Source organism: Tamandua tetradactyla, chromosome 11 (assembly GCF_023851605.1).
Source record: "Tamandua tetradactyla isolate mTamTet1 chromosome 11, mTamTet1.pri, whole genome shotgun sequence".
Classification (NCBI taxonomy): Eukaryota; Metazoa; Chordata; class Mammalia; order Pilosa; family Myrmecophagidae; genus Tamandua; species Tamandua tetradactyla.
In genome coordinates this window covers 77,643,530-77,763,457 of record NC_135337.1, presented here as the reverse complement: position 1 = coordinate 77,763,457, position 119,928 = coordinate 77,643,530, and the positions used below count along the sequence as shown (strand labels likewise).

Below are 119,928 nucleotides of genomic sequence, written 5' to 3'. Positions count from 1 at the left end.
GATGGACAGAGCAGGGGGTGAAAGTGGAAGGAGCTTGCGACTCAGGGAGGGGGTCGCGAAGGTCCGGGTGGGAGAGGCTGTGGGCGCTGGAAGGGAAAGTGGATGAAGACACGGTGGACTAAATTGAGGCCAGTTTGGGGCTTACTAAATCTGGTTGGTGCCAGTTGATGGCTGGACCACTGGGTGAGGATTCACCAAGAGGCTTGGACTGGTTAAAAAAGGAATAATAATCATTTTCATGGCTCCAGCTCTTATCACATAGAAAATCCTGTTCTAAAATCATTGCCTGGATGAACTCATTTAGCCCTGTCAGGTCCCTTATTCCCACGCTGGCGTCCAGCCCAGCACTCTAGGGAAGCTTCCTGACTCGGATTTTCAGTTCTGCCAGGACCTGGGGGGAGGAACCAGCGCTACGACTCGGGCAAAGGTCTCGAGACAAGGGATGCGGACAAAGGACAAGGCTGCCCCTGGAGCCGAGCGCGCGCGCGAAGGAAGGGCGGGGCGGGGCTGGAGGGGGCGGGGCCAGAGCGGTGAGGCCGGGCTGGATGGGCGGGGCAGGTTCTGACCCGAGAGCTGATTTGTTGGCTGAGTACCAGACCTTGCAGCCGATTGGGTGTATCAGGCACAGGGGCTCCTACGAAATGGCTGTTGTTCACGAATTCCTATTGGCTGAATTCCCGAATTCCTATTGGCTGAGCGCGGCTGACATTTCGGTTTGCTACTGATTGGCTACAGGGAGTGCGGCGACTGCTAACGATTGGCTACAAAAGAAGCAGCCCTTTTATAATAGGCTAGCGGTCTCCGATCTTGTCCAATCGTGGAACCAGCGGAGGGACCGCGAGGATTTACTTTAACCCTTCAGAGACTACCCCCGCGCCGGGCTCTGGATGGCCTCCCGGGTTCCAGCGCGTAACCCCTAGGGGGCGCTGCGACCCGCCTCCCGGGCCTCAGTTTCTCCTTCGATCCCAAGGGCCTCAGTTTCCCAGCTCAACCCAGCGGGCTGAGCTCCCCACTCCTTCCCACCTCCACCCCGAGGGTGGAGCCATTGAGTGCCCGAAAGCGGAGGTCCCGGCCTCAGTTTCCCCGCTTGGATCAATGAGCTGAACTCCTGGTCACCACGCCCCTCCCCAGGACGGTGGCCTCAGTTTCCCGAACGGTCCCAAGGGAGTTAGTGACCCCCCAGATTCGCGCTCCCGCTTGGCCGGGCCCGGGCCTCAGTTTCCCCGCTCGCCCCCGCAGGCCGCGCCCCGCACCCGCCCACCGGCGGCGGCCAATGGCTCGGGCGCCCCCCTTCGCGTTCGGGGCGGGGCCGCGTCACGTGCCGGGAAGAAAGCGCGGGTGGGTTGCCCGGCGCCGGGCGCGGCGGCCATGGCAGGTAGGGAAGATCTCGAGGTGGGGGGCGGGGGCGGGGGCGGCCGGGCGGTGGGCGCGCGCCCCGCTGCAGTCTGTCTCTGTCCGCAGCTCCCGAGCCGCTGTCCCCCGCGGTCGGAGCGGCTGAGGAGGCGGCGGAGGAGGACGAGGACGAGGCGGAGGCCGAGGACCCCGAGCGGCCGGCGGGCGCGGGCAGCGGGCGCAGCGGCAGCAGCGGCGGCGGCGGCGGCGGCTACGGCGGCGCCAGCGGTGGCTGCGGGGCCGGGGGCGGCGGCGGCGGCGGCGGCGGGGGCGGGCTGGGGGGTGCGCTCACCAGGCGCGCGGTCACGCTGCGGGTGCTGCTCAAAGACGCGCTGCTGGAACCCGGCTCGGGGGTGCTGTCCATCTACTACCTGGTGAGCGCCCACCCCCTCCCCCGCTCCCGGCCCGGCTAGGACCAGGAGCACCGGTGTGGGGAGGGGAAACTGAGGCACGGGGCATCCGGACCCAGGGCGAGCCCTTTTGGGCGGTGTGGAAGGGGTGAATGGGGCTCACCAAGCACCCCATCCCTCCAGAAGAGAAAACTGAGGCCCAGAGAGAAGCAATCACCTGGGTGGAATCGTCCTCCCTGTGTGGCTCAGCCTCCCTGTGCCCAGGGTTCCTCTTCTTTAAACTGGGACCTGTTTTCTTTGGGGTTATGGGAGGATTAAAAGAATAAAGCCCTGGGCTGGATGTACTACTACATTCTAAGTACTTCAAAGGGTTTGTTATTATTATTATTGTTACTATCTTTGCTGTCCCATTTCTGGGTGGGAGCAACTTGTGAATTAAGGACTTGCTGTGTGCCAGGCTGTTGGGTGCTGGGGACACAGTGGTGACCATACAGACCCTGTCCCCCACTCTTAGGGGGCACACAGCCCAGTGGGGGAGACAGGTGACAAAATGCTGATTCTGCTGGCTTAAAGGATCCAGGAAAGGCTTTCTGGAAGTGGTGATGTAGAGGGATGTGCCGGGTCCTGAGGAACAGTTGCAGGTCAGGGAGAGCTTCCTGGAAGAGGGGGCTTGGTGGCTGGTGGGTGCCAGGCCCTAGGCCCAGCCAGCCCACTGTTGCTCCAGGGGAAGAAGTTCATGGGGGACCTGCAGCCAGATGGGAGAATCGTCTGGCAGGAGACGGGGCAGGTGTTTAACTCCCCCAGCGCCTGGGCCACCCACTGCAAGAAGCTGGTGAACCCGGCCAAGAAGTCGGGCTGCGGCTGGGCCTCCGTCAAGTACAAGGGCCAGAAACTGGACAAGTACAAGGCTGCCTGGCTGAGGCGACACCAGCTCCCCGTGCCTGCAGTGACCGCTGAGGAGGTACGTACTTCTGATGAGGCATGCTGGGCTGGAAACAGGTCCTCTGGGGCTGGGCCACAGATTGGGGGCATTGGAGCTGGGGTGTTGACGGATGGGCAGAAGTTTGTCAGGGCGTGATGAAGTGAAGAGCCTTTCACAACAGGGAATGGCATGTGTAGTCATGCAGGCACGAAACAACACATGCTACTTTGGAAACTATGAATAGCTGTTGGGGTTGGCAGTTCAGATGTCTTGGGTGGCTGATGGAGCTAGAGAAGTTGGCAGGCACTGGGTCCTGGGGGGCCTCGAGCGTCAAGATAATAGAATTATGTTCCTGATTACTCGCCAGCTGGGTGAACTTGGCCAAGGATACCGTGTGTGTCTTGGTTTGTAAAAATGTAAAAAAGAAAAAATTGTAAAATGGAGATGATAATGGTACCCAAGTCATAGGGCCGTTCATTCCCCAAGTATTTAATAACTGCTGAATGTGTGCCAGGCTCTTTTTCTGGGTGTAGGGAGTAGAACCAAGAGAAACCCCTACCCTGGTGAGGAAGGGGGAGAGAAAGAGGAAGAGAGAGAGAGGAGAGAAACACAACAAGTAAGCCAATCCTTTTGTATGCCGAGGTGACATCTGAGCAGAGAACTGAAGGAGGGAAAGGAAGAACCGTGAGTGCTCTGAAAAAGAGCCTGTGCAAAAGTCCTGAGGCTGGCCTGAGCCTGGCCTTGTTGAAGGAGCAGGGAGGAGGCCCGAGTGGCTGGAGTGGAGGGAGCAGGGAGGAGTAGGAAGGAGAGGTGTGCAGGGCCTGGTGGGCCACTGGGAAGACACCTAATTTCTATACCCAGTGAGGTGGGAGCCATAGAAGGCTTTGGGCGCCCTCTGGCTGCTGTGGAGAGGACAGACAGTGGAAACAGGGGCTGGTCCAGACTGGTGATGATGGGGCTGGACCAGGCAGATGGCCATTGAGGTGGGAAGAGATGAGCAGGCTCTGGATAATTCTGAAAGTAGAGCTGGTGGTATTTGCTGGTGGATTAGACATTTCTGTCCTGAGCAAATTGGTGGACAGAGGGGAATGATGGGAGAGTAAGGAGTGGTGAGCTTGCAAAATGAATGGAGCACCGGGGCATGTGCTAAATGCTTTACACACACGATCCCGTTTCGCCCGTGTGCTGTTTTGCTGATGAGGAGATCAGAGAGGTTAGGGTGCTGGCCAGAGGTCACACAGCTTTGGGAAGAGGGATTCCACCCTGTGAAGAGCCTCAGTGAGGTTCTACTCATTCCCACTCTCTAGTGGGCAACTGGCGCACTAGCAGGGGACTGGTGGAAATGGGGGGCACCTAGCTAAGGGTCCTGTTCCCTGTCCCCTTTTCTTCCTGACAGAGCCCAGCCAGTGAAGGGGAGGAGGAGGAGCTGCTGATGGAGGAGGAGGAGGAGGTGGAGGAGGAGGTTCCTGCGAGGGTCTCAGTGGAGGACAAGGGCAGGAGACCACCGGGAAAGGGCCCCTTGGAAACTGCCCACCCTGGTGAGAGGCATGGGAGACAGGGAAAGGCTGAGCTGGAAAGCTGAGGGGGGAAGAGGCTGAGGACTGGTTAGGCCTTAATTTTCCTTCCAGATGCCCAGCCGGTTCTCTAGCTCCGCTGCCTAGTCCCGCTGCCTGATTTCTTGAACTCTACTGATGGATTTTTTGGTTCCTGTATACGCTGCCTAATTTCTTGATCCCGTAAAAGATTTCTTTGCCCCCCGTTGCCTGATTTCTTAAAGTCTTTCCTTGATTGCCTAGCTCTGCTACCTGATTTTTTTTGGCTCATTGCCTGACTTTCTGAAGTCATCATCTCCTTTCCTGAGCTCCCCGTCTGATTTCATAGCTCCTCTGTCTGATTTCTTCACCTGCTGCCTGATTTAAAAAATTTTTTTCGTGTTTTTCTGTTTCATTTTTGCAGTTTTTAAAAATAGGTTTTACGACTAGCTGTGAGCCTCCTTGAGGCTGGGGATTTGTCCCATCTCTCTGTGTTCCTCAAGTGTCCAAAGTTCAGCCAACAAAACCACTGGTCTCTGGGCCCCGCGAGCGCGCGGATCCCAGGTTCCCAGCCCGCAATGGGCTTCGGAGCCGCAGCCGCCGCGGCCCTTCCTCGTTCGCCCGGAGGCTGAGACGCCGCATCCACTTGCGCGGTCCTGGTCGTGGGGGTGGTCAAGGGGACCCGCGTTGGATTGTGGAGGAGCTGGAGGTACAGTGAAAGGATCTGTATGAAGCACAAGGGATTGATTGAAAGAAGAAGATGAAGAAGATCTGAAGAAGATGAAGTAGATGACACTGAGAAAGCAATAGTAGGGGTGACTTCCGGAGAAGATGGCGGCTTAGTAAGACGCGCGGGTCTTAGTTCCTCCTCCAGAACAGCAACTAAAGAAACAGAAACAATACGAAACAGCTCCCGGAGCCACGACAGAGACCAAAAAGACAGCGTACCCCATTCTGGAACGGCTGAACGGGCAGGGAGAATCCACTGCGGTGAGATACCCGAGGGGTGTGCGTTTTCCCGGCCGGGGCGGCTGGCGACTGGGGTCCCCTCCACGCACGTGGCTCCCTGGTCTGACTGGGAACGTTGGATAGCGGGGCCCTCCCGCCACGCTTGGCGTCTCGGGCCAGCTGGGCAATTTGGACCAGCACTCCCCCAAGCTGCAGCGACCGGCGACCCCCACCCCCTCCACGCGCGTGTGGTTTCCCAGGCCGACTGCGAGATTCGGATTGGCAACTTAAAGGAGCCACAGCATCTTTTACTGGTGGGACCCGCAGACAGATGAGCGCCACGAGCGCCACCTACTGGGCAGGAAAAGAAAAACAAAGCCCAGAGATTTCACAGAAAAACCTTTCAACCAGCCGGGTCCCACACCCAGGGAAATCTGATCAAATGCCCAGATACCAGCAGAAAATAATGGATGACGCTCGGAAAATTGAAGATATGGCCCAGTCAAAGGAACAAACCAATAGTTCAAATGAGATACAGGAGCTGAGACAACTAATGCTGAATATACGAACAGAAATGGAAAAACTCTTCAAAAACCAAATCAATAAATTGAGGGAGGACATGAAGAAGATATGGGCTGAACAAAAAGAAGAAATAGAAAATCTGAAAAAACAAATCACAGAACTTATGGGAGTGAAGGACAAAGAAGAAAAAATGGAAAAAACAATGGATACCTACAATGGTAGATCTAAAGAGACAGAAGCTACAATTAGTGAACTGGAGGATGGAACATCTGAATTCCAAAAAGAAACAGAAACTATAGGGAAAAGAATGGAAAAACTTGAGCAGGGGATCAGGGAACTGAATGACAATATGAAGCACACAAATATACGTGTTGTGGGTGTCCCAGAAGGAGAAGAGAAGGGAAAAGGAGGAGAAAAACTAATGGAAGAAATTATCACTGAAAATTTCCCAACTCTTATGAAAGACCTAAATTTACAGATCCAAGAAGTGCAGCGCACCCCAAAGAGAATAGACCCAAATAGGCGTTCTCCAAGACACTTACTAGTTAGAATGTCAGAGGTCAAAGAGAAAGAGAGGATCTTGAAAGCAGCAAGAGAAAAACAATCCGTCACATACAAGGGAAACCCAATAAGACTATGTGTAAATTTCTCAGCAGAAACCATGGAAGCTAGAAGACAGTGGGATGATATATTTAAATTACTAAAAGAGAAAAACTGCCAACCAAGACTTTTATATCCAGCAAAATTGTCCTTCAAAAATGAAGGAGAAATTAAAACATTTATAGACAAAAAGTCACTGAGAGAATTTGTGACCAAGAGACCAGCGCTGCAAGAAATACTAAAGGGAGCACTAGAGTCAGATACGAAAAGACAGAAGAGAGAGGTATGTAGAAAGTGTAGAAAGAAGGAAAATCAGATATGATATATATAATACAAAAGCCAAAATGGTAGAGGAAAATATTATCCAAACAGTAATAACACTATAAGTTAATGGACTGAATTTCCCAATCAAAAGACATAGACTGGCAGAATGGATTACGACTCAGCAATACCACTGCTAGGTATCTACTCAAAGGACCTAAGGACAAAGACACAGACGGAGATTTGCACACCAGTGTTTATAGCAGCATTATCTACAATTGCAAAGAGATGGAAACAGCCAAAATGTCCATCAACAGACGAGTGGCTAAACAAACTGTGGCGTATACCTACGATGGAATATTATGCAGCTTTAAGACAGACTAAACTTATGGAGCATGTAATAACATGGATGGACCTAGAGAACATTATGCTGAGTGAGTCTAGCCAAAAACTAAAGGACAAATACTGTATGGTCCCACTGATGTGAACCGACATTCGAGAATCAGCTTGGAATATATCATTGGTAACAGAGACCAGCAGGAGTTAGAAACAGGGTAAGATAATGGGTAATTGGAGCTGAAGGGATACAGACTGTGCAACAGGACTAGATACAAAAACTCAAAAATGGACAGCACAATAATACCTAAGTGTAATGTAACTATGTTGGAACACTGAATGAAACTGCACCTGAAATATAGTTTTTTGTTTGTTTGTTTGTATCTTTTGTTTTTGTTTTTTTTCTTTTTCCTTTTTATATATATATATATTTTTTATTAGTATTATTATTTTAATTCTCTTCTCTATATTAACATTCTATATCTTTTTCTGCTGTTTTGCTAGTTCTTTTCCTAAATCGATGTAAATGTACTAAGAAATGATGATCATACATCTATGTGATGATACTAAGAATTACTGAGTGCATGTGTAGAATGGAATGATTTCTAAATGTTGTGTTAATTTCTTTTTTTTGATTAATAAAAAAAATTAAAAAAAATGGGTTTTACTTTTCTCTTTATTTTAGGTCTTTTAGTTTATTTGTGTTTGTTTTTTTACACTGCCTGATTTATTTATTTATTTTGCATGGGCAGGCACCAAAAGAATTGAACCTGGGTCTCCAGCATGGCAGGTGAGAACTCTGCCTGCTGAGCCACCGTGACCCGTCCTTTTTAAAAAAAAAAAAAAAAAAAAAAAAGAATTGTTTAATTAATTTTATTATTATTTCTTTTACATGAGCAGGCACTGGGAAATGAAGCCGGGTCTCTGGCACGGCAGTCCACCGCCTGATTTTTAAGTCTGCCTCTGGATTTTTTTTTGTTTGTTTGTCTTGAGCTACCCCTGTTTCCTTTTACAGAGGCCATGCCCCTGGGGACACAGATGGAAAGCAAGATTCGGGTGCCTGTCCGCTACTGCATGTTGGGGAGTCGGGATTCTGCCAGGTCAGCTCTGCTGCGTGCCATGCCCTCCCCTGCCGCCCACCTGACCTGGGGGCCCGGAGCGCTGCTGGGCCTGGGAGTGAGCAGGCAGGGGTGAAGCCTGAGGCTTTGGGTCTCTCCCGGACCCTGTGGGAACCCCCCACCCCACCTCCTGACCCCTCCAGGAACCCCCATACCTTGGTGGAGGTGACATCTTTTGCAGCCATCAACAAGTTCCAGCCATTCAACGTGGCCGTTTCCAGCAACGTGTTGTTCCTGCTGGTGTGTGGTGGAGCCCCCTCCCTGCCTTGTCCTTTGGGGCCCAGGGGCAAGGGGCTTCCGGGGGGTCTGGGGTGCCCAAGAAGGACAGAGGGAGGTTGGGATCCTGGAATATCAGCTCCATTAGAGCAGGGATTTTTGTTTTCGCTGCTGGTAAATAGTAGGTACTCAATAAATGCTTAAGTGAAGGAGGCGGGAGGCAGGCTGAGCCTGGCCACCCACAGTGGGGTGGGCCCTGACCCCTGAGAACAGGCACTGGGGTGGGGACCGCAGCCTGAGCCCCTCTTCTGACTCTGACGTCACCCCCGCCCCCCCCCCCCCAGGACTTCCACAGTCACCTGACCCGGAGCGAGGTCGTGGGTTACCTGGGGGGCCGCTGGGACATCAACAGCCAGAGTGGGTATGGGGATCTGGGTGGGCAGGGGTCCCCGGGGCTGGGGCGGGGGTGGGGGCTGATCCTGTCTCCCTGCCTCCCTGCCTCCCTGCAGTACTAACAGTGCTGCGAGCCTTCCCCTGTCGCAGCCGGCTTGGGGACCCCGACACGGCGGCCGCCGTTGAAGAGGAGGTGAGGGGGGGCACAGGGGCTTGGATGGAGGGGCCGGGGGCGTGGAGTATGCAGGGACGGGTGCCCCAGAGCACTCGGGCCCCCCGCCCCAGCCGGCCTCTGTCCCCAGATCTACCACAGTCTGTTCCTGCGGGGCCTGTCCTTGGTGGGCTGGTACCACAGTCACCCACACAGCCCGGCGCTGCCCTCGCTGCAGGATATCGACGCGCAGATGGACTACCAGCTGCGGCTGCAGGGCTCCAGCAATGGCTTCCAGCCCTGCCTCGCCCTGCTCTGCTGTGAGCACCCCCCCCATCCCAGGCTTCAGGCTGCCAAAGGGTGGGGGTGGGGGATCAGGGGCTGCCAAGCCCCCAGTCCTAGCTTCTGTGTCCCTCTCCTTCTCCAGCCCCTTACTACTCGGGCAACCCGGGCCCTGAATCCAAGATCTCCCCCTTCTGGGTCATGCCGCCTCCTGAGGTAGGGCAGGGCGAGGGGGCAGCTTTTGGGAGTGGGGTAGGTGCCAGGGCTGCGGAGGGAGACGTGCCAGGGCTGGGAGGGCTCCTGGGAGTTGGGGCCTCAGTTGTTCCCATCTGTGAAATGGGCACGTCATCATTGCCCTGCTGGTATTACTGAGGTGGTTTTCTTCTGGAACTCACCTCATTTCATTCCCCAAGTCTGGCTGGGGATTAGCAATCAGCTTCTGGGGCCGAAGCCTCTTGGGGGAATGCCCGCCTCTTGTAGCTGGTCCCACCCGCCTCCCCAGTCCCACTGCTGGGGCCCCATGCGGCTCTAAACTCTGTCATGGTTTTGGGGGACTTAGCGAGGCCTCGTGTCCCGCCAGCAAAGACCGGGTGACTATGGTATCCCCATGGATGTGGAGATGGCCTGCGTCCAGGATGGCTTCCTGACTAATGACATCCTGCGGGAGATGGTGAGCTCACCCCCGGGCGGGGTGGGCAGCAGGTGGGACCCCACGACCCCGCGGGACTCAGGTGCCTTTGCTGCTGAGTATTGTCCCCGGCTCTCTGGAGGAAACCCAGGTTCCTGATTGCTTGCCCGCCCTTCTCGGGCCCCACCTGGCTCCCCTATCCCCAAGCCCACCCCATCTCTGGGCCTCTGCTCCGGCCGCTCATTTCCCCAAGAGGGAAGCACGAGCTCAGTGGTACCCAGGTGAACAGCTTTGAGAAGCGAGTTGTGTTCACAGTGTGTTTATAGGAACCGAACAAGTTCATTGCACCTGTGTGGGTGTGGACATTATGGATTAGAAGGGTGCCGAGGGCAGGGAGTGAGGATGGGACTGTACACACACACGCACGTGCACACACACGCGCAGATGCAGGCAAGTGAGATGCTTGAGGGATGCTGGTTCCTCCCTCTGTTGAGTTGGGCCAACCCCTCCTGGACCTGGCCTGGGGAATCTGCCTGGACACTCACCTGCCTGCCTCCCATCCCCTGCCCGGGCTATTCCTCCTTTGGCCACTTGCTACCTTGGACTGGAAGTCACTGTCCTGTCTCCAGGGCCCAGCAGGGGGCCTGGGTCATCATGGGCGTGGAGGGGGTGGAGGGAAGGAGCAAGTGAACGAGGTGGGTGTGCCATCCCTGGCCTGTCCCCCCAGATGCTGCTGGTGGAATTCTACAAGGGGGCCCCTGACCTTGTGCGGTTCCAGGAGCCCTGGAGCCAGGAACACACTTACCTTGACAAGCTGAAGGTGAGTGCCCTGCAGGGGCCCCGGGGCCCCTCTAAAGGAACATGGTTCTTGGGGTGCCTCTGAGACTCTGTGCCCAGGGACTTAAATTCCCTACCCCCTTCTGCACAAAAGCAGGTCAGCTGGAAATGGGGATGGCCAAAGAAAGGTCTTGTTTGATAATCGGGGCAGGAGTTGGGGTCAAAAATCATCACCAGTTGGAGCGACTGCTTTGGGACCCGTGTGTCCCGCCCCAGCATCCAGGGGAGGGGTTTTTCCTGGGACTTAGGCTCCAGCAAGGTGAAGTCAGGCAGAGCGAAGCTGGTTTGTGATCCGGGTTTTTCCTGAGTCCCTGCCCCTGGGTCTATGGGGGTCTAAAGAACGGCTTGCCTGCCTAGTGAGTGTTTCATTTGTCCCCTGCTTGAAAGTGAACTCAGAAAACGCTGTTTACTCTGTGTGGTATAGAAACCCATTTTCACACGTTTGGCTTGAGAATTTTTAGAGCAGTGACCTGGAAGTCCCAGGGTCCGCGGCTAGGTCCCTCCTATTAGCTGGGTAGCCCCCTGCCCTGCTTGTGGGGCTGGGCTGGAGGCAGATGGGCTGAGAGCAGGATATGGGCCCTGCAGATAAGCCCCAACCTCCCCCACGTGCCATCCCACCATGAGTTTCCTGACCCCGAGCTTACAAGCACCTCACCCAGCACCTTGCTTGGTTCTGACGTGGGCCCAGGCACAGCCCTAGGTCCCCTGCCCGTTTCAGATCTCCTTGGCCAGCAGGACGCCTAAGGACCAGGGACTGAGCCACGTGCTGGAGCAGGTCTACAGCGCCCTCAGGCAAGGGAGCTGAGGGTGCTGCTGCCCAGGCCCCGGGAACCCTCAGAGGGGCTGCATCCTGGGGGCCCCTGTGGCTGCCCAATGTGGATGAGGTGGGGGGCCCTGCCCCCTCTGGCCCAGTGGCCCTGAGGATGCGTGTGGCTGGTCTGGGGGCTTCCTTTGTTGTTGTGTTGGCTCCTTCCAGTGTGAGCGTGGTTGTGCAACACAAAGGCTCAAATAATAAAGAAACGAGAGAAACAGTGCACATGCGTCTCACTTGGCGGCTGCAGGGGTGGGCGCTGGCTGGGGTCCAGGCTGTGCCTAGGCTCTCCCACCCTTGGGCCTGTTCCTTATCATTGTGGCACCACCCGCGTGCCCTCATGGGGTACACAGGCAGATATCTGGTCACTGGGGTGCCGGGATCATTTAGGTTCCAGCTCAGACCTGGCCCTCCAGGTAGAGGGCATGCAACCTCACGGGGCCCTCCTGTGAGCACTGGTCACCAGGCAGCTGCCTGCCACTCTCCCAGGCTTGCTGTGGCTGGTGGGACCAGCAGGCTGGGTTGGGGCCACAGGGGCACATGCTGTAGCTAGAGACCCTCAGGAACCTGAGCATGCTGGGGAAGACCCCATAGCCACCCACACCCAGCCCACTTCACCAAGACAAGGCAGACGGGTGTAAAAAGAAACATTTAATACTTCTTTTTTATAAAAATCAGGGTCACATCTCAATTTGCCCTCAATGGAGCGCCGCCATGGCTGAGGCTCCTGGTCTCTTACAGGCCTCCCTACCCCCGAGTAAGGGCGAGGGGAAGAAGGGTGGGGGCCTGGTGGGGGGCTGATAGGTCCTGGGATGGGCGGTAGGGACTGTGGTCCAGAGGTGAAATGATGGCGGGGTTGGGGCCACTCGCCTGGGCAGGGGTCTCGGGGTCCTGAGAGCTGCCTGCCTTGGTCTAGAGGAGATGCCGGGCCCCGTGGGGGGGGGGGGTCCGGCTTGGGTAGGGGGCTATCCCTGGGGACCCCCAACATTGGGTCTTGGAACGTGCACCCATCCAAAGCCTTTGTGCCTGACCTTGGATGACACTGGGGATGGGGCCGGGCCGGGGTGATAAAGTTTGTGGCCAGAGAGAAACCCGCCTCCCCATGCTTGGTCAGGGTAGAGGGGGGTGAGAGGGAAGCCAATGTCAGGGAGCTGAGGGCTCACAGTCCCTCCAGGAGTGAGAGCACAGGAAGGGAAATGGGGGAGAGGGGGTCCGTGGGTGGAGCTGCCGAGCAGGGAGCCGGGCTGGGAACAGGCTGGAGGGAAGACAGCGCCCTCCCACCCGGCTTTAGGAGGGCGGTAGGGCCCCAGTTTAGGGAGGGGCCCCTGGGCAGGTAGGTAAGGGCCCATCGCCAGCAACGGGCAGGTGGGAAGGGAGCCTCATGGAGAACTTGGAAGCCGGGGCTGCCTCTGACCCACCCTGTCTCCCAGCTGCTAAGGCTCTGGGGCCTGTGGACTGGGTCCCCTTGTTAGGATGGAGGTGGGGACTAAGGTGGGGGGATGCTAGAGAGGAAGGGCCTGCCCGGAACCCTGGAGGGGCCTGAGGAGGAACTTTAGTGTTTCAAGGTTCAAGGAGCACCTTAGTGTCAGCCCGGCTTCACTCCTCATCCCTGGGGAGGCGGGCCGGTGAGCAGGAAGGAGGAAGAAGCCCTGCCCCAAGGGACAGAGGGTGGGGGGGGGGGTTGGGGCCAGTGCTGGGGAGGCAGGGTCCCCATGCCTTCCATGCCCGGCCTGTGTCCTCCCATGAGGCCCAGGGGCAAGGGGCCAAGGCCAGAAGTGTACCAAGGTAGGAGGCCGCCGGATGCTGGTGGGTGGGGTGGGGGCCGGCGCGGTCACTGGGGCAGGGGCACGAGCACCTCCACGTAGCTGAGCGGGAAGAAGCCCGACTGGCCGTTGAGCATGCCCTCGTACCAATTCTCGTCGATCTGGTTGGTCAGCGTGATGATGTCGCCCTCGTGGAAGCCCAGCTCCCCGTCGTTCTCAGGCTCAAAGTCATACAGGGCCTTGCAGCTCGGCTGGTCCAGGGGTGCTGAGGGCGGGAGGGGCTGAGGACTGGGCCCTCCCAGCACAGACCCCACCACCCTGGCGTGCGGCTAGACCAGGCCTGCCCTGGATTCCTGCGACGGACCCCTCCCCCTCCCGCTGTGCCACGGGGCTGTCAGGAAGACAGGCCTGTGACAAGAGAGCAGAGAAGGCCTTTGCAGACTGGGAAACAGGCAGGTGGGGGCAGGATGGCGCCTGGGAAGTGCAGGGCACCCAGATATGGTCAGGAGGCGGCGGCAGGGCCGCTGTGCAGACGGGCAGGGTCGGCCAGTGTGGGAAGCTGAGCTCACCCAGGCCCTGCCGCCCACAGCTGCCCTGGAGAGGGACTTCCCAGGTCAGGGCCCCAGGGTACTCACGCATACTCCTGCTGGGGGTCCGGATGGGCTTGTCGGAAGAGCGGAAAGACGAAGAAGCTGCACACAAACCACACGTGGGGGACTGAGGAAGGGCAGTGGGAGCTCCCCTGACTCCTGATCCCCGGGGACCCCTTCTGGCGCCTTGTGGGGGCCTGTCATAGGGTGGAGTGAGCCCTCCCCTCCTGCCCCGTGGTCTGGGTGGAGCAGCGGGCTAGGGAACACATCATGGTTCCTGGAGGTGCCCCCTGAGAGGCCTGGTTCTCTGAGACCCCTGCAAGTGTCTCTGGCCTGGGATGTGTGCCCACCCTGTTACCTGTGATCTTGGGGGCTGTGGCACAGGGGAAGCCCCCGTTGGGCTGCTCAGGCTCTCCAAGGTCAAAGGGCTCCCGGGGTTTGGGCTTGTATTCCCGTTTGGGGCGCGAGGAGGCTTCCCGCATCCTGTGCATGGGGAGGGAGAGGTGGGGATGCTGGCCAGGACCTGTGCCCTGAGCCCTCACCGCTTTGCCCCCCACAAGATTTATGCTGCAGCATCGAGGGTGCAGTCAGGGGTGGCCAGACGCCTGGCAATCATAAGCAGGGGCTGTGTGACTGTGATGGGACTCGAACCACAGACCCAGGACAGCCGTATACTTCCAGCATCTGCGGCTGCCAGCCACGTCCCACCCAGAGCTTCTACCTGCTGACAGGGGCTGGAGCTGTGATGCTGTCCAATGCACAACCACCATCCAGGACTCACCGCCAGCCCTGGCTTTCCCTCTCCAGGCCCTTAGCTGTAACTGGCTGCAAGAAAGCTCTTGGAGCAATAAATCACAAGCACCCCTGTGGCCCGAGGCAGGCAGGAAATGTGGTTGGACAGGAGATGGGAGCATTGAGGAAGGGCCCCACAACTGGTCCGAACTGTCCAGCAGAGCTGGTATTTTGGGCCAGCCCCACTCTTTGGACAAAGTTCCCAAATGCCCTCGCTCTGCTAACCTCTCGCCCTGCAGATGTACCTACCCCCTCTCCTTTGGAACCAGGTCCCGCTCACCCCTCTGAATCCCTCAACCAACATGGGCAGCCCATGGGGCATGGCCCGCTACCTGGGTGAAGGTCAGACGGGGTATATTCTCACTTCAGATGTTGCAAACAGTGGGGATTTAGGAGAGGACAGGAATCCTAAGGTTTACTGACGCCTGTGGCAGCCTGGGGTCATGGCCTCAGAAACAGGTGCATCACCTTCCTCCATGCCTGGGCTGTGAACCCACTGTGAAGAGGACCTCTGAGGATGGGAGGGGTTAAGGTGGGCCCAAATGGAAGGAGGAGGTGGGGGTCTTCATCCAATATGTCTGAAGTCCTCAGAGGCAAAGGAAATTGGGCACACAAAAAAAGAGAAACCACATGGAGCATCCAGAGGTGGAAGGCAAAGGAACCCAGAGGAGAAAGAAGACACCACCACGGGCACTGCCATGTGATGGAAAAGCCAAGGAGCCCTACAGATGGCGGGACCCCGGGGAAAAGTGAAACTTCTGCCTTTTGAAACTAGGGGCCGATACATTCCTGTTGTGATGCCAGCCCACTGGGTGGTGGTTGTTTCACAGCTAGGAAACTGAAACAGCTGTTATCTCTTCCCACCCGGCAATCCCACCTCTAGGCCCCTTAGACGGCCACAGAGACAGGCAAGGGGACATTCCTGGGTGGGACCAGCCATGGCGGGGCTGCTGGATGATGGCAGCACTGTTAAAATTGTGAGAGGAAGAGATGTGCTTTGGTTCGCCCTAACAGAAACGGTGGTGGGGGTGACTCTTGGGCAGCAGTCTGGCACACATGAAAGCAGCTGAAGCGAGGTGGGTGGGCGGCACCTGACCTGGAAGGCTGAGGCCCGCGGAGCCAGTGCTTCCTCCCAGCCACCGCCCAGCCAGCACACATCTGTCCCAGCCCTCATGCACCCTCTCAGTCATCAGCAGGCCAGACTCAGCATGGCTGGGGAGTGCTGTCACCACGGGAGGTGGCGGAGGCTTTGACCTTCGTGTAGGACAGGCTGAGCCGGCTGTGGGCAGGACCCAGCCCTCTTTGACACAGAGGTTCCAGCTGCTCCCTCCCTCTGAGTCTCTGGGTGGGTCACCCTGGGGCCCTCTGAGATGGCCAGAAGGACTGAAAACATCACCGTTTGACCTACTTATGTGTGTGAATCAGAATTTTCTTGACACTGTGCAATCACAACAAGACACAGTACTCATCAAGGTTCTGAGGAGCTGAGTACAGGACCCAGGGCCCAGGACCCAAGACTTCAACCTGAGGCTCATCGAAGGACCCTCCCCGCTTCAGCCTACTGACTCTGTGATGGGCGGGTAGTAAATGTTTCTACTCAGGACACTGAAGCACCACCTTTGTGTTTCTGATGATATGTCCCAGCTGCTGGGAACTGGTTGGCATGAGGCTGCAGGGCACTGCCAGCCCTGGCCACCAGGGGGCGCTGCACGCAAGTCATGGGCAGGGTCAGGAGCCCACCCAGGAATCCACTAGAGCCAGTTGCCAGCTGGGGACGAAGAGAGACTCAGCTCTGGGGATGGCCACCTAGACACCAGGCAGACCTGTGGGGATGGGGAGGAGAGGGCAGGACAAAGGGCTCACCTGCGCTTGAGTTTGTCAGCCAGCTCGTCCAAGATCTGCACAGCCTGCCGGTGGTAGTCCAGCTGGGCATCCACCAGGGCGGACAGTTGGCTCACCTGCTCGATCTGCAAGCGACCCGAGGGCAGTTGGAGGGAGGCTGCCACGGCTGCCGCCCTGCCAGACCACATCTGCTTCCCTCCCTTCTGAGCCCATTTCCAGGCCACCTCTTGCAGGAAGCCTTCCCAGACTGCGCTGGCCTACAGCGATGTGGCCACCACCCCATCAGCTCTGACCTCATGTAGAAGCCAGGGGAAGGCACAGGCCCAAGAGGGGATATCTGGAGCTTCGGGGGCCTGAGTCTCACCAGCCCCATTCCACCCCAGCAGTGGGCAGGTGGCTGCCTGTCTGGCCCTCCTGCAACCATCGCTGCCCTAGCTGTCACTGCCCTGAGCAGTCTCGCACCCCACACACTGCGCTGGGCTCCCCTGCCACCACTGCACGGACACCTCCTGCAGCCTAGGGACCCAAGTGCCCCTCTGGCTCTCCTCATTCAGATGTGGCTGTGGGGGCTCAGACAAGAGGCCGCCCTGCCCTGGGGGCCCACATACGTCGGTCTCCAGGAGGTTGTGCATGCTGGTCTCTGCCACCTCCTTGGACTCCTCGAACTTCTCCATGGCCTGGCGCAGCTCCTCATCGGGGATCTTGCCTTGCCGCTTCTTCTTGTAGTCGAAGTCCAGGCGGCGGCCCTCCAGCTTCTTCAGGTGGTGCTGGGGTGACAGATGTGGGGGCGGACGTCATGCCAGCAGCTCTGGGGAGTCCAGGTGGGGCGGGGAAGATGGGGGGAGAGGGGCGGGATGGGGGCTGGTGGCCGGGCGGCACCTGGATCTCCTTCAGGTCCTTGTCGCACAGGTTCTGGAGGGGGTCGATGAAGTTCTGCTTGACTTCAATGTCCAGGGAGTCCTTCACTTCAGCCAGGCGCTTCATGGACTCCCCCGCATCCAGCAGGGCATCGCCTTCACGGAAGGGTGCGGGGTGAGAAGTCTCCATAGGACTGAGGTGCTCCCCAACTGCCCCTGCCCCCCCAGACCCAGGTCCCGGAAGCCAGAAACCAGGAGAAAATAAAAGGACCCCAAAACATGAATCTCAGCCACAATAGGAGCCGGTGATGAGGGCTGGTGAATGAGCCGCACACCCCAGGCTGGGGAAACCAGCTGGCCTGAAGGTTTCAGCGCTATAGGAGGGACGCACTGTCCACTGTTCACCAGGGCTGGGACACTGGTCCTCTTGTCCTAACTCTTGCTCCCAAATGGACTGCTGCCCTCTTGGAGCCCCTCATGACCATCCACATCAAACAGCCCTGCCCCTTGCCTCTGCTCTCATCCCTCCCTGACGTCTGTCTGTTCAGCCCCCTGCAGCAACGCTGTTCTGCCCATTGTGTGGCTGAGTGCCTGGGAAGGTACTCAGTACACAGCAGGCACTCAAGAGGTTTTGCTGGGTGGATGCAGTGACCACAGCGGCACGGACCCACGGCTCCTTGAAGCCTATCAGGGTCTGCCCTGTGGGCCTCATGCATGCCCTGTCCTTCCATCCCCACAGCAACCTGGGGGTACATTGGGCTTCCTGGAAGTGGGCGAAGCTGGGGTTTGAAGATGCTATGCTTTCGTGGCCTGAGAAAGGCTCCAGCTGACAGGGTGGAGAAGGTGGTTCTGGGCCACTCACCGAAGTTGGACTCGCTGCCCAGTTCTCTGCCGTGGCGTGTCATGCATTCACCCAGCAGCCCTTCCGCCTGTGGGTAGCCGGGGCTCTTCACCTGCCCACGGATCTTGGACACGGTGTTAAGCATTGTCAGCTTGGCCCGCGAGGCTGCAACAGGACAGGGCTAGTGGGTGAGGGGCTCGAGGGTGGCAGCTGAGGAGGAGGAGGTGGAAGAGGTAGCGGGCAGCGTGACCGCCCCCCTCCTGGCCCAGGTGCCAATATGGGTTCTCAGAACCCCTAGTACCCCCTGTTGAGGCTCCAACACCCCACCCTCATGTCCTGGAAGGGAGCCCCCAGAGAAGGTGCAGTCAGGCTGTAGGGCTCCCAATACAGGCCCCAGCCCCAGCCCTGGGGGTAGGAAGGGGGTGAGGAGCTGAGTTCTCTTGCTGCCCATCCAGGCCTGCTCCCCTTGACTCCCTGAGTGGATAGCTGATGGTGCTGCAGCCAGCCCATGCCTGCTACCTCCTGCTAGAAGAACTGACACTGGGCTTCCCTCTGGGAGATGCCCCTGCCTGTCTCTCATCAGGTGACCCTTGCCCCAGGCTCCAAAGGCAGGCATGTGACTCAGTGGCTCAGACCTGGGAAAATGGCGGTAGGCATCCAATCTTAACCAGTCTGATGAGTGAGCTGGGAGACTTATGCCCAAACTATGAGAGAAGAGATGCTCTTTTCTGCTGAGATTGTTAGCTCCAGGGATGATGTAAGCCCAGGACTGCTCTGAGGAACAAGCCAGCCTCAAGAATGAAGCCAGCATGGAGGAGGATGAGCTAACTGCCAGATGACCCCAAGGATACCAGTGGACCCCTGGATCGAGCCATGCCTGAAGCCTACCAACCCAGGCCTTTTCAGTTCTGTGAGCCCCCATGTTTCCTCTCTGTGCTCCAACAACCGGAAGATTCCTGACTGGCAGGACTCCTCATTGCTGCCTGGCACCCCTACCTGGGTTGGGCTGCAGGTACTCGATGGTCCTGGCCAGCACTTCTGTCACAGCCTTACTGGTAACGTCCACTTTCTGCCAAGAGAAGAAAAGCGTGGGATTCGCAATCACTAGGGAATCCACAGCCAGACCCGGAGCACAGCAACCTGGGAGAAGGGCCCACACTTTGCTCCCCACTGCTCTGACTTCAAGCCCATAGGAGAAGACCCACAGGCTGCTTTTGGTGGCCCAGCTGCCAGCTTTCTTATCCTTGGCTAAACCGTATCTGACCTGCCTGCCCAGGGCTCAGGATGCCTTTTGCCCACCTATTCTTTCCTAATGGGCATTGCTCTGAGCCCTACCCCTTAGTGCTGTCACTTCATACCTGCAGAGGGGCTGGCCCCCTTGCCTTCCCTCCCCTCCAGCAGGGCAGACTGTCCTGGGACTGAAGGCTTTCTCTTCCCAGTACCTTCTCCATTTCTTTGAAGTCATCGTCAAGTTTGGTCCCTTCAGCTCCTCCGACCTTCTCACTGACCAGCTGGAAGACGGGGTGGGGGGTGGGGAAATAGCGTGAGCCTCGGAGGAAGATGGCACAGGCGGCCCCAGGGCGCCTTCCCACAGCTCCAGCCCTGCTGGTGGGGGCCGGTGCATGGGCCGGGCACCCAGGAGGGCTCCCCAGGGACGCTGAATACAGCGGCAAACCGTGAGATGGGGTGAGACCCGGTGAGAGCCACGCTCCAAACCCACCACAAGGAAACAGCCTCTGTGTGGGGAGAATGATGGGAAGTGGGCCCCAAGTGCAGCCTCAAGCCCACCGCCCCACAGGGCTGAGTGATCCACAGGGAGGACCCCATCCTCCCACCGTGGCCTCCAGGCGCGCAGGAAATAACAGCCGAGCCATAGCTCACAGGTGGACTCCCGCAATCTGATGGGCGCGTCTCAGCAGCGGCGGGTTTGTATCTGACCAAGAGGGACCATGGGCGTTTCGAGGTGGTTCTGCCCTCAGGGGTTCTTGTGAAGGGATGAGTGTGTGTGTTCTATGAAGGAAGCCGCTGCTCTCCCAGGCAGCTCACCCTGAGCGTGAGGCTAAATGTGGGAAACACACACTCTGGGAGGGTATGGATCGTGGAGGCACCCCTTCATCTATGAATTGGGGGTTTGCCCCCATCTTCTTGAACACCTAGGGCCTACTTTCAATATCCTGGCCATTGGTGTAAGAGAGGCAACACAGCAGGGGTGGAGGTGGCCTCACTCCCGGGGAAGGCGAGGAGGCTGCCAGAGAGGCCGAGCTGCACTGCCCGTGCGCCTACAGCAGGGGCTGCACTTTGTGCCTGTCCGGCACGCAGGGAACTGCTGTGACGGTGACAGTGAGGAGTGCTTCCTCGTGAGCAAAGGTGGCCATGTGACGGAGTAAGGGTGGTGGGAAGGTGGAGACAAGCACTGTGTTTACCAATTAGCCCCCCTCCCCCATCCAGCCTGGAATGTGAAAAATTTAGTAGCAGCAAAAGCACCTGAGAACTCATAATCGGGGGTTTCCGGATTATGAGCTTTGGCTGGAGACCCCTGGACCCCAGCCCTGAGCATCAATTAGGGAAGTCACAGCGGATACCCTTTTCTTAAGTGCACCAGGTGCTAAGGGATGTGACATGCCATCAGCTTAGAAAGGGGGCAACTCCGGGACAAACCCCAATCCCAGAATTGCTCCTGCACCCTCACGGACAAAAGGAGCCAGGTTTCACCTTCTCAGAGAGGAAGGAAGAGAACACTTCCTGGCAGCAGGGGGTCTTCCTCTCTCCCCAGGAGGGTCCCCAGGCCCAGGGCAGGGAGCCTGTGGGAGCAGAGGACAGGACCACGAGGAAGGCTAGCACAGGGTTTTGGGTGGAGGTGAGCACTCCCAGCTCACATGGTCGTGCTGACCTGCCTGTCAGCTGCTAGTGTAGGCTCCTGCCATGGACCTGCAGCACTTCTGCCCATCTGCTGCACCCCACCCACTCCCGCCCTCTGGCCTACCCACAGAATCCTGTCCATTGTCCCCACCGCCACCCACCTCTCCTGCGCTCAGCAAAAAGCAGCCTTCCTCGTGCCCACTCTTGGGTCTCTTCCAGCATTCCAGTGCCTGGAAGCCGGCCCTCTGCTTCCCCGGGGAATGCCTGCTGCTCCTTGAGGACTCAGCCCTTGGGCCTGTGTGACACTCCAGGCAGGCTGCCCTCACGCTGGGTGGCCTCAGCCTTCCCCTAGAAGCGGGGCCTGGCTCACAAGGCCGATCAGTAATCGGTGGGATCAGTGGGCTGGTGGGAAGCATTGGCTCCTAGATGCTGCTGCCTACACCCTCAGCTGCAGCACTGCCCGGGGCATTTGTCCCTCCAAGGGGGCTGTTCTGAGCCCCATGGTAGGGTTTGGCCCACACACCTTTGATGTCCCTGCTAGCCCCAAGGGTCAGAGGTCAGGGTTGGGCACCCTTGTGGGTCCACGGTTCTCAACTCTGCTGCCCCCCAGAATCACTACCCCCAAAACTCCTTAAAGCCATCCCAGGAATGTCACTGCCACAGTGGGGAGCCAGGAATGACCAGGGGCCTGTGCAGGGATGGTCACACTCAGTGCTGCTGGCCTTGGGGGAAGCAGGGCTGCTCTACCTTTCTGCTAAAGCAGTTACTGGGAAAGACAGCCATCTCTCCCCAGGTGTTTTTGGGGTATCCCACGTTATTTTGTGGGGGTGGTTTCACTTCTTTTGATCATAATAAAACAGGACACACTCAAATTTGGTGGCTGCCAGAAAGGGAAATGAGTTGCCTTACAGGAGATACTTCTGGTAAACTGGGGGGAGCGCTGCGGCCAATGGTGCAGAAACCACATCTCCAGGCCGGGGTAGCCTGGCCTGACGATGGTGCTGGGTATTGGGCAGGGTGCAAGGGCCCCCAGCAGGCCCCGGCAGACCCACCAGGGCCCCCAGCAACCATCTGTGCCAGCTCTTCTGAGTTTCCACCCCAGGCTGGCCTGGGGCACCCACCTTGGCCTCTGGAGCCCAGTTATCACACAGATGACTCCATATGAGCTGTCAGGTGGGCGAGGGTGACCATGGCCATGCTCACTCTGCAGCTCCCGGAAGGCCATGCCATGAGTACCTGGGACAGCCCACCTGTGAGCACCTGCAGCTGACCCGGCCCCCGCCTGCCCCAGTGGAGAGAGCACCCTGAGCGGAAGTGCCACCTTCAGAGGTTACTGACGGCCCCCACCAGCGGGCACCACTCTGGGTAACCAAGACTGTGAGGGCCCTGCTTGCCAAGCTCCCAGCCTAGGTGCCAGCACCAGCAGACAAAAGGTGGGCGGGCGGTGAGAGGGGAAAACCACACACCAACTGCAGCCACGACAGCAAGGCCGAGAGGAAGCCCCACCCGAGAGCGGAACCTTGGGTCTGTGGCCAAGAGGGAAGGTGACTTGGGGAATGCTTCGGGGACCCAGAGTGGCCACAGGCCACATACAGCTTCCAAGAGTGAGCTTTGGGGCTTGAGAGAAGGAATAGCTTCTCAAGGCAGTGCCCTCCCTCCCAGCCAGGACGTCTGTGCACGGAGTAGGGTGGGATGAGGACTGAGGGCCCAGGAAGCCCCCAGTGAGAGAGGCCTCGATCCCGTCAGTCCTGCCCTGGGGGACTCACTCACGTTCTGGGTCTGAGTGGCAGGTGCAGAAGGGGCCCACATCAGCAATGCAGGGTCTCCCTCATGCTCCCGGCAGTGTCCTCACCCTGTGCCAGAGAAACTGAAGCACAGCGCCTGGCCAAGGTCTCACGGCTGGAGAGCAGTGGGCAAACAACTAGAGCCCAGGGCTTCCACTCCACGTCAACTGACATAGGCCAGCTGAGGGAACATTCTGGAGGGCTCTGCCCCAGACGCAGTACCAGCCTGGGCAGGCCTGCCAGGGAAGAATTGGGGCTGGGAAGGCATTATGGTGGAAAGGACCCCTCCATCGGGGCTGGCAGCTGCCCCTGCAAATCCTGACTGGAAAGCTGTCTTGATGGAGACCAGCCCTGGCTCCTCAACTCAAGGACCCCGTGCTGCCTGGCCACCATTCAGACACCCATTTTATTTTCTCCCTGGTACTCTTTGCTCGCCTGTCTGTCTGGTCGGTGGGGTGAGGCCTGGCTTATGCTGATCCCCCCACTGTAGCACAGGGTAGGGCGCGGCCAGTGGCTGCCGTATAAAAGGGTCCACAGGTGCTGAGACCCGCCAGGTGGGAGGGCTGGGCCACTGGGCAACTGCTGGGTGCTACTCAGAGACACCTGTGGGTAACAGTGTCACTACAACTTCCCCTGGGTGTCCTTCACAAACTGGATGATTCAACCACTGAAAGTGTAGTTGGAGGAGTTTTAGTAGTTGTACAATTGCCACAATTCAGATTGAAACACTTCCAGTCCCACAGAAGGTTCCCTCGTATCCATGTCCCTGCAGCTTGGCTGGCTGTCCCTACAGTTGTACCTTTCCTGGAATCACACTTGATGTCTTCTGGGCTTCTTCCCCCATGTTAGTTTTTCTCTTTTCCCCATACTATTTCCAACAGCTCATGGGGTAGGGATGGGGGGTCCCTACTCCATCCCACGCAGCCAGGGGCCTCAGGCTCATCCCTCATACCAGACTCTAAAGGTCTCTCTGACAAAAAGTACCTGAAGTGGAAGTTCCAACCTCCTGTGCAAGCCCCAGGGGAGCAGGCCCCAGGGCTGGCGGGACAGAGGAGCAAGGCCTGCAAGCACACTGGTGCCACGGGGAGGCTGGGCGAGCTTTCTTCAATCAGTCACCAACCTAACATGATACTCCCTGGTGCGGGATGGGGATGAAGTCTAGGCATCAATACGGTTTGGGCTCTTAATGAGCCTTTTTTTTGGGTTACAATTCCATAATTTTAGGTTTTTAGTTCTAGCTGCTTGAAGGTACTGGAGGCTAAAAGAAACATCAGTATAGTGACTGAGCAGTCATACTCGTTTGTTCAACCCTAACTTCTCTCTATAACTCCATCATCACCTTCCATCTTTCTGTCCTCCTCTTTAGGGGTTTTTGGGCTATGCCCATTATTTTCATGGTGGAAGGGGTTGTCCATCATATGGGATTGGGGTGGACTATCTGATGTTCTGGAAGGGCTGGCCCCTCTGCACTCCAGGATCTATCCATCTGGAGGTTGTAGTTTGGGAGTTATCCTAGTGCAATGGAACCCTTGTAGACTCTTATATAATACCCTAGGTGTTCTTTAGGACTGGCTGGAATGGTTTTGGTTGGGGTTTGGCAAGTTACGACAGGTAGCAATGTCTAACTAAAGCCTGTGTAAGAGTGACCTCCAGAGTAGCCTTTTGACTCTATTTGAACTCTCTCGGTCACTGATACTTTATTTGTTACATAAATAAAGTCCCCTTTTTGACGGGATGGCATTGCTGATCCCATGGTGCCAGGGCCAGGCTTACCCCTGGGAGTCATGTCCCACAATGTCAGGGAGACTTTCACCCCTGGGTGTCATGTCCCATGTAGGGGGGAGGCAATGGTTTCACTGGCAAAGTTGGGCTTAGAGAGAGAAGGGCCACATTTGTGCAACAAGAGAGGTCCTCTGGAGGTGACTCTTGGGCATACCCATAGGTAGGCTAAGCTTCTCTGCTACATACATAAGCTTCACAAGAGTAAGCCTCAAGATCAAGGGTTTGGCCTATTGATTTGAGTGTCCCTAAAGTCTGGCACATATCTGGGATTTCCCTGGTGGTAAAGTTTAATAGTTCCATAATTTTTCTCCCATTCCCTCAAGGGACTTTGCCAATACTTTTTGATTATCTGCTTAATATACTCCGGGATGCATCCAGGTATTACATTAAGCTATACAGGGTTAAAGGCTCTCATTTTATTGTTTAAATGAGATATCAAGACAAGTTGAGTTATGTGCTACAAAAAACCTAGGTTCTGGACATAATAAAACCTTCTTCCTTTGGTCTCAGAGAGTAGGTGAAGTTCTAAAATACATGCAATGTCTTCCTTACCTCTGTATTCTGAATTACCATAATCTTGACTCGACTGGCTTCATTCTTATCTCTAAATACCAGGTTATACATATATAAAACAGCCCCTCAAAATCCAGAAATAACAATTACAGCTCTGAGCTAAATGTGACTGCAATCAGAGCTTATAATCTAGGCCCCAGTTTTTTTATAAGTATTTTCTAATTGAGATCGTGCAGTATTACCTTTTCTGTTTCTAGCTAATTTTGATTCACCAAATGTCCCACAGGCTCATTCACATAGCTGTACTCCTTATAACTTCATTCCTTTTTGTAGCAGCACCGTATTCAATCATATGTTCACACACACTGTTCACCAATCTACTTCTTAGTGCAATTTTCAGCCACCTCTATCTACTGGGATTCACGTCTAATGTCCACACTCAACAGTCCATCAACACTCTCAACTTTAGATAATTTCATTATTCCCAAGAGAAAGATAGCCAATAAGCACACTCTCACCACATAGAATATTCAAACCTTCCCCAAATCCCTCTTGACGAGGTTTTGATCTGGATGCAGGAGTAGATTACAGGTCAGCAACCTGGGACAACAGTCCCCAAACCCCAGACCCCAGGTGCTTTAGTTGCCAAGGGAGCAATCTGACCCTGCCCATGGCCTCCGCAAGTGGGAATCCCTCCAGGAGGGTCTTTGAGACTCCCGAGAAAGCAGACGCACCAAGCCAGAGATGTGAAGTTCCCATGCAGATCTCAATGCGCACTCCCTGCTCGGAGCCTAAGAGGACCAGAGAGGCCAGCTCCGCTGCCCTGCACAATGCCACCTTCCCACAGGGGCAGCACCTGGCAGCCGGGGGTGTAGCCAGGCAAGACAAGCTGGGCCCACCTGGGCAGTGAGGTTTACCCACTGAGGAGGGTACAACCCCACCTGTCCCAGGGAAGGCAAAGAGCCACTCCAGGTTGGGGATGGGTGGGGAGGTAGGGTGGCCACACCCTGGATCAATGCCGGTGCCGACAACAGGTTTGTTGAGTTGGTGAGCCAGAGGGGATCCCAGTGGGAGAGGAGGCTGTCCCAGGGTCTGCTCCAACTGGGGTCAGACATCAAGACAGGCACAGCCTTGTAGGATGCATTGGGGTGCGGGACAGAGAGCTCCTGCTCTCCACCTGTCACAGGAGCAGGAAGCTCAATCCACGGGGCCCATCTCCTGGCTCCTCCGGCCCTGCCTGGAACATCCATCCTGCCTCTCCCACGGCTGAAGCCTCCTTTACTGCTCCCCACCACTCGATGGGGTAGGTGTCCGTCCTGTTGGACAGATGTGGAAACAAGCTCAGAGGGGCTACATGTTTATCCAGGGCTCACGATGCAAACATGGGCAGAAGTCTGAGGCGCCCAAGCCCTATGCCAGCAAGTGACCGAGAGTGCAGTGGTGTGATGGCTGGGGTAGGGGTCCTGCGCTCCCTGGAGAAGCAGTGCTGGCTTCCCTGAGTGTTGCCCCAGGAACAGTTCTTCCGGGTGAGCAGGGCTCTGCTAGGTGGAAAAAGAGCTCCAGGTCCAAGGTGTCTATGCGTGAATCTGTCCCAGTGAGGCTGAGCTGATGGAGGGGAAGGAGTGGTGGGAACAAGCTGGGGACGGAGTGGTGCTGGCTGATCTAACCGCAGATACTGGTCGCTGGCAGAATCCCATCTAAGTGGCAAGAGGAGATGGAGGCCCCCAGCTGAAACCAGCTCCCGCCTGGCCCATCAAACATCCGAGAGGACAAGCCCTGTGTCCCAGGTAAGCTAAGAGACCCTGGGGTGATGACCAGATGAGGTGCTTGGACAAGGGACTGATGCCAAGTGTGTCAGTTTGAAAGGATTATGTGCCCTAGAAAAGCCATGTTTTAATCCTGATCCATCTCGTGGAGGAGCCTTTCCTTTTACTTTCCATTCAGCACTGTAGGTTGGAAACTTCATTAGATCATGACCACGGAGATGGGTATAAACCTTTCATCAGAGGAAGAGGTGACGCCACTCATTCCAGGTGGGTCTTAACTAGTTTACTGGAATCCTTTAAATGAGGAAATACTTTGGAGAAAGTCTGAGAGCCATGAGAACCACGAGAGCCCAAACAGCCAGAGACTTTTGGAGATGAAGAAGGAAAATGTCCCTGGGGGAGCTTCATGAAAGAAGAAGCCTGGAGAAAAAGCTAGCAGATGTCGCCACGTTCACCATATGCCAGTCACGCTGAGAGAGAGAACCTGAACTTCATCAGCCTTTCTTGAATGAAGTTACCTCTTGGTGCCTTAACTTGGGACATTTTCATAGCTTTGCTTTAATTTGGACATTTTTCACAGCCTTAGAACTGTAAACTTGCAACTTAATAAATTCCCCTTTTTAAAAGCCATTCTGTTTCTGGTATATCACATTCTGGCAGCTAGCAAAGTAGAACACCAGGCGTGCTGGGTCTGTTGGGGGCACGTGGAGGATGGCTGGACTGGCAGAAGGAAAGTGTGTGAGGAAAGGAGAAGAAAAGCAAAGCACACTTCTGCACAGCTGGCCGAGAGTGCTGGCCACCAGGCAGAGACGCCTGGCATGGATGCTGGACTGTCAGCAGGAGAAGCATCCCTGAGCCTCATGCACAGGGAGGGAGGCAGCCAGAGCCACGCTGAGACGCTGGGCCTCCTGCCTCCCAAGACCAGGGCTGGTTCTATACCTTGGCATGAAATTCCTCCTATAATATTCTCATAGAGATGCAAAGACAGAGCTCAGAGTGAAGGAGGAAAGATGAAGTTACACACAGAGCCAAAGGGAGCTGATGGCCATGCCCTGTGGTAGAGGTGCCGCTGGATCGCAGAGAACAGCACAAGGGCAGTGTGCAGACAAGGCCTGGGGCTGGAGACTGACTCTGGCGGTGAACAGCAGTCAGATGTCAAGAGCAGATGTGCAAAGCCTTGCGGCAAGTCCACAAACCAACCAATCTGAATGCGGTCTGACCAGCTCATGGCCCACCCCTCCTGGGAGGGCCATGAAAGAAGTAGGTCCTTTCTGGGACAGCAACTGGAGCCCTGGGTTCTCATAAGTTCAGACAGTGGCCGAGATTCTGGAGGGAGCTGAGGGGCCCGGGATAACCCCAATCCTGCTCATGCCCCTTCTTGTCCAGACCGATGCAAGCCACTCTCCCAGGAAACCCTTGGGCCTGGATCCGGCCTGGATTCTGGCCACAATGATGACGTGACAGGATTTCCTGTGACAGGAAGATGGCGGCCTATTCCAGGCTATTGCTTTCATCGAGAGCAGGCCTGTGACTCTGGCCTCAGCCCCTGTAAAGGGAGCGAGGCTGAAATGGAGGTGAGTTTTAGTCTCTCGGTGTGTGAGCCCTTGAGCACTCACCAGGAAGGCCAGACTGGGAGTGGTCCTTCTTTTAGAGTCGGGCGGCCTTTGGGGTTATGGGTCTCTGGTCATCTTTGGGCAGGAGTAAGACATCTGATGTACACGAGAGAAAAGGAGAGTGTGCAGTGGGACAAATCAACAAACCAAACCCAGAAGGCACCTGGTGCCAAGAGCTCAGTGGATAGGGGAGGCATCCAAATGGGCCAGGGAGATGTGAGAGAAACCCCCTTTTTCTAAGCCAAGGCGTGCAGAGGGGCAGGTCCTGGGCACACTTGCGCCAGCCCCTGGGCAAGTCCTGCCCAGGCAGGTGCCATATATAGAACGCCTGGCTGTGTAATCATCTCAGTAGGGAAACTCCACCAGTGCCACATGAAAGAGGAGTGGGTGTGTCTGTGAGCTGGGAACTGGGCACAACTTACTTTGACAAATTAAGAATTTAGGGAGGGAAAAAAAGAAGCCACCCGGAGGGGGTGGGGGTTGGGGAGAGATGACCCAGGCTGCCTGGCCAACTGTCTTGGGCAGACATCTCCCATCTTCTTTAGGTTAAAGTCAGATTTTGAAGACTGGGCGGCCACCTAGCAGGCTGCTGGGGGGTTCTGGGCGAGCTCCTGCTGCCCCCAGGAAGATACTCAGTGCGTGGTGCTGCCTAATAGCCTCTTAAAGTGAAGTCCGTGAGGGCAGGGACAAGCCTCGGCCCCATTGGGGCCGTTAGCTGTTAGCTGGGTAAAAGAGGGAGCCACCGGGAGGGGTGACGTCCTCCCAGGGGTCCTGCCAGCAGAGGGCTGGTGGGCGCCTCGGGCAGAGGCAGGTATGATACTGCGTAGCGAGGAGGTGGGACTAGAGGTGTCCAAGATGCTGTGGCATCGTCACTGAGGGAGGGGCCAGCACTTAGGGTACCAACACACTTATTCAGTGACCCATGCGTGAGCAGTGACTATGTCCAAAGGGGTACAAGGTCCATCCTTGCGCCGAAGGGCACATGCTCTGGCAAAGCAGAGTGGACATGGTGAGAGCCACAGAGAGGGCTCCAAGAACCATGCAGAGCGGAGGGAGGGTGGGACTAGGCCAGGTTGAGCTGGGACAGGCAGCAGCAAGGGCATCCTGGATGAGGCTCAGGTATGGCAGGCAAGCCCTGCTGGGCCGTTGAAATACATCATGTTAGGTGGGTCGCAACCACACGGTGATGCTTCCAGGACAAGCACCCTCATTTCACAGTGAGGAAGCCGAGGTGTGGAGAGGTTGGAAAATTTAAATGTCACAGAGCTAGTTCGTGGGGAAGCCAGGATTCAAACCCTAACCCACCTGACTGCCTGGCCTACCTCCTGGTTAAGAGCCTCCAGTGTGTCTGGTTTCTGAGGACCAGTTGGTGGAGGGACATGGGTGAGGTGTGGGACCTGCCTCAAGCTTCCTGGGTGACCCAGTTTGGAAGGGTGGGGGACCCAAAGCCAGGGCAAGGAGTCAGACTACTTCCTGGAGCAGAAGCCTGAGGCAGGGCATTGGGAGGCGGAAGGGTCTGCGAGAGGGTGGCAAGGATCCTGGCCAGAGTTGAAAAATCCTTCCACAGAGACAATGGCAGGCGATGGAATGGGCGGGAGGGACCCGAGGATGAAGTTCGCCTTCACATCCACTTCCAAATGCAGGCTCCCCTCCCCACCGGCTCCGCACATCTGGATGCTAGCACCAAACATGTCCATAGCAACCTTTTCAAGTTTCCATTACAGACTTCTTTCTCGAGTCCAAGACACAGGCAGAAGTCTGGAACGGGGTCTGCTGTTGGGCTGACACGTTAAGCAGAAGTAGCACCCCCCTTCTCTCCTTTCTGTGCCAGTACCCCTAGCCCAGAGATGCTGGGAAGGAGGTCAGAGGGAGTGTTCCTGGACAAACCCGGATCCCTTCTGGGAAAGGCAGCCAAGTGGGCTGCAGAGAAGGCTCCTGCTCTCGGGTCCTTGCTCAGAATCCCTCAGGGGTCCTGGGTCTCCAGGACACTCGGGAGGCTTCCCAAAGCCCAGGTCTCCAGAGTGGCACAAAGAAAGCCCGCTCGCAGATGAGCACAGTGCTTGGATCCCATGCAGGTCAGAGCATGCTGCTGTCCCCTGTGAGACTAACACCTTGGGGGCAGGGCCTGAGTTGCCCTGCAGGGAGCTCCCAGGGGAAAGCAGCAGAGCGAAGAAGCCACAAAAACATGGTCTGTGTCTCAGAGGTGCTTCCAAACCCCACCCACGGGGAATCAGAAGTCAGCTCCTTAACACAAGGTGGGCGAACTGGAAGCTGTGTCGGCCCAGGCCTGGACCTTACCCATGTACCCCCAGCAGAAGCCAGCCCCCACCCCCTCTGTTTAACCTCACAGAGGAGAGGCACAGTTTAGGGGCGTGTTCTGACCCATCACAACTTCCTCTGGCACTCCAGGAATGCTGACACCTCAGGCCTGCGGGAACAAGGGCACGTTTCTCCTCCCTCCCCACCCGTTTCTCCTCCTTCCCCACCCGTCAAAGCTAGACCTCTTCAAGAGGCTGTCCTGGTGAATGGAACTGTGGACAGGATGCACCAGGAACTGTAAATTACTTTCAAGTGAAAACCCAAAACCAGGCACCATCACCACCTGAAGGGAACAGACACACTTCCACAGCTGTGTTAAGAGTTTGTTTAGGAACCAAGTTTTGGCAGCGAAAGGCTTTGGAAGCACACAGGCAAGCCCCTAACAGTGGGGGCCAGTGGTGGACGTCTGCTCCAAACTGGACCTAGAATGGGACGCTGGTTTCGCAGCCAGCCAGTTTTGGGGGGCTCTCCAGTGCCTGGGTTTCTCAGGTCACCTGGCTCTGGCTCTCCTGAGAAGAGAAGGGGCTGTGGTTACTCAGGAAAGGAGGTCAGGAGACCTGTGTAGTGGAGCCTGGCATTGGAGGTCTGGGTCTGTCCCAGCCTCCCGCAGCAAACCCGCCATGAAGCCCCAAGTGTGACCACATGGTTTCCTGCCCCCCAACACCACTGAGGCCGTTGGTGTCACCTCCTTGGCTTTATCTCCTTGAACCTGGACACAGGACTCCCAGGTGGCCCGGGGACAGAAACAACTTGTATCTGCAAGGCAGCAAGCGAGGATAAAAAGTTCAGCAAAAAAAAAAAAAAAAAAATCCTCTAAAAATCACTTTTGCAGCCTAATCAAGAGTCTAGGATTGACACAGTTTGGGACTTGAAAGCAAAGAGGGAGCTGGCCATCAGAAAGAAATTACCTAAACCAATGCTGTTTGTTAATATGTCAGAATAATCTCTAGATGTGCTCACAAGATAGCAAAAAGTAGGCAGCTTTGGTGTTATGTAGGTTAACACTGAATTAGTATGTTGGTATCACACAACTCAGCCCAAATGGGTTCCTTTTGCCGGGCTCTTTTGGAGGTTATGTCCAGTCTCAGTGTCTGTGGATAATAACAGGCATCTTTGAACATTCCTGACTTCTGGATGACAAGTTGTCACATAAGGAGTCATTTCTTTACTTCCCAGACATTCCTAGAACATCCATGATTTCAAGATAATTCTCTTTGTTAAATATTCCTGGTCAAGATGACGTAAGGGCCTTTCTGACTTCCTAACTGCTCTTCTGTTTGAGTTGTGCAACAGTGAATTAAAACTACTTCCCATTAGAAATAAAAATAAAAATAAATTACTTGAGAAGAGAGCCAGTACTGGCAAAAAAGAGGAAAAGGACCTATGAAGCTCCAACACGAAGAGGGAAAAGCCGAGGCCTCACCTTACAGCTCTAGTCCCCAATGCTGCAGGGGCACAGGCCCCCAGGACTGGCACACAGAAAAAGCTGTCCCTTAGGCACAGGACTGACAATGAAGTCACCAGGGCCCAGGCGGGCGCTTACCCCCACCGCGCTCCACCACGCTGTTCTCCTGAGGAAGCTTTGGAGACACCCTACCCCAGGGGCCGTGCCTCCCTGGAAGCCCCTCTACCGCCTCTCTCAGGACTCCTGCAAAAGCCTCCTCCCTCCCTTGCAGGGCTCCCCCAACCTTTTCCTCACATGCCCCTGAGTCCAGAACCCTGGGTGCACCTGAGGCCCTGCCCCCTTTGCAGGGCCTGTGCCTAGATTCTGCTTCTGGGCTTCCTCGTGGCTCTTGCTGGCCTTGCAAGCACGTCCTCCCTTCAGCTCTTCCATGACCTAATTTCTGCGGAGCTTTTGGAGGCCTCAGCATCAGTGCCACTCCCTGTCTCCATTCCCCAAGGCTCTCGGAGCAGATTCCCATTTTGATGCCTGTCTCCTGGGCACAGAGGCCCTGAGCATTTTCTGCCACCACCCGGCCTGTGAAATGGGTTCAGCAGATGTCATGTGACCAAGTGGCTGGTGTCCAGCACTGAACCTGGCACTCAGGGGCACCCAAGGCCATCCTGTTGGGCAAGGATTGGGGCAGGGTCACAGAGAGCTTGCAGAGTGGCCCTGAGGCGAGGGAGAACAGCCTCGCTATAGTCTTGGTCTGGGGCAGAGGACAGAGGGGGTCCAGACAGATACAGAGGCCTCTTCTTGCTGGTGCAGTTCCCGTTGTGACAAGACACAGCCCTAGCTGTGCGAGGGACGTGCTGCCCTCAAGTGACTCAGCAGTCCTTGGAAACGGGGCAATAAGGGTGGGGCAGGTGGCTGATGTCATGGGGGCACACAGGCTGGCTGACTCTGGCAATGGGTAGGGTTCCCCTGTGCAGCCCACCTGCCCAGAGCCCTGTCCTGAGGGGTGGGGGCAGGGCTCAGGGTCACAGACCCCGGCTCTCAGGCTCAGTTCCTCTGGGGCCTTGGAGAGTGACCTTGCTTCCTCATCTGTGAAAAGAGAACGCTGGCTGACTTTCAAGCCCAATGTCAATGAAAGACCTCAAGTTCCCTTCAAAGGAAGCAGAAGCACGTATAGACACTGCCTTCCGCTTTTCATTCATGGTTAACCAGTTTCCTGGTTAGTCTAAAAAGACTCAGGGAGGAAACAGGATCTGCTGAAGGCTAGAGGGCTCTGAGTTCTGTGGGCCACTTTTTCATCTGTAGCTTTAGTTTAAGCACCTGCTGTGTGCAGTGTGACACAGAACTGCCTGAGCAGAGATGGGTCATGGAATCTGTATTTGTAAACATGTTTATATGAAGTATGGCCAACATGAAATTGTTCCTTAGACCTCCTGCCTTGCTAGTCCATCCAACATTCTTGCAAAACCCAACAGGAGAGGCTGCAGCCTTTGGACAATTAAGGCCCCAGGAGATGGCAGGACCTACCCAAGGCCAGGTAGATGTTTTATGGTAACACCAGACCAGACAGGAGCCTAACAGGGGGACCCACACACCTTAAACCACCCTGCTCAGGAAAGCGCTCCTGCACCTCGGATTTCACTTCCTCATTTCCAGAGATTGGTGGCCTCTCTGCACGCTGGGGAGAAGTGGAGCTAGAGCAGGCAGTCTGTGCTGCTCCTTCTCGCTTGGCTGAGGAAGTGTCCTGGCGAATGGGGGCCCAGGTTCTGAGGGTGGCTGTGCTCCTGTGTATTCCACCCTTCCATCCGGCACTTCCAAGCCTCTGTCCAGCCCAGGTGGTGCTGAGGGCGGATGGGGAGGGCAGGGACTGGGGAAGGACAACCAGGGACCCGCTGGGTGGCTCACAGGGCTTGAAGGCAAGAGACCTGCGTGAGGACCAGCTCCATCTGGGTCTCCTGGACTGCCATTCTCTCACAGGTAAAACAGGAATTATAATGATACCTGATGTGCAGGTTGATGTAAGCTCAAGACAGACTATCCATGCCAAAGCCCCTGGAATGTTCCACAGCCTCCATGAACTCCAGTGGCTGATGGCATGCCACAGGGGCTGCTCAGGGCCAACAAGAGCCTGGCTAGTCAAGCCCCTCCCAGGCTTGTCCCTGGAAGGGGCACCTGCCTGTGTCCCCACCTGGTACAGACAGCAAGGACCTCAACCAGGTTCCCTGAGGTGTGCGATGCTAGCTCCTGCCCTGGGCCCTGCAGGGGGCTGTCGCTAAGCAGCCAAGACTCCTAGGATTGCCTGAGGCTCAGGTCCTAGAAGCACATGGCAGCAGGGCTCTTGCATCCAGCCACCAATCAGCGTCACAGATTTTAATTTCTCATTGTGGGGACGAGGCAGAAGGGCTACAGGTCACGCAACTGGTAAAACCAATTTCCGATGAAAACTTATAAAAAGAAACAGCCAACCCATAAACAAATGAGACGATAAACCCTGAGTCCCCTGCAGGGGGGAGAGCTCTGCTCGGTACCACAAGCACACATGCTCCTGTCTGCTGGGGGTGGGGGAGGAAACCACATTCAGGGAGACAGAGGATAATTATACTATGCACAGGCACAGAAGCGATAAGGTGTGCTTTAAGAACAGATCTTTTTGGATTAAAGGCCTAACTATAAGAGCCAGTACCATAAAACTCCTAGGAAAAAATACAGGGCAACATCTTCAAGACCTAGTGAGAGGAGGTAGCTGCCTAGACCTTACACCCAAAGCACAAGCAAAGAAAGAAAAAAATAGAACTCCTCAAGATTGAACACTTCTGTACTTCCAAGGACTTCGTCAAAAAGATAAAGAGGCAGGCAACTCAATGGGAGAAAAGACTTAAAAATTGAGAGAATGATCAAATGAGAGGGAGGAGTTGTAACAACGAAGTTTGGATTTAATGAATGAATATGACTACTGAGTCATTATATAGTTACTTCTTTTTAGTTTCTAGTATTAGAATAGCCAGAAGGAAATAACCTGAAACTGTGGAACCGTAACCCATACTATAATTTGAAAGTTGCCCTATAAACTTTCACCTGTTAAACTATATTTTGAAATTCATCACTTTTCTTTATATATGCTATATTTCACAATAAAAAAATTAAAAAAAAAAGAAAGAAAAACTGATCTTTTCTCAATGGCAGAAGTGATGCAAAAAATCACCCTTTAGAGAAAAAATATGAAACTATTAAACCTTCCCATCTGGGAAATCCCTGATACACTCTCAAACATTAGGGACTCCTAAGTTAATAGGCCAAACCTTTTATCTTGAGGTTTGCTTTTATGAAATTTATTTCTGCAATGGAGAAGCTAAGCCTACCTATAATTATGCCTAAGAATTACTTCCAGAGAACCTCTGTTGCTCAGATGTAGCGTCTCTCTCTAAGCCCACCTCTGCAAGGAACATCATTACCCTCCTCCCTATGTGGGACATCATGTCCGGGAGTGAAAGTCTCCCTGACAACATAGGAGATGACTCCCAGGGATGAGCCTGACCCTGGCACCATGGGATCCAAAATGCCTTCCTGACTCAAAAGGGGGAAAAGAAATGTAAAAATACAAGGTCTCAGCAGCTGAGAGAGTTCAAATAGAGTCATGAGGACATTCTGGAGGCTACTTTTATGCAGGCTTCAGCTAGATATTGCTAATTACCATAGTATGTCAAGCCCCAACCTAAAGAATCCTAAAGAATACCCAGGGCTCTGAGACTCGATCAAAATCTCATTTGCTAAATTTATTTTTCAGAAATCTAAAACCTCCAGATGGTTCCTAGGCCAGAGTTACCAGACTCTCCAAGCTTTCCAAGAACATCAACCAGTTGCATCCCTCATCTCATAAAGTCAACAGCCATTTTCAACATGAAGAAGTGAGAAGGGTCATTGCTCAAATATCCCTAAAATAGAGGAGGATCAAATGAGAAGGAGTTGTAACAGAGAAGATAAGATTTAATAAATGAGTAGGACTACTGAATCATTATATTGATACTTCTTTTTGGTTGCCATTCTTTTATAGCAGCTAGAAGGAAATACCTGAAATTGTAGAACTGTAACCTAGTCCAAACTCTGAAATCTATTCTTTAATTACTTGTTAAAATGTAGTTTGAAATTAAGCATTTTTTTTTGTGTGTGTGTATGTTATTTCACAATAAAATACATTAAAACAACAACAACAACAACAAAACACCCTTCAGGAAGAGCCTGGAAGTGGAGGAGTCCTGTGAGGCGGCTGGGCTGCAGGCCTTCAGAAAGCGCTGGAACACTCCCTCAGAGGCTGTGATTATACTCCTAATGCGACAGGCCGCAGTCTCGAGGGGGTCACAAGTCCCCCAGAGCTCTTCTACCCTCCTGTACCACCGGCGCCATCTCCCCACCTCTAAGGCCCCTTCCACGTGTAAAGGCCTCACTCATCTGGGATTGCCTCTTCCAGGAAACCCTCCTGATTCTTGGAGCCTTGCCCTGGTTCTTCTCCAGCTCTGCCCAGGACTGGGTCTCCTCTATCAGGTCTTGGTCCAAACATCCCTACCTCAGAGAGGCTGTCCCTGCCCTCCCCACGCGTGTCACTCACTCACATTATCCTGTCCTGTGATCTGCACTCTCTCCCCAACACGTTCTAGAATTATCTCACCTGCTTGCTCTTGGCTCTTGCCCAACGGTGACCTCATGGAAATATCTGGGTTACCTGCGACGTGTGCTCAGGACAGCTCAGGGGAGAGTGCCTAGATCTCATGGTGGCCTTGCCTCGCCCTGCCAGGGGTAGCTTGCTCTGGGAAAGCAGCGACTTCCACAGGGAGACTTGGCAATAGCCAAATGAAGGCAGGGGGCACCCTGCCCACCCCGTTTCTTTCTGCTGCTGATGGGAACTTCAAATTAGGCTGGCATTGGCTCTAGAAAGGCCGGGTGCCCAGTGCCTGCCTCTCTGCTCAAGGCCTACCCATAGCTGGTTTTCTCGTCAGAGAGCTGAAGGTTAAGGAAAGTTTGAAAAAAAAACTCTGAGCAAACCAGGCCTCATGGCCCACATCCAGGGGAACTTGCTCTGACTCGAGGGTTCCTTATCGACGGAGAGCCTGCAGCTTGGGTGCACAGTATACAGGGAGAGAGAGAAGAGCCGTGCTGGAGCTGGGAGGGGCTGTGCATTCACAGTCCTGCCTGGCACCCAGACTTCTGGGGACCAGCCCTAAGGTAGAGGCTCTGAGCAGGTGCTAAGGAATGTGCCCTCCCCGGACCCAGCTCCACGGCTCACCTGTCACACCAGGTGAGGACAGGCCCCAGGAGATGGGGTAACTCAGGACCAAGGAGGCCCACATGCATGAGACTGGTTTCCTCAGGTGTGGCCACCCACAGTACCAGGAACAGCATGCTGCCAACTGGGCGGAGGTGACTGGCTCCTCGGCATGATGACCAGTCCCTGTTGTGGGGGACAGCTCACTGGCAGGCACCGTAAGGCTGTGTCATTTGATGGATATCAGCACCTGTCCCCCTGCAAGCTGCTCCTGCCCGGGCCTTTCATCTGTTCCCCATTTGGCTCATGTTCTCACCACATTCCACCCAGGGGCACCTGGTCTTTGAACTGGAAACCATGGACCAGCCCCTGAGCATGCAGACAGGGAGGCAGGGGTGGTGAGGCAGAGCGAGCTCTCTACAGCACATATTCCAACATAGCCTGTGCTGTTCAGGTGTCACGACATGCTCACTTATGTTCCCACACAGGCCCCTGCCACAGGGGGTCCTCAGAGCCATGGGGTCTTTGGGGGCGAGGGCTCTTTCTCCCCTTCTCATGCAGCAGTCCCATCTGGACAGACCCTCATCAACTCCCTAGCCACAGGCACCTTCTGGCCTCAAACAGCCACTTCCTATCAGCAGAGCCAGGCAGGCACGTCCTGTAACAGGGTCAGAGGGAACAGCCCGGTGCCTAGTGCCAGCTGGTGTTCAGTCAATACAAAGTTTTTGAGATAATCTGTCCGTCTGTCCATACATGTTGAGTAAGCACAGGCCCTGCCCTCCAGGAGCCAAGGTGAGAACACTACGCCTCCGTGTTAAAGACACTGACAGTCAGAGCACAGGCATGCCAGGAGGGCGCAGGGTAGTATGGGGTGGCAGGTGGCGGGAGTGGGAGTCACAAGGGCTGGACTCCGGCTCCAGCTCCACGTCATGCACAAATCCAAACTCCTCTGTCTCAGTGCCTTCAGCTATAAGCTCCCCTGTGAGGCTCAAGCACGGACAGGCTTTCAGAACTACCAACACTACCACATAAGTATGTCTCTCGTTCCCTGTGGGATAGGCATTGCAAGGAGAGGACAGCGGCAGGGGCCTGTGAGGGATATCCTGTCACCCTGCGGAGCGGCATGCATCTGGCCTGAGGGGAGCTGGGGTCTGCGAACAGACGCAAGGCAGGCACTAGGGCTGGGGACCAGCTCAGACAAGTTCAGATACAGGTGTCTGGGAGCTCGGACAGTGAGAACATCAATTTTTCTGGAATCAAAGGCTTCATGAAGACCCTTCTTTAAGAGGAAAGAAGCGTGATTCATGCGTGGGACCTGCTCTGAGTTGCTACTCTGTGGCAATGTGCGCTGCACACATGTTCCCCCACACCAGAAGAGCTCTAGAAGCAGGACTGGCAGCAGGTTGCACAGGGCCAGCTCTCCCCTGGTCCCCGAGCACCTGAAGCTCCATGGCGGGTTTAATTCAGGTGTCATGATGTTCACAGCCCAAAGCTCTTGTTGAAAATCTCACAATACTTCTGAAGCTTCCTCCAGGGTAGCAGGTGGGAGGGAGAGGAACGAAGCACAGAGAGATAAGATGCCTCACTGGCCGAGAATTCCATTTCATGAGCAAAGCTTGATGCATGTGCCACCATGTTATCCTCTGGGCAACTGCGATGGTCTCCACGAGGCTGCCAATTCACTTCCTGTTTAACCAATAGACCACCTGACCAGGGACATCCGGGACCTCTGCAATACACTCTGGCAGCTGCCATTTCTTCAGCTGGGCTAGCCCTCTGCCCCACCCTCCAGGATGGCAGCACTATGCACACCCCTTCCAGGAGGCTGACTGTTGTCTGTGCAAAACAAGTTTTCTGGGCCATGGGTGGGTGTCTCGCTGCATTTGGCCAGGATGGCCACGGCCGCACTCCCAGGTGCTCCACTCAATGCCTTTTTTGCAGGAGGGAAATGGTCCTGCCCTTGTGGTCTGCCAGCACTTCTCCCAGGTTTTGCTTCTTTGCTGGTCTTCCTGGGTAACGAGTGCCAGTGTTGCTACTTTCTGAGCCAAAAACCATAAGCGCACGCCAATCTCTACTCATCTGAAGGTCACACCCAGAACTGCTCACACCAGAGGCATGTTTGAGCCCCAGGGTGAGGAATAAGGCCACAAGAGGCAGCGACTCCGAAGCCCCTGGCATTGAAGGGCTCAACCTGTGCCCACCTAGAGAGGGAGGCTGAGGACGGACACTCCTCCCACTGCCTGGGAATGTTCTGGAATCAAGTCAGATAACCAAATCCCCCCTTTCAAGAATGTGGCACTGATCTCCTTTTATCTACCTTGTCAACAAAGGAGTAGAATATATGGAATAAAAATAGATAATAGGGGGAACAAATGTTGGGATGAATTTGGTTTGAAACGCTAGTGATCAATGAAAGCAAGGGGTAAGGGGTATGGTAGGTATAACCTTTTTTTTTTTCTTTCCTATGTTCGTTTTATTTCTTTTCCTATTGTCTTTTTCTTTTTCTGAGTTAATGCAAATGTTCTAAGAAATGATGAATATGCAACTAAGTGATGATATTGTGAATTACTGATTATGTTGATGTTTTATTTTGTTTCTTAATTTTTAAATTAATAAATAAATTTAAAAAAAAAAGAGGAAACATTTTGGAGAAAGTCCCTTTTGGTAGACCCACGCGAAAGCCAACAGACGCCGCCATGTTTGCCATGTGCCCTTCCAGCTGAGAGAGAAATGTTGAATGTCGTCAGCCTTCTTGAACCAACGTATCTTTCCCCGAATGCCTTAAATTGGACATTTCTATAGACTTGTTTTGATTGGGACATTTTCTCGGCCTTAGAACTGTAAACTGGCAACTTATTAAATTCCCCTTGTTAAAAGCCAAAAAAAAAAAAAAAAAGAATGTGGCACTGAACATCAACCAGTTCCAGCTCCCATCCCATACTGTCAACGAGCCCTTTTCAACATGATAAAGTTAGAATGGGCAATACCCAAATATCCCTAAAGAGTGGGAGAAGGATCAAAGAGAAGGAGGAGTTATAACAGAGAAGATAGGATTTAACAAATGAGTATGACTGCTGGATCATTATATTGACATTTCTTTTAGTCTTCAGTGTCTTGGAGCAGTTGAAAAGAAGTACCTGAAATTGTAGAATGTAACTCATAACATACTTTGAAATATACTGCTTTTTGTAAAAATTCTATAGTAAAAGATGTAACAACAACAAAAAGTGGTGCTTATTCCCTCAACAAATACTTATTGTTTACATCACCAGGTAGCGGAATGAGAGAAAATAGTCAATAACATAAGCCCACAAAAAGATAGTAATATAGGGTCCTGTGATGAGAGACCCAGAGGGAGAAACAGCTCCCTCCTTGTGAGGAAGACACCCTGAATGCCAGCTCTGCAGGATGGGTTGAATTCGAAGTAGGAAGAAGAAAGGAAAGGAGGTACGAGGTAAGGGAAAGAAGAAAGGGGCTGCAGGGACCCTGTTCCAATGCAGGGGATAGGCGGAGCTGCAGGCTGACTTGGGAACAAAGCCCTGGAGGAGATTTTGGGGGGATCGTTAAAGAAAGGGTATCTGGTACATGCCTCTAGGCTCCTTGGTCAGAAGAAACATGCCAACAAACTCAGAGACAGCCAACCTCTTTCCATACATTACTGGTCCCTGAGGTCGAGGAGGGTGAAAATCCTGTACTGCTGTTCCCTAAGTTTGGGGTTTCAATAGGCAACAGCATTTTCTACATGAAACCTGGCCACAGAGCCAGTTTGCAAAATCCAAGTTAAATGAAGGTGCCTGAGACCTTCATTAGGTCACCAGCTTTTTTAAAAAACATTTTTTAAATTGTAAAATATAACTAGATACAAAAAGAAAGAAAAAAGCAATAATTTTGAAAGCATACTTCAACAAGTACTTACAGAACAGACCCTACAGTTTGTCATGGGCTAGTATTACACCATCTCAGATTTTTCCTTCTAGCTGCTCCAAAACACTGGAGGCTAGAAGGAATATTAATACTGTGATTCAACAGTCATACTCATTTGTTAAATCCTATTTTCTCTGCTATACCTTCTCCTTCTTCTTTGATCCTTCTCCAAATCTATAGAGAGCTTTAGGCAACACCCAAGCTGGCTTTTTCATGTTGAGAAGGGGTGTCAATACTAAAGGATAGGGGGGTGCAATTAATTGATAACCTTGGAGAGGCTGGTCCCTCTGAGTTTCAGGATTTTCTGACCTAGGAACCTCTGGGAATTATAGGTTCCAGGAAGGCAAACCTTGTGCATGAAACCTTTATAGAGTCTCAGTTTGAACTCTAGATGTTCTTAAGGGTCAACAAGAGAGACGCTGATAGTGGTTTAGCAAACCATGGCAATTAGCACCATCTAACTGAGGCTGGCAAAAGAGTGGCCTCCAGAATAGCCTCTTGACTCCATGTGACCTCTCCTGGCCACTGATGCCTCATTTTTTAATACTTCATTTCCCCCTTTTGGTCCAGAAGGTGTTGCCAATCCCACAATGCCAGGACTTTCATCCCTGAATGTCATGTCTGACACGGTGGTGGTGGTGGTGGGGGGGGACATTCACCAGCTTTTTAAATTTTTTTGCATAGGGACTCAAACCCAGGTCTCTGGCATGGCAGGCAAGAATTCTGCCTGATGAGCCACTGTGGCCTGCCTAGTTCACCAGCTTTTGAGAGACAAAGCTACCAAGGCAGGACTCCAGGATGCAGGGAAAGACTTCTGCAGAGTAAAAGATGAGCTCCGTGGAGCTTTACAACTGGCAACGACTACAGAAATGCACATTTGCCCCCTAGATGGAAAACTTGCTTTAAGCAGAGTATCACATAAGTCACCTTTGTGAAATGATTCAGTCCTATTTTCTTGCAGACTTCAGCCAGTGAGTTGTAGACAAAATCTCATGGTGGACAAAACTCACAGCTGCAAGTTTTGAGCTGGTGAGGAGCAGCGTTAGCTTCCTACTACTGCAGGAACAAATCACCACCAACTTAGTGACTTAAGAGAATGTGAATGCATTTTCTTAATGAAATCAGACATCTGATCTGGAGCTCACTGGGCTAATAAGATCAAGTTGTCAGCAAGGCTGCATTTCTTTCTGTAGGGTTTCCCTGGCTTTTAGTGGCTCTTCGAGGCCACCTCTGTTCTTGGGCTCAGGGCCCTCCCTCCATCTTCAAGGCTTAAGAGGGCCTAGTTGTGCTGCCATCTCCCCTGGGCCCCTTGGCCCCTCTAAGGGCCCACCCAGAAGATCCAGGAGAACCTCCCCACCTCAAAGCCCACACCTGTAACTCTATTTTCCAACCTTCCCCTGTCAAGTGAGGTAACCTCCCCACAGGTCCAGGGGCTAGGGTGTGGACGTCTTTGGGGGCCGTGGCTCTCCCTGCCTCAGGAACTCTGTACTAGCCTGAGCAGTTCTTTGGGACAAGGCTAAATACTAGATGATGTCTGAGAGCTCAGTCTCATCTGGAAATCAGAGGTTTTTGATGAAGCTACCGGCTGGTGAGGAAGTTGAGGCTGTGAGGAGGACATGGGGTGGTACTAACGTGGATGAGGCTCCTTCTGTCGATCTGGCCACATTCCTTGGCTGGCAGAGCACGTCTGTGGTTCATATTTCCTCTGGACCCCACAGAACTCCCCCTAGTCCTCCCCAAGGGCTCTGAGCACCTACGGCAGGCACAACAGTGTGCAGCTGAAATCTCATACTGGACGAGCACGCAGACGCCCAACACCCTCCTGTGTGAAGGCCAAGACTTTGGGTCATGCAAAATTGAATGAGTTGTTTTTTCCAGGCTAGTACACTGAGACTCTACATGCTTACATTAACAAGGCTTGGGCCAAGAGAAGCTGCTTGCACACATACCCAAAGAGCCATCTAGGAGACAGTTTGCAGAAGCAGTTTGGAACAGCAGATACTGGGAGATGCTCAGATGCCCACTGTCAGGAGAAGGGAGAGTCACATAAGGGAAAACGGAACAGCCGTGAGAGTACCAAGAGCCATGTGTATGAAGGAGAACAAAACACACAAACAGTATACAACAAAAAAACCGGCAGGCTGTAATAAAACCCCCTGCATGAGAACATTTACCTGAGGCATGAACCTGTAAAGCAGCACTGAGTTTCCATGGAGTTAAGGGCAAAGGAAATGAAAGCCTGGGGGTGACCAGCACTCCACAGCCGTGGTCCCTGGGAAGGCAATGATGGGGCACCATGGGGGGCTTCAGCTGGAACTGTGCTGGTCACATTTTATTTAAGCTAGGTGGTAGGCACCTAGTTTTCTGCTGGCCATCCTCAAGCTCCATCTGTTTATACATCTGAAACATTTTACAGCACGCATTTAATGAGAGGCCTGGAAGGGGACGTGTCCCGTTTACGCCACAGGGGCACTAACTGGCTTGCAGGCCTGGCGAACGTGTCCTGAACTAGCTGGATAGAGACGCCTTCTGGAAGAAGGTCAACTTTCCTACAGGTTCCTCTGATGAGCTCGGCAGACTGGGCAAAAGCCGTCCTCAGTGACAACCTCCCTAACAAGCACACTTTCCTGCCGAGTTCCAGGCTTGCTCAGGCCTCTGCTGACCAGTGCTGGGGCAGAGACGGGAGGGAGGCTGCCCTGAGAAGGAAACAGCTCTCCCTTGGGTTCTTTAGAGGCAAAGAAAACTCAGGGAGGAGCAACCTCCCAATGTGCCCGGAAAGTACATCAGACTTAACTGACATAAACAAGTGGAAGCAGGGGGAGACAAACTCCTACATTCGGCTGTTTCCTGGGCGCTGACTGTCCCAGGGAGCATAGGCGAGCACACTTACTGGCCCTGACAGAGGCCCATTCCCCAGTCAGAGGAGAGCAGTGGCTGCATCAGTGGCTCTGCCAATAGCTCAGAGATTCCTCCTGGGTGAAATGCTGACTCGACCAGAGAAAGCAAGAAGAAAAATCAACTCAGAATGTTGTTTTCTTCCCCTCCTAAAATAACAGGAAGGATTTTCCATCCTTGGAGGAAATGCAAGGCAAGGTGTGAGGCCTCAGACAAGAGATGATGGCTACTGGGGCAGGTCAAGATTAGGAAACGGTGAATTCTACTCCAGTTTCCTCGGCTGCCCTCTTCCGAGGCATGGAAGATGGCCTTGAAAGGTGGTCACCTGCCATCAACCGAGATCCTGGAGAGCTGGGCTCTCAGGTTAATGTCTGCCCAGCTGTCCTAGCCAGCTGGGGGTGGGGGTGGGGGGCGCTTATCCCAGGGAAGCAGGTGGCAGGGACAAGGAGGGACGTGGGTATTAGCAAACCCTTGCGGGAGGGAGGCGAAGAGGTGCAGGAAGCTTCCACTGTTTCCTTCCTCAGGGGCTTCCAAGAACAAGAGCTTCTCTTCCACACACTCCTGGAAGTGAAGCCCAAAATGAGTGCAGAAAAATAGTCACTGGTCAACTTGCTTCTGCCTTAAAGCAAGTACGGTTAGCCTGAGGTTTTTGGAGAAAGACAATGAAACTATTGGCTAGGTGCAATTTGGGGATTCCTTCAGAATGTCAATTCAACTGTGCCACTTACTGTTGGGCCTTTCCCAAGATCCTTAGAGGACGTGTCCGTCACCAAATTCCCCGGCTTGCCACAACTCCTCTCTCTTCCCAGCAAGCCCAGAAGAATCTCTCAATTCTATGTGTAAACCGTGCAGGTAAGGTAGGGGGTACCACACAAGCAAGGGTAGCATGTTCATGTGGCTTCCAAAGGCTCATGGTTTCCAAAGTCTGGGAGGTGAGGGGCCTGGGCTGCGCGACACACGGGCAAGCTACACGTCACACCGTGAGAAAATTATTCTTACAGCATATCTCTCTCACTCCTTGTCATTCTGGCAGGGAAACATTTCCCGGTGGGTACTACTACGTTTTCAACTCCTCAGCAAGAGGAGCAGACCTGAGCCCAGTACTTTCAGCACCCAGGAAGAACTTATGATGACATTTTCTTTCCGGCATATGCTGTTCTTCAGTTATTCTTATTTATACTTTTGAGATTTCTTTTTGAATAAATTTAAGTTTTCAAAAGTGAATCAGCTTAAAGGAGAGAAAGTCAAATTCACCGAACTGTCTCAGCAGAAGGCAATGATCCCATGTGTCCACCCAATGCTCACGGAAGTGGGAGGGGAGCCTAGTGACAGGCTGATGTGACAAGGCCAGGGGAGGGGGGTTCGGGGTGGTGGGTGAGTCAGAGTTGCAGTGGGGAGAACGCTGGACATCAGGGGAAGATGGAGAAGCCTGGCATGGGGTGGGGAGGGGCTGAGGAGGCTGTTCCAGGTACACTAAGCTCATTGCATTTCAGGTAGCAGTGGGCCGGGTGGGTACCAACATCTCATGAGCAGTTAGGGATGTCAGGTCTGGGGTTTAGAGGACAAATGCAGATGGGGTGGCTAATGCTGGGGAGGTTGCTGAGACCCAGAAGAGAGGAGGTCCAGGAGCAGAATGGAAAGTCCACAGAGAGAGCCGATTGGGCTGAGTAGGAGGTACTGTTGCGGCAGACAGAGGATGCTAGAGGAGGGACAATCAGTGCCTTGGTGTGGCGGCCAGGAGCGTGAAAGCGGAGGCTGAGGAGCTACCATTTCCTTGAGCAGCTGGGCATAGCCAGGCACCAACAGGCACGCTTCAGCTTCTCTCTTGAGAGGAGGAAATGCCGGCTTTCCCGGCTCTGCTCCTGTGGGGCCCTGATCAAGCAGGGTTTGGGTCTGAGGACTGCCTGCAATACGGACTGCCTGCGATACAAGTTAGGCCCCTTTCAGACCAAGGCAGGCTGCAGGTCAGGCTCGGTCAACAGCACCCAGAACACGCCAGGCAATATCGAAACCAAAGGGAACGATCTCTACACTTTACATATTGTATCTTTCAAACCAGTAGGGCCTGTTCCTGGCCAAGCCCTTGGAGGCCTGGGAACCACACGGCTTGTCTGCTGTCCTCCTGGAACCTGAGCCACCTCCGGGGATGCTCCAGGAGGCCCTGTCACCAGACATTTCCACTCCCATTCTGAGAAGGAGCCCACCCACCCAACGTGTCTTACAGGGAGCACTTCCGGTGCCTTCTTCTCAGGCCACAGGCTACTGGTCTGTCGCAAGATGGTGCTAAGCACGGACCCAGGCCTTTGGGGACTTGCTGTCCAAATGGAAGAAAAGCACATCAGATGTGAGGGTGTGCTTGGCACAGGGCATCTGAGGGGAGCACTCAGGTCCCATGGAAGATGTCACAGATAAAGGAAGATACAGCAAAGCTCTAAAGGACAAATAGGAGGCGAATGGAGAGAATGGGGTTTGGGCAAGGAAGGCAGGAGTGAAACAATTTGGCCAAAATTAAGGCAGCAGGGAAAGCGACACAGGTCCGGCAGGCCTCCAGCAGACCAGTTTGCCTTGAGCGTCATCCATGGAGGAGGAACAGGACTTGAAGCTGGGGCCAGGGCAGGGGCTGCCCGAGTTCCCGAGTACAGGCAAGCCGCCACTCACTCTTACAGCCTGTGCGAGGCTCTGCTTCCTCTGGGATATCCCCCCAAGTCACTTTCCTTCCCTTTGCATTCCTGCAACCCCCTGTCAGCCACATGCCTGTGTGCGGGGTGCCTGGCTGTCTGTCCACTCGTCCACCTACTGGATAGCGACAGAACTTCTGGGACATGCCCAGGAGGCAGCAGTGAGCAGAGCAGTTTCTGCCCTCGTACGCCAGTGACAAAGACCATCATCCAAGTCAACCCAGGGTCACGCAGGAGGTGAGATGCAAGAGCTCATGGCACTGTGGGATAGGGGATCCTGCTGCTGGGTGGTCCAGAAGACTCCATGGGGAGGGTAAGCCCCCGCACACTGCATCTGCTGCTGCCATGATAGAAAGCATCTTCTACAACAGCAAGCCCCCTGAAGGGGCCCGATGCTGATTTTATGGGACTGCGTGCCTCTCCACCACTGTGCACTGGGCACCTCAGGACATTGAATGCAGATGTGTAGAAATTAAGCAAGCCAGGCAGGAGTGTACCCTCCCCCACCCCCACGGGCGTGAGCAGCTGATGCTGAGTCAGGTCCTTTGGGGGAAATCACACGTGTATATTTTCCTGCAGTGGTTGGGAAGTCTCCCGGTGACCCTGTCCTGGGGGTCGAGTCAGCAGGCATGTGGAGGAGCCGAGCGGAAAAGGCCGATGAAGAAGCCCTCTGGGGCACTAAATGTGCAGAGCCCTAGTCATGGCTCAACAGGAAACAAGCAGAAACATAACCAGACTGCAATGCTCAGGAAAAGTGGTTGCCAAATCCGCCCCTAAGAAGGGCCCATGGGGGATGGGGGAAAGGAGGGAAGAATCAGCTGCTGCCACAGCCTAACACATTCTTCCATCCAGCTTTCCAGGGACTGCTTGGAGAAGGAACCTCCCACCTCCCCCTGAGGAGCTGTGAGCAGAAGGGGGACAGGCAGTTCTGGGGGCCGGATGGGCCACTGACCCTGGGCAGAACAGGCCTGTAGCTTGAAAAAGCTTAGAACCACCCCACTCCATCCCATCTCCCGGAAGTAGGAAACACAGAAAACAGCTCTCCTTCCCGACTTCCGCTTCCCCAGCCCCCAGCAGGGTCAGAGCAGTGGCTGCTGGCCGTGGGAGTTGGCTGCATGCCCTAAATTAAAACCAAGTTTTCTGCAGATGAGATCTGTTTCAAAACAATGGCAACAACCAGAAGAGGAGTAGGGAAGGGATGGGAGTGAGGACACAACGGCACCCCCTCCCTGGGGCCAAAGGTCACAGGGCACAGACTCAGAGGCAAGGGTGCAGGGGTGCATGGGACTAGTCACAACCTCTCCCTCGGAGGAGAAAACAGTCAGATGTACCTAAGGGCCACTAAAAGGCAACATGGGGTGGGCAGAGGGCTAGCACAGACCTGTAAATGTAATAAGCACTTGGGCAGAGAGAGAGATGGGTAGGTGGGGGTGAGAAACTGCTAGTTCTCCGCTCACTTGCTAAGCCTTTGACAGGCCAGGAGTCTCAAAAATGTAGAAGCCCCAATTTCTTAAACTGAAAAGGGGGTGGAGAGAATGTGGAACACCCAGTCCCATGGGCTGTTATCAAGTAGCATGAGGAATGTAATTAAGTCTTGGGTGGCTTTGGGTTCCAGCACACCCAGATAAGGGGCGATTAGCTTCCAGGGAGCCTACCCTCTCTTTAATCAACATGGGACTCTGAGTCAGCAGCCAGCCTGGGTCTCTCTGCTTTATTTGCGTGGCCTCGTTTGCGGTGACAGGCAGCAGAGATCAGAGAGGAGGATGCAGGGTGAGGCTGGCTTTCTGACTACCTGCGGGATTACTAAGCGGCTCCCGTGAGGAAGGCCAGGTCATCCCTGCTTGCCAGCCAGGCCAGGAAGTCCCCAGGTCACCTGTGGGCCAGTCAGCTCACACACCTGTATCCTGGCAGTCCAGTGAGCGTGTAGCTCCGGCCCTTAAACAGTGAACTGATGATTGAAGGCCGACGAAGGAGAGCGGGCCATGCCTGCCTGGCTGCCAACGCTGCTCGCTCAACTTCCTTACGGAGAAACCAGTCAGCAAACACCAGGCTATAGTGGACTCTATTGCAGCTTCCTGTGCGCACGGACTTAACCTAGATCCCAACACTTGTGGACGTGGCAACTACACAACCCCTTCCCACATCTGGTGCCAGCGACTTCCAAAGGAAGAGGGAACTTCCGGACGTTAGCCCACAGTTGCTGAGCTTGCCGGCCCGACTGCTGAGAACAGATCTTCGAAACTCCCAATCTGACCCCTCTCTCCAGTCCATGCTCACAAACCTCTGAGTTGTCTATGTTCCCAAAGTGCTGGTTCTGTGTTTTTATGCATGCTGAGGAGAGCAGACTAAAATTCTATACTGCTGCATCTTAAGGTCCTTCCATGTTTATTATTTAATAGGCCAAGTACTTTGCTAGGAAATCAAATGTGTAATTCCACAGCAATATGTTCAAAGATAGGTTGGAGTCAGCAATATCTTGGAATGTGGGTGGGGTTTTAGCCAGCCTTGTCTTCCTTAAGGGTCAGGGGTCCTGGGTCCCCCAAGACACAGCCAGCTCCCATGGTCACCCCCTCCCAGGCCTCTTCCATGAACTGTGAGCTTCTCTCCCAGGCACAAACCCAGGGCCTAAAGAGTGTCAAGGAATTTCAAAGCTCGTGAATTTTCCTCCTAGTTCGGGCCAAACTAAACTGAAAAATGCTCTCCTTCCTCACATGCCAGGCAGCTTGCCAGCTCTATCCCTGGTTACACTCAAATCTCCACACGGCCAGGCCACAACAGTTATCAGTAAACCAACTTGCAGTTTAGGTCTGGAGAAAAAGTCACCCAAATACACACCACACTGAGAAGTGAACTTTTGAGTCTGGCTCTTGCTAGTGGAGATTTTTTGGCCTCCTTGGCTCCCCAGAAATACCCAAACCGAAAGCTAATTCTAGACATGATGCACGCAGCAGACAGCTGTGGAGGGGCTGAGCGATAAAGGGGCAGATATGAGGGGCACTAAACCAAAGGGACGCAGACAGTTGGCTGCTTCTTTTGCTGCCTTCCTCTCTTATCGATTCTTCAGCTTTCCAGGGGCCACCAGTTGGTGCCAGGTCATAGTAAGAGAAGTAAGAACTCACCAACTTTCTACCTAAGCCCAAGCTGATTTTGAACATGATCTGAAAGGTTTGTAGAGGAAATAGCAGGAAGTTTGCTAAGGCTGTTTCTGATATTGCCAATAAGATGTTGGAACTTTTCATGAACATCAGAACCTGACCTGCTATAAACCACGCCCGTTTATTTCCCCCCACCCCTTACATTCACCTGGTGTTAATCCCTCAAATTAGAAAGGACAATAAGGCTTTGAAATCCACAACCACTATCTTGAAGCAGGGCTTCCCAACCTCAACTACACATGGGCCTCTTGGTTCTTTGTTGTGGGAGGTCGCCCTGGGCAATGTGGAGTGTCCAGCAGCATCCTTGGCCTCCATCCCCTGGATGCCGGTAGCACCCCCACACCCCCACTGCCAGCTGTGACAACCAAAAGAAGTCTCCAGACATTGCCAAATGTCTCTGTTTGGCAGGGTGGGGTGGGGGTGTGAGGGTGGAGAGGGCAAAATCATCCCTGTCTGAGAAGCACTAATGTCATCTTATAACGTCTTAAAAATACCAAATCTTAAGAGACTCTGTGGTTTCCCTGAGGCTTGGGAAGGGAGAACTTGGGATCAGGGTGCTGAGTTTTATGTACATATCTGTGTATGTATATATGGTTTTCTGTGTTTTGAAAATAAGGAAAATCAGGCAGCTAATACAAGAAAGGCCTAGCAGGGCTTTTTCCTTCCTGTCTCATATAATCATTCTCACTTTTCTCAAACCTTAAAGCAGGGTTTCTCAACCTCAGCACCATGGCCATGTTGGGCCAAATAGTTCTTTGCTGCGGGGCTGTCCTGTGCACTAGAGGATACTGAGCAGCAACCTAGGCCTCTACCCACCGATGCCATTAGCTCCAAGTTGTGAAAACCACGTATGTCTCCAGACATTCCCAAAGGTCCCCTGGGGGACAATACAGCCCCCAGATATCACCTGTTCACATGGTGAGAAAGCAATAAACCTGAGTTATCACCACATAAAGAGAGACATTTCCTTTTAACAGACTACCCTGTTTTGAGGTACAGAAAGGAAGACAGAAGTGTTACTAAGAATGAGAAAAGAGACAGACAGACAGACATGAACAGATAACACTCGAGATGTGGGCAGGCAACAGGAAACTACCTCGGAAAAGAACTGCACGTAGGCAAGGGGCTTCCTGAAAGCACAACTCAACAGAGAATGGATCCAAAAGCCAGTGGGCTGTAGCCACTGCAGCCATTCTTTGGACTGGGTCTCAGGACATCAAAATGACAAATTGAGCATAAACAACCAGCTTATGCTTGTACCATACTTTCCAGGTTTCAAAGCACTTTGCAAAAATCCAGATGCAGGCCATTCTGCTTCCCCAAAGAGAAAATGTTCTCCTGGCTGACTTGAGAGGTCTGACTAGTTCCAGTGGCGGATAACGTCTGTTTGGGATGGTCCAGGCCACCAGCATGAGAATCTGAACCCTGACTGCTAGGCAGTCCTTCCAGAGACCTGTCTATATGAAGGAGTAAAGAGCCCCAGTAATTCTTCCAAGACCTTTACAGACACTGTTCCTGCAGGGGGGGTTCTATCAGGGTCTAAGCTAGTGGCCATCATTTCAAGGTGCTTCAGTCAAAGATGTGGGAGGATGATGTCTGCTGGTCAAGGTTTAAGCCAGGGCCAGGACATTTAGTTTCCATCTTCCTGGAGCACAGGGGTAGTACCCTGTTCATCAGCAATCCTAAAATCCCTCTGGATTGATTCTCTCTTTCCTCAGAATTTAACCATCACCTTGGGGTCTCGAGACAGTCTCCAACTATCCATATCCCTAGATAACCACTAAGCCCATTACTTCCTCCCTCAAAAGATACCAGCTGTTTGTTACGGTGGACTCATTTCTCTTTCCTCCCACCGGGCCTCTTCAAGTTGTGGGTTGAGCCCTATTTGCCGGCACAGCCCAAACAATTCCCAAGATCACTGCTCATTTCTTTGTGGAGTCGATCCATAAGAACCCCAGGTTTGTAACCCGGGATTCACAGACCAACAGGAATCGAGCCACCTGAGGACCCTCGGTTGTTATAAGCAAAATTTTGCCTCTGCCCAGTATTCTACAGAGTGAATCCATAGCTCTCACCAGATTTGTGAATAAAGGTGCTGGGACTTCCCGAAAGTCCCGTTAACGGTCACATGTAAAATGCATATATTTTTGGACTCAGCATTCCACTTCCGGAAATTTCCCCTATCTGTGAGCAAAGATATCATTCACTGCTACTGTTTCTAGTAGCAAATTATGGGAAGTAATCTAAATCTCCATTAGAGACAACTGGTTAAATAAATGATGGCATACTTCATGGAAGAGAATACCATGGACCCAAGAAAAGGATCCAGGAGGAGCTGGGAGTGGGCTCCAGTGCAGTGCTCTGGGGAAAGGGAGGAAGGGACAATTCTGTTCCCTTCCCCAGAAGACACTTGGTGATGTCTGGAGACATTTTTGATTGTCACGACTGGGGACGGGGTGCTGCTTGCATCTAGTGGGGGGAGGCCAAGAAGGCTGCTCAAGCCCCTCCAGTGCACATCCCAGAGAATGATCAAGCCAGCCCCAAATGTTAATGATGGGTGCCAAAGCTGAGGGGAAAAAACCTCCACTCTGGTGTGATTCCAAGACACGTTGACCGAAAAACCCAAAGTACAGAGGAGTATGTAGTAGAATACACTACCTCTATGTGTGTGCGTGTTAAAAGGAAAAATGCACACATATCTTTGGAAAGGGATATAAGTGGGTGACAGTATCTGGCCGGATGGAGGGAATGGATGTCTAAGGGATGGGTATGGGGAACTGACTTTTCACCCCACTCTTCGAATGGGGTACCCTGTCTTCCAAAAAGTTATTTTAAAGAATCAGCTCTAGACGCCGATCTTCCTTGCCTCTTGGCTACCTGGCAAGTGTAGGTTCCGGCGTCGACTGCCTCGGGACTCATTCTTCCCCTTTCTGCCCCCCTTCACCTTTAGAGGGGAGGAAAGGAGAAGAGGGTTCTAGGCTTCTGGACAACCTCAGGGCGCACCCGTGTACCTACCAGGGGCTCGGCCCATCCTTTCAGAGAAGACCGGGGCCCAGAGGGTGGGCAGAGTCCGGGCCACCTCCGGGTCCCCGTCCCTCTTGACTCTTGAGGTCTCTCCACTCTGGGGGTGGGGTGTGTGTGTAAGGACATGTGCTAGAGCGGCCCCCCTCCCCTGGGCCCGGCCCCACTCCTCTCGAGCCAGGACCGGACCCCCCGACCTCCAGGTAACCCGTGACCGACGGTAAACCCCTTGCCTCGGCCTCCGCTCACCTGGCTCGCCTTGTAGAACTGTTTCTTCAGCCCCGCCACCGACATGCTGCCTCCCGCCGTCCGGCCTCCCGGCCGGGCCGCACAAAACGAAGGAACCGCAGAAGTCACAGGTTCCCCGGCGCCGCCGACCTCCCGCGCGCCGTAGCGGCCCCCGTAGGCGCCGCCTCAGCCGCCCTCACGCCAGCTCCGCGTCCGCCGCGGCACCGCCTCTGCCCCTCGCGCGCCTGCGCTGCCAGGATATTACATGGCAACCGCACACTTCCGGTGACGGACGGGCGCGTGCGCGCGTCCCCCTCGGCCCCCGCCTGCGTACGCGCGCCCCCTGCCGGCCATGGGGCGCACGCGCACTTCGCCGGCCGCGGGAGAGTACGCCTCCGCCAGCGAGTTGGACTGTCGCCCAGCCTGGAGGGGTCGAGGTGGCTGCAGCGACCCCTGGATTCTCGGAGGTTGCCCTGAGTTCTGAGGTAAGGCGCCTAATGAAACCTCTCCGGAGCGGCTGGGACGGCAAAAGAGTAGATGGAGACCCAGTAGGCTGGGGATTACAATCTCAGATATATGTCTCCTGATCTCTGCTATACCCAGTTTCTCTCCCCTCAGCCTCCCTTGTCTTCTTCCATTCTTTCTATTATCCTCTATCCTCCTTGTCCTGCCTGATCCAGGCCATTCCGTTAGCTTCCCCAGCATCAGCTTCACCCCTCCAATTCATCCTTTACAAGGCAGCCGGAAAGAAGCCCCTATGACATAATTCAGATCACAGTGGTCCCCTGTTTAAACGGAACCCACTGCTTACAAGAAACACTCCAAACTTCCTAATATAGCCTATAAAGTCTGCATAATCAGAACCACACAACTGTTCTGACCTCATAATCCATGATACCTGTTGCCTGTGTGCCTTTGCTGAAGTTGTTCTCTTTTTTGCACATTCTCTCCCCCATCCTATATGTGGAAAGAGGATGCTGCTTGAAATGTCACGTCCTCCAGGAAAGCTTCCCAAGCTGATAAATGTTTGATATTATTTTTATCAATTTTAAAATTAATTCTTATTGATATAAATTTATTAATTAATCAGAATGAGTAAACAAGACTGAAAGATAAAAAAGAAAGTGATTAGAGCTAACATGCTTGGGACTTCTTTGCTGAAGTCTCTGATGTTCTTGGGTGGTTTTCTGAAGGCAAAAGATTGCTGGAAGTTTCCAAGTGTCTTAACAGAAGATAACCAGAGGATTGCTTCAGAAATCCCCAAGGGATTTTTTTTTTTTCCAAATGCCCATGTCTCAGCTTTACTTTCCAGGATCCTGCTGTAGTAGGTGGGCTGCTATGAAGAAGCTCCCCATGTGATTCTGATGTGTACACTCAAATGTCTAACTCACTGCAGAATTGCAAAGTGAGAATGCCTGAGAAGGAAGGGAAGACGTTCTCATTATTGTGATGGAGAAACCAGAGGGAGGAAAAACATCCTCATTGTTTGATGGGGAAACCAAGGCTTGAGTGAAGTGACTTGTCTGAACTGATATACTCCAATTCCCTGTTCCTCCAGCCTCTTTTTTCAACCAACTCTAATACTTTAGCTATCAAATCAACCTCGATAGAGTTCCAAACTTGGGCTAAATTTCAACTTCCTTTCCTCACCTCCGTTCCTGCTCTGTTTGGGAGATTAAATTGGTGTTGGGGAAAGCTTGTTTCTAAGACTTGCAGGCTGACATTGAGGGTCTCTGTTTTGTGTGAAGCTTTTACTCTCCATGATCTGCACAGTTCAATCAAGTGACATTTATTCATTCTAATATTTATTGAGCATCTACTATCCATCAAGCAACGATGGGTCCTGGGGTTACAGTGATAAAAACAATACGAATTCTGCCCTTATGGAGCTAATGATAAAAACAAATAAATTCATCAATCAAATAATATGCTGACAAACAGATATTTACAAGCTGTAATTGCTTCAAGTAAAGGAACAGTGACCTAATCTCATTGGGTGTCAGAGAGGAAAGCTTCTCTAAGATCTTCAGAGCTTAAGATCTGAAGACTGAGTAGCAATTAGCCAGGCGAAAGAGCTGCGAAAAGAGTGGTTTAGGTAGAGCAAACTGCATGTGCAAAAAAGCTGAGGATTTACCAGAAACATCCATTTCATTCATTCACTCAAATGTATTTACTGCAAAGCAAATGCTTCTGAAGCGCTGCCAAGCTTTTATTTCATTGCTCTTATTAAAAGTAATTTATCTATCAACTGCTGTTGCTATATTTAGTTGACGTCTAATTGGGGTAAACTAAATACTGCAGTTTAAATCTTTTCATCTAAATCGCCAAGCGTTTTCAGGTTGTCACCCACTGTCTTACGTAAAAGGGCTGTCATGACGTAAGAGCTTGGCTTTCGCTCCCTGGCCCACGCGTCCAACCAATCACAGCGCCTGCCTCTAAGCTTGAAACCTGCTCTCTCCAATCGCAGGGCACTTCCACCCAACCAATGACAGGACGCCGAGGGGAGGTCCCGCCCACCCCCACCCCCCCAGTCACGGGAATATTAATAGGGGAGCAATGGGAGGAATGGAGGCAACGGCTCTCGCGAGGGTACTCCTAGCGTTCCCCTCTTCCAGAGGCGGGCCTTCACGTGACGCGATTTTGCCCAATCCGCGTGCGGGCTGCAGGGGTCGCCGCGGTTCCCGCCAAATACGAGCGCGGCGGCCCGGGCAGCAGCGGCGCGGGCGGGAGGGCGAGCAGTAGCGGCCGCCTGAGGGGAGCCCGCGCCTCCGCCGCCTCCGCCGCCTCCGCCGCCTCCGCCGCCTGAGGGGAGCTCGATCCGCCGCCGGGGTGATGCTGGAGGAGCTGGAGTGCGGGGCGCCGGGCGCCAGGGGAACGGCCCCAGGTCGGTTCTGGCCCGAGCCAAGGGGAAGGGGGGGCGCGGTGCGCGGCCTGTGAGGCGGTTGGTTGCGGACTGGCCTCCGGGCCCCGGGCCTGCTGGTCTGCGCCCGGCACTCATCTCGCGGGGGCCGGTATCATCCCGACGAACGGCCTTGTGACCCCGAGGGCGCCTTTCTTGACGTTATTGTTGAGGCCGCGACCATTTTCTTCCGGCGGTTTCGCGTCACTAGGTCCTTACAGGGCCCGTCGGGGCGACGGGTCTGTAGGGTCCAAGGGGGGCTGGAAACTGAAGCCCAGGGAGGCGGAAGTGCAGGCTCTGCCGGGTACCTAGTGAGCTTGTGGCCCCTGAACGAGTTGGACCTTGCAGCTGCTGGATGGCTGGGCGGGGAAACTGAGGCCCGAGGTCACACGGGCTGCAGGAACCGGAACAGCTGATCCTGTGGGTCAGGGCAGGCCCAGGGAAGAGGCCTGATGGGGGGAATGTCAGGGGGCTGGAACTCCCCGGTTCATGAGCTTGACTGATATGCAAGTCTTTCTCCCTGTATCATCCAAGCGGGTCTTTCTGGTACTTAGCAGGTCCTCCAATAATTGGGGCGAACCATAGAAAAGAAGACTGCTCTCTCCTCAGCTTGATTCCCTATTATATCACGCACTTGGGACTGACTGGCACGTAGTAAGTGCCAGATAAATATGTGTTGGTTGAATGAATTAAAGCCTGGAAGGGACATCAACTAGTCTAATCTCAGGTTACCCACCACAGCACTGTTGATATTTGGGACCAGATCGTCCTCGGCGGGGGTGGCGGTGTGCAGAGCCATACTGTGCAGTATACAATGTTTCACAGAAACTCTGGCCTCCAGCCACTGGATGCCAGTAGCACCCCCAAGTTGTAATAACTAAATATGTCTTCAGACACTGCCAAATGTCTCCTTGAGGGGGGTGGGGTTCAGGGCAGAATTGCATGCCCACTTTCCCAAGAACCACTGCTGTAGTTGCTTCCAGACTTCAGCATGTTGCAGAGATTTGAAATTAATATAAATAAGTTGAGGACTGACTGTCACGGAGCTGTGATATTTTGATTTGACCAAGTAGGACACTTAAAGGAAAAATAAAAAGCAACACCTGCTCTGCCCATGCTATTATAAAAGGGAGGGATGTAATCTCAGAATAAAGAGCAGCTGGCAACTTTATATACCATGTTTATTGAGCAGCCTGGATTTCCCGATGGTGGGGTCCCTTTTTCTATGGAACCGAGGTTGCTTCTGGGCCATGTCACTTCTGTTCCATTTGCATTAAAGCTAATGACTCAGTGCCATGCAAATTGATATAATTTAAGTGGTTAAAGATTATCCTTTATTTGAGAGAGAAGTCCATGATCTTGGTCATTGTAAACTTGATAGTATTGTCTTTCTTCCTGGAAATTGGTAGAAAGGAAATATGAATCTTTTGGATACCTTTTCTTCTCTAAACTTTGTGGGGGTGGGGAGTAGAGGAGACACTTTCATTTGGGAAAGCTAGAATTTTTAGATAGGCCCATTCTGCCTTTAAAAAATACTCACTTTTGAGTTTCTTATGTAAAATGTGTAGTTTTACTGAAAAATCTAAACTGGATTTTTCCTAGCCAGGTCTCCTAGCAGGTGCGAACTTCTAAACTGATTTTAAGCTATTTACCCTAAGATTAGTCCTATTTATAGTTGTTTTTGCATCTCCTCTGATATTATTAGATGCTTTCCTTGAGATTTTTTTTGGTGCAGAAAACATTCTCTATCATATTGTGACAGCACTTCAGCTCCTGCCTGACAGGTTCAGTATGCTTTAAATTGTTAAATTGTATTAACTTCATAAACTCTTTTAAAAAAGAAGGTGGGGGAGGAAAGTGACCCTTATTTGAATTTTACAGATGGGCAGGGTATGTGTGGGAGGAGGGTGTTTCACCGTCATATGATGGTGAAATGGCTAATAAAATGTTTTCTTCCACCTTTGCTGTTACCCATTCCACTTTTCACTGTCCTTCTGATTGTATTTGTTCATTTCTCAGTATAAGCCGGTCTCTGAGCTCAGTGCTGTAGATTCATTCAGTCTGGGATAAGTCTCTTCACTGCCATAGAGCAGCTTCTGTTGGGGGAGACATCAATACAAAAGTTTCAGAACGATGAGTGATGAGATTGTATCCAGGGCAGGGTTTCTCAGCCTTGGCGTTAACTTTCGGGGCCAGATCACTCTTTGTGGTGGGGGCCATCTTGTGTGTTGTAGGGTGTATAGCAGCATCCCTAGCCTCTACCTGCTTGGTGCGGCAGCACACTGCCCCACCCCCACCCCGGCCCCAGTGATGGCAGCCAGCACTGTTTCTAGTGTCCATATGCCCCCACAGGAGAACCACTTTGTACATAAATAGGTTTGGCATGTATGTTTGATGATTTCATTAGTCCCAACACTTAATAAATTGTCCTTTGACCCTTTATTTGCAGCCATGGATTGCAAAGACAGACCAGCTTTTCCAGTCAAGAAGTTAATACAAGGTAACTTTGGAATGGTTTGAATAGCCGTTCCTCATTTATATCTCTCATCATCTCCTAAATCATGTTTTTTAATTCCTGTTGAGTGAAGGCTCTCTGTCGTGATCCTCAGAGAAGGGACTGGAAGGGAGAAAACCAGTTGGTCTCAAGAGAAAGTTGGGATATTCATTTTGTCACGCAAATATACCCTTGTGTACTCAGAGCAAATTCAGAGGCCCCTGCTTCTACACCACGCTTTCTACACCTCGAGCTATTGACATTTCAAACCAGTTAATTCTTCCTCGTGGAGGCCCACCCCATGTATTAATATGTGCTTAGCAGCATCCCTGGCCCCTGCTTTCCAGATTCCAGTAGTCAACCACCACCACAAGTCAGGACAACCAAAAATATCTCCAAACATTGCCAGATGGCCCCTTGGGATATGTGTATGTGTGCAAAATTGCCCCAGGTTAGGAACCTCTCCTCCACGGGAGGATAAATTTCCCAAATCCTTTTTTTTTTTTTTTTTTTTTTTTTTTTTAAGAAAGACAGAGAAGGAAGGAAGGATAGAAGGAAGGAAAGGAGGAAGAAAGGGAAACATCTTTAAACATTTTCTTGTTTTATTATATTTTGTTTGTTTGTTTTTTTACATGGGCTGGGGCCGGGAATCGAACCGGGGTCCTCCGGCATGGCAGGCAAGCACTCTTGCCCGCTGAGCCACCGCGGCCCTTTTTTTTTTTTTTTTAAGGGTATGTATTTGCCCTTAGGCCAGCTGAGTGCCTAGATTGTATTAAAAACAACAACAAACAAACAAACAAACAAGTCTGCGTTTCTGATTTTTAAAACTTGGTTTTCTGGTTGCCTCTTAGCGGTTTGCCTCCTCGATTGGCATTAGGTTTGGTGTGTTGGTGGGAATCATGTTAAGGGCCTAGGAGCAAACCATAGAATCTGAAGGCATCATTAAACTGATAAGTCATGAATTATCAAGAACAGATTTATTTGTAATGTCTATTATAGTACAAAAAATACTGAAGAGACAACCAATTAAGTAAATGTCGGCTACTTGATAAGTTTACTCATCTAAATTTCTTCCTTCCCCTGAGGTAACTTCCATCTGTATCCCTTACAAGCTGCCTGAAGTCCAGCAGACATGGGGAAAATAATTTGTTTGGTAGCACAGACTTTTTTGCATAGTCACCATGTTCCCTCTGTGAGAGTAGCTAACAGCTTGAAATGCTGGAAGCAGAGATACACCTTTCTGTATTTTGCTCTTCAGAAAGAAATGCAGAGTTGTCATCAGATGAAATTTTCACTCATTAGAAATAAGTTTGGAATTTGAACTTGGGCCTTGAACAAATTAGAAAATGTTACTTTTTTGAAATTGAGAACATCCCTGTTTGAGGTGTTGCCATTTAAAAATTTATCTGTCTATCTATTTAGGATGTTGGGGAAGTATAGAATGAGAAAATCCCTTTTTAAATTTTAAATTCCCCCCTTGCCCGCCCAACAAGGTTGATAATTTTCAAGTATTGTGAACGTTAAAATATTGATTTAGTGCCTTTCTTTACATCTTTACACTTTCACTAAAAAGATGGCCTCTTCTTCCCTTTGTTTCAGCCCGTCTGCCTTTCAAGCGCTTGAATCTTGTCCCAAAGGAGAAAACTGACTGCGGTTCAGATGACATGAAAAGTTCTCAGAGTGGTTCCATACAAAATAAAGTCCCCGATTTAGAAGTCAGTTTGGACAACTTGGAGAATGACTGTCATGTGGGTTCTGATGTAGAATTTAGACCCAAACTTGTAAATGGACAGGGTCCCTTAGATAACTTTTTAAGAAGAAGAGTCAGAACCAATATTGGCAAGACCACAGTTATCATCGATTTGACAGAGGACTCACATGACCAACCTGGCAGCACCATAGACCACAGTGAATTAAATTCTGAAGCGTCTCCTGCTAGGGAGGCTGTCAACGGGGTCAGAGAAGAAGATGAGGATCAGAGGGGTTTTTTGGAGGCCTGTCAGAACAATAAGTTGGCATTTCCAGAAGAGACCCTTTCAGACATTCCATTCAAGACAGAGGAGAGAGTTGGCTCAGAAGGCATGGAGAGGTGTGGAGACTTGCAGAAAGGCTTGCTGGAAAGCTGCTGCCCTGGACTGACAGGTGGTCGGCGAATGTACTCCAAACAGGGACAGGATGGGTGGAGTGACGCTGGGGGCATCCTGGTTAAGGGAAAGGTGCCCATAGTGGTTTTGCAGGATATTCTGGCTGGAAAATCTCCACGAGCCAAGTCTCCTCAAACAACTTTAGACAAGAGTGTAACCTTGGAGAGTGGGGTGCTAGAATCCTGCCCCGAAGAAGACTCTGTTCTTAGCCCTTCGTCTCTGAGCACTTCCTCACCTACCAGTTCTCCTGAGGGACAGTCTGCCCCCCAAAAGCAGCCCAGTGGTGTCAGCCCCTTCCCTCCCTCCACCCCTATTTGCAGGGTGAGTATTTCCTACAGAATCCCAGCATGTTAGTGCTGATGGATCCTGAAGCATTCAATTCCCCCCATCCCTTTTCAGATGAAGGTGCCATGTCATCCAGACAGTTAGTGGCTGAGTCAGTGGGACCAGGAACTAGGTGTTGTGACTTCCAATGTGGAATTGTTTCCGATATCAGAGACAATCCTTATGTGTACCTTGTGACATACTAGTGACTGCCACTTTGATGACCTCCACTGTTCACACCTAATGAGTGTTTATAGCCAACTTAATCATTTTAGTGACTAATGAATGTAAGCAGGCAACTATAACCCCTCGTTTCAGATTTTAGCTTCAGATTCCTTTATTCCTTCTACATTCCTTTGATAGACTTACAGTATTGGTGACAGCAAAAAGAATAAAATGGGCAATTCTGTGGAGTCTGCTCTTTAAAGCGTGGTTGTCCATCTTAAAAGACTCACCCAGAGTGCCAAGAACAAAAGGATGAGAAACATGGCATCGTTTTTAAGAATCTTTAGGATTACTTTTGAAATGTCTGTTTCTGTTACTGATTTTTGGCCAATACAATGGCAGATGTCTCTGTTCTCATGTGTTTAACAGCGTTCTTTTGCTTTGGGTTTTGCAACACTTATTTTTTCCCATTAGGTTTTTATAAAGATTGGGTCCTGGGATGGACCATTTGATCTATTGTGCCTGCTTCATCTGGCCATGAAACCTCAATCTGGATAACTTTCTGAAATTTGGTCTCCAAGGGACCATTTCACTTTGTTTTTCTGTCTTTTCCTTCATCTCCTAAGGAGAATAGGTGGAAGAAAGAAAAAAAAAGGCTGTCTCTTTAGATTCACAAACTATCGATCAAGATTGGAGCTGTCTTTTTTCCCTTCCAAGTTTCTAAATGTGGTTGACTGGAATATACATTTTTAATATTCTACTTCAGCTGTTAGTCAAACTCTCAAAATCAGTTTAAATTTCTTACTGTTGGCCATCTTGTTCTATAAATTCAGTTACTTGAATTTCTTCCAGGCTGCTGCTTCTGCTTTGCAGAACTTTCTCACATAATGTATCATGGCCAGTTAACATTGAGAAATGGACAGGTACCTATGTTTCCATTCTTCTTAACAGCTTAATTCTCAGTTTGTTTTCGGGAAGCCACATTGTTGCACATTGTAATGAAGTAATTTTACTTTTGTCCATTGCCCAACCTTTCTAAAACAACTAAGCATGTGGACCAAGTCGGCTGAATTTCAGAATTCCTGCATCTAAGATTTGGGCCATTTCTAAAAACAGGCTTGGAGCTTCTCAGAAAATGCTCTCTAATGCTCCAGAAGACAGTCCTTGCACAACTTTACAAAATATTTTGCACCACAAGTGGTAAAAGCTTCGGGCTGCCCAGACCCTGTGGCAGAGAACTGCCACAGCCACCCACGTTGGACGTAACCTGATGGACACAGCCTGTCCACCACAAAAACCGATATAGAGCTCCCCGATGTTGGTCACACCAGTGGTTTGAAAGCAAAGCAATTATCAGGAGGCTCCTAAGTTCTGGCAAGACCCACCTGTGAACTCAGCTGGGGGAGAGATGCATTTTTGCCAGGTTTTACAGAGGCTGCTTCCTGTCCATCTCCACCCACAAATACACATCTTCCTGGTTTCTGTCCTTATCTCTTAGGAATGCTGAATTGTTTGGTCTGTTTGTAGTTGGTACCTCTCTCACCTTTTCCTGCCATGGGACCTGCATTTCCTGGTCCCTGTTCCTCTGGTGAATATGTTTATTTTTTTCATTTTCCCTCCCTACCTTCCAGATTGTGATGGAGACTTGGAAGCTTGCATTCTTTACAAATACTACTTTGTAATTTTGTTTTTTATTTAAGTCAGTTAGTACTTGAGCTCATACAGTAAAATGTCCAGTTGGAGCTCCTAGGCATTTATTGGTCCTCTTTAGTCGGCTTCAGAGCCTCCTGGGCAGCTTATTAAGATATAGATCCTGAGGTTTCCTCCCAAGGATTCTGTTGTAGTCTGACAGAGTTTCATAAAAAAAAAAAAAAAAAAAAAAAAAAAAAAATGTTCCGTGAGACTGGGAGAATCTTACTCGGAAAACCAGTGATTTAGGAGCTTTTTTTTTAAGGTAATCCCAGGGTCTTGAATAGCTGGAGAGGTGTGTTATTTATTTTTTTTAGCATTAGGGCTTTTTATCACTTGGTATAAAAACATTTCCTAAATTTGTTTTCAGTTAGACATATAATTTAGCATATTTTCTTGATGATTCAAGATTATACCTGATTTTTTTTGAACTTTTTTTATTAATTAAAAAAAATTAACAAACAAAACATTTAGATATCATTCCATTCTACATATACAATCAGTAATTCTTAATATCACATAGTTGCATATTCATCATTTCTTAGTACATTTGCATCGATTTAGAAAAAGAAATAAAAAGACAACAAGATTACACCTGATTTTGATACAGGTATGTTACTGGAATATTTGGTTTTGCCTCTTTGCTAAATGACACCATACAGATACTAAATTCTCTCGGTTTAAAAATATAATCGAATATTACAGCCCTTTTTAGCCTTTTCTCTTTGCCTCCAGGTTGCCATATTATCAGCTTACATTTTTCATTGTAATGTGTATATAAGAGAGCTCCTTTAAGAAATACACAGTATCAGTTTGTTTCCTTACATAAATAAATACATACTATAAATGTTTCTTTTTTACTCAAAGGTGTTTTAGGTGTTTTTTATATTGGGATGGAGAGATATAGGTCTTTTTATTCATTGTTATTGTGCTCCTTTGGTATGGCTGTATTGCAGTTTATATCACCATTCCCTTATTAACGGATATTTCTGTTGTCTCTGATGTTTGGCCTTTACAAAACCTTAATGGTAATGAGCATCCTTTGTTGCACACCTCCTTGGGCTGTTGTGTGAATAGAATCGCTGGCTTCTAGGAATACACACATTAATTTTTGTCAAATTGCACTCCAATGTGGTTGGACCAATTTGGGTTTTTTAAATCTTTCTCTCTGCCTTCTCTCCCCTGCTCTTACTTAGGCTTTTAGCTGCTGCTGCTGGGCCTGCTTATGTGCTGTAGGCTTAGAGATTAGATATCCTTATGTGTAAAATCAGAATTGATCACCTCTGAGAGAATTCGCCTGAGAAAATGCAGGAATTTTAAAGCAGGAACAGTTAAATCTGTCTTGACTAGTAGGGATAATTGGTTTATGTTTTTAGCTTCTTTCTGGAATCCTTGATCATGGTTTTGGCAGATGAGGTTGCCATTTGGCAGAGCTCCAGGTAGGTAAAATGTGGCATGTAATTTTGAGAGATAGTTCAATAAATACTTGGGCCAAAATTCAAGAAGATAAAATTATATCCAACCAATAAGATCCATTTGAATGTTTAGCAAAGTAGAGATACTGGTTTTAAGTTAAGTAGTAACTGCTCTGGTGGCTGTGTATTATTAAGCTGTTCCTGATAGTCATGTCAACTGCATTATTCCTGGACTCACATTGTAAAAGGCACCAGATTTTGCAGCCAAAATTCAAGAACAAGTATGGATAAGACTAAATGTATTTTTTTCCGCAAAATACTCTCTCATACTTTAGCATATGGGTGGAGTTCCTAGAGTTGGCAGGCAAAATGTATTCTGGAGAAGCAGTTGCTTTTTTGCTTAAAATGTTTGATAGGATTGCTTTGGTAACTGGCATTTCTGTCAGCACATGTTCAGTGTAGACAGGACTGAACATTCAGGCCTAATCACATTGGTGTCTGAGCTTCCCAACTAGACTGCATTGACTGTTTCCTTAAAGGGAAGGTTTAGTCCAGAAGGTACTTGGTGGGTCCTGAGTGAGAAGGATATCGTCTTGAATTTATTAACCTGTAAGTTTTATTCTGTAAGAGGTTTTCCCAGATGAAATCACTATTAGATAGTTTCATGGATAATCATCAAGGTGATTATTTAAATCATAGTTTTTGAAATTCTAAGCATCAGATCTTTTTTTTTTAATTAGAACAATTGTAGGTTTACAGAAAAATCATGGAAAAAGAATTTCCATCAGACCATTTTCAGAGAAATGGCCCTTTAGTTTTTCATCTCAACTTCAGTCTCATTCTTTGCTGCTTCTATAAATCTAAAATGAACCTGAGAGTCATTTCTTGCCAGCTTTAATAATTGTTTCTTCCCGTTGTTCCTCAATCTAATGGTTTGACTACCAGAATTCCCTGCTCTAGAGATAGCTTAGGAAATAGCAATAGTCTGAACTCCCTGTCCATATTTCTAAGAATGGTGAGCAGCTACCTCTCACCTTGATTTAATTTTGACTTGATAATTCCTTGTAGCCCGAGTACAATTTGAAGCTGGGGACAATGAAGATTATTGTGTTCTAGAATGTAGGGGTTCTAGACTAGACTGCTCACTCTGGCAAACTGGCCTTTTCTTCTGTATACTAAGAAGGAAAGTTGTACCAGGCAGAGAGTACAAATTAGTGGCTTATAGGGAATGTGACCTGTAGACATGGGATTTGTGTTAACGTTGTATTCGTTTTCATGCTGTGTTAATTTTTTTAAAGTTACCTTTAAAAATCAACCTAGAATTCCCAGTATTGGCTTCTGTTGGAAAAATTGGCGGGGGTGACCATGCTGGGCCTTTCTTTTGGTAAGAGTTCTGCCGTCTTAAGACAGGGCAAGTGTCCTGGGGTTCTGCTCTTCAAGGCTTTTCTTTTCAAGCTTGCCTTGTTCTTGTGTGGCCACTTCATTGTCATTTACCTCTGCGGTTTCCCTTTTCCTCCCCAGAGACACAGGGGATCAGACTCATTTGAGTTTGTGTCCCAGCTCGGATACTTTGTTTCTGTTGGTGGAAACCAGTCACTTATAAGGTTGTTTTTTTTTCTTCTTATTTTGCAGAGAAGTTCTTAATAGTATGGGCCAGTTATTTCCTCCTTCCCTTCCCCAAAGAATGTATGATCTAGTTAACATGCTAAAGTGATTGGAATGATCCATGTTTAAAAATAAATATCTTTAATTTCAGATAACTAAGAAATTCGTCAAAGGTTCTACAGAGAAGAACAAGATGAGACTGCAAAGAGTAAGGCATTTTCCCTAAAACAGGAAATTAACCTGCTATGCTTTAGTAAGCAAAGCCCTTTGCGCTTCCTTTGGCCCAGTTTTACCTCTTGCCCTGCTTGATCTGACCTTCCTTTTGATCTTTGCTTTTCCCATAACTGGGCCTCGTGATTGTGGGCTGCATCGTTTTTAACTTTGCTAAATCCTAAGGTTTTAAGTGCAGCCTTTTCTATCATTATTGTTACTTTAATATACAGAAACTGTAATAGTTGGGCATCTTGATAAAGCCTAATATCGCCTTCCAAAAAACCTAGTGCCTTTCCTTGCATGCCCATCCCCTGTGAGTAGTTCCCCTTGGTGGTAAGCTGGTTCAGCGGGTCCCTGCAGAGGCTTGCATTCAGTTATCCAGGGGTCACCACATTGCATACAATCGTGTGGGGGCCTTTCTTATAGCCATAGGGAACCTAGAGGGCTACATTCCTCCCCCTCCCGGTGCTAACTCACTGAAGGGGCCCTGTGACAGGTGCCTTTGTTTCGGTTCTCTGCCGTCTCATGGCTGCATTCAATTTTTGCATGTCAGATTTTAATGGCTTTTTTTTTACAATTTGTCTCATTCTTCATTGGGAATTTCTAAGTTGGGCAATGACATACATGGGAAAAAAACTCAAGTGCAGCTGATGAGGTCAGATTGATTTGGTTCTGGAAGACTTCTGTTTTTTAATTTAGCAACAGGGGAAAGAGACTCCTTCGTACCATTCTGTCATTGTGCCAGTGATCTCGTTGTTAAACCCAGCCCAGCCGCCTTTTCCAACTGTCTTGCATGTTTAGAAGAAAGTACACAAGATATTTGACAAGAAAGAGAGATGCAGATATTTTTAATGTGTGTCTTGGTGCCTTTTGTTCAAGCAGTTGATGATGGTTTGGGACCATTTGAAATGTTCTCTTTATAGGCAAAGACATAGTCATAGGCCAAGATTCAAAACTGAATTCTTGGATTCCTGACAGTTTGAACACTCACCATTGATAGGTCCTGGTCCTGGGAGAGTTAACCTCGAGCAATATTAGAAGGTGGCCATCCTTTCAGTCAGGAGATTAGCTGGTTTTATAGTAACTCAACACCCCAAGACTAGTCCCAGTTCTTTGGAATGAGGAATTGATACGATAAAATAAAAATTTTCTGATTTTAAGAATATAGAAGAAACCAGCTATTTTTTACTGACAGAAGTAAAATGATAATGTAGTATTAGAGATTACTGTTTCCTTTTCTTCATTTAGTGCTTAACTTTTTTCCCTCAGATCCCAAGAAATGGTTTTAAAGAAAATTTTTATTTTTTTTTTGCTCTTTCATATGAATTCCCCGCTTTTTTGTTGTTGTTTTGCACCCCACTGTTTTTCAGACTTTATTCAGCAGGTTCCTTGTCCTTACCTCGCCCCATTCTTTTTTTTTAAATTGATATATATATTCACATACCATGCAATCATCCGAAGTGTACAATCAGTGGTTTGCGGTATCATATAGCTGTGCATTTATCATCACAATCAACTTTTTCATTTTGAAAAATGACATATATACAAAACAATAAATTTCAAAGTACATTACAACAATTAGTTGTAGAACAGATTTCAGAGTTGTGTATCAGTTATAGTTCCACAATTTTAGATTTTTACTTGTAGTTGCTCCAAGACTCTGGAGACTAAAAGACATGTCAATATAGTTTAGCAGTCATACTCATTTATTAAACCCTACCTTCTCTGTATAACTCCACCATCAACTTTGATCTTTACTGCACTCTTTAGGGGAATTTGTGCTATGCCCAATTTGCCCCACTCTTTATTTCAAAAGAAATAAAATAAATCCTATAATTGGTATACTTTGCAGGGGGGAGAAATATTTCTGTTTTAAAGGTAAAGGAGGCAAAGTCTATGGGTGTTTTTGCTTGTTTTTTACCGTAGCTTTCTGATTAAATAAACATAATTCAAACCTAATAAGAAATACCTTGCATTGTAGCCAGAGGCAGAGGGTGGCTTCTTTTTTAATTTAAAAAAAAAAAAAGGAATAAATATTGCCTTGGGTTTAAAGGTATATTATTTTAGATGAATCTTATTTTGAATTGCTCATGAAGTACTTTGGCAAACAGCTAATCCTCATCATCTTTCTCATAACAGAAGGAAATCTTTGTAATGGATTAAAAATTACTTCTGTATGTGGATACAGAACCCCACTTAAGGTTATTCCAGTAGCTGGTTCCTTAATTCTCTCTCTTCTTTTTAAACAGTCTCCTCAAGATTCTAACCTGATCCTTCCTGGCAGATCTGTAGGGAATACACCTGTTGAATTGTCTTTTGGCTGTAGGAGAAAGAGCGTTTGGGCAAGCAATTAAAGTTACAAGCAGAGAAAGAAGAAAAAGAGAAGCTCAAAGAAGAGGCCAAACGGGCTAAGGAAGAGGCCAAAAAGAAGAAAGAGGAAGAAAAGGAACTGAAAGAAAAGGAAAGGCGAGAGAAAAGGGAGAAAGATGAAAAGGAGAAGGCTGAGAAGCAGAGGCTAAAGGAGGAGAGACGCAAGGAGAGGCAGGAAGCTTTGGAGTAAGCATCTTTGGTGGTAGCTCTCATCTCTATCTTGTTAATTCCTGGTGCTGGCCATTTTGACACATCCATTGCTGTAGTGTTTAGAAGGCAAGACGGTTGCAGTCCTTTAATTCCTTTCTACTTTTTACGCATGGGTTATAAATTGAGTTCCCAATGTGAAAAGGATGAAAAGACGTTTTATGCTCTGCTGCACTCTTTCCCCTCGCCTTCATACCCAGGCTCTAGTCTCTGTTTTACTGAGACAGTTCTTCAGAATTCTTACCCACTTGGGGTGAGCTCTGAAAATTCTGTAATGGTTGGCTGAAATTTAATTTCATGTTTCACAGGGCTAAACTGGAGGAGAAAAGGAAAAAAGAAGAGGAAAAACGGTTAAAAGAAGAAGAAAAGGTAAATATTCTCACAGAATATCTGCATTCCAGTCTGTTTGATACTGACCTTTCACCCAGATCCTGGGTTTGTCATAAAGCCAGAATTTTTGCCTGAATTTGCTGCTCACTCTTCCTTAAGTCTGGGCCCTGTGAGGACTGGTATGTGCTTAGCTGGAAATAGGCTGTTCTTGTCCCTCTTCTCATTGCTGGCTGGTCATCTGCCCACTGTCTTGGCATCCACCAGGAACAACTTTATGACATTTTGAGATGGGCTGGGACTCAATTGCTGATTGTTGGGGGTATTAAAGAGCTAAAATCAAAATAATGCCTTCAATATAGAAATGCTTGGGGTTCAATTCTGGAGGCTTTCACATGTTTTAAAGCACACCATTCTCTTTGTTTCTTCCTCATCATCTTCTTTTAAATTGTAGCGCATTAAGGCAGAGAAAGCTGAAATCACAAGATTCTTTCAGAAACCAAAGACTCCACAGGCCCCCAAGGTGAGAAACTGGATTCCTCTGGTTTTACCTTTCTGTGTTCTTTTGGGCTTTTTCTTTTCAAAAATATAAGGGTGTCAACTGACCAATTAGCTGTCCTATCGTTTAACAGGGGGAGCTGCTTTTTTCTGGTGAAGTCTGGAAGTTCAATATTTTGTCATTTGCTACTAGGCAAGGAGTGGTGCATTTGATAAAATTTCCATTCTTAAGCAGTTGCTTCATGAGCAGTTTTGTGTTAGGAGATTTATAAGAAGGTATGAGAGAAGAAGACTACTTCAGTTTGCTAATGCTGCTGGAATGCAGTATACCAGACATGGACTGGTTTTTACAAGGGAGACTGATCAGGTTACAAATTTACAGTTCTAAGACCATGAAAATGTCCAAATTTTGGCATCAGTAAGAGGATACCTTCACTAAAGAAAGGATGATCATGTTTCTCTGTCACATGGGAAGGCACATGGCTTGTGTCTGCTGGCCCTTGCTCCTGGTTTGTTGCTTTTAGCTTCTGATTCCAGTGGCTTTCTCTCTAAGCTTCTGTGGGTCCTCATTTAGCTTCTCTGGGGCAAACTCTGGATTTCATCTCTTAGCATCTTCAAACATCTGTATCTTGGTTTCATCTCTCTACTCTGTGTGTCAGTTCTCTTAAAGGACTCCAGTAAATGGATAAAGACCCACCTTAAATGGGTGGGGTCACATCTCCATGGAAACAACCTAATCAAAAGGTCCCACCCGGGCATGCGAGGGTAGTTTAGTGGTAGAATTTCTGCCTGCCATTGGGGAGACCTGGGTTTGATTCCCGGCCATGTACTTCCCTAAAACAACAAGCAAACAAACAAATAAAAAAACAAACAAAACCAAAAAAAAAAAATTCAACAAATGGTGCTGCATAAGGTGCTACTCACATGGGAAAAGAATGAAATGTGGCCCCTACCATACAGTACACAAAGAAAAGAAAAAGTTCCCACCCAACAATAGGTTTGCTCTCACAAGATTGGATAAGGAAAACATGACTTTTCTGGGGTACATAACAGTTTCAAACCAACGCAAAGATCTACTCCATACTCTTGGGACATTTATACTCAGGATGGGAGGTAAAATTAACCGTAAAGACAATAGATTTAGCACAAAATTGTGCTTCTTCAATCTGCCATCCATCCAGTCACCTGGTATGGTTTCTCAGGTATAGGTTCCACAGGGAGCCCCAGGACCTCCCTCCCTCATGGGTGAGATGGAAGCATACCCGTTCAGATCCTTCTCTGTGACTATGTGTATGTCTATTTACGTGTATAACTCAGGATCATCCAGAACTTATATTTTGTTTGTTTGTTTACTTCTGTATATCTGGGGTTCTTGCCATGTTCAAACCACCATTCTTTTTCACTGCTGTATAGCATTTCATAATGTTGACGGAATCCGTTTTATATACCTGTTTCTCATCGAATTTCCTTCTTACACCCACTCCCATTGGTGCTGCAGCAAATGTCACAGCACCTGCATCTTTGCATGTGTGCATTTCTTTAGGCTAGCCACCCACACCCACAGACCAAGTCTGGCTGCTTGGTCACAGGATATGCATGCTGACAAGACTTTTAGTCACTGTGAGATCACTCTCCAAGCAAAATACTTCCAGCAGTATGTGACAATGTGCTTTCCCTCACTGCTGCAAGCATTGTGTAGTATGGATTCTCTTTTACTTTGCCAAGCTGATGGGTAAAAAATTGATATCCCTGTTTTACTTTTACATTTTCCTTTGAATGCTAGAGTAGTTTATGTCTCTTCATGTTTTGTTTTATTTTTTGCCATTTTACGCCCTCTTCTATAACTTGCCAGTTCCTATTTTTTACCTATTTTCCCACAGAATTGACTTTTTTTCATGATCTGTAAGAGTTCTTTGTATAGTGTGGATTTCCATTCCTTATGTCATAAGTTGCAGATATTTCTCTCAGTGTGGTTTATGCTGTCTTTTATTATACAGAAGTTTCTTGTTTTAATGCCAGCATTTTTGTTATTGTTCGTTTTTAGACAGTTTTATTCACACATTGTACAATCCAACCTAAATGTAGTAGGATTCTCTAGAGAAACTGAACCAAAAGGAGATATCTGTAATTAGGAGCTCTGTAAAGGTGTCTCACCATGGGAATGGAATTTTAAATTAATTTTTGGCAATTGGCTTTTGATTGGACAGCCATACCGTCTGGCTATAAAATTCTTTTTTTCCCAATTCTTTTAGCTCAAGTTTTGCTATTTATGTTTAGTTGTTTAATTTAGCTGGACTTCCTTGTGCTTGTGGAATGAAGTGTGGCCCTAATTATTTCCCTTACGGATTAACTGATGGTCCCACCACCCTTGAATGAGGAGAGCAGTCTGTCAGTTCTCAGCCTTGGCTGCATTTTGGACTCACTGGGGAGCTTTGAAAAGCACAGGTGCCTGGATCCCATCCTAGAGACTCAGACAGGACTGTCATAAAGCTAGCACTGAGCTGCTGGTCTCAGTACCCTTTTCCCACTGAGGCAGAAGCCTTGCTTTCTTATATAGTTTTAGCTTTCTAAATTGTTCCGTAATGCTGCCAAATTTGGAATCCACTGGTGTAGACATTAAATAAAGATGCAGAAGGAGTTAAAGAGAGTAGGGAAATTAAACCTACTAAATTTAACATGTGCTGATGTAGAGGAAATAGGCATTAATGTTTCAAGTTCACGTCAGGGTTTAGTGTTGAAAATCTTTTTGTTTCGTGAATTATTTGTATTTTAACAATAGGGCTTTGGGTAAGCTGATCACTCTCCGGGAGTCTCTCTAGTTCTAGTTCTTGTGCTTTTTAGTGAGTGTGGGAAGTTGAGCCCAGGGCTTGGCCTCAGTCTCAGCTTGCTACTGCCTGTTTTTTCTTGTTGTTTTTAAGAGGGCGTCTTTATTGAGGTATAAATTATATACAGTAAAGTTCACTGTTTTTAGGCATACTGGTCAATGAGTTTTGACAATTATGTAACCACCATTGTAATCAAGATGTATACTAGCACCATCGCCCTGAACAGTGCTCCTCTGTGATCAGTCCTCAGCCTCCACCCCAGCCCCTGACGACTGAGGGTCTTATCTCTGCCCCTATAGATTTTGGTTTTTTTTTAATTTTTTAAATAGATAACAAAATTTGCCATTTTAATCATTTTTAAGTGTACAGTCCAGTGTCATTAAGTAAATTTGTAGTGTACCTTACCATTGTTTATTTCCAAAAATTTCCAACACCCCTGCATTCCTTCTCCAATTCCTGGTAACTTCTGGTCTTCATTCTTTGTGAGTTTGCTTATTCTAGTTATTTCATATAAGTGGAGGCATATAATATTCGTCCTTATGTGTCTGGGTTTTTTCATTTAGCATGTTTTTGAGATTCATCCATCTTGAAGCTTCGATCAGGACTTCATTCATTTTAAGGCTGATATTCCATTATGTGAAAGATCACATTTTGGTTGTCTATCATCTGTTATTGGACCCCTGGGTTCCTTTTGGCGATGGTGAATCCTGCTGCTACACACCAGTGTGCAAGCATTCATTTGAGCCCCTATTTTCAATTTCTCTTGGTGTATGTCTAATGGTAGACTTGTCGGGTCAGACGGTAATTTTGTGTTTACCTTTCTGAGGAATTGCCAAACTCTTTTCCAAAGTGGCTCTCCATTTTACATCCCCTCCCCATGCACCCCACCCCCACTCCCAGAAATGCACAGTGGTTCCAGTTTCTCCTCATTCTCACCAGAATTTGCCATTTTTCCCTTACATTTTGCCTTTTCCAGAAACTTCTAGAAATTTGTTTCTGCTCCTTTGACCTAGCATATTGCTTTTGAGATCCTTCCAGGTGGCTCTGTGTATCTGTGGTTCATTCTTTTCATTACTGGCTGGTATTCTGTCGCATGTATCCACCATCCAGTCTCTTTTCAATTGCAGACCCTGGCCGGCTCCTGTGGGAAGTTTGCCCCTTTTGAAATTAAAGAGCACATGGTTCTTGCCCCTCTGTGTCGGGCTGCCTCTGATCAAGACCTCTGTGATCAGTTAGACCAGCTCCTCCAGAAACAGAGTGGCACATTTTCTTTCCTGAAGGATCTGAAAGGCCGACGGCCACTCAGATCTGGACCCACCGTTGTTTGTAATCGGAACGCAGACATTTTTAACAGGTTAGTGGCTGGGGCCATTGCTTTCCCCTTGGTAAGGCAGAGTACAGTTATCCAAGCCCTGGGGGCCCAGTGGGGGGTGCTCTGGATTCTGATGTGCTACTTACCTGGGCTCTGGGCTTCCCTCCTGGCTCAGCCTGTCTGCTCCAACTTCCTATTTCTGCCACCCTCTGAAATTCCATAAAAGCCCTGATTTAGAGCGCAGATTGCCCAGTCCAGCTCCCCACTCTCCTAGGAGAGTCTTTTCACTCCAGTGCCAAGCTCCATAGATGAGCATTTTTCTGTTCTCTTATCATAAAAGGCTACAGGCAGTAATTTGGCAGTCTCACTGTCTTCCTTCCTTCCTCTGCTGTATCCCTCTTGGTTTAAGGAAATGTTCTGTAGCTTTCTTTGGGAGTCATCACTGGTACTGCCTTTTTAGACTGTTTGCAGCCTGCTTAATTGGGAAGGTTCCCAGGTGGCATGAACAAGTTGCAAAGAAAGTGAGTCATGAGTGCGTGTTTTATCCTGCAGTGATGTCGTGATTGTGGAGAGCGGCAAAGTAGATGGTGTTCCCGACAGAAAGAAGTTTGGCAGGATGAAGCTCCTGCAGTTCTCCGAGAACCACCGGCCAGCATACTGGGGAACGTGGAACAAGAAGACAACCACCATCAGTCCCAGGAACCCCTGGACCCAAGACAGAGTGAGTGTGTGCCGGCGTGCTGATCACACGGGCCTCAGTCTCCCTCTCCTTTCCTTTGTGCTTTGCCTTCTTTTTTTACACTGGTCTCTTGGGTTCTATAATTATTCTAGCTTTTCTGTTCTGCCTTTTTCTTCCAGCCCTGGAAACAAACATGATGGGCTGCATATTTCTTTTTTTTTTCCAGAAGCTCCTCGACTATGAAGTCGACAGTGATGAGGAGTGGGAGGAAGAGGAGCCAGGAGAGTCCCTGTCCCATAGTGAAGGGGTGAGAGCAGATGACACAATGTCGGCTTCACTCCAGGAGCCCAAGCAGGCCCTGGCTGGGTCCATGTACAGGCATCTGCATTTCCACCTCCTTTTCTTCCTTGAATGTTGGCAGCTTTAAATATTTCATGAAATGTATGTTCTGTTTCCACATATTTTAAACATCTCTCTTTTTCTTTTTGAGGATGATGATGATGAAGTAGGAGAAGATGAAGATGAGGATGATGGTTTTTTTGTGCCCCATGGGTACCTGTCTGAGGATGAAGGAGTGACCGAGGTGAGGGGCAGCTGGCTCAGGAATGAGTTCACTTTGGGACCAGGGATTGGTAGCTGCTGGCCTAGGCGTGGCGAGGGTGGGTCTGAACCTGCCCGTGGCTAGTTCAACTTCTCCCTCATTCCTCACAGCTCCTCACAGCCGCCTAAAGGGGATTCGCAATGTTGGCTTTTGTTTTTGTTTTCTTACTTTTTTATTGTATAATGTAACATATATAAAAAGCAAAGAAATAAAAAAGCAATAGTTTTCAAAGCACTCTTCAATAAGTAGTTACAGGACAAATCCCAGAGTTTGTCAGAGCTACCATACAATCTTCTCAGATTTTTCCTTCTAGCTGCTCCAGAATATAGGAGGCTAGAAGGCATAAATGTTTTTTTATGCTCACAATCGACTTTTTTCCTTCTTATTTGTGAAAAATACCATATATACAAAAAAGCAATAAATTTCAGAACACATTGCAACAATTAGTTGTAGTGTAGAACAGATTTCAGAGTTTGTCAGGGGTTACAGTTCCACACTTTTAGATCTTTGCTTCTAGCTGCTCTAAGATACTGGAGACTAAAAGAGATATCAATTTAATGATTCAGCAATCATATTCATTTGTTAAATCCTATCTTCTCTATATAACTCTACCATCACCTTTGAGAGATTCCTGATATTGGGGTTCATTTGTGGGGCTGTTGAAGCTGGAGTTGGTTTTACCTGGGAGAGTGGTAGAATTTTCTTGGGTAGGAAAAATTCCAAGAGAAATGAACTAGATGAGTAAACCTCTGGTCAGGGGAGTTGCTGGAAGTGCAGGCAGACTGGCCCCTGTGAGTGGGACAGGGGGCTCAGGAGGGTACTGTGTTCAGGTTGTGAACCTTTTCTTTTTTTTAATTTTTTTAGCTCAAGTATTCACATACGAAAAAATATACAAATACTAAGTGTTCATTCAGGTTGAAGAGTTTTGACATTGACGACACCTGTGAAATCACCACCCAGAATAAGACATAGAACCTTTCCATCTCCCCCAAACACGCCCCTACCCTTGCCACGACTCTCTAAATTCAGGCTGTGGAATTTCTGGAACAGCCAGTTTTAGGGCTCTGAAAGCTGTGGGGTGAAATTGTTTGGGTAGTGGGGGAAAGTGAAAGGAATAATATGGTTGGCAGTGTGTCTTGTATTTCAAAGTCAGATTTGAAGGATTCATTATATGTTTCTGATCAATAGATGGGCCAACTTGTGTCTTGTGCTAGAAAATTTGCTGACTGGTATTAAGAGGCTTAGGGTGAGAATTATAAAAACATCCGTTCACCAGAAAGGAAAGGGCATTCACAGCATCAAAAGCCTGAATGCGCAAACTATCCTTCAGCCTAAATATGCTGTGTGCCCATTTGACTCTTCCATGACTGAACAGCTGCTAGCCCTGACTCCAAGAATAGCTCTGCCCCTCCTTTTGTTGCTCCCTGAAATGACTGGGTATTTGGAACTATTGCAGAGTGCCTGGGTCTGCAGGGACTGGGAATCGTAAGTAAGCTTCTGCTTTTTAACCTGCAAGGAGTGTGCTGATCCTGAGAACCACAAGGTTCGCCAGAAACTGAAGGCCAAGGAGTGGGACGAGTTTTTGGCCAAGGGAAAGAGGTTTCGCGTCCTCCAGCCTGTGAAGATTGGCTGCGTGTGGGCAGCTGAGAAGGACACCTGTGCCAGTGGTGACCTGAAGGTGTTGCAGCAGTTCACCACATGCCTCCTGGCCCCAGTCATCTCGGAGGAGGAGCCAACACCCAAGGCCTCTAAGAGAGAGAAGAAGGACCAGCAGAGTGAGTGTCTGTCGCTCCCAGGAAGCTCAGGGGTTGGTGCAGAGTCCCAGATGGTTCCAGACCTGAGGGCAGGAGATTTCTTAGGCAACTGGACTGAGAATTTAAAAGCTCTCTCAACAAACGGTAGCTAACACGAACCGAGCACATTTATCTGTTGTCTGATGCACACAACAATATTAGGAAGGTGCTTTTATTAGCTTGTTTTAGCAACAAGAACCAGGCCTGGGGAGCTTTGCTTAAAGTCACAGAGCTGGGCAGTGGCAGGGATAGGCCCCAGGGCAAACCAGGGGAGGAATACTGACTCAGAATGAAAGCATGGTGTCCATTTACTGAGGACAAATGTGAGCGCAGTTAGCTGTGAAATCTTCCCTGAAGTCAACTTGCCTTTTGGGGCTAGAGCTAGTGTGTGTGCTGCCTTATGTCTTCCCTTAGAGTTGCCTGCTGAGGCCAGCCACGTTGCAGGGCCTTGACCAGAAAGCTCTGTTCATTCCTTGGTTCTGTCTGCAGGGCACAGTCCCCACTGGTCTCGCACCCACTGTGTCCCTTCCTATTCCTCCCAGTCTTGGCCCAGCTGCTCCCCCTGCTGCACGGGAACGTGAATGGCAGCAAGGTGATCATCCGTGAGTTTCAGGAGTGCTGCCGCCAAGGCCTGCTTCGCAAGGACACCAGCAGCCCTGAGAGCAGCTCTGCCAGCCCCCCAAGCCCCAGCTCTTCCCGCCCGCAGACCCCCACCGCCAGCGAAGATGCTGCTGTCCCCTCCAAAGCCAGACTGAAGCGGATTATTTCCGAGAACTCAGTGTATGAGAAGAGGCCTGACTTCAGGATGTGCTGGTACGTCCACCCGGAGGTGCTGAGGAGCTTTGACCAGGAGCACCTGCCTGTGCCATGCCAGTGGAGCTATGTCACCACGCCACCCTCGGCCACCAGAGAGGACAGTGGCAGTGTCCCTGCCATGGGACCTGCGCAAGTGACACCCATCTCACTGAAGAGGAAGTCTGCGGGCACCATGTGCATCACCCAGTTCATGAAGAAGCGGAGGCATGAGGGCCAGGTGAGCATCCGTACCCAGGGCCACTGGGCCCAAGGGCAGGGCCTTAACAGGTGTGGTGGCAGCTTTTCCATTTGTGTTGCTTGTTTTGTGTTAGTTTTGCTCAGTTTTGAGTGCCTGTCCTGTGCCGGGCACCCACTGGAGTTAGGCAGCCACTTTTGAGTGGGAACTGCAGTCGGGAACCCATGAGGTACGGTGCACAGGGCCCCAGAGACAGAAAGCAGATGGCACTGCCCTGATGCCAGGCTCTGGGGAGACTTTCTGAAGAGACCCTGTGCTCAGTAAAAAAAAAAAAAAATGTATATATATATATATATATATATTCAGTGCTGTCTTTGGGTACAGCAAGGAAGAGTCCCCTGGGGACCCCACCATGGCCTTTGCTGATGTTTGATACATTTCCCCTATTGAAATACTAATGTAAACAAGTTGCTCTTCTTATACCTACTCTTACTGGAAACCAGAGTTTGAGAGACTGGATTTTAAGGAGGAGGATGAGATGAAGGCATGGCTGAGGTCAGGGTCTTTGACTCACATCCCTGCCCCCTTGAAGATGGTGATACTGCTCAGGCGGTAATAGAGAGGGGTGGGGTGCTGAGAATGCACCCCAAGACACAGTAGCTCTTGTCCTTGTCCTTTCTGACATTTACTATGTAGTTTAGAAAATAAAGTGGCAAGTAAAACTGCTGCTGGAAGCTGTCTCCCTCATGCTTAACCTGTCACAGTGAGAGAGGGACCATCAGAACAGCCTGTACAGTCCATGTTGTCGTGGTGACTTCCCCGTCACGCCTCAGATGCTGTCTGGGTGTGACTGGTTGTGTATGCACACTTCCTGCTGGTCCGTGAGCACAGTGTGGTGCCGAGGAGAGCCCCAGGGCTCCACAAACACTTCCTCCATGGGCCCTGGTCCCAGAGCCATAGGCTTTATGTTTCCCTCGAAGTGGCCACCCTCATCTATACATGTTCCCTGAGGGTCTTTCTCTACATGGAAAACAGTCGCTTTTGTACCACTGCATGTTTTCTTACATGCAAGGGAACTATGCTAAGCACTTTTACAAATTGCTGTTTCACTGATGGTGAACCGCCTCACTATTTTTTTTTTAACATCTGTTCCCCCTATTATTTATTTTTATTCCATATGTTCTACTCGTCTGTTGACAAGGTAGATAAAAGGAGCATCAGACACAAGGTTTTCACAATCACACAGTCACATTGTGAAAGCTAAATCATTATACAATCATCTTCAAGAAACATGGCTACTGGAACACAGCTCTACATTTTCGGGCGGTTCCCTCCAGCCTCTCCACTACATCTTGAACAACAAGGTGATATCTACTTAATGCGTAAGAATAACCTCCAGGATAACCTCTCAATTCTGTTTGGAATCTCTCAGCCATTGACACTTTGTCTCATTTCACTCTTCCCCCTTTTGTTCAAGAAGGTTTTCTCAATCCCTTGATGCCGAGTCTCAGCTCATTCTAGGGTTTTTCTCAATCCCTTGATGCTGAGTCTCAGCTCATTCTAGGATTTCTGTCCCACATTGCCAGGAAGGTCTACACCTCTGGGAGTTATGTCCCACGTAGATAGGGGGAGGGTGGTGAGTTTGCTTGTTGTGTTGGCTGGAGAGAGAGGCTGCATCTGACCAACAAAAGAGGCTCTCTTGGGGGTGACTTTTAGGCCTAATTTTAAGTAGGCTTGACCTATCCTTTGTGGGGTTAAGTTTCATATGAACAAACCCCAAGACTGGGGACTCAGCCTATAGTTTTGGTTGTCCCCACTGCTTGTGAGAATATCAAGAATTCAACTTGGGGAAGTTGAATTTTCCCCATTCTCATCATTCCCCGAAGGGGACTTTGCAAATACTTTTTTATTCACTGTTCAAATCGCTCTGGGATTTATCGGGGCATCACTCTGGACAAACCAACAAAATCTCATGCCCTACTCAAGGTTCCATGTACTTATGGTATTCATTTAAGCTGTCTACATAAATTGTATTAGGAAATGCATTAGTCAAAATATAAATTTTGTACTAAATATTTTTTTGCTTTAGTTTCACACATAAGGTAAAATTTTAAAATATTAATTACCATCTATTTTCAGCACCCTGCAGTAATGACATTCCTTTGTTCTTCCTCATGCAAAAACATTTTTAAAATTTGTACATTTAGTCACTATTATTATACACTAGGCATTCCTAGATTATACCATCTCAATCTTTATCATCTTTCTTTCTGATTTCATTTGTGCCCCCAGCCCTCCTCCCTCTATCATTCTCACATTCAGCTTCATTCAGTGTTTTAACATAATTGTATTACAGTTAGGTAGTATTGTACTGTACATTTCTGAGTTTTTTACATTCAGTCCTGTTGCACAATCTGTATCCCTTCAGCTCCAATTACCCAATATCTTACCCTATTTCTATCTCCTGATGGTCTCTGTTACGAAATTCTCCAAGTTTAAGTTTATTCACTAATGTCAGTTCATATCAGTGAGACCATACAGTATTTGTCTTTTTGTTTCTGGCTAACCTCACTTAGCATAACATCCTTAAGGTCCATCCATGTTGTTGCATACTTCATGGCTTTATTCTGTTTTACAGCTGCATAATCCATCATATGTATATACCACAGCTTGTTTAGCCACTCGTCTATTGATGGACATTTTGGCTGTTTCCATCTCTTTGCAATTGTAAATAATGCTGCTATAAACATTGATGTGCAAATGTCCATTTGTGTCCTTGCCCTCATGTCTTCTGAGTAGATACCTAGCAATGGTATTGCCGGGTCATATGGCAATTCTATATTTAGCTTTTTGAGGAACCACCAAACTGCCTTCCATAGCTGTTGTTCCATTTGACATTCCCACCAGCAGTGGATAAGTGTGCCTCTTTCTCCACATCCTCTCCAGCACTTGTTGTATTCTGTTTTGTTGATAATGGCTATTCTGATGGGTGTGAGATGATATCTTATTGTGGTTTTGATTTGCATTTTTCTAATAGCCAGGGAAGTTGAGCATCTCTTCATGTGCCTTTTGGCCATTTGTATTTCCTCTTCTGAGGTGTCTGTTCAAGTCTTTTGCCCATTTTGTAATTGGTTGGCTGTCTTTTTGTTGTTGAGTTGAACAATCTGTTTATATATTCTGGATACTAGACCTTTATCTGATATGTCATTTCCAAATATTGTCTCCCATTGTGTAGGCTGTCTTTTTATTTTCTTGATGAAGTTCTTTGATGTGCAAAAGTGTTTAATTTTGAGGAGTTCCCATTTATTTATTTATTTCCTCAATGCTCTTGCTTTGGGTGTAAGGTCTAGAAAACTGCCTCTAAGTATAAGATTTATAAGATACTTCCCTACATTTTCTTCTAACAGTTTTATGGTCTTAGATCTAATGTTTAGGTCTTTGATCCATTTTGAGTTAACTTTTGTATAGAGTGTGAGATATGGATCCTCTTTCATTCTTTCGCATATGGATATCCAGTTCTCTAGGCACCATTTATTGAAGAGACTTGCTTCACTATTTTATTTAACTCCTAGGAAAGAAAAAATGCCCCCAATTAAATGAAGATACACCTTTCTGGTTCAGAAAAGTTGATAGGGGGAAAGTATGGCTGTAGAATCAATGAAACATGCTTGCTTGTTAATAACACATGTGAAAGAGGCCCCTGTAGGGTCTGCAAGTCTCTGCTCACTTTCACAGTGAGAGCCTCCTAGTTTGGGTTCGGCAGGGAGGGACCCACCTAAGGCCACACAGCTGGGAGTCCAGGTGTACACCTAGCTGCTTGCTTTATCACTGCACTTGGGGATCTAAACCCATTTGGGGCATAAGCATCACCTAGAGAGTGAGTTAAAAGCTCAGATTTCTGGGCATGTTTGGCCCCAACAATTCTGTTTTTGTATATCCGAGGTGGGGGCCCTAAAATCTGCATTTTTAAATCCCCTCCTCTGGGGATTCTGATGTAACCCACAATTTGGGGAACACCACACCAACCCTTAGAAGGTCTGGGTCAGTACAACAGGTATATCATGGAAGGGAAAGCTCCAAGTAGCTGGCCTTTGGTGGCTGTCCTGGAACAGTCAACCTCACAGTCGCTCCTAAGTGCCTTGGACTGTAGGTAACCACACCCTGTCACTGTGATGTAAACTCATAGAGGTTTATCTAGCAACAAGTCCTGGGGCAAGAGCCAGCTTCTTCCTATCTTCACCTCCCACCTTTCTCAGTGTGTGGGGGATGAGGCTTTCCTCTTGTGTGGCCTTCCCACCTGGCCAGAATGGAAGCCCTTCCCCTCACACTCTACCTGTCTTCCTGTCTAAAATTCTTTGGCATGGCCACCCCTAGCTATAAGCGGATCTGGAGAAATGAGACCTGAGCCCCCAACAAATCCCAGTTCTGTTTGCTGTGGGGAAAGGAATGGGTAGAGCCTTTCATGGAATGACCCTTAGACAAAGTGGACAAATGGAACGGAGAAGATCAGATCGGAGATATAGGAACATAGATTAAATCTTCTCCCCTGCATTTTGATAAAGCCTCTAGCTGATATTTTTGTACCCTTAGGTAGTTGCTAAACTTCCCATGTATATGAACATTTTCTTTGGGATTAGACTTTAAATTGTTGTGAATCTTTAAATGTGCCCTGAGGGTCTCTACATGGACATATTTCAGTTTAGAGGTTAGAATAGTCTGTTGTTGAGAAGGCTTCATAATCTAGTAGGGCTGGGTTAGTCTCCAGCTTGGCCACCAGTTGTCTGTTTGATCTTTGCTGTGATCTTGGGCCTCAGAATTATTATAAAATTTTTAAATGGGGGTGGAGAGGGAGGTGGCAGGTGCTACCTTGCAGGTGCTTCAGTGGCAGAATTCTCACTTGCCATGCTGGAGACCCAGGTTTGATTCCTGATGCCTGTCCATGTAAAAAAAAAAAAAAAACTGTGACCAAAATGAAACTCAAAGAACAGCAGGTTGCAGGGTCTTCATGCTATATATTTGCTATATATATATTTTTTAACTGCAGAGCATCTTCACAGTCCCACTCATTTCCATCTCTGTACCATGTATAGTAACTGCGGGTATGGCAATGACTTTCCCACTTCAACAAGCCACTGCTCACAGCTCAGCACGGAGGGACCTGAGGTGCCCTCGGTCCTCCTCAGGATGCTTAAAAACCAACTTTGTGCCTGGAGGATGATGGGTAGGTGGACATTCCTCTGAAGAGTTTTGGATCAAAAGAAAATGTAGTTTATTGACATTTGCGATTCCTTTCTGGAGGGCCCAGGGACTCAGGATGAGTATAAAGAAATTGGTCTGTTCTTTTCAATAAACGCTTTCCCACTGGTGGTCTCTGTCTACATCATTTTAAAACTTACCCTCTTTGTCCCAGAATTCTTTTTGGAGACACATAGTTCAGACTCGCCCTCATCATCCTTGCAGTGTGCTCTTAGCATCCCATCTCAGTGGGGCTTCCACCTGCCCAGGGTGGGGTTTTTGTTCAGGTCTCAGTTTGTCCCTGAGTCCAGGGGCAGAGCTGAGAACCTCAGAACTGATGGGACCCAACCTGCCAGATCTGTCTGTGATCCTAAACACCACACCAGGGACCTGGTTTCCCTAACTGACAGTTTTGTGGTTCCGTTTCCCCTTCACCAGGCAAAATGAGATTTTTTTTTTTAACTTTTTTATTAATTAAAAAAAATTAACATAAAAAATTAAGATATCATTCCATTCTACATATACAATCAGTAATTCTTAATATCGTCACATAGTTGCATATTCATCATTTCTTAGAACATTTGCATCGATTTAGAAAAAGAAATAAAACGATAACAGAGAAAAAAAAAGATTATACATACCATACCCCTTACCCCTCACTTTCATTTACCACTAGCATTTCAAACTAAATTTATTTTAACATTTGTTCCCACTATTATTTATTTTTATTCCATATGTTCTACTCTTCTGTTGATATAGAAGCTAAAAGGAGCATCAGTCACAAGGTTTTCACATTCACAGAGTCTCATTGTGAAAGCTATATCATTGTTCAATCATCATCAAGAAACATGGCTACTGGAACACATCTCTACATTTTCAGGCAGTTCCCTCCAGCCTCTCCGCTACATCTTGAACAACAAGGTGATATCTATTTAATGCCTAAGAATACCCTCCAGGAGAACCTCTCGACTCTTTGGAATCTCACAGCCATTGACGCTTAGTCTCATTTCACTCATCCTCCTTTGATCGAGAAGGTTCTCTCAATCCCTTGATGTTAATTCTCATCTCATTCTAGGGTTTTTCTCAGTCCCTTGATGCTGAGTCTCAGCTCATTCCAGGATCTCTGTCCCATGTTGCCAGGAAGGTCCACACCCCTGGGAGTCATGTCCCACACAGAGAGGGGGAGGGTGATGAGAATGCTCGTCATGTTGGCTGGAGAGAGAGGCCACATCTGAGCAACAAAAGAGGCTCTCTTGGGGGTGACTCTTAGGGCTAAATTTTAAGTAGACTTGACCTATCCTTTGTGGGGTTAAGTTTCATATGAACAAACCCCAAGACTAGGGGCTCAGCCTATAGCTTTGGTTGTCCCCACTGCCTGTGAGAATATCAAGAATTCAACTTGGGGAAGTTGAATTTCTCCCTGCTCTCACCATTCCCCGAAGGGGGCTTGCAAATACTTTTCCAGTCATTGATCAAATCACTCTGGGATTCATTGGGGCATCACTCTGGACAAACCAATACAATCTCATGTCCTACCTGAGATTCCAAGTACTTATGACATTCAATCAAACTATCTACATGAGTTATATTAGGAAATGCTCTAGTCAAAATCTAAATTTTGTAACAAATAAACATTTTTTGCTTTAGTCTCACACATAAGGTGACATTTTAAAGTATTAATTATCATCTATTTTCAGCACCCTGCAATAATGACATTCCTTTGTTCTTCCTCATGCAAAAACACTTTTAAAATTTGTACATTATACATTTCACTATGATTATACACTCTAGGCATTCCTAGATTATACCATCTCGATCTTTACCATTTATCTTTCTTTCTGATTTCATTTATGTCCCCAGCCCTCCTCCGTCTATTATTCTCACATGCAGCTTCATTCAGTGTTTTAACATAATTACATTGCAGTTAGGTAGTATTGTGCTGTCCATTTCTGAGTTTTTATATTCAGTCCTGTTGCACAATCTGTATCCCTTCAGCTCCAATTACCCAATATCTCACCCTATTTCTATCTCCTGATGGTCTCTGTAACCAAGGAAATATTCCAAGTTTATTCACTAATGTCAGTTCATTATCAGTGAGACCATACAGTATTTGTCCTTTTGTTTCTGGCTAATCACATTCAGCATAATGTTCTTAAGGTCCATTCATTTGTTACATACTTCATAACTTTATTCTGTTTACAGCTGCATAATATTCCATCTTATGTAGATGTCACAGTTTGTTTAGTCAACTCTCTGTTGATGGACATTTTGGCTGTTTCCATCTCTTTGTAATTGTTAATAATGCTGCTATAAACATTGGTGTGTAAATGTCCATTTGTGTCCTTGGCCTCGTGTCCTTTGAGTAGAGACAGCATATAGATGGGTCCTGTTTTTTAATCCATTCTGCCAAACTATGTCTTTTGATTGGAGAGTTTAATCCATTGACATTCAGTGTTATTACTGCATGGGTAGTACTTTCTTCTACTATTTTGCCTTCTGGATTTTATATGTCATATCTAATTTTCCTTCTTTTTACCTTTACTCATAGTCTTCCTTTCTACAATCTTTTCCACACCTCTCTCTTCTGTCTTCGTATCTGTCTCTAGTGTTCCCTTTAGTATTTCTTGCAGAGCTGGTCTCTTGGTCACAAATTCTCTCAGTGATTTTTTTGTCTGAAAATGTTTTAATTTCTCCCTCATTTTTGAAGGACAGTTTTGCTGGATATAGAATTCTTGGTTGGCAGTTTTTCTCTTTTAATAATTTAAATATATTATCCCACTGTCTTCTCGCCTCCATGGTTTCTGCTGAGAGATCTGCACATAGTCTTATTGGGCTTCCAAAATGAGATTTTTGAAGAGGATTTCTGAAAGTGTTGTGGTTGAAACACGTTTCTCCCCCTCTGTGATGGTTTTCTCCCTAGGTTTACAGAGAGAGCATCCTCCTGCTTTCTGTTCTGTCTGCCTTCTCTGGATTGGGAATCTTGCTGGAGTTTCCTACTGAGCCTTAGTAGAGGTCTTCCCTGACCCACCCTGTCTCTCCTAACCTGTCCACACTTGCCTGAATGGTGTTCTTGCTGGCAAAACTGGTCTACACTTAAATCCAAGGCTTGTCAGGTGCCAGGACAGAGGAAATGAAACTGTTGAGGAGAAAGGCAAAGAGTTCTCAGCCATAGATTTTAAATAATCAGTTCAAGTACCTTATTATTTTCTCCTTCAAACTAAACCAGAAGTCAAGAATTCCCTAGTCACACATTATTTTTGTATTCAGGCCAGACAGTGTTCATCGTAGAGAATGCCAGAATTTTTTTATGGCCATAGGATATCAAACACGCTTCTCAGACCTGGAGACTTTGTTGCCAACATGGATAGGGGATGCCAAGACTGAAATGTGTTTTAGGAATTTTATAGACCTGGAGGGTGGATCACAAACCACAGTGGCTCCAGAGGCACAGCCCAGCAGCCTGGTAGAAAGGGCCCTGCTGCACACCAAGGTCCCCGCTGACAGCCCACATCCTTATCTTCAGGTTGGAGCTGGGGACATGGATGGCTTCCAGGCAGACACAGAGGAGGAGGAGGAAGAGGAGAGTGACTGCATAAGCATGGATATCCTGGAGGCTGAGGGTGAGAGGGGTCCAGACTTTGCTCATTCGGATTGGTGGGAAAGGAAGGCTTGTGCTTTCACTTGGGTGTGTGTGTGTGTGTGTGCGTGCACGTGCGTGCTGGTCTAGCTGTCTGGGCAGTAGGTTCCAGGCCAGGCCCTGTGAAGTTACATTTAGGAAACCAAAGAATTGAAGGTTGGTGTACAAAGCCTCTGCCAGGGACAGGCAGATGACTGTGCTGGGCTCCACTCTGGCACAGGGTATACACTGATGGGGGGGTGTCCCAGTGCTCCTGACAGCCTGAGCGCCTGCAAAGCCCTTCCCCCACCCCCACTCCCATGATGGGAACTTTCTTCCTTACTGGAGGGATTCCAAGGAAAGCTCGCCAGAAAGGGCCTCCCTAATGCCTCTAGGCATGAGATGGACTTAGTGGGAGAGGGGCCAGCCTCCTCCTTATTCTCCTGGTATGCTTTGCCTTGGCCTGTGGAGGCTTTAAGTGGTCACGATTTTAGAGGAGGCCAGTCAGTTGCTGAGGTGGTGACATTTAAGCAGAGAAAAGGAGGAGAAGAGGGAAGGGCTGTGGAATGTCTGGGGGACAGCACTCCAGGCAGGCAGAGGGGCTCAGACTTGTGCAGCTGAGTGGAGCAAGTGTAGAGGGAGGTGGGAGGTACGGTGAAGTCGTGGTGAACTCTGCAGGCCAAGAGTGGGATGGGAGCCAGGGTTTTGACCCAAGGAAGGGAAACAGGGTCTGAGGGCCCAGGAGGGCTGGGGATTTGTGCAGGCACCAGTGCCCTGAGCCTCCTGGTCTGGTGGGCTGAGCTGCACCTCCTCTTCCAACTGTGGCTCAGGACCACCCTCAGTGTCCCCCACCCCTGCTTCGCACTCCAGCCAAGGCTGTTCCAGGCCTGATGGTAATGAACTTCCTCTGGGAGCATGGTAGGTGTGGCCAGCTGAAAACACCCTCTCTCTTGCCTTCCAGAGATCCATGCCCCCCATGGAACCACTTCAGAAGCTGAGGGTTTGGTGGCCTCAGACACCGGTGAGGACCCCCTGCCTGCGAGCTCGCTCAGCCCATCCTGAACCCTACCGGACTGAGTCTGAGCCGTGTGTAGTAGGATGGTTAGGGTACTCGCCAGCGCATATCAGATACTTGAAAGTACTACCAGTCCCTGTGTAAAGAGCACTTTGTCCTGCTTCGCAGACCTCCCTGGAGGTTTGGAAAGTTTATATAGGATGCTTGATTAGTTTTTCCGATGTTTGTAAAATTTTTTTAAAAGCTGCATATTAATCTGCCCTTTAATAAAGCATTATGGAATGTGCTTGCATGGGAACTGCCTGGTCACGCCCTCTGGACTCACAGCAGGATCTGCGATCAGACGCTTGTAAATGAATTGAAGCCCAGGCGGAAGCCCGTCAGTCACAGATGTGGGTGTCTGGGAATCACAGTGGAAATGTATAAATTTTTATTCTCTAGTCCTGCCCTCGTCTGTCTCTTCTTTGAAAAAGCACCATTTCCTTGAGTGGGTATGTTGGTGAACTCTGCCCACACCCTGTACCCTGTAGTGACATCAGCCACCCTTCTCTCCTCATCCTCCACCAGCCTCTCCTAGGCTCTGGTGCTGCAGTATCTTTGAGATGCCTGGAGCTTTGCAGGAAGCCGTCCTATTTGCTCTTCTCCCCATCTGACCTGGTTCCAGGGGGCTTCTCCATACACAGGTCCCTCCTCCCCTTACTGTTGGGTCAGAGATGAGGCCCTTGCACTGACTTCTGGCTTTAACTCCATAGGGCCTCCCTGAGAACAGGCTTCTGAGCCAGGCCCTTTCAGAGAGGGTGGTGAGCCATGGCGACTTCCTGGAGCAGTGGAGACAGCTGCTGGCCCTTCTTGCGAAGGCACTGCCCAGATTCTAGGACTGGGCAAAGACAGGTCCCAGCAAAGACATGCAAACACGAGCTGAAGGCCAGGGGTGGTTAAGATGTGGCTTTCTCCACACAAAGGCTAGACCCAAGGTTCACAGCACCCTCCCCAAGCCTTTGCTTCTGTCCTCTGGCCTGTGTTATTTGTCCCTCTCCCTCTGGGCCTTCTCATTCTGCAGAAGAACTCCCTCACTCCCACTGCACCTGGATATTCACGGTTGACACAGGCACAGCAGAGATGGGGAGATGCTCTTCCTACCCTCGGGGTGCTTGCTCAGCGTTGAAGATTGCCTCCACCCCCCATTTTTCCTTTCACTCTGGGAGGGGCTATCAACTTGGTTGCAGGGCAAGGACACCAGGCCTAGGTTGACATTCCAGTCCCCCTGGGTTCTGTGAGCACGTGCCCCCAGTCCAGCCAGTAGCTGTGACTTCCTGCAGGGGCACCGAGCTGGTGAGGGACCCTGGATCTGGTGGTATCTGCAGCAGAGACTACACCCAGGGCCACATTCCCTGAACAAGTCACATCGTCTGTCTCATTTAGTTGGGTGTCAGATGCTTGCAACCGAATCCTGGTTGGGACCTAGGACCAGGCAGATGGGTCCCCTTCCCCAGTAGCCGAGAACCCATAGCAAGTGTAAGACAGGTTAGGGCCCACCCAGGTTATCAAGAATCATCTCCTATTTTTGAAACCCTTCAGTTAATCCTGCCTGCAGAGTCTTGCCATGCTGGGTTTCAAATTCAGGCATGGGGATTAGTCTGAGAGCTTTTGGGAGCCGCCATTCTGCTGACTGCGATACAGCAGGACTCCTGAGAGCTGGTAGCAGGGGACGGCGCTCACGAGACACCTGAGCTAAGGGGTGGACTCATCAGGGGATGGGGGCCAGTATTTATGGTCCCCTTACCTGAGAGGCATATGAAATGAAAAGCTTGCTTAAGACAGCTGGAGCCCCCAGATACCCTGGTACCCCCCAAGGGCAGGAATCAGCCTTGAGTCCCATCTCCCCAGGAGCCACTCCCAGACCTCCAGGCACTGCCCAGCTCTGTGACTGCTGGCCCTTCTGGCCATGGCCCATGGTACCCATGACCCTGAATTAACTGCCAGGAAGTATTCAACGATCCTATTTATTCAGGTTCATCATTTAGTAATTACAGATCTGGGTACTAATAGGCCAGCGTCTTCCTCTTCTGCCACTGTCCACAGCAAGCCAGCAGAACTGGCTGTCTGGAGCCAGGGGAACCGATCCCCCCACCCCCTGTGCTGCACACCTGCTCTCCCCTCCTGCCTGGGCAGTACCCATGTCACAGCAGGCCCTGGTTCCCACCAAAAATGTTCACAGTGACTAGAAAGCTTAGTGTGGGCACTGCTGAGGGTAGGTGGTACAGGTGGCTCCTAAAAGGGCCCTTATCAGCTGCAGTCACAGGTACGTATCTCTGGCCCCCCACTCCCCTCCAGTCACTGGAACGGGCTCAGTGCCAGAGCCATCTAGCTCCCCTCCCCTTGCCTGCCAGGTACTCTGGGGGCTGGAATCCTTATTTCCTGGAGGGGGATGGGAATGGGGAGAGGCCAGGCAGAGCATGGAGCAGGAGGAGCACAATGCAGACCCACAGGGGGCTGAAGCCAACCCTGCTTTTATTTCATGAGAGCCTCTCAATGGCCACCAGGAGCTCAGGCTTCAGGATGCTCGCTTCGGGCTCAGCACCCGCAGCCCTGATGTCCTCAAGGACGGCCATGTCCCATGAGAAGGTCAGAAGGGCCGAGGGTACCTGCAGCAGATGAGAATCAGAACCATCAGTCATGCCTCTGCCTTTCTTGGACTGTGCTGGAGCTGGAGCCAGGCTTGCCCTGGGCTGCTCCCAGCCAGTGAGTGAGCACCACGGGGTGAGGCAGCCCGTCCACCTGGAGGGACCTCCAACAGACAACTCTGGCTTGTCTCACTGCCCGCCTGGCTGAAGCTCAGATCTGTGTAGCATCTGAGGCCCCGGGTCCAGCCCCTTCCCCTCTTCTCTTTCCCAGGCATCAGGCCTGCACTGGGGTTTGACTGTCCCCAGCCACCAGCTTCCTGCCCTTTATTCTCACAGGCATGACCCTCAATGAGCCTCTGCATTTCCAATCCCATCGTGGTCCTGTTTTACTAACACTCAACACTGTCCCCGTTTTACAGGTGTGAAACTGAAGCAGAGAGAAGTTAGCAACTTGCATAAAGTCACACTGCAAGTAAGTAAACCAGGAATTTAATTGTTCCCAGGAGTGAGGGGCACACCACCTCTGGGATAACCCAGAGAGCACCGCAGGACCAAGAGGACTGCTGGAGGAGCCCTGTGACTCCGAGTCCCGCCCCCACCCCCACTCACCAGCCCACACTCGTTGAAGGCCAAGTTCTCCTCCTCTGACAACTTCTGCCCTCCAGAGGCCAGAAGTTCAAAAGGCAGCCAATCACTCTGCAGGGCCTCTCGGACGAAGCAATAGAGGGCTGAGAGCCGCTCCCGGGCATAGAAGGTCCCTAGGGAGGTAATGTCAGAACAGACACCCCAGGACCCATAGAGCCCCTCTGCCCAGGGTGGACTCAGGAGGAGGGAGCCCTCCCCCAGGGACTGGAGCTCAGACTTGGTGCGCCTGAAGCTCGTTGCAGAAGGCCCGGAAAGGAGGGCAGCAAAGCCTCAGCGACAGGAAAAACTGCCACCACACCACCACCCGGCCCCAGCGTGGCAGAATCGAGAAACAGCGGCTGCGTTCCTCGGCCTCTGACCAAGATCTTCCCAGCCCGCCCAGGACCCCCATGCGGCTGTTGCGAGTTCGCACCCTGCAGGAGGCAGCCGTCGGGGAGGCGGACGCGCAGCAATGTGTAGGTGTACTTGCGCAGCTCCCTCTGCTCCTCCTTCTCCCGCATGGCTTTAGTCCGCAGCACGCTCAGCCGCTCCACCGCATCGGCCCTGGGGCATCAAGAAACTGCTCAGTCCCGCCCACCCCCGCCCCCTGGCCAGGCCACACCCAGCTCCGGCCCCGCCCCCTGGCCGGACCACGCCCAGCGTTCACGCCTTGCCCCCCGCCATCCGGCCCGCCCACCTAAGCCTCTGCTCCCGCCGGATCTCCTCCGCAGTGAGATTGAAGAAGTCCCCGGGCAAATCGAATTGGGATGCCAGGGGCGAGGGTTGGAAGACCCTGCGCTGCCGGTCCAGCTGGGCTCGCACGGGCTCTGCACTCAGCAGCTGCTCCTTGTGCCTCTCCAGGCTCTGGGGCTGGGCCAGGGCGGCCTCGCTCAGCACGTAGAACTCCTCCGGGACGTCTGCCGGCGGACGCACGCACCACGCGGCCACTCAGCCCTGCCACCGCCAGGTCCCTGCGGTCCCTGGGTCCCAGGCCTCCTGCTCCCTGCCCTGCCAGGCCCTCCTGTGCTCCTCTTACCTTGATCTGGAACCGCAAGCATCATCTTCTGGAACCCGATGGCCTCAAAAAACTCGTGGGTGCCCTCCAGGCAGTTAATGCGCTCCTGGGGAGGAGCCAGGGGCCATGAGGGACCCCAGCCTGGGGCCGGGGAGAATGAGGTGGGGGTGGTCCCACAGCTTCCTGGCCTCTGCTTGCTCAGAGCAGCTGCTAACCCCGGGACAGGGAAGAGCCCCTGAAGCTGTCTGCACAGCTCCGTGAAAACAGTTTTCTAAGGAAATGAGGCAGGGCTGTCCCCAACAGCTCAGAGAGGGGTGTGGAACTCAAGGTCAAGAAGCAGGGGTGAAGAGTGAGGCTGAAGATCCACAGGCTGTCCAAGGCTGTCACAACTGGGAGCAGGCTGAGTGGGCTGGGGGGGACACAGAGCCAGGAGGGCTATAACCAGAGTTCTCAAAAGATGTCCCAAGTAGGTACAATCTCTCCAAAGCTGATGCGTTCCCAACTTATTCCAGTTTAAGAGGAAACAAGCTTTAAGGCCAAAAGGAAACAGTGTATGTGTGGGGGCGGAGGGGGGCCATGGCCTGTGGGTGGGCCTTGTCCCTAATGCCCCCCCACACCATCCCCACCAAATCCACTCACTCCTTAAGACTTGACCCAAACATGGGCTCTTCCTTCAGCCAGGCGGCTGGCCTGTACCACCGGCATCACCTGCTCCCTCCACACTGACACGCTGGGCTAAAATGCAGTGAGACTCGGCCCCTTACCTGGAACACCTTGTTCTGAAGCTTTATCTTCCGGTACTTCTCCTCTTCCGGGTGGAGGTGGATATTGTCCAGGTACCTGGGGTGTAAGAGGGGCGGGGGAGGCAGGCAGCAGCTCAGATCCTCTTCCTAAGGAGTCTTAAGTGGGGGTGAGGTGGGCGACACATCATGGGGTTGGGAATTTTTGCCAGCTGGGGCATGAGCCCCCCACCCAGGGAGACCAACAGCTGTTGCCCCACCTGCTCCTCAGTCACATCTCCCAGCAGGTAAGAAGCCCGATGCCTGAGCGCACCAGTGAGGGGGGTGGAAGGGAGAGAGCCAAAGCTGCCTGCCTGTGCAGAGAGGGTTCCACAGGCCAGTGCCTCTGGGAGGGGGGCTCCTTCGAAGACTTCCACTTCCCTGGCCTGTACCCCACCCCCTTCACACAACCCTTGGGTGGTCTCAGAGGGAAGCCAGGGCTGGGCACCCCCAGTTTGGTGAACCCCTTCACTCTCTAGACAAGGAGACTGAAGCCTTTCCCAAAGGGTGGGAGAGTACAGGGCGGGCCAGAGGAGGCCACACACACACACACACACACACACACACACACACACACACACACACACACACACACACACACACACACACACACACGCGAGGAAGGGACGTACAGTGGGAGAGTACAGGGCGGGCCAGAGGAGGCCACACACACACACACACACACACACACACACACACACACACACACACACACACACACGCGAGGAAGGGACGTACAGTGGACAAGCCGGGGGTGCCGCTCACTCACTTGGCAATGGTGTCCACGCCCAGCTTCACCCGGTCCCGGTCCTTGTTGAACGTGTGGATCTTCATGATGGAGGCAGCCACTGGGTCCGTGGAAAAGTGCTAGGAAGGGAGGGAAGGAGACACATTGAGGACCCCTCCCCAGGGCCCAAGCAGCCAGGCCCTCTCACTAGCGACACTAATAACAGTGGTGGTGGTCTCACAGGGGCGAGGCAGCACCTAACTGGATGCAAATCCACTCAATGCACTCAGCAAAACCAGAAAATAAGAAGTCTTTCCAAGGGCTCCATGCCTCTGCCCCATCCCCATCCCTACCTCCAGGGGCTTCAAAACAGGAGAGAAGAGTCTTTATCTTTCAACCTTCTAAAGGCCCAGGGTTAAGCGACTTCTGAAGGTCAGTTGTACTCACTGACCTCGGGCCTGCACTCTGACTTACAAAGAGCTTCGGCCCCACACAATATGTGGGTCTCCAGCCTGAGTGTTGCTCCTTACTGAACCCAGAATGGGCTGGCCCCAGTGGGTAAATCATCATTCTCCTGCCCTCCTCCTCGCAGCCCCACTAGGGACAGTCCATAATGACTGCCAGTTTTTAGAGAAGGAGATAGACCAAGAGATGTCAAGGCCTTCACCCAGAGTTGCATAGATGGTACCTGATAGAGAGAGGCTGCAGATGAGATGTGGGACCTCTTGAAGCCTGAGGCCCGGGGTGAGGGAGAGGGTGAACTGCTGCAATGCCAATGTGCATTCCCGATAGACACCGCCCCACCACTGTAAAGCCACCAGCTTCCACACGAGTGGGAGTGAGGCAGGGAGGAGGCACAGCGGAGCTCTGGGGATTTTGCAGCCCTCAGCCTCTCTCCTGGCCTCAGTCCAGGGGGGACAGGCTGAGAACCAGTGACCTCAGCCAGGAACAAATCTGTTCATGCTCAGGATAGCTGCGGCACACAGCCACACCCATTTGTTTCCCTGCAGCCCTAGAAACTCAACAGTTGTATGGCAAATGGGGCTGGCAGCTCTGTCAGCTGTGTGCCCCAAATTTATTCACTCTGCTCAGAAAATAGTGGCTTTCTCATCTGGGGGGAAAGACAGGGCCACACATGGGGCTAAGTGTCAGAACCCAGATGACCCAGTCCTGGGCAGTCTTTCTGATGGTCGGCCTGGGCTTCTGGAGAGCTTGGGGGGTGGGGGGTGGGGGGGGCACGTCTGGGGCCCCAGCCTGCCCCCAGCCACCTCCTTCAAGTGTTAAGCTTTTGGCAGCCAAGTCTGTATTAAACGGACTTCTAATCCAGTTCTTCTGCGAACTTCAAAGTGGGACCCAGTGCAGTCTGCCAATCTAGTGGTGGGAGTGGAGAGGGGGTTATGGCCATAGAGAAGAGAGAAAAGCAGAGAAGCGGGAGCGATATGCAGAAGTCATGGTTGGGTGCCAGCCCACCCAGGTCAGGCTTGGAAGCCCTAAACTGAGGCATCCCTGGGACGAGTGCTCCCAGGACAAGCACACTCACTCCAGGGGGCGGCTGCTGGTCCTAGGTGACTACTGTCATGTTTATATCGGGACCAGTGACTTGAACACACAAGGGACAAAGGGATAGAAATTTACTTTGCAATAATAATAAAGGTAGAATTTCCCACTAGTGGGGAAAAAAACGGGATCAGGAACAAACTGCATTGCTATCCAAAAAAAAAAAATAACATTGGATTTATATCTTATGCTTTATGCCAGAATAAATTATTCTTGTATCATAGGGTTAAGTATTAAAACAAAGCAAACAAAACAACAACAAAAGCAAAATAGAAAAGTCCTAGAAAAATCAAGGAAGTGTGTTTTACTATTGAAAAGGGGAAAGGCTTTTCTAAGTATGACACAAAACTCAAAAACCATAAAACTGACAAATTCAATTACACTAAGATCAAAATTTCTGCCTGGCAAAAGTGCTTAAAAAAATAAGTAATCTTGCAACTTACCAGACAAAAAGACTATTTTATCTAATATGTAAAGAGCATCTATAAATCAGTAAGATAAAGACTAGCCATCCAATAGAAAAATGGGCAAAGGATGTCTTCTATGAAAACAAGGCCAGCCTAATTTAAAATAACAGAAATGCAAATTAAAATGCTTTTTCACCTATCAATTTGGGTGAAAATCAAAAACCTTGGCGTAATCCACAGTGACGGTTGAGGGGACAGGGAAAGGACACTTTCTCCACTTGCCTTTCTCCATGATCCATATGGAGGATCATGATCATAATTATCCAGATTACAAACATGTGCATCCTTTGTCCCGATAACTCCATTTCTGGAACTGAGCCCACAGTGCAGTGAGATACATGCAGGCTTGCTTTTATTAGCAAAAGACTGGAAACTGCCCGCATCCTCATTAACATGGGGGCTGGTTAAATAAGTTATGGAACAACTTACAGTGGAACAAAATGCGGTTGCTAAGGAGAATGTAGAACTTCCTCTCAAGTGGTTCAGGAAGGAAAATATAGTTCAGAACAGAATAGAGACTAACGATAAGGCAAATGCAACAAAAATGACAACATCTGGTGACACTGGGGGTGGCTGGCAGTATAACAAGATGCCCATGCCATACTCCCTGGTACCTGTGAATATGTCAGGTTCCATGGGTGGGGGGATGAAGGGTGCTAACCAGGTGAATTTAAAACAGGGAGAGTCCCTGGCTTATCTACGTGGGCCCAATGTAATCACAAGGGTCCTTAAATGGGGAGGAGGAAGGCAGCCAAGAAACAGCTAGACGCTGCTGGCTTTGAAGACAGAAGAAGCGGGTCATGAACCAAGGAATGCTAGTGGCCACTAAAAGCTGGAAAAGGCAAGAAACAGATTCTCCCTGGGTGGCCCTGATCTTACCAGCCCTGTAAGACTCATTTTAGACTTCCAACCTCCAGAACCATAACGTAATAAAGGCACGTTGTTTTAAGCCACTAAATGGGTGGCTTAAAGGAAGCTCATACTGTGGATCGAGGGTTTTTGGGTGTTCTTTGCATTATTCTTATGACTTCTCTTGAAGTCTAAACTTATTCCTAAATAACGAGCTACAAAGAAAAAAATAAGGCAGAAGTTCTTTCCGTACTGATAAAATACAAGTTTATCCTGTTAGGTGTACTTGTTTCATTAACATTTTTTTTTTGGAGGGTGCATGGGCCAAGAAATGAACCCAGGTCTCCTGCATTCTACCACTGAATTCTACCACTGAACCTCCCGTGTATCCCTTCATTACCTTTTATGTAAAACACAAATGGGGAGAGATATAAATACGCCAATGGTTTGAGTGGGAGAGTCTCTTCACAGTATTCCTGGTGGTAGTGTGTGAGTGCTCAATTAGCAAATCCTGACCCACTGGCTCTTAGGGAAAAAACAGGGCTAGGTTCCCATAAGCTTCTGATCACAACATTTTTATCAACTCATCAGTGTGTTCCCTTGTTTCCATGTGTTTCTGTTCAGAGACACTGTGTTGAACATGTGCTATAGATTCACTAGCATTGAACTCACGGCCAACAACGCTACAGCTCACCAGGAGCAAAGCTTACCTAACAGGCCTGTCTTCTTGGTGAGATGCATTGTAGCCTTCTCGTGCTTAAGAACACTGGACAGCATTTTAGCCCTACACTTGGGGGCTGCTTTAAACTGCAAAATCACCCACCAACAGCACAAAAATGCCAAAAGCGTGGCACTCAGCAGAGTGTGGAAAGGACACTTGTTTACAATGCGAGAGCTGGAAGGAGAAGGTAGGGTGTGGCCCTGTTGAATCTCAGCTGGGCAGGTGTGTGTTGGATTGACCTGAATTTTTTTGTGGCTCTGCACGTGTCTGCAAATCACTGCAAAAGCACAGTGGGTATTGATTTTGGGGTGAAGGGTACATTTAAGTGAGGAGGCAAACTGGTAAATACAGTATCTGTGAAAAATGAGGACCAACTGTACTTGGAACCTCTTTGCCAAGCAACCTAAAATACTTACAGTGGTAGCCTCCAGGGAGGGGTAGCCAAGACCCGGGTAGGAGGGGAGCTTTTCTCCACATACCCTTTTGTACCTTTGGAACTCCATGCCAGGTGTTAAGTACTACTTCTATAAAGACAGTGAATCACAAACAAGAGCAATCCGAAAAATAACTGAATACCAAAAAAAAAAGCAGCTGCAGGATTTTATTTAGGACTTGTACCCCCAGACTTCTGGGGAGATTGCTCAGGCACTGGAACCTCTGGGGCAATGGAGGATGGGGGGGAACCCGGGGCGGCCACTCACCGAGAGAATGGCCTCCTTGATGCAGATATCCCGCTGGTCCTTCCTCAGGATGGCCCCTGTCAGCGGGCAGGTGAAGTATACTCCAGGCACTGCCAGGTGTGTCGAGCCTTCCTCCTTGGGCTCAGGCACCTGGGAGGGTGAAGGTGTCTGAGCCTGGCCTCCGGACAGGAGCCACTCCACAGCTAACCAAGTGCCATAGCCCTGGAGGGTGGCCCTTAGAGCTGGACCACTCAGTTCCTAGGCTTGTTGGCTAGGACACCTGGGCTGAGTGACCCAACCCTCTGATCCTGATGGAAACCTCAGAACTAAACAAGGTCAGGAACGGAAAGCCTTTAGCAGCTTCCGACACAGAGCAAGAGCTCAACCGATAGCAGCCCCAACTATTGCTCTTTCAGCCATCTGCTCAGGCCAGGCCAGATCCTGCCCCACTATCTGGGAAGGAAGGAGTACTGGGCTAGGAGTCAGGAGTCATGCGGTGCCCTGGACCAGTCCCAGCCCCACTCTGGGACTTGATTTCTAGACAATCACTGCAATTTGGAAATGCAGTGAGTCTAACACTGGCTGAGCTGCTGGGAAGCCCCTTTTTCCCTCACTCTCCTTTGAGGCCTGCCTCCTACAAGACGGCCTCCCTGATTACACCAACCTCCACTGAGGCCTCCAATCTCCAAGGAAAGCAGCAGAGGGTAGTGCTAAGGGTATGGGCTTTGGAGTCAGGCAAACTGGTTCCAGTCTCAGCCTTCTGGTTTTGGAGCTGTATAACTCAGGACAGCTGCCTCTACTTCTTGGAACCTCACTCTTCTGCACCCCACCATCATGGTTACAGGGAGAAACTGAGGAGCTAATAGGGGTTAAATCCTGCCCTCAGCACCAGAGGAGACTGGCATCCTTAGCTGCTGAGCTGACTCACCATACCCAGCTCGTTCAAGGAGGGAGTTCCCAATCTGCTTTCAAGCCCAAGGAGACACGACGGTGACATCTCTTCCGTGCCACCCCATAGACTCCCCTCAACACCAAATGCTTGTAACACAGGGCTGGGAGACGGATGCCGCCATGAAATCAGCTGGGCTCTTCCCAAGGGCCCAAGCTGCCCATACCTAGGCCTCCCCTTGGGGGAAGATACTACCTCCCCTGGGGTGCTTTTACCAGGTTGGTCCCTGGGGACTCCAGGTTCCCACTGACTGTTGCTTCAGCTTGAAGTTCCTTTCTCACTGGAAGGGTGAAACAAGCAGGGGGGGTTATAGAGGGACAATGGCAGGTGTGGGCCCTGCCCAGAGCACCCCCATTCCCATGGGGATGGGCACATCCCTCCCAGGCCCTATGGCTTTTGAGAGTTGGTTCCTTCCCTCCTCCAGGCCCAGGTCTGGGCAGAAAACCTCTGCCTGAGCCCCACTCCCCAATTCTCACCTGACCACCCGGCTTCCTCCGCCAGGCCTCAGCTTCCATCCCCTCTTCAGGAAGCTCCCCTGATGTCTGGCCCCCCAGATTAGATCAGCCCCCAATTACACCCTTTCAGCCTGTATTTCCCCTTCGTAAACACTCACATTTGTGATGTAAAAACAGAGACACACCCCCCGCCACACCCCGACACCAAAGCCAATAGGCATGTAACTCTTCACCCAGAGCCAAGTGCAGGATCTGGGACTGGTAAACAGATGGCAGCAAGGGCTGCTGTCCATCACCCCCACTCACCCTGGTTCCGGATAGAATCCTGCGACATGGGGCCCCGGGCCCGGGGCTGCTTCTGCTCAAGCCGGGCCAGGGCGGCTGCAGCTGCCTTCTGAGCCTCATCGGTGGGGCCCTGGCGGGGTTGCTTTAGGGCCGGCTGTCTGGGCTTTTCTCTGGGGGCCTTCTCCCTGCAGCCAGACAGAGGAAAAGTGAGAGTCCTCCCAGGGAAGTGGGGTGGGCCAGACGTCTCTGCTTCTCTGCTTCTCCATCACTTCTGCCACCACCCTGTCAGGGCGGATACCTCTTCCCAGCACTGCACCTGGGGCCGCGAGGCAGTTCTGATGCAGGTGGAACTACCCTGCAGGCAGAAGCGCACGGCTCCTCCATGGCTCTGCCACCCTGGGCAAGCCCTGCAGCCAGCCTGGGCCTCCTCGGGCTCAAGCACAGGGCGGGTGCGGGGTGGGGGGTGGGGGGGTGGGGTGGGACAGGACGACACAACATGAGGGGGACCATCAGGATGAAGTACACGTGAAAGCACCCCAAGGTCTTAAGGAATTGATGGGACCTAAGGGAAGTGCTCCTCTCTCCCCGTCCATGGAATGCTCAGCCCACATTGTCTCTAACAGCACGGCAGTTTCATTTACTGAGCGCCCACTGTGTGTCAGGCACCAGGTGTGATGCTGGCTATGATTTAACAGGTTTATTTCCCATAACCAGCCCCCGAGGGAGGTCTTCAGCTCCCCTTTCCACAAACCAGAGGCTCACAGAAGTGTGGGCCACACATGCGCTTGGTCAAGCTGTGGAGGGGCCAGGGGGCCCACCAGCAATGAACCCCCATTCCTGCCAAGGGGAGAAGGAGCACGTTATTCCTCTCCCCTCTGCCCTGCAAAATCAGAGCTGTCGCTCTCCCCTTAAGATGGGAGGTTTTATAATCTACTGGACTCTTAGCATAAAAGGACCTGGCAGCACTCAACATTTCTAGTCCTTTCTCCCAATCTGATCTCACCCACCTGTCTTGCCTTCCTGTGTCCCTCAAGATCCTCTACGAACCCCAGGAGCTCAAGTCATCTTTGTTCCTCTCTAGAACCTTCTCAGGACCCAAATTCCTCCCACTCTTCTCTGATCCGCCATCCACAGGGTAGCCCTTTTCTCTTATCTCCTGCTTTCCAACCAACCCCATCTCTCTCCTGTCCTCTCCAAAGCACCTCAAGGGTCTAAGAGCTTGGGGTAGAAGATGTGTCAGGTAGACCCACCCAAGCCCCCTCTGATGTTCAGATCTTTCTATAAAAACAACTTCCTAAAACATCACTTATGGCCCTTCCTCGATTCTTCTCTGCTGAGCTGTCAGAGGGAGCCTTCAAAAACCTAAGCCAGCTCTTGTCACTCACCTCTGCACAAAACCCTTCTTACCCCTGTAGATTAAGACCCTAAAGTCATCCCATGGCTCACGAGGCTCGCTGGACCCCGTCCCTCGCTCATTCCTCTCCATCCATAATGCTCTCCAGGCTACGCTTCCAGGTACCCTGATGGTTCTCACCTATAACCTCTGAAACTTTCTGTCTGCGGGTAGGATGAGGAAAAGGCGTCTGGGAAGGGCTGGGGTTGCTGCAGGGAGATACGGAGGGGCTCAATATCCAAATGGCCAAGTCTCTCTCCATCCAGGTTTTGGCACAAACATCACCTTCTCAGAGAGGGGCTTCCAGGGCACCTGATGATCCTCTCTGCCATGCACCATCCCTAACTTGGAATATTTTTCTTCAATGCCCTGAGTACCACCTAATCTTTCCTCATATATTTATCCATTTGTGTACTCATTGCCACCCCCACTACAAGTCCCCCCACTTAGTCGTGGTCAATGTGTGGCACATGGGAGCACATACACCCCCTGCCCAAAGTCTCCAGACACGTCACAGAGGCCTGGATTGCATACCACATCCCCTCCCCTCCAGGCTTCCCTCTCCTCCCTTCTCCTCCTACAGCCTCAGTCTTGACACAATCACTATCCCCATAGGCCCATCTCCTTCCCGTCACACACAGTCCCAACTGTCACAGCACTCCCCACTCCACCCATTATTTTTTTTAATAAATGAAAGGAACCCCTTGTCTTGCCCACCACTCTCCCTCTCTCTCCCCAGCTCCTATCAAGCTGCCCTCCCCTCCCTCCTCAGGCACCTGATTCCTGACAAAAGCAGGTTCTTCCCTCTGAGAAACTGTCTGCTCTGCTTCCGTCTCTCATTCTGCTTGGCACTCTCTTCCCAAAAAATCCCCAATCCGTTCTGCTTGGCACTCTCTTCCCAAAAAATCCCCAATCCTCGTGACAGATGACTTGTCCTTACCATATCTCTGCCCTCCCTTCCCCACCCCCATCACCTTCCGATGCCTTCTTCAACACCCCTTCCTGCCACCTCTGCATCCTCGATGCCCCTGCCTCTTCACAATCCTCCATTACTCCCCACAGACCCTTCCCCATGCTGACATCTCTGTCGCTCTCCCCCCATTCCCCAGCTGATCTTCCTTTTCAGGTCCACAACCCCTCTCCACTTCTTCACAAACCCCTCCAGGACACTGGCTCCTCACACACCCTCCTTCTCTCCACTGGCCCCTCACATACCCTCCTCCTTGCTGAGTGTCCAGTCTTGCACCAGGCTCTTCTCCTCTTCCAGCTCTCTCTAGACAAGTTTCAGAAGCCTTCCCTCGAATTTCCTCCCGTCTGACTCATCCATCAGATGCAAGGCCCCCATTTCCTTCCCAGCACAGACACCCCCAGCTCCCCTCACCAATCTCCTCCCAGAACTTCCTCAGCCTCTAGGAGCAAGCACCCCAATTCACCCAAACCTCCCAAGTCACTACCAACCCTTCCAACAACCGCCTCAGGCTCCCTGGGCTTCCAGACTCTTTCCTCTCCCACCCCGTACTCCATGCATTCCAGGGCCCCAAATCTCTTCCCACTGTCCCTGAGCTTGACAACGACTCCTCCGGACCCCACCTGTACTTGCTTCTCTAGGGTCAGCCTCGATCTGTGGTCACAGAGACTTCTCCAAATCATCTCTGCCCCTTCAGGGCTCCCTCCCCGTCCCCAACTCTGCTTAGGACTCACACCCACTTCACCCCCTGAGATATCGCGACTGACCCCTCTCCTTGCAGCCCCACCCCCGAGGTCTCGCCCCTCCCGCACCGCCCCCTAGATATCACCCTCCCGCTTTACTACCTCACCTCGTACCTGCCCCCGGGCCTCGCCCTTCCACCCGACTCCCCGCCGCCCAGCTCAGCCCTTCGAGAGCTCGGACCCCTCTCCCGCCCCTGCGCCCGTTACGCACCCCACAGGGTCTGTGAGCTTCTGACCGGGCCCTGCGCTCTTGAACTTGATGTCTGCCTTGATCTCCTGGAAGAATTTCTTCATGGTGGCGGCGGGCCCAGCGGCGGGGAGCCGCGGGGCGCGGGGGCGCACGGCCCAGTCGGGGAGGGGCCTGCCGGAGCCAACTACCGGAAAGAAAACACTACGCCGCCGGAAGTCCCGCCTTCGCGCGGCCGCCCACGTGACAATCGGCCCGGCGCACCAATCTAGCTCTGAGTGCCCAGTCGTCCCAGAGCGACGCTCTACACTCAAGAACCACATCTCGGTGGTTCTTCCGGACTCCGTTGCTAGGGGCGACGAGCGCGCTTCTCGCTGGAGGTTGCGTCTGGGCGACCTTCCCTGCGTCCGCCGCGGAGTGGGAGAGAGAGGTTGGCTGGTCCCCGCGGAGAAAGCTGTGGCCCTGTCCTCCTTGCTCAAGAGCCTTCCCTGACTCCCCAGTGCCTACGTGATAAGGTCGCAGTTCAACCAGGCATCCAGGGACCCTACAATCCACCCCAGTTTTTAGCCCTAGCAGCCCCTCGTGCTGTAGAAGAAGACAGCGAACTCGGGGCTGGGGGTCCACGATGGCGGACGAGAGAAAGAGAGAAGCAGGTTAAGGAGGACTTTCGTGCTGGATTGGGCTGTGACCACAAAGGACACCCAGCCTGACAGCTGAAATAAACCTTGGCAAACGAGTAGGAGTGAGGGAGACAAGGAGAGTGTGGGAGAGGAAGGTCTCCCGACCAGGAAAAAGTCTGCGCAGAGCCTGGAAGCGAAGTATCATGGGTTTTCTCCAGAAAATGAAAGAGTCCCGGCGCGGGCGTGATAAGGGATGGGAAGAGATAGTTCCGGACGATTTTGATCCCAAAGAGCCTTAAATTAAGGAGATTGGCGATTATTTTAAGGGATTTAAAGGAGAATTTAGTGCAACCCAAACTTTAACATTTCTGAACTCCAGATTCATAACACCAACCCCACGCAATTACAGAGTTGTCCATGAATGGCAGATGTCATAACGATGAATTCCTTTAACATTTCTTCAGAACTCATTTCTGTACCAGCAGTGAGGAAAACAGATCAAATTCCCTGCCCTGGTGAGCTCAGGATATTTTTGAGAAGGGTGGGGAAGGAAGATAGACAATACCATAAATAAATACAATCTGAAGTAGGTTAGATGGGATTTGGTGTGCTAGAGAAAAAGTGGAAAACAGAAATAGAGGAGAACAGGGTGATAGGGTGAAACAGTTTGCAACATCAAATAAGGGAGTCCAGAATGGTCAAAGGACATTTTTGGCGCCATTGGGGAAATTTGTTTATGTCTCAGGTACTAGATAATATAAAGGAGACAGTTCTAATTTTGTTTGCGGTGGCACTGGCATGATAGTTGTACTAAAGAAAAATGCATTCTGCGTTAGTTATGGGTGAAATAATGTGACAGATGAACAGTGTTGTAAATACTTCTGCAAAACAAATCTAAACATTCATATATATTTTGTAAATATATACATATGTGTATATATATTTTGTACAATGTTTGTATAATTTACGTATATATACAAACTGTATGTATATGGAAGGGAAATAAGAAACAAGATTGGTCAAACTTTGTCCACCACGAAACTGGGTGATAGGATGTGAGAGATTTTTTATGTTATTCCCACCGTATTTTATTACCAAAAAATGTTTTTAAATTCAGTGTCTTTGATTGTGGTCACTTGTTTGCAGTGTTTTAGTAGTGATTTGTTTTTTTTATGGTAGTGATGGTGGTGTTAACTTTTTGAGTTATAACTTATAGATATTAAAGTGCACAAATTCCAAGTGTACGGATCAGTGAATTTTTAACTTGTATATGTCTGTGCAATCATCAACTAGCTAAAGATACAGAACATTTCCAGGTCCCAAGCTGTGAGCCTCCCTGAGCCCATCTCCGTCAAAGCCTCTTTTTTTTTTTAAAGCAATTCTATTGAGATATATTCACACAGCATACAATCCATCCAAAGTATACAATCGATGGCTCACAGTATCATCAAATATTTCATCACATTTAATTTCTTTTATCATTACATAGTTGTGATCGTCACGTGATCATTTTTAGAACACTTGCATCACTCCAGAAAAAGAAGTAAAAAGAAAAAAAACATAATCCCATGCCCCTTAACCCTCCCTCTCATTGATCACTAGTATTGCAATCTACCCATTTTTTTTTACACCTTACCCACCTCCCACCAGTATTTATTTATTGTCCTTATTTTCTTACTTATCTCTCCATACCCTGGATAAAGGGAGCATCAGACACAAGGTTTCCACCATCACATGGTCACATTGTAAATGCTGTATAGTCAAAGCCTCTTTTAAAGGCTCCAGCTTCCATTCCCATAGTAGAGTTTTACTTGTTTTTGAAAGTCATCTGAAAGGGATCATATAGTATGTACTTTTTTGTGTGTCTGGCTTCTTTTGCTGAACGCTATGTCTTTGAGCTTCATCCATATTGCAGCCTGAGGCAGCAGTTCAGTCTTATTCGTGACTGAGTCATATTCCATGATAGAAAGACACCAAAATTCACGTATTTGACTGTTGATGGACAGAACACAATGGCTAGTCTGGAGCCATTACGAATAAAGCTGCTATGAACAACATATCATTTTTCTGTGACTGTTGTAAACAATCAGCACCAATTTAGTGGCTTAAAACAACAGAAATTTATCTCAGAATTCTGGGGGTCAGACGTCTGAAATTGAGGTGTCAGTAGGAATGAGCTCCCTCCAAAGGCTCTGATGTGAGGTGGGGGCTAGGGGGTGGGAAGCAATCCGCTCCTTGCCTCTTCTAGCTTCTGGTGGGTACCAGCCATCCTTGGCATTCCTTGGCTTGTACCTGCATCCCTCCAAAGTCTGCCTCCACCTTCACATCACCTTCGCCTCTGGGTGTCTGTCTCAAAACTCCCTCTGCATGTCTCAAAACTGCCTCTGTATTTGATCACATTTAAGGCTCACCCAGATAATCCAGGATAATCTGCTCCACTCAAGGGCTTGAAAAAAAAGCACATCTTTTTTCCATGCAAGGCAACAGCCACAAGTTCCAAGGACTAGGAAGTGCCCAAGATATTTTGGGGGGACCATTTCCAACCTACCACAATCCACTTATATGTTTCATTTGAAGCAGTTTGGTTGCATTTCTGTAGTCTACAGCCAGAAGTGGAGTGGCTGGGTTATGTAATGAGCCACACAGAACTTTTCCAAGAGACTGTCAGATGCTTTTCTCAAGGGGTTTTACCATTATGACCATTCCCCCCTCCCCCCACACATGGATGAGACTTCCGCAGCCTTGTCAGCACTTGATATTCACCATTCCCTTTCATTTTAGCCCTTCTGGGGTGTATCCAGTGCTATGGTCTTGATTTTTCTGGTGAGTAATAATAAAGATACCGATTTATATGCCTGTTGTTCACCTGGCTAGCCTCTTGGGTAAAGTGCCTGTTTCAGTCTTTTGCCCATTTATTAAGAGTCAGGTTCTCTCTCTTTTCTTGTAATTATCTGGTCTGAGTTCTGCATGAGTCCTTTGTCCACTATGCATGTTGTAAATATTTGCTGTCAGTCTACCGCTTGTCTTTTGTATAAATTTATTTAATAAATTATTATTTGGCATAGTAATTAGTTATTAGAGTAGTTGTAGGTTGACAGCAAAATCATGCAGAGAATACAGAGTTCCCATATACCCCCATCCACCACTACCCCCCGCCCCCACACACATATCTTCAATTTTCCTTGTTTTGAACATTTTGCATTAGTGTGGTGCCTTTGTTACAACACATGAACCAACATCATCATCATTATAGTATTCACTCCATCACTTGTCTTTTCACACTCACCAGCGCCTTTGGTTCGGGTGGTAAAATAAACATAACGTAATATTCAGAAGCATTTTAACCATTCCAAGTAGAAATTGAACCTGGGTCTCCAGGCATGGCAGGCGAAAATTCTACCACTGAGCCACTGTTGCACCACTTCCTGCTGTCTTCTGAGGACTGGAAGGCCAAGCAGTGGAGCCCCTGGACCTCTCGGGCTCTACAAGCACTGTGGAAGACTTTTTGATGGTGTCGGCTGAAACTGAGCACACCCATATATAAGGCCCACCAGCTCGCGCCTGGGGCCCATAGCCAACAGGTACGCTGCACATTTGCACACCAAACACTTGTACCCAGTGTTCATAGCAGTATTATTATTCATGGAAGCCCCAACTGGAAACAACCCAAATTTCCATTAACAGTGGGATGAATAGATAATTAGTAGTTTATTGACACAAGGGAATGCTGCACCACGATTAAAAGAAAAGAATGAACTCCTGCCTACGTGCAACAGGCATTATTAATGACTCACAAGTATATTGAAGAAAAACCACATGTGAAAATATGCAGGTGATGGTTCCATTTATCTACAAATAAAAAATAGTCCGTTGATTCTATCTTAGAAGGCAGGATAGGGATTGTTTGGCGGTGGGGCGGGGGGAGGAAGGAGGATTTGTGGAGTAATTAGGAAGGGGCCTCTGGAATGTTCCAAGTCTTGACCTGGGTGGTGAATGCCTGGATGGATTCGTTTTGTGCTAATTCATCGTGCCGTGCCCATTCTGATTTTCAGACTTTTCCATGTGTGTGTTATACTTTGAAAATTTCATTTATTTGAGATTTACTTACACTTGCATACATTGGGGGAAGGAATTTATTTAAGCAAAAACCCCAAGGAAGTGAAAGAGTGAGCTGTGAGGGTATGTGCTGGTTTGAAAATATTATGTATTTCCCAAAAGCCATGTTTTAATCCTGATCCAATCTTGTGAGGGCAGTCGTTTCTTTTAATCCTGATTCAGTACTGTAGGTTGGAAACTTGATTAGAGCCACGAGAGGCACCAGAACTGACAGAGCCAACAGAACAGACAAAGCCCTGGGGAAGCCACTGAAGAGAAAGCTAGCAGATCTTGCCATGTGCCTCTCCAGCTGAGAGAGAAACTCTGAATGTCACTGGCAATCATGTGACACACCCAATTGTGGGTGTGGCCTTTGATTAGATGGCGATGTGACTCCATCCATTTCAGGTGGGTCTTGGTTAGTTTACTGGAATCCTTTAAAAGAGGAACCATTTGGGGGAGAGTTAGAAATGACAGAGCCAACAGAAACTTCAGAGTAGAGCTGACCCAGATGCCAACACTTGGAGAACAGAGACAAGGATGTTTGGAGATGCTTGGAGCCCAGCAGACGTTGCCATGAGATGTTAAGTAAGCCAGAACCTGGAGAGAGCCAAGGGAAGCCAAGAGATGAAAGCCGGCCCCAGAGAAGCAAAGTGAGGGACCCCCATAGGAACAGAGGCTGAAAGCAACAGAGCCCAGGAGCAAGGGACCAGCAGATGCCAGCCACGTGCCTTTCCACCTGACAGAGGTTTCCTAAATCATCGGCCTTTCTTGAATGAAGGTAACATCTTGTTGGCGCCTTAATTTGAACATTTTCATAGGCTTAGAATTGTGAACTTGTAACTTATTAAATTCTCCTTTATAAAAGCAGTTCCATTTCTGGTACATCACATTCTACCAGCTTACGAACTAATACAGGGTATCTGAGAGAAAAGTATTACAGCCAGAGGTAGTAAACATTCTCTGCAGAGGAGACAGCCTGTGCAAGGGCCCAGGGGTAGAGCAGATGGCACATTGCCAAGGAATGGCAAAGAAGCCAGTGTGACTGCAACAGTGTGAGTGAGACACAAGGTGGTAGCAGGAGAAGCAAGGAGATGACAGGGTCAGATTTGGTGGGGCCTCTTGGCCACACAGAGGGCTTTGGGGGCCACGGAAGGCTGTGAGCAGAGGAGCCCATTGCCCTACTCAGTCCGGTGCTCACCACACCTCCTGGCTGCTGCAGAGAGGATAGAGGGGCGAGGGCAGGAGCCACCACCCAGGAGGGTGGCACTTGTTCTGGCCGCGGTGGGCAATGACAAAGGGTTGTACCAGGGATCTGAAATTTTAAAAGATCCATCAGCTATAAACAGAATGGATTGGGCGCCATGAGAACAGGGAGGAGGCTGTGGTAGCCAAGTGGGAGAGAGCTGAAGTCAATGCCCAGTTCTATGGAGCTTGGAAAGAGAAGGAGTTTGGCCAAACTGAAGGCCAGTTTGTTTCCCACTGGGACAAGGAGGTAGGCGGATCCACATGACAGGTTGCCTACCAAGAGGTGGAGACTGGTGACAGGGGGAGAGTGAGTGGTTGTAAAATGGACACTGAAGCCGTGGGAGGGACAGAGTCTGCAGGGTGAGAAGAAGACACGGTCCAGGACTGAATCCCAAGAAGCCCATCTGGACCTGTTCTTGGTCCTGGTCTGCATTCCGGTGGGTGAGGACGCCTTGTAAACAAAAACCTCTTTCAGATGTGACTTCGGTTAAGGTGTGGCCCTGCTGAGTCAGACTGGGCTTCAATGCAGATTTCTAGAGTCCTTTATAAGCAGCGTGAAAGTCAGACAGAGAAGGGAGCCACGGGGAACAGCAAGGAACCGAAAGGCAATGGGACCAAGAAGAGAGAGGAGAAGACGCTGCCATGTGCATCGCAATATGGCAGAAAAGCCAAGGAGCAAGGGTCAGCGGCCACCAGCCCCAGAACACCGTAGCCTTTGGAGAGAAAGCGGTGCCTTTCTCACCTCTCAATTTCACACTTCTCCTAGCCTCAAAATAGGGAGCCAGTAAATTGCCGCTGCTTAAGGCAATCCACCGTATGGCATTTGTTTCAGCAGCCAGGAAACTAAGAGTCCCAGGCAGAGGAGAGTGAATGGCCGGACAAGTAGGAAGAGAAAAGTCCAAACCATTTTAATGTATGTTCTAGTTTGCTAGCTGCCGGAATGCAATACACCAGAATCAGAATGGCTTTTAAAAAGGGGAATTTAAGAAGTTGCTAGTTTACAGTTCTAAGGCCAAGAAGATGTCCCAATTAAAACAAGTCTATAGAAATGTCCAATCAAAGGCATCCAGGGAAAGATACCTTGGTTCAACAAGGCCGATGATATTCAGGGTTTCTCTCTCATCTGGAAAGGCACGTGGCAAACACAGTCAGAGTTTCTCTCTTGGCTGGAAGGGCACATGGCGAGCACGGTGTCATCTGCTACTTTCTCTCCTGGCTTCCTGTTTCATGAAGCTCCCCAGGAGGTGTTTTCCTTCTTCATCTCCAAAGGTCACTGGCTTGTGGGCTCTCTGCTTCTCATGGCCATGTCGTTCTTCTCTGCTGTCTCTGAATCTCTTCATTCTCCAACAGGTTTCCTCTTTTATAGGACTCTAGAAATTTCTCAAGACCCACCCACATGGGTGGAGACATATCGCCACCTAATCCAGTTTAACAACCACTCTTGATTAAATCACAACTCCAAGGAGATGATCTGATTACAGTTACAAACATACAGTATTGAATAGGGATTATTCCGCCTTTATGAAATGGGATTTTGATTAAAACATGGCTTTTCTAGGAGACATACATCCTTTCAAGCCAGCACAATGTATTAGCCATCTACTGCATGACACCCCCCTCCCCCCAAAAAAATCCAAAAAAACTTAGAGGCTTAAAACAACAGCAATCATTTATTTTGCCCACAAATCTATCTGCAGTTTGGGCAGGTCTAACTGGGGCCAGCTCCTCTCCACCCCTTACGTTTAGACTGGAGGTTGGCGGGTCCAGTTTCAGCCTGGCTCATGGGTTGCCTCTCACTATCTGCTGAGAGCTCAGCCAGGCCTGGGAGGATGGAGGTCTTGGTTTCTCTCCTGGGGGAACTCTCCAGAGGCTTCTTGGTCTTCCTTCTGGCAAGGTGGTTGGGTCCCAAGAGCAAGCGCACAAGGTGACAGGCATTCTCATGTCCTCACCTCAGAAGTCACAAAGCCACAAAGTGTGGCTTCCATCATACCCTGTTGATAGAGGCAACCACGAAGTTCTGCTCAAGTTCAAGGGGAAGAGGCATCGAGCCTTCATATCTTGATGGAGGTTGGTGGCAATGTTCTACGAGAGCATTTCAGACAGGAGATGTTGTTGCTGGAAGATATCATCTGCCTCATTGTGGATTCATGGAAGCCAAGGAAAGGGAGTGTTTCATCAAATAGGGAGGTATCCACTAGGCTGAAGGTTGCCCAGAGTTCAGGTTAGTATGAAGCTGGCAAATGTCTCCCTGTTAAAGACTGCAATAAAGCTGTTGGCTGGGGCTATGGTCTCATCTGAAGACCCAATTGGGGGAGGATTTGCTTCTGGGTTCACTCAGATGGCTGTTGGCAGGCCTTAATTCCTTCTTTGCTGCCTGTTGGCTGGAGGCTTCAGTTTTTTCTCACAAGGAGCTTTCCATGTGGCTGCTTGAGTGTCATCAGGATGTGGCAGCTGGCATCCTCCAGGGAGAGTGATCCAAGAGATGGAGAGGGAGAGGAAAAGGGGAGGGGAATGAGAAGAGAGGATGGGGAGAGAGGGAAAGAGGGGAAGGGAGAGGGGGGAGCAGGAGAGAGGGAGAGGGAGGGAAAGAGAGGGAGAAGGGGGGGAAGAAGGAGAGAGAGAGAGAGAGGAGGGCCCAAGAAGGAATTCACAGTATTTTTTCTTTCCTTTTGCTTGCTTTGGGGTTAATTTGCTGTTCTTTCTCCAGTTCTTCCAAGTGGACAGTTAATTCCTGTATTTTTGCCCTTTCTTCTTTTTTGATATAGGCATTTAGGGCAATAAATTTCCCTCTTAGCACTGCCTTTGCTGCATCCCATAAGTTTTTTGTTTTGTTTTGTTTTTTTCCATTCTACATATATAATCAGTAATTAACAATATCATCACATAGTTGCATATTCATCATGATCATTTTTAGAACATTTGCATCAATTCAGAAAAAGAAATAAAAAGACAACAGAAAAAAAGTCATGCATACCGTACCCCTTACCCCTCCCTTTCATTGATCACTAGCATTTCAATCTAAATTTATTTTAACATTTGTTCCCCCTATTATTTATTTTTATTCCATATGTTTTACTTGTCTGTTGATAAGGTAGATAAAAGAAGCATCAGACACAAAGTTTTCACAATCACAAAGTCACTTCGTGAAAGCTATATCATTATACAATCATCTTCAAGAAACATGGCTACTGGAACACAAGCTGAAAGAATTTTGAGGCACTTGATAAATGAAACCTAAATTGCTTTGAAGAGAGTTGTTAGAAATATGGATGCTAATGGTACCTCCAATGAAGCCTCAGAAGGAAATGATGGATGTGTTATTGGGATCTTGAGGAAAGGTGATCCATGTTATAAAGAAGGAGAGAACTTGACAAAATTGTGTTCTGATGTTGGGTGGAAGGCAGAACTTGAAAATGATGAACTTGGATATTTAGCTGAGGAAATTTCCAAGCTAAGTGTGGAAGGTACCACCTGATTTATCCTTGCAGTGTATAATAAAATGCAAGAGGAAAGGGATAAGCTGAAAATTAAACTCATAAGCACAAAGGAAACAGTGGTTGATGAATTTGAAAATTCTCAGCCTAGCCAGATAGTGTGCTCTGAGACTAAGGCCAGAAGCAGCTCTGTCAGGGACCTTCCTGAGCTCTGGGGTGCATCCCATAAGTTTTGATATGTTGTGTTTTCATTTTCATTTGCCTTGAGATATTTACTGATTTCTCTTGTAATTTCTTCCTTGACCCAATGGTTGTTTAAGAGTGTGTTGTTGAGCCTCCACGTATTTGTGAATTTTCTGGCGCTTTGCCTGTTATTGATTTCCAACTTCATTCCCTTATGATCTGAGAAAGTGTTTTGTATGATTTCAATCTTTTTAAATTTATTGAGACTTGCTTTGTAACCCAGCATATGGCCTATCTTTGAGAATGATCCATGAGCACTTAAGGAAAAATGTGTATCCTGCTGTTGTGGGGTGTAATGTCCTATAAATGTGTTAAGTCTAGCTCATTTACTGTAATATTCAAATTCTCTGTTTCTTTATTGATCCTCTGTCTAGATGTTCTGTCCATTGATGAGGCTGGGGAATTGAAGTCTCCAACTATTATGGTAGATGTGTCTATTTCCCCTTTCAGTGTTTGCAGTGTTTGCCTCCTATATTTTGGGGCATTCTGGTTCATTGTGTAAATATTTATGATTGTTATGTCTTCATGTTGAATTGTTCTTTTATTAGTAAATAGTATCCTTCTTTGTCTCTTTTAACTGTTTTACATTTGAAGTCTAATTTGTTGGATATTAGTATAGCTACTCTTGCTCTTTTCTGGTTGTTATTTGCATGAAATATCTTTTCCAAACCTTTCACTTTCAACCTATGTTTATCTTTGGGTCTAAGATGTGTTTCCTGTGGACAGCATATAGAAGGATCCTGGTTTTTAATCCATTCTGCCAGTCTATGTCTTTTGATTGGGGCGTTCAATGCATTAACATTTAGTGTTATTACTGTTTGGGTAGTACTTTCCTCTATCATTTTGCCTTTTGTATTTTATATGTCATATCTAATTTTCCTTCTTTCTACACCCTTCTCCACACCTCTCTCTTCTGTCATTTCATATCTGTCTCTAGTGCTCCCTTTAGTATTTCTTGCAGAGCTGGTCTCTTGGTCACAAATTCTCTCAGTGATTTTTTGTCTGAAAATGTTTTAATTTCTCCCTCATTTTTGAAAGACAATTTTGCTGGGTATAGAATTCTTGGTTGGCAGTTTTTCTCTTTTAGTAATTTCAATATATCATCCCACTGTCTTCTCGCCTCCATGGTTTCTGCTGAGAAATCTACACATAGTCTTATTGGGTTTCCCTTGTATGTGATAGATTGCTTTTCTCTTGCTGCTTTCAAGATCCTCTCTTTCTCTTTGACCTCTGACATTCTGACTAGTAAGTGTCTTGGAGAACATCTATTTGGATCTATTCTCTTTGGGGTACACTGCACTTCTTGGATCTGTAATTTTAGGTCTTTCATAAGAGTTGGGAAATTTTCAGTGATAATTTCTTCCATTAGTTTTTCTACTCCTTTTCCCTTCTCTTCTCCTTCTGGGACACCCACAATGAGAGAACGCAACGTAGCACAGCCTAAGCAGCTCAGCATTCCTCATCTCAGCACTTGCAGCTCAGCCCAGGCCTTTGGAGATGCAGAAAGAAGTCACCCCGGGGAAAGTTGTTGGAACCCAGGGGCCTGGAAAGAAGACCAGCAGAGACCATCCTGTGCCTTCCAGGAGAGAACCTCAGTGGAAAGTTAGCTGCCTTTCCTCTGAAGAACCAACAAAATAAATCCCCTTTTATTAAAAGCCAATCCATCTCTGGTGTGTTGCGTTTCGGCAGCTAGCAAACTAGAACATGGGGTGTATAGGTTTTTACTTTTTATTTCTTTTTCTGGATGCAAAAGTTCTAAAAAATGATCATGTTGATGAATACATAACTATGTGATGATAAAAAATTGAATGTGATGAAAAATGTGATGATACGGTGAGCCATCAATTTTATACTTTGGATGGATTGTATGCTATGTGAATACATCTCACTAAAATTGCATTTACTACAATAAAAAATAAAAGATCCTTTAATTAAGGCTCGACACCCAACTTACAGGACATACAAAAGATAGAGAAGCAAGTTCAATAGCATCATAAAGAAACAGATACTAAATTCAGAAGACGAGATATTCTCCAGCCAATTAGGCTGGTGACTCCAAGAAGCCAGCATTGTGTAAAACAAACTAGAATCTAGAGTCTAATGAAAAGGGATTAGAGGAACATGTTTCTATGTAGTGCATGAATCTTGATTTAATCCTGGTTCCCACCCCAAAAAAAGCCACAAAAAATGTCTTGGGACAATAAAAATTAAAAATGGACTGGGTCTTAAATGTTATTATGGAATAAATAGGAACTTTCTTTGGAGGTGATAAGAGTATTGTCTTACATGAGAAAAGGTCCTTATTTTTAGGAAATGCTGAAGTATTAGGGGGTCATGATGTAGGAAACATTCTTTCAATTATTTAAAAAACTAACACACCGATATGTACACACATACAAGCACACACCTAAAGCATGTTGTAGCTGCATGTCCGTCAGTTTGCTGAGGGCTTGATCTGTCAATATAATGGAGCCCCATTGGCAAACTAAGCATGGTCATGAGTCTCACTTTGCAGTTGAGTAAATCGAGGTCCAAAGATGCAAGGTCCCCCAGCTCTTCAGCAGCAGAACTAGGATTTCTACCCAGTTTGGGCCACACCCCTAATCCCTGTGATCAGCAGAACAGTGTGTACCCCCAAAGAAGTCCATGTACTGAGCTCTGGAATCTGTGAATATACTGCCTGCCATGGCAGAAAGGACCCTGCAGATGTCATTAAATTAAGGACCTCGAAATGGGGAGATTATCCAGCCTAATCCAGGCGGACTCAATGTGATGGTCATGAGCCCTTACAAGGGGGAGAGGGAGAAAGAGAAATGACGATGGAAGAAAAGGTGAGAGGGAGTCAATGTGATACAGACTCCCATGGTGGTCTCTGCCTTTGGAGATGGAGGAAGGGGCCACTAGCTAAGGAAGGCAGGCAGTTTCTAGAAGCTGGAAAAGGCCAAGGATAGGACTTGACCTCCAGAGCCTCCAGAAGGAGCCCGGTCTTGCTAACAGCTTGATTTTATCCCACTGCAATCTACATCACCATCTGACCTCCAGATCAGCAAGATGAGAAATTCACATCGTCTTAACCGTACATTTGCAATGTTTGTTACAGCAGCTGGAGGCAAGTAATACAGCTTCTAGCCCTAACAACCTTAGGAAATAAGCACTATTTTTCCTCCCCAGTTGACAGGTGAGGTTACAAAGTTTCAGACAGACATAGCTGAGTCCCCTTCCTTGTAGAAGTAGGATTCAACGTTAGGACTGTCAGACGCCAATCGATCACGCTTTAGGGAGGTGCCTGTCAAACTGAAATGTGCACTCAAATCCCAAAGGGATCTTGTATCACTGCGGATTCTGGTGCATCAGATCTTGGGGGCAGCAGAGTCTGAGATTCTGCAATTCTGACAACCCCCCAGGTGAAGCCAAGTAAGGCAGGTCCAGGATGGCTTCACCTGGCATTTGCTCTGGTACTGAGGGGGTCTGTAATAGGTGAATATGTGACCCCGACAGCTCAGCTGGGGAGAAGAACTGGGGCTTAGGCATTCCAACACTCCTGGGTTCCAATTCCTGGTTCTCCCCCCTGCCTCAGTAACAGGGATGAAAAATAATGCCTGGCACAGAAATGGCATTATCCACATTAAATGCATAGCATATGTGCTGGTTTGAAAGGATATATGCCCCCTAAGAAAGCCATGTTTTAATATAAATCCCATTTCGTAAAGGTAGAATAATCTCTATTCAATACCGTATGTTTGAAACTGTAATGAGATCATCTCCCTGGTTGATGTGATTTAGTTAAGAATGGTTGTTAAACTGGATTAGGGGATGACATGTCTCCACCCATTTGAGTGGGTCTTGATTAGTTTCTGAAGTCCTATAAAAGAGGAAACATTTTGGAAAATGAGAGACTCAGAGAGGGCAGAGAATGCTGCAGCACCACGAAGCAGAGAGTCCACCAGCCAGTGACCTTTGGAGATGAAGAAGGAAAACGCCTCCCGGGGAGCTTCATGAAATAGGAAGCCAGGAGAGAAAGCTAGCAGATGATGCCATGTTCACCATGTGCCCTTCCAGCTGGGAGAGAAGCCCTGACTGTGTTCGCCATGTGCCTTCTCACTTGAGAGAGAAACCCTGAACTTCATCGGCCTTCTTGAACCAAGGTATCTTTCCCTAGATGCCTTTGATTGGACATTTCTTTAGACTTGTTTTAATTGGGACATTTTCTCGGCCTTAGAACTGTAAACTAGCAACTTATTAAATTCCCCCTTTTTAAAAGCCATTCCGTTTCTGGTATATTGCATTCTGGCAGCTAGCAAACCAGAACAGCATATATGCCCTGGCACATAGTAGGTGCTCAATTAAATGTAAGTTATGATTCTACCGGGGTAAGTGCTCAGTAAATGCTTGTTAACGCAAGGATAGAAGGCTGGCTTAGGGCCCAGCACACAGTAGGTGTTGCGGCACCTGTGGATTGGAGGGGAGGGTGTTTCATGCAGCTCTAGGGAGGAAGGCCAGGTGCCAGGCCCCATGGCTCAGGGAACAGGAAGTCACATGACCTGCCCAGGTGATGGCTAATTATGTAATCTGGGGCCTGCCTGGCTGCAGCTGTGAAAGGAAGGCATGGATCCTTCCCTGCCTCAGCCTGCTACACTGGGGTCCAAATAGGGCACAATTCATGGACTAGAATCAGTGGGGCTGGGAGGTGCATTCTAACTCTCACTCAGTGGGTGACCTTGGGCAAGGCGCCCCCGAGCCTCAGTTTCCCTATCTGGATTCGGGCACCACCTTCCTCACTGGTCATGCGCCTTCTATGCTTGCACCCTACACCGAGGTTGCCAGATTTAGCAAAAAAAAAAACAAAAAAAACCACTACTTTCCCTGCCCAGTTAAATCCAAATTTCAAATAAATAATTATTTGCATGGGACATGCCTATGCAACAAATTATACGTTGTTTAATCTGAAATTTGATTTGACGGTGTGTCCTTTATTTTATCTGGCAAATAGCAGCCTAAGGGATCTTTTTTGTTTTTTTAAAACAGGCTCATTGATAGTATATATCCATAAAATGCACCTTTGTAAGCGCAAAATACAATAAATATTACTCTATTTACAGAATTGTACAACCATCACCACAATCTAAATTTAGAACATTTCCATTACCCTACAAAGAAATCCTATGCCCATTTGCAGTCGCCCCCCATTCCCGCCTCTAGCCCACTAATCAACTTTTGGTCTAAAGATTTGTCTTTTGAGGACATTTTATCAAATTTCATGTGGCTTTGGAGTCATATAATATGGGATCTTTTGTCTGGCTTCTCTCACTGAACATAATGGGTTTTTTCAGTTGTTTTGTTTTAATAAATGCAATTTTATTGAGATATATTCACACACCATATACACATCCGAAAGTGAACAATCACCGGCTCACAGTATCAAAGGATTATGTTTTTGAGGTTCATTCATGTGCCAGTTTGAATTTGTCGTGTACCCCAGAAAAACCAAGTTCTTTAATCCTCATTCAGGATTACTAAATGATATCTTTTTTATTGTTTCCATGGAGATGTGACCCACCCAATTGTGGGTGGTAACTTTTGATTAGATGGTTTCCATGGAGATGCATCTCCACCCATTCAAGGTGGGGTTGCTTACTGGAGCCCTTTAAGAAGACCGCTTTGGAGAAAGCTTTAGAGCCAATAGAGCCCACACAGCCAGAGACCTTTGGAGATGCAGAAGGAAAATGCCCCCGGGGGAGCCATTGAAGAAGCCTGGGGAGAAAGTTAGCAGACATCACCATGTGCCCTCACAGCTGAGAGAGAAACCCCAAACATTATCATCCTTCTTGAACAAAGGTATCTTTCCCTGGATGCCTTAGTTTCAATATTTCTATAGCCTTGCCTTAATTTGGATATTTTCATGACTTTAGAACGGTAAACTTTCAGCTTAATAAATTCCCTTTTTAAAAGCTGTTCTGTTTCTGGTATATTGTATTCCGGCACTTAACAAATTATAACAATTCATGTTGCAGCATGTATCAGTATTTCATTCCTTTTTATTACTGCATAGTATTCCAGTGGGGGGTGGACCACATTTTGTTTATCTGTACACCAGCTGCTAAACATTTGGGTTGTTTCCACTTGGGAAACAAACTATGGAAAACAATGTTGCTCTGAGCTTTTGTGTAAATCTAGGCCTGGAGGTTTGTTTTCATTTCTCTCAAGTAGCTACCTAGGGATGGAATTGCTTTCATCTGGTAGGACTATGTTTAGCGCTGCTTTTTCTTAAACATCTTTATTGGGATATATTTCACATACATAAGGGCTCTTTTCAAAGATTAAATTTCTATCTTTGTTCTCTCTGATCAAAACTCTCTAATGAGGAGTTGTAACAGAGAAATTGAGATTTAACAAATGATGAACACTACTGAATCATTATGTAGATATTTCTTTTTAGTTTCTAGTGTATTAGAACAGCCAGAAGGAAATACCTGAAATTGTTGAACTGCAACCTAATAGCTTTGATCTTTGATAATGACTGTATAACTATATACCTTTTATCTTGCAGTTGTGTCATTTTAAACACCTTGAAACTGATATCCCCTTTAGCCAGGGTATGGTTAGATGAGTAATAAAATAAAGACTTGCATGGGAAAAAAATGTAAAATATAGGGTACCTAGAGACAGACAGAAGCTAGAAAAGGGGGAGCAGTTTCCTAATTGTACAAATTGTTAACGTGGTTGAACTGAAATGTTTGGGAATCAATGGAGGTGATGGATAGCTCATTCTTGGGATTATAAGAAAACACTAATGTATTGTAGGTGAATTTAATTTAAAGCGGTTGCTGTTTAAGGTCATGTATGTAAATAAGTTCTTGCATGAACCACTACAAATGTAAAAAAAATGTAATAGAGGAGTATGTGGGGAAAAAAACATAGCTATTGCAAACTATGGACTACAGTTAATAGTAATATTTTAATAGACTTTCATCAACAGTAACAAATTTACTACACCAATACTATGGATCAACAATAGGGGGGCAATAAGATAAGGAGTATGGGAGGATTTGGGTTTTATTTTTTTATTCTTATTTCTGTTCTGGGCTAATAAAAATAATCTAAAATCGATCCTGGGGATGTATGCACAACTATGTAATGATACTGTGAACCAATGATTGTATCCTTTGGATGGTTTGTGTGGTGTATGAATATATCTTAACAAAATTGAAGGGGAAAAAAAAAAAACAACCTCCAATGACTTTCCAAGAAGTTAAAATCCAAACTTCTCACCAAGGTTCTCAAGACACTATGATAGTTCCTATATGAACCACTCCAGCCTTACCCCCTGGTACCAACTCCATCACTCTGTCTTCCCAAACTCAGACTCATATCCTTGTCATCGCCTCTCCCCCAAATGCGCTCCCACAGCCCCACTCACTGCATTAGGAAACTCCTATCCGTCCTTCAGGCCTCTGGTTAACACACCTCCTCCAGAAAGCCTTCCCTGATCGCCCAGGCCTAAGGTGAAGTATATCTCCCATTATTCACCTTTCCAGTAAGCACTCTGGTTCTTATACTTTACAGTTTTTACCAAAGATCCTAATTACATGGTTTATTTGTGTGTGCTTTCATTTCTTTCTTTCTTTCTTTCTTTCTTTCTTTTTTTTTGCATGGGCAGGCACCGGGAATCGAAGTG

General features: G+C 49.4%; 4 protein-coding genes and 1 long non-coding RNA gene across 15 annotated transcripts; 2 read left to right on the top strand and 3 right to left on the bottom strand.

The window, feature by feature from the left end:
- The first annotated feature begins 1,321 nt into the window (after window positions 1-1,321).
- Window positions 1,322-11,520, top strand: MPND (MPN domain containing). Of its 3 annotated transcripts, none has more exons than XM_077121111.1 (13): window positions 1,322-1,375; window positions 1,462-1,766; window positions 2,467-2,703; window positions 4,061-4,202; window positions 7,879-7,963; window positions 8,125-8,221; window positions 8,542-8,614; window positions 8,707-8,783; window positions 8,893-9,061; window positions 9,169-9,239; window positions 9,604-9,693; window positions 10,379-10,471; window positions 11,207-11,520. In XM_077121111.1, exons 1-13 carry the CDS (start codon window positions 1,369-1,371, stop codon window positions 11,291-11,293), a joined length of 1,533 nt encoding a protein of 510 aa, XP_076977226.1. In that variant the 5' UTR covers window positions 1,322-1,368; the 3' UTR covers window positions 11,294-11,520. The 3 variants fall into 3 exon arrangements, with proteins under 3 accessions (XP_076977226.1, XP_076977225.1, XP_076977227.1); XM_077121110.1 differs by having other exon boundaries at window positions 9,583-9,693; XM_077121112.1 differs by having other exon boundaries at window positions 9,583-9,693; window positions 11,177-11,285.
- Window positions 11,521-11,937: 417 nt separating this feature from the next.
- SH3GL1 (SH3 domain containing GRB2 like 1, endophilin A2) lies at window positions 11,938-53,400 on the bottom strand. Its single transcript, XM_077121113.1, has 10 exons — window positions 53,196-53,400; window positions 19,427-19,495; window positions 18,981-19,053; window positions 18,006-18,149; window positions 17,166-17,299; window positions 16,895-17,053; window positions 16,308-16,411; window positions 14,011-14,135; window positions 13,698-13,754; window positions 11,938-13,327 (listed from the first exon to the last, which is right to left on the bottom strand). The coding sequence occupies exons 1-10, from the start codon at window positions 53,238-53,240 to the stop codon at window positions 13,131-13,133; spliced, it is 1,107 nt and encodes a 368-aa protein (XP_076977228.1). The 5' UTR covers window positions 53,241-53,400; the 3' UTR covers window positions 11,938-13,130.
- A 113-nt stretch (window positions 53,401-53,513) lies between these two features.
- Window positions 53,514-88,031, top strand: CHAF1A (chromatin assembly factor 1 subunit A). 9 transcript variants are annotated; one of them, XM_077121106.1, is made up of 16 exons: window positions 56,108-56,284; window positions 57,779-57,857; window positions 58,523-58,573; window positions 60,167-61,032; window positions 66,061-66,117; window positions 68,449-68,678; window positions 69,008-69,068; window positions 69,481-69,549; window positions 73,477-73,703; window positions 74,214-74,382; window positions 74,567-74,647; window positions 74,831-74,923; window positions 76,458-76,716; window positions 77,277-77,767; window positions 86,484-86,580; window positions 87,538-88,031. In XM_077121106.1, exons 3-16 carry the CDS (start codon window positions 58,525-58,527, stop codon window positions 87,636-87,638), a joined length of 2,850 nt encoding a protein of 949 aa, XP_076977221.1. In that variant the 5' UTR covers window positions 56,108-56,284; window positions 57,779-57,857; window positions 58,523-58,524; the 3' UTR covers window positions 87,639-88,031. The 9 variants fall into 9 exon arrangements, with proteins under 9 accessions (XP_076977222.1, XP_076977215.1, XP_076977221.1 ...); XM_077121105.1 differs by having other exon boundaries at window positions 56,108-56,312; XM_077121104.1 differs by having other exon boundaries at window positions 56,108-56,377.
- Window positions 57,257-65,402, bottom strand: LOC143650374 (uncharacterized). The gene is made up of 3 exons (XR_013159539.1): window positions 65,339-65,402; window positions 58,033-58,169; window positions 57,257-57,468 (listed from the first exon to the last, which is right to left on the bottom strand). It is a non-coding gene; the product is annotated as an uncharacterized LOC143650374 (long non-coding RNA).
- Window positions 88,032-89,578: 1,547 nt separating the features above from the next.
- Window positions 89,579-102,814, bottom strand: UBXN6 (UBX domain protein 6). Its single transcript, XM_077121109.1, has 11 exons — window positions 102,638-102,814; window positions 99,345-99,508; window positions 98,799-98,863; window positions 97,656-97,784; window positions 93,403-93,500; window positions 92,619-92,694; window positions 91,876-91,960; window positions 91,537-91,756; window positions 91,273-91,403; window positions 90,825-90,973; window positions 89,579-90,236 (listed from the first exon to the last, which is right to left on the bottom strand). The coding sequence occupies exons 1-11, from the start codon at window positions 102,718-102,720 to the stop codon at window positions 90,108-90,110; spliced, it is 1,329 nt and encodes a 442-aa protein (XP_076977224.1). The 5' UTR covers window positions 102,721-102,814; the 3' UTR covers window positions 89,579-90,107.
- Between the last annotated feature and the right edge of the window lie 17,114 nt (window positions 102,815-119,928).

Excerpts from the sequence above, each read along its gene's own strand:
- MPND (XM_077121110.1), top strand. Across the intron at positions 8,784-8,892 it reads CGGCCGCCGTTGAAGAGGAG|ATCTACCACAGTCTGTTCCT; the intron begins GTGAGGGGGGGC and ends CTCTGTCCCCAG. Across the intron at positions 9,694-10,378 it reads ATGACATCCTGCGGGAGATG|ATGCTGCTGGTGGAATTCTA; the intron begins GTGAGCTCACCC and ends CTGTCCCCCCAG.
- SH3GL1 (XM_077121113.1), bottom strand. The coding sequence starts at position 53,240 with ATGTCGGTGGCGGGGCTGAAGAAACAGTTCTACAAGGCGAGCCAG. Across the intron at positions 19,496-53,195 it reads AGTTCTACAAGGCGAGCCAG|CTGGTCAGTGAGAAGGTCGG; the intron begins GTGAGCGGAGGC and ends CCCGTCTTCCAG. Across the intron at positions 19,054-19,426 it reads ACTTCAAAGAAATGGAGAAG|AAAGTGGACGTTACCAGTAA; the intron begins GTACTGGGAAGA and ends TTCTCTTGGCAG.
- CHAF1A (XM_077121100.1), top strand. The coding sequence starts at position 56,007 with ATGCTGGAGGAGCTGGAGTGCGGGGCGCCGGGCGCCAGGGGAACGGCC. Across the intron at positions 69,550-73,476 it reads AGACTCCACAGGCCCCCAAG|ACCCTGGCCGGCTCCTGTGG; the intron begins GTGAGAAACTGG and ends TTTCAATTGCAG. Across the intron at positions 86,581-87,537 it reads GGATATCCTGGAGGCTGAGG|AGATCCATGCCCCCCATGGA; the intron begins GTGAGAGGGGTC and ends CTTGCCTTCCAG.
- UBXN6 (XM_077121109.1), bottom strand. The coding sequence starts at position 102,720 with ATGAAGAAATTCTTCCAGGAGATCAAGGCAGACATCAAGTTCAAGAGC. Across the intron at positions 99,509-102,637 it reads AAGCTCACAGACCCTGTGGG|GGAGAAGGCCCCCAGAGAAA; the intron begins GTGCGTAACGGG and ends GTCTGGCTGCAG. Across the intron at positions 91,961-92,618 it reads TTCAGAACAAGGTGTTCCAG|GAGCGCATTAACTGCCTGGA; the intron begins GTAAGGGGCCGA and ends GCTCCTCCCCAG.